Genomic DNA, 134,892 nt, shown 5'->3' with positions numbered 1-134,892 from the left:
AGCTAGTAAAAGGAAGTGAATCCTGTGTATTTAACACCCACTCTTTCATTTCTTCTTTGAGGAAACAAATTTTTCTCCCCAATCCTTTCTGCCTCCCCATCTTGCTGCTGCTATGTTGTTGTTCCCCCATATCAGGCTGCTCCTGCACATGCCCCTGTAAAGCCTTTCTGTTACATGACCAAAGAGGCAGAAGAATGCTGTTTCCAGTTTATTTAACATTCAGTGCTATACAGCTGTAGGTAAGATGATAACATGGAAAGTACATGCCCAAAGTTTTAAAAGTCTTTACAGGGTCTGGGAAGAATACTGTAAGAAAATGTTGGGTTTATAGGATCAGACAAGTACGTTGTTCTGTGACAAAGAGGTGAAAATGTCTACATCACAGCATTGTGATTTGAATATCACAGTTTTAAATGAAGAAAGATTTGGTTGTTCCAATATCTCATTTAAAAAACTTGTTTCACTTGACACCTTCAGTGAGAGGTATTTATTTCACTTTGTGGTTGGTGGACAAAAATTGGCTCCCTTTGCTCTGGATCTGAGGACTGTAAGCAATCTTATAGCAGCCGGAAAAGAGAGAAGTGGGATATGGGGAAAGGGAAGAGAAGGGAGGGAAGTGAGTCTCTGCAGAGCTAGGGGTACACAGGGGTCATTGTACTAGATGTCATTGATTAGGATGAGCCTGAGGCTGCTTGTGAGGTCAGACAGACAGGAAGCCTCTTCCTGTGGCTGAGCACAGTTGCACAGGGCCAGGTGTTCAAGGGTGGGGGCATTAAAGTAAATTTTCCTCCTCTAACCAGCCTTGTGGATGGTGTCACTCAGATTAACCAGCTGATGCTCTAAATGTGAGTTTTCATGGCACCCCAGTGAGTAGTGCACGGAGAAGAAAATTTCTTCCCTTCCAGTTTTTCTAGTCCTGACCTGAGGGTGCATTCATGGTGCCCTGGGGCTTCACTGCTGATGGCTGTATTGTGTCAGTGTGGTGGTAACTGAAGAAAGTTATGTCCCCTCATGAGGACATTTAGACAACTTGGTAATTATTTGTAAGGGAAGAACTGTGGAAAGAGAAGTCCAGACACGGCAGCCTTGTGAGGCTCATTACCTTATAACTAGCTGTTTGTCTCTTCTAATATGTTTGGTTTTTCTATAAAGCTTATTCTGGGTGCTATTATTGCTTGTTATGAATTATTCTGCCAGCTGAAGCATTTGCAGAGCTGCTGACCCTGACAGCTGGTGGCACTTGTTTTTGAAAAGACACAGAACAGCTTTAATGTTTAGAAGAAACTGACCAATAATTTTAACTAAAGGTATTAGTAAGCAACAGCAGCTAAGAAAAACATTGCAGTTTATTCTCTAAGGGATACATCCACTGTAACACTTTTTCTTCACTAGAAACACATTCTGAACTCTGTTAATAGGGTAGGAAAAGAAGAGCTTTTTAGGCACTTTGTCTGGAAGCTGTAGCTAATTTTTCTGAAAAAGAGAAAAAGAGTGGAAAATAGGTTTAAAACCCTGTTAGAGGGAGAGTGAGAAACAGGCTCACCTGAAGGTATATGCTGTGTTCCTCTCCATGGAGCCCTCTTGCCAGAAATTTGTTTCTGTGGCAACAAACTCCTTTCTAGCTGGGTTGTCTTGGAGTTTGATCTGGGATTGCTTAGGCTCAGATCTGTCACCATGCCAGAATTGAATAGATATGCAAACCTGATCTGACCTACATGTAACAGAGAGGGCACTCTGCTGCTGTTCCTGCTGCTCCACAGGAGCTGTTCTCCTGACATTCTCCATGTAGATATTGCTACAGACAGCTGGTGCTGCTGGGGTGAGCCTGGACTTTCCTTTCTGGACACTGTTGCTTTAGTCAGCAAGGCTTCAAGCTTCCTTTCTCTTCTTGTGTCCTATGGGCCAGCAGTAAAGACACAAAGCCTTGAAGAGAGGTTTAGTTGCCGACAGAGGAAGGGGAGCTAAAAAACAAATTAATTACAAAAGCAAATGTAATTGAACTCTCAAAGTTCAGTCACTTTAATGACACCTGAATAAAATGCTAAAATATCAGTAGGGAAGAATGGAAATATTTCCGAGATCTCTTGGTTTGCCTTTCTTTTAACTCAGTATTTTAGTAACCATTAGAATGTTTTCATTTTATATCTGGAAACATTTCATGTTCCTTCTGCCAAGGAAGGAGAGCTTTTTCTCTGTGATGGATAATGATTTAGTGTCTACTCACATCTAATTAGAGGGTGAATCTGGTTTATGCTCCATGTTTAAGAACTGTTCAGACATAGCTTTTAAAATAGCAATTGTCTTTTAAACTTACAAGAGGCTTAAACTAAAATCCCTGAGACTATCGTGTCAGAATATTATTATTTGGAATTTGAACTTATGTCCAAATTTCAGAGCTGCTTTTACACCTCCACCCAAAAGCAGGACCTGGATTTCTGTACAGCTCTCAATTTGGAATCTCACATCTCCTGTGCCAGCTTTTCCATCTCCTCATGAGCTCATCAGAACTCCCCTGTAACAAGCATTTGATTCTCTCCCTTTTCTCTGGTCAGAAGCATGTTTGGAAGTCTGAATGTTTTACAGCAAGGTTGTTGTTTTTGCTGTGAATTGCTTCTTTGATACGATTAAAGAAGGGGGAGGGGGTGGGTTGCATTTCTATGAGGTCATGCCTCTCCAACTATTTTTCTCAGTTTTCATGTTGAACCTCTTTTATCCAGAAATGGAAAATCAGGAAATGGTAATGTAAGCAAACCTGCAGATACAGATGCCAGCACTTTATTTAAAGTGATTAATCCACTGGGAACTAGGTTGTTGGAGTCCTGTACCCTCAAATGAAAAAGAAAAGCACTGACAATTTCAATAGTCATCCAGGGAGCAAGAACAGCAACAAGGGAAAGAGCACAGAGGAAAACCTTCTGCAAGGCACACTGCTTCTCGTGAGAACACTGAGAAATAACAATGGAGGAACATGTCTTCCATGTGAATATTGACTCAGTTCTACAGGAAACTTGGTTAACCTCCAGAAGGGAAACTGAAAAAAAGAGAAGAAATTTAATTAAAGATAGCAATAAGGGATGGTATAGTAATGTTTCTACCAACTAGATGGGGACTCTGAAGACATGCACAAATATGCACACACATGCATAATGCACCCCACACACCACCCCTCCAATTCTGTATCCAAGGGAGAAATACAGAAACACAAGAGCCAAAAAGACTCAATTGAGCCTAAAAGGAAATGAGCTTAGCTAAACAGAAGTGCGTGGAAGGGCGGATGGTGTGCTAGACTAGGAAGAATTGGATCTAGAACAGAAACATGCCTGAAGTGCACAATGGTGATCAGTGTAAGCTGGAAACACAAACCGTACAAAGGCACAAAAGAATGATTTTCGTTTTTTAGAGGCAACAGTGCACACAGTGTTAGGTGCTTCAGTTGAACAGGCTCCTATCCCATGATGAATTTATTATCTTTGATTAAGATAAATCCAAACAGAGGAAAAATAATTAAGTTGAAAAATGAGGAGTGGAAGGGAAAAGTCTTCAAATACTATAAGCAGCTTTTCATTTTAGCATGTGTTAAAACTTTTGCTTTAACAAATGAAATGAATCATATACTGAATCATATATGCAGAAAATGGCATTTTAAAAAGAGATTACTTTATTGAATGTATCATTATTTGCTGATGCATGAAATAATGAAAATGCAAACATTCTCCTTAAACGGGAGATCTGCTCAATCTCTTTAGACATGCCAGAGTTTCAACCACATTTCAGTTAGACCCAGCAATTTTTCTATCAGACAGCCTTTGCTGGTTGTCAAGTGCTATTAGTCAGGCATTGATTATGGATGTCCCAAGCTTATCAGCAGCACTGTGCAATAAGTGCTGTCCATTGAATTTTCAGCAAACAAGGAGAAAAAATTGTATAGATGGGTGTTTGGTTGCTTTCCAAATGACTTTTAGTTAATGAGATAGTTTTGTTTGGAGGGTATGATGTTCTGGTCCTTGGGTTCAGAGTGGCATTACAAAAGATGCAAGCAGAAAGATAATTTGGTCCCTGCTTCATTCTCTGATTTGCCAGTTTTTGAACAAGTTTTCCCTTGAGTGAAGCTGGGGAAGCTTGACAGAAAGGACTGCCATGCATGTTACTGGCATTCCATTCTCTTTCTGGGTGAGCATGTGGGTACAGAGAGCAAATTGATCTCAATACACTCAAGGTAGAGGCTGACAGCCAGTTCTTCACTCAGACTTGTTGTGCGCTGGCCAGGATGGGGTGCACTGGCCAGGATGGGGTGCTCTGCCCAGGATGGGGTGCTGGCAGTGTGCTGTGGCCCATGGTATGTAAATGGATGGTTCATGGTCAGGCAGCAGAGAAATCTGTGGGTGACTCCCATTGCTCCCTTTGGGTAGTGACTCTGAAACAGGGGCTTATGTGGCAGTCCTGGGGCTACAGGGACACACTGGCAATCCAAGAAAGGCAAAAGTCATTGGAATGCAATACAGATATGAATTCAACCTGAAGTCACTGACTTCAGTGCAAGATATCTAGCATTGCCTGATGTAGCACTGTGCTGTTGTCAGAGCAGACTGCAGCAACAAAAGAGGCAATAATACAGTTTAGGAAAATGATTCAGAAGGATGATTTTCCCCCAGGCTGTAAATGGTAAAATGAATCAGAGCTCATTTAACTCAGAAGGGTGAAGTTCCTATATCTCAATCCTAGGCTACAACAGTTGTTCTAGTCATTGTTCCTTACTAATATTGTATGTTGATCATGGCTTTTGTGGCTTCTAATAAGCAAGACCTGTGTAATCTTGGCTTTTCTTGCATTGTCCTGTTCAATAAGGATCAGTGTACAAGTTTGGAATTATCAGCAGTTCTGTTGTCTGTGTCTGATTATTACTTGCCTGCTGCTTCTTCAACAGAGGCAGGATGGATTTTTGGCTTTTGTCAAGGAGGATTGTGAGGGAGAGGGACACTGATTTGGTTGAGATTTTATTTCAGGGGAAAGGAAGATTTGGAGTTTTTTCTCTGAGTAATAGAGTGATTTAAGATGTCTGCAGGAAGTGGTGTGATGTGTTTTTCTCCACCCACTGTTCTGTACTTGAGCAAGTCATACATGAAGCTCCAACATGTGCCCTGTGGGTAGGATCTAGTCATAGTAACTCAGCAGTGAAATACTTGGAGGGTCATGTCGTCCACTTCATTGATCTTTAACAGCAGGAAGTGGGGGGCAAATGAGGGTCATTTTTTAAAGCTGTGAGGCAGCTATAGCATGACTAATTTCAGCTGTGATTCACCTCCCTGATACTACTTGGACTGCTTGCCTGAAATTACACATTGCATGAACTTCTTATTACCATAAATAGGGATTTTCCAAAGATTTTTTTTTTCAGCACTTTCTTGTGCTCAACCAGTTGTTCAGACCTCACATGAGGTAAAAAGACCCTAATCCTAGATAAAGAATAAGTAGTAATGTGAGATAGAGTGAGGGAACAGGCAGATGTATTTGCCAAGCTACTGTCCATGATGCTTGAGAAGTCGTGGCAGTCAGAACTCCCAGGTGACTGGAAAAACAGAACCATTGTACCCATCTTTTAAAAGGATGAATGGCAAACCCTGGGTACTACCCATGTGTTAGCATCACCTCTGTGTCTGGGGAGGATCACAGGACAGACCCTCCTAAGGAGGATCACAGAACAGACAGTCTGCTAGGGCACATCAGGGACAGGGAGGTGATTTGGGACAGCCAGCAGAGCTTTACCAAGGGCAAGTCCTGCCTCATCAGCCTATGGCCTTCTATGATGGAGTGACCTCATCAGTGGGTGAGGGAAGGGTCAGAGATGTCATTTATCTGGACTTCTCTAGAGCCTTTGACATGGTTCCTCACAACATCCTTCTCTCTAAATTGGAGAGAGATGGATTTGATGGGTGGACTGTTAGATGCATAAGTAATTGGTGGAACACTTGCATGCAGAGGGTCATGGTCAATGTCTCAGAGTCCTAAAGGACCTCAGTGACAAGTGGTATCCCTCAGGGATCCAGACTGGGACCAGTTTTATTTAGCATTTTCATTAATGACATAGATGAAGGAATTGAGTGCAGCCTCAGCAGATTTGTAGATTTGTAGATGACGCCAAAGAGAGGAGTGATGCACCTGAAGGATGGAAGCCATCCAGAGGGACATGGACAAGCTCAAGAAGTGAGTGCATGGGAATCTCAGGAGGTTTAACAAGACCAAGTTCAAGGTGCTGCACCTGGATTGGGGCAGCCCCGGGTATCAACACAGGCTGGAGGATGAACAGATCAGAGCAGCTCTGCTGAGAAGGACCTGGTGGTGCTGGTGGGTGAGAGGCTGGACAGGAACACTTGGAGCCCAGAGAGCCAAGTATGTGCTCTGGTGAGACCCCACCTGGAGTGCTGCATCCAGCTCTGGGGTCCCAGCACAGGAAGGATGTGGACCTATTGGAACAAGTCCAGAGGAGGGTCTCCAAGGTGATCAGAGGGATGGGGCACCTGTCCTGTGAGGAAAGGCTGAGAGAATTGGGATTTTCCAGCCTGGAGAAGAGGGGGCTCCAGGGCGACCTAATTGCTGCCTTGCAGTACCTGGAGGGAGCCTGGAAGAAAGATGGTGGAAGACATTTTACAAGGGCATGCGGTGATAGGACAAGAGAGTATGGCTTCAAACTAAACAAGAGTAGGTTTAGATTAGATAGCAGGAAGAAGAAATTCTTTACTGTGCAGTGTTGAGGCACTGAAAGAGGTTTCCCAGAGAAGCTGTGGATGCCCCATCCCTAAGTGTTAAAGGCCAGGCTGGATGGGGCTTTGAGCAACCTGGTCTAGTGGAAGCTGTTCCTGCCCATGGTTGGAGCTAGATGATTTTTAAGGTCCCTTCCACCCCAAACCATTCTGTGATTCTATGATATTGGACTAACTGTGCTAATTATCCCACTTGCCTCCCTTGCCCTTCTTCTTAAGTTGCCCTTTATAAGTGCAGGCATAAACAAAGAAGCCCAAAGTCATAAAAACCTGAAAGGGAAAGGTATAGAAATAGAACACGGAATTCTCAAAATATCAAAAGATGGAGCAAATGGAATTATTTACTCAAGACTGTAAAAAATTGCATGTCTGTGTTAGGAAAAATTGGACATTGATGACTAATTAGTCTTTTGTTTTTGTGGCTTCTGAAAAAAATGTTGCTGACTTCCTTCTTTGATAATAGGTTTATCAGACCAGTCATCTGTTAATGGCAAAAGTAATTTGTAATTTACAGAACATTTTTACAGTTCCCTTCACCTGAAACAGATATACAGAGTAATAATTATTATAGTCAGAGGTTCACATTAGAAAAATCCACTTGCAAGTTACAAACACTGAATAGATTTTGCATAGATGTAAATTACTTTGGTTTAGAAGCTCAATTTGACTCCTCTTTTTCACAAAACATTGGGTTATGTCTGTTTCACCCTAGTTTGTCATAATTTCTGAAACATTACCAGCAATAATTCACAAATTGCTGTAACTAAATTCCCTGGAGTGCACATAGTTTTTTAAAATATCTGTTAGCCTTTGCTGATCTGTTCTCCTCTATGCCCCCATCCTATTGTTAAAAATAATTTTGTTAGATGCTGGTTAACAATTCTGTTTCTAAAGACCGGAATAAAACCCAACAGTAAATATTTCAGCTATCTTTATATAAATATATATACAAATATACTCATATACCATATAAACATATAAATTCTATATTATATATAGAATATATAAAATTATATAACATATATAATACGTTATACATATTATATAGTATATAATATAGACACTATTATGATATATTATGATATTATTATTATAGATTATATTATCTAAATTCTATATTATAAAAATAAATATATATATTTGTGTTTGTGCTTCATATGTACATCTTTCATTGCTTTTAATGGTTCTTTCTACTTGATATCCTTCTAGAATCAGAATGGTCTAGTTTGGAAGGGGCCTTTAAAGGCCCTCTAGTCCTGCAATGAGCAGGGGCATCTTCAACTAGACCAGGTTGCTCAGAGCCCCATCAAACCTGACCCTGAATGTTTCCAGGGTTGGGGCATCCATCACTTCTCTGGGCAACCTGGGCTAATGTTTTATCACCCTCATCATAAAAATATTCATCCTTGTATGTAGTCTGACTCTACCCTCTTGTAGTTTAGAACCATTGCCCCTTGTCCTGTTGCTACAAGTCCTGATTAAAAAGTCTGTCCCGATGTTTCTTGTAAGTCCCCTTTAGGTACTGCAAGGCTGCAACAAGGTTTTTCCAGAGCCTTCTCTTCTCCAGGCTGAACTACTCCAAATTTCTCATCCTTTCTTCGTAGGAGAAGTGCTCCACCCCTCTTGTCTTGTTTCTGTGCTCCAACAGATCCATCATAATTGTTCCGATTAAACCCAAATATCATTGTGCTCTTTCTTCATTCTTGGTGGTGCACCCAAATTTCTGCTTTCCTCTATTTCTTTTTTCCCTCAAAGTTGCTCTAAGGGTATTATGCCTTTCCTTCCTATTTTATGTTGTTTGACCAGTCCCTCATCTCTTCTGCTGCTCATCGCTTCCCTGCCTTCTTATCTGACCTTGTGCTTCCAGGTTTTGTGAAACAGGATCAAACAATCTGACAAACCTGTAAATGTTGAAGGAAGCTTAGCATGTGAATTTTAGGGCTGGTGTTTGTGTAGATAATGACCTGAACCAAATCCTAAACTGAAAGCACCCCGGGTTTCTGATTCCAAGATTTGCAGGACAGTTGAAGTCCTGCAATGGCAGCCAAGTGTCTCAGGCCTCTCTGCACCGTATGACAGGTGCAAGGACAGATTAAATAGCAAGAGACCATGCAGGCACACAAGGATGCTACACTCCCTGTTAATGGAAGTGGGTGCTTTGTGGATAAGACAATCTGGGTGCACAACGGTTGCAAATTCCAGCAAGGAAATTCTTTGGTTCAGCCACATTTGTCTCTGCCAAAATTATGTAGGCCTAGTTGCAGACAGATTTCTTACAATGAAAATTGTAGCAGTGTTCACTGAAACTGAAAAGACCCACCTGGGCTCCATGCTACTACTTGGTCCAAGGTGAAGAGGCTGTTGCTGCCAGTGGCTCTGGCTGCTTCCTGTGGCATTGCCAGCAGGCAGCACTTGGCATGTGAGCTGCCCCATCGTTCATGGTGCAGGGGCAAGTTGTGTTTGTTTAACAGCTAAGGCACACAGGAGTTGGGAAAGAAAAGAACTGTTGTTGAACTCTCCAGTGAGTAATAAAGTTGGCTTGTTTAAACCACGAAAAAGCGAGGCTTTCTGAAGCTCTGGGATCCTTGGCTTTGTTTCTAACCCAGGAACAAGAGAATTGTTTGGAGCTCATGTAGATGAAGAGAGTCTTCTAATTTATTGCCAAGCTTAGGCTTAGATGGGTATCATCTAAAAGATGTGGGTATATAGAAGAGAGAAATATTGCCTGGAAATGACTGCAGACTCGTGATACTGAAGGTGTTACATAAACTATGATAAAAAAAAGTCACACAGCTGCACTATATCCATATTAAAGCTGTCTAAAAGAAATGACTGTGTGTTCCTGTTCATTACTGCTTTCAGCTTAATGATTGTCTGCACCCCAGATGTTTTTCATAGAGCAACTTTTAAAATTTTTCTCTTCCCTCTTTACAGAAGTGGCCAATAAGTAATAAGAGCTATTTGTCTTTTCTCTTCTATATCCTGCATCACCTTTCCTTCATGTTCCACTTTTTCAGACAGCTTGTAAAGTATTGTGTCACATCTTCTTAATAACAGAGTGGGCTCTTGCACACCCATTTGTTTAAACCTGCCAGTGCATTCCTTTGATACCAGGTTTGTTGAGAAAATCCTACAGTTTCACTCCCTGGCTGTTGCAGAGCTATATTTAGTGTGCCTGGTGCTGGGGAAAAGTTGAACTGCCTCTGTATTTCCATTTGGCTGCTGAGTCTGTCCTTAGCCAGGCATGAGTGGTCAAAGGCTACAAAGGCAGCCCAGAGCCCACACACTGAGGAGGCCGAAACAAGGGAAGGATTTCCTGGCTCACTGTTGCCACTGACCAGAACAGCTGTTGCACAAGAATCTGGATCTTTCTTTTTCATCCCCATCTTTGAAACGGAGGAGGGACTGATAGCACAAGGCGAAGAGATTTGTTACAGCCAACCTTCTCTTCCTGCCCCTTTGAACAGCCCAATCCAGCCTTTCCTCCAGGAGCAGGAAATGTTGCTGTAATCATAAGTGTATATTATATTACCATAATATTGTATCAATAAGGCTTTTGCTGCCTCCTTCACATTCTGCATTCTGGCAAGGCTTTTAAACTAAGCAGAAATGAATTTACTTATTACAGAAAATTATATTCTCTGTATGAAAACAAAATTTGATAAAAACATTTAGAGTTCTTAGAGGAAAAGAAACATTTTCAAAAACCACTGCAGCTGTAGAGTACATCTGCTTTTCCTCATACTGTGATCCATAATGACTCACTGGGTAACACTGAGTGAAACTCAGTGCTAGACATATAAAGATAGTTCTGAATTTTTAAAACTGTCAACAACTTTTTAATTACTATTTGGCCCTATTGACAGGAGCTGGACACTGGCTGGGCACTGTGCTGGTAGATATGATGGCAGGTCTCAGATTTTAGGTATTTTAGAGAATAACTAAGGTGTGCCAATCATCATGTCAGGCAAACCCTTACATGTAAAAGTCGCCAAATCATTATACAGAAATGCTATGAAATACAAGCTCAGGCCTGGAGCTCTGGATTGAAAAGGTGGGTTGGGGTAAGAAGGTTATCAAACCTGCCTCAGCAAAGATTCTGTGCACTGCCCTTGTCTGCAGATGGAAGAGATATGTGATGGTTATGAAGCCTTGGAGAAATTGCATATTGTTACAGGGGAGCTAATGGCTCCTAGGTATCAGTGTTTGGGGAAATTTGTACTTAACTTTAGTGATTGATTTCTGCTGTACGCCAGCACTACTAACATTGTCATGTTTATTCCAGGGGAAGGTTATGGCAATCTCCTGGAGCAAACTTCAAACTGAAGCACAGGTACCTGTGCCTGGGTCCCCTCACAGCATTTCTCCTGCTGAGCTTGATAAATGAGCTCTAACTATTGTGACAGCCACAGTGGGGAGTGTGAGTCTCTTAAACCCCAAAGGAGCTGTTGAGTCTGAGAGGTGGAGGAGAGCAGAGTGCCAGACTTGAGCAGTCTTTCACACAAATTGCACTGGACAGTGGAGTTGAAAGTTTTGAGGGAGATGAACTTACCTTGGCCTGTTGTTTCATGACTGAGAATTTCTGAGCTCTCAAGGATATTTCCACCAAAACCAGGACTGATGTTCCCTCTGTTGGAAAGCAAAAGTAAAAGTAAAGGGATGAAATTCATATCCCAATTCTTATTTGTGTATGTTTGCCATAAATTCTGTGGAACTATGCTGGTTGAAGCTAAAAAATGAAATTCTTTGCAGGTTTGATCACTTATTTCAGCCAGGCAATTCTTTTCTGGCTTAAAGCAAATGACTTTTTTTCAGGTTCTACCAGAATAAAGCCTATCTATCATTATTTTAAAGAAAACTCACATGTATTGAACAAAATTATTTGGCAGTAACATCCTCAAATGCTAAAGCTGACAGTAATTTTACTGTAGAGTGGTCATGTTTTTGTAAGCATTGCCTTGGAAGAAATTTTATGTTCCTAGATGGGACAGAAGATGATGACAAAAATGCAAATTAGCATAGCAAACAGGACAAAGCAGCAAAGCCTTATCTTTGGATAGGGCTTGTTTTGATTCCATAGTACCTGAAGCTGTGAAAGGAGTACACAAGAGCACACATTGTTAACTTACAAAGGTGTACCCAACATCCCTGAATCCTCTGAGGAGAGATTGAAAGACATACAGTCTTCCTGTTCTGCACCACCAGGTACAACATGCATTCCCCTCAGACTAGGCACAGTTTGCCCTGCTGTTCTCCAGTGCTGAGCATCTGTGCCCATGTGAATATACCATGAGGTGATAAAATGCTGGGTGGGCTATTTCATGGTTCAGTTGAGGGTTTCATCACTGAGAGCTGGGTCCAGGCTTGACCTAGAAGAACTGAGTGCTAATCCACTGTCAGCAGTGGTTTTGGTGTATTAAATTGTTATAGTACAGTTCAGTAAAGTATAGCATAGCATAGCAATGGCTTCTGTGGGTATGTGTTTGGATTATACCAGATTCTTCAGGTGAAAACAATTACATCCATATTCAGGGAAGATGAAAGGAAAAATACAAATGAATCAGTCATAAGTGTGTGGGTTTTGGAGCTGATGGCAAATAAGGAATATTTAATAGCATATCCTCTAGAACTGAGACTATGGAGATGCCCTGTACCAGAGTTTCACCATGTCCTTCCAACAGAAGAAGACAGCTTGCTTTCAGGATTGTTTTTACAAGTAACTGTAAGAGAAAGTGCTAAAAATTCCTTTTTTTTTTCCTGCTTAATTGAACTGGATATTACATGGTATCTTGTATGTAAGGGGAAATTTAAGAAATGGAAATTAATAATCAAGAGTTTTGTGCACCCTACATCCTCTGAGGAAGTCTGAGTGGACTGCTGGTTTACCAGAGACACCTTTTCCATTGCAGTCAAAAGTGATTACTGCTTTTCTGCCCCATCTGTAAACCAGAGATGATATTTCTTCACATTTTAGATACCTCCAAAGCTAAAACAACAAATATTTGTAACTTGCTTAGTGATTCTGAGTCACATAATTTTCTGGCACTTTTCTGTTATGTACTACGAGTTATGTGAATCTTGATTTCCCAAACAAGCTTTATCAAAGATTTAGAGCTAGGAAAAGGCAGCTTTCTGAAAAGTGTACTATATATTTAACAATTGTATCCCTTCTAAAGATTTCCTTGTGTTTTATCTTCAGGTTATTAACATCCTGCAGCAAGTAATCACTTCAGCTGAAAGGTTTGTGGAAGAAATAAACTCTACATGAAAACTGAATGTAATTAAGTCCTACACTCAGGACCCTGATGAGTGATACACAGGGAGAAGTAGAAGATGGTGAATTTCACAGAGAATGTGACTGAGAAGTGCAATATTAATCATGAAATCCACGAGACATTATCCCCTGTGGTGTACATATTTGTGTTCATATTAGGCTTGCCAGCTAACTGCCTGTCCCTATACTATGGCTATTTACAGATCAAGGCTAAAAATGAGTTAGGTATCTACCTTTGCAATTTGACTATAGCAGACTTGCTGTACATATTTTCTTTGCCTTTTTGGCTTCAGTATGCTTTACAGCATGACAACTGGACCTATGATGAGCTGCTGTGCAAGGTGTGTGGCATCATCCTGTATGAGAACATCTATATCAGCGTGGGCTTCCTGTGCTGCATCTCCATTGACCGCTACCTGGCCGTGGTGCACCCCTTCCGCTTCCAGCGCTTTCGCACCATGAGGGCTGCTGCCATTGTGAGCTGCATCATCTGGGCCAAAGAAATCATCACATGCTGCTTTGTCTTCACACACGGGGAGATCAGCATGGATGCTGAGAGCCACTTGGTGTGCTTTGAGCATTATCCCATCAAGAAATGGGAGCACAATGTCAATTACTACCGCTTCTCTGCTGGCTTCCTTTTCCCCTTCTTTCTGCTGGCCTTCTCCTACTGTGGGATTTTACGAGTTGTCCACAAGAGTCCTGGCACCCAAAAGAAGAAGAAAATCCAAATTAAAAGACTGGTATCAAGCACTGTTTTCATATTTTTAGTCTGCTTTGGACCATACCACATCCTACTTGTAGTTCGTAGCTTGTTGGAGAACAACTGCTCATTTGCTGAGAAAATATTTAATGTTTACCATATTTCTCTCCTGTTAACCACTTTTAACTGTGTTGCTGACCCAGTATTGTACTGTTTTTCCAGTGAAAGCACTTACCAGAACTTTGTCAAGATGAGAGACTCTTGTCTAACATGTTTAGGCCATCTGAGTACTGAGACAAAGGAATCCTATCCACTAAACACTACTGAAACTCCCAACAGAAAACAGCCTGAACAACAGCCAGAGTTATTACAAATACCACTTGATGGTGCTGGAATGAAGGACTGCTTCACAACTAATGCAGACAGCCTATAGAATTAATCAAAAGGACCTTAATCTACACCTGCAGCTATGGCCATGTTTGTGGATCTGTCTGAATTATCCATGGATTACAACAGTGTGACCTCCCAAAGGCTTATGAGTAATGCTGTACAGTGAAGCTGTTTCCAGAGGTGCTTGGACCCTGGCAATAGTGAGGAAAGTATGTGCTAAGTCAGTTTAGTTATGCTACCACTGTTGTGCTGCCATTTAAAACCTGTTTGTCTTGATGACTGCACTGACTGGAATAAGCCAGTACTCACGGTGTGCAGTTCTGGTGAACTCATCTTTAGCTGCTTCTGTTTGCCCTGTAGCATCTAGAGAAAGTAATTCTCTACAAGCTGTCATCATCTGTTGAAAAGGTCGGAGACAAAAAAAAATAATGTCCCCATACATACTTTTAAAAAGAAAAAGGCCAACAAAACCCTTCTGTAACATCTCTGTAACTCTCTGAAAAAACTTCTCCTTCTGCCAGTTTCAAAGCCTGCAGAGACCATGGCAGAGCCAGATTCCTAAAACAATCAGTCTGATAGTGTGAGACATTATGGGAGAACATGCACAAGGAACTCAGCACCTGCTGAGATCTCCAGGCTCTTATTTCACTGTTGTGCCTCAGACTGTTAGACCTCATGGTAAGGCTCCTAGAAACTTCTGGAAGTAGGAGACTCTGGGCTCCAGTGGGCGTCAATAACTTGGTTTGTTGACTCAGAGGAGAACAAGAAGTTGGTAGTACGTGAGGCACTTTGATCCCACATGCTTCTCTGAGTCACTGTGTTCAAAAATATTTATTTGCATCTAAATTCTGCTACACCTTGCTAAGGTTTTGATTGTGTCCTTTGCAATTTGTATGTCTTGTACAGCACAGACTATGCAGGCAATTAAATAACAATGCATTTGTCAGGGAAACTGTTGAATGAATTCTGTTTAAACCATGTTTTTACCCACAGATAACATAGCTGAGGGTTGGATCATTGTTCAGTAAATACAGTATCAGAAATATGATGTATGAATGATCTGTGTCCTGGTTTAGACAGAAACAAAATATAGGAGTGAGTGGAGAATAATGGCTTTTAAAGATCTGGGAGTTGTGCTCCACAGTATTGTTTCTACCACCACCTCCTCTCTAGGTTCCTTAGGGTTTTTTTGTTACACTAATGATTCCTGTGTGATTCTTCTTTATGATCTGCTCATCACACCTCCTTTTACCTGCAGCTGTTACACCATGAATATTGCCTTGTCCTTTCAGTTCTCTGGTTTCAAACCTTCTTGAAACACATCTCTCTCTGCAACCCAGAGCTGATAACTTCCAGCAGTATAATCAGTTTTGCTTCTTTGGACTGCTTTTGAGTCAAAAGATTGTCTAGACAGATGGTCTACTCCTGCTATCTGAATATGTCATTGTAACACAGCCTTGCTTGTCATCAGATTCCAAAAGGAATATATTCCAACAGTTATCTGGAAACCACCTTGAGAGTGCAATATTGGATATAATTAGTGGATGTGTTTAATAAAGAATGTTTTTATAATTTGCTTTTCGTATTTTTTCACACCATATTTGAAATAACTTTGGTGCACAGTTTCTATTTGTGAGACTACAGATCCTCTCCTCCCTCCTCTTGCAGAAAGGATTCATGTCGCCAGTCCCAAGAGGAGATTAGGTTTGCTTAGGTTAACATTTGGTTTGTTTAATTATTTTACATTTCTTTATACTTTGGCCACTCAGCTGGATTAATAACCTTACATCTGCATTTTTTTCTCCTGACTATTAGCACTGTTTAGCTTTATTTTCTCCTAATCTTTCATCTCCTCTGCTGTGTATTCCAAGGGGGTTGTAAGGCAGGGACTCCCTCCCTGGAGTGCTGACCTTGTACATTGTTAAGCACCAACTCCTTGGACCCCCACGACTGTCAGGCTGCAAGACACACATGGTTTGTTCTAGGATTAAATATTTGTTGTTGTGTTTATGTGTTGCTCCTTTACAGTTCCTCATGCTGTTTAAATTAGGCAGCTGGAATGCAGAGCATGCTGTACTACATGGAATTGTCATCTGAGGGATTTAGGCTCATTTGAGATGGAACTTTGATGTGGTCAGCTTTGGTCAGCTGCTGCAGTTTACAATCAGATGGAAACTTGTGGAACACAGTGCAGCATTCTGCTCCAGTTCTCAGCGCTTAACCTGCTAACCCAGGATTTTTTCTTCTTTTCCCCTTTTGTTTCTTGAGGCTAATATTTTATCAATTCTTTCTGTGTTGTAGCTGTTTGGCTTAGGCTGCAGAACTGTAACCAATAGAGCAGGAAGGTAACTCCCACTCCGAGCTTTTCCTTCCCTCTCAGTCAAAAGACATTCACTCAAGGGTCCTGCTAAGCTTGCTAGAGACATGCTGCACATGCTACTGAAGTAAATGCCATGCTTGGGACTGCACACAAGAAGGCATTTTAAAAGCACACACTCAAGAAAAAGAGAAAAGAATTATAAAATCTTGTATTTCTTAATGAAAACTGACTGTTAAGACTTGTATTTTGCAGTGAAAAAAGAGCAAAAGGTTACTAAATGAAATTTTTTTGAGAAAAGTCAGAGCTTGAAAATATCCATTGCACCTGTTAGTGTAACATGTCAGTAGCATAGAAAGAATAAAATCAGCTGTTTCTTTTAAAATGATGCAAATTTCATTCTGTGAGTTCTGTGCAGCAGTGAACATATGCCATCCTGCAGGGTTACTGGCTTTGGCAAAAAGTTCAAGCATTCGCATGAATTTTACTTAATACTTATAGTTAGGAGAGTTTGGAGACTTCTAAAGGAGATATTTTCTAATTGTGAAACTTCCAAGATACTTTTCTAGAACATCCTTTAGGAAGTTTTTAGATAAAATGAATTTAAAAAAGAAGACTAATCTAGAAAATAACCATTGGGATCTTTGGTGAACCTGAATGTCTAGCAGAAGTCTGGCATTAAGATTTCTTTCTGTCATGTGTTCTACTATTTTATGTCTTTAAAGGCCCTGTATCTTCAGGGACTTCATGAGATTAATGTTCAATACATGCTGGTGTTTGTGGTATGAAATTATTTTTCTCATTCTGAATAAGTTATTTATCTTGCATCAAAGAACGAAAATAAAACTCACCTGCCAGGAAGGAAAAGAGATATAAAGTGTTGCTCACTGCTGAAAGCCCAACTAAAAGCAACTTCCATTTCATGACAGGTAAAGCACCAGTGCTCTAGGGGTGGTGTCAAATGTACCCTCCTCTCTCTGCTGGCAGGGCTGGCAGCCCACAGAACTGTAGTCCTGCCACTCACCTGGAGTTAAGGTAAAATTACAGCTTTGAATGACAAAAGCTGGGCACAGTTCACAACCATTTGTCATGTACTGCTTCAGTGTTAGTAATCCTGTGGGATAGAATTCAATGTTACTGCACTTGGTCTTGTCAGGAGCTGAACTTCTACAAGGAATTCATGCAAAAGTTTATTAACATAATGTTATACTGAATGCAAATGTTTATTCATTTAGAATAATGCTTTAATTTCTAATAATTAATTTTAATCATTATTTTTGTATTCAATTAATTTCTTTGTAACAACAGGATACTCTGAAATGTCTACAACTTTTCTATATTATCCATAAAGCGGCAAAATATGTGAGAGGCAAATTACTAATATGACAGGGAGTAATGGCACAGCCAACCCTTTACACAGAAGATCTGCAATGCTGATCTTATTTTCATTAGCTCAGTTAATATTTTCTCCTTCTCTCCTCACATTTCCACAAACTATCCCCCACCACGAGAACACAGTGTTAGAGGGGGGCTACAGGAAGTGTGCAGTGGAGCTCTCACTACTGTAACACTGCAATTTTGTTTTGAATCTTCCCTCTCTACTGTAGCTGTTTTCCTCACCACAAGTATTTTTAAATCCAAGTTGCTATGAGAGTTACTTCCTGTTGCAGTTATGAGGTTAGTAAAACAAGAACAGCAGTGCAATAATATCTCATTGTAATTTCATGCTTTCTTTGTAAAAGCCAGATCACCTCTTATTATATAATATCATTTAGTATTCATTTTCCATTATAAAATCACAGAAAAGAAAGGTAAACCAAGTGGATGATGATATCCTCTTCTTGTTTCACAGAGATGTTTTAAGGATAACAATGAAAGGCTGTGTGTGGTCAAGACACCAGAGATGAAAAGCCACCTTTTTCTGATCTTTTACACCTTGAGAGAGCCTCAGAAATAAGGAAATGACACGGGAGCAACTCTTCATGTAGAAATCACTAGGGGCAGTCAGTGCTGTGCTTCCTGCAGCAGCTTTTCAATCATCAGTGAATGGGTGCTGTAGAAGGGCAGCCCATCCACCTCCATCTCCAGACTGGCAGTTTTGCCACTGCGGACCCCAAGCTGCACAAGTGTTTTCAGAAGCTTTTCCTCCTTGAAAAACAAAAAAACAGAGTATAATTAAAATTCTGAATCAGACAAGAGCAGTCATCAAGATCTTTGTTTTAATTCTGGGAGAGACTGACCATATCCTTCATATTTATTTTGCCATCAACTTGCAAGCACTGTCTTGTCCCAAAGAATATGTTTAGCAGCTGGAGCTCAGGGATTGTCAGATGGTTTATAATCTTGACTGCTACTTAAGCACTGAATATTATTTTTCTCCACACTGCCTCCAACAGAACATTAGTGTCAATTCAGAAATATCATTTTTTGCTTGGTTTCAAGTTCCTATATTGCACAAATCAGAATCAGAGGAACCTCCACCCAAAGTATCTCAAAAATCCATCTGTGGTTTCCCCAGCCAGGCAGCTGGCTGCAGCTGCATTTTTATAGAAAAAGCCAGAAGGGAAGAAGGGTGCACCAGGAAAAAAGGTTACTGAGAGCACCTGGATGGGCTGCACACTCACTTTCCTTTCCTGCAGCTTCTCTGATCTCTCTGTGCCTTTGGCGCTCTCTTCCCTTTTCAGTTTTGATTTTATGGGAATTCTGGCTGCTTAGGGAAGGAGTGGGGAGAAAACAACCTCTGAAATTGTGCTTCCTTGGCATGCTCTGAACTAGCATATGCTTTGTTTAGAACTACAGTTATTTTCTTGCTTAACTAATATAAGCAGATAAAAAAGCATGCTCCAAGTTGAGCTGTAAAAGTACACAGAGGGAACAAAATCCTTTTTTTGTGAGCTATGGGCCAGTTAGCATTGTGACATGAAAAGATGGGATAAAATGAGCTCTGAAAAAAACCACAGGGAACAGTGAAATTTGAAGATCTGGTTTCAAGTGAATGTATGTCTGGCATAAACTGCTTGCTTTTCATTTGCCATGAAATGTACACAGTAAAACTTCCTATTTTTTAGCATTTACTATAGTGAGAATTTATTCCTTGAATTCTGTTAATAAAACTAAAAACCTGGTCACTTTTTAGCTTTGCCTATGCCAACCCTCTGATAGGTTACATAAGACCTTGAAACATTCATCTATCTATCTTTTCCTCTCTTTTACTTTTCCTTCCTCTCTTCCTCTCTTTTTTTACTAGGAATGCCCTTTCTGAGCCTTGCCTACTGTGCCACTTCCATTTCCATGCAAATTGCTCCAGTGTCCTTGACAAGGAGCTCTCTGGGTTTTAACACTTCATATTTGACATTACCACACAATAACCTAGCAGAAGTTCTTTATCTCCTGCACACACACAAATGATGAAAAAAAAGTAATGTTAAAATATCTAATTTTCTCTTATCATGTTAGCATTTTTTCTAGGAACACTTCTAAGCCACAAAGAATACAGTAGCTGTGGATCTGAACTGAGACGCAATATGGTTGTATTTTACCTAATGGTAAAATGGCCAAAATATAATCATTTCTGAATGAAGCAAAGCATGCCCTGCATGATCAATTCAGTTTAATTTTGTAACCTGCTCTCTGAATGCACTTTATAAAGATCTGTCTTTTATTTCCTGGTAAATCATCCTAATTCTTAGCTGCAACAAAATTAAATGAGGCTCTGATTTTCTACTAAAGGAAAAATATGCATAGTTACATGGTGTCAGCAGTGACACAGCTATTTAAGGAAATTATCTGGGTACACTAGTAGCATAAAATTTACTGCTTTATAGTTAATAAAATTATAAATGCACATCAGTTTATATCATATGAATGATCATATACATAAATGCAAATATATATAACTGATCTTTCTGCACAACAGAGGTTTGTCTTACACTGAATGTATCTAAATGCAAAAGGGCAAAGGAGATCTGTCACAAAAGAGGCACCTAAATTGGATACACAAAATGAAATCTCTAATATGAATAGTTTGTGCTACATTTTCACATATTAGAGCTCTCTGATATGAAGTAAAAAAGTTTGCTTGCTTAATACTACATAACTATGCCTGATAAACCATAGCCTGCCACAAAATGCTATAGTTTCCATTTGTAATAAGCAAATAAAGTGTATAGCACACTTCCTTAGCTATACAGTGCTGCAATTTGACCACAGCTTTCTCTTCAGTAAATAATTATGTTGGGAGTGGGGTAACTGGAAAAAATAATCATATTAATAGAAAAATATCTCATTAGTTTGTGCTTTACTCAAGGGGGAAAATTTCCTTAGACAAAGCTAATTAAGCACACTAAAAATATGTCACACCTTTACATATTTATAATATAATTCATATTCTTATAGGTCATAATTAAAAAAAATACTATACAGCTAATATGTTGCCATTAATAAAGAGTTCAGTAAAAGAACAAATGCTTGATATATTAACCTGTTTATGAGATGCAATGAAATGCAGAGTTGACCATAGGATGTTTAGCATTAGCTACATTTGGATATGTATGAATGAATTAATTTCATTACAGTCACTTTGGTGTAAAAGTACTATGAACATCTGAAAAACCAAGCCAATACCATAATAAAATTATTAGGTAAGCAAAGGTAAAGGTAAGCAAAGATTGTTTAGGTTCAGTTGTTTCCTGCTCCTGCAGTTCTCAGCACAGAACAAATGCTTTGCAGCATCTCTCACTAAATTGTGTGGAAAGGCTCATCCATGAACTCAGAGCAATCTTAGTTTGCTTCTCAGTGGGAAGGGAGAGCTCTGCAGTTCTGGGGTTTGGCAGATCGGTTTTGCAATCCTTACACTGTTTGAACACCGGCCTGAAAGGAAATAATGTTGGTGTTTCAGGGGAAGTCTTCACTTAGTGATTATGACTACAGCATTCATGGAAGTGCCATTTTTTAGAGAAAAATAAAACACATTATAAGAAAGCTGTCTGGGGCTAAGGGACTCCTTCTAATGTCCTCTTTCCAGTTACAATCACAAATATAAATACCAAGATGGATCTGTGTGGTGTTGCTCTTTATCTCATTAGGGTAATTATTATAGCATTAAATGAAGCTGAATTTTGCAGAAAGTAGCCATATAAACAGAAATGGTCTGATTTTTTATACTAATGGAATATGTGGATACTAATGTATTCAATCTTCTGCACTGTTCATTGTTATGTGATTTATAATTAAAGATATCATATTTTCTTGTCAGACATTTTGTCATTTTCTCTCCTCCACAAAACTGTTTCCATTAATTTTATCTCAACAGATTTTAGTATTGCACTTTCAGTAGCCCATTATTGGATCATTAATATTCCCAGCTGTATAGCTTAGTAAAACAAAAAGAAGGTTTTCCTGTACACAATATAACACTTAATTACAGTATCTCATTACCAGCAATTTTGATCACAGTCATTTTAGGATGCATTAATTTAAAGGTCAAAAACCAGTAGATGGAACTGGAAAAAACACTGAAAACTGAAAAATAATTAATCTGTTTTATAAAAAAGACTGCTGACAAGGGTCATATAAGCTTTGTTGAGCTATATGACTATGCCGTGTTGGGATCAGTTTCAGATTTATGATCTTTAGATGAAAAACTAAGATAGCAAGAATTAAAAAAAAATAGTGGGATCTACTCTAAAATACTTCAAAAGGGCTTTGTTGGAATGTCATGCAGAATGTCCTGTCATCTCAGGAGAAAAACTTCTTTGTTTTGGGCAGTAGCTATGGTAGATGGATCGCATTTTGCTTTGCATTCTTGGACATCACACACTTAATGGGTTTGTCCAAATCTCTGCTAATAAAGATGAAACTTGAAATCTTGAAGCTCCTAATTTATTGCAGAGTTGTGGAACAAATCTTATTTAATCATTAGTGGTGTGTGTGTGTGTGTGTGTGTGTATAGACAGAATTTTTTTTTAACCACTGTCAAGTTAAAAATAGAGGCACGTGCTTCACAGGATGAGCACAGATCAGAGTCATTTCTCACCCCTCTCAGTTATTTTACTTTTTCTCAGTCTGAAACCTTTGCATTCCCAGAATATCACACTGTACAGAGCTGCATTAGTCAAAACACATTTAAAAATATTCATGTACAAGTTTTTCTCCAACTTTAATTTAGAAACATTCAAAACTAATTGTAGAAAGGTTCCAGCAAACTAGAAAAGGGGGAAGATCAGAAGTATGGGGTGGCTACTGCAAGAACTGTGACTTTTGATTTTGGAAGCAGACATCTAAAGGACACTACAACAGAGGGCTATAAAATAATGAATGATACTAAGGAAGCAAATAGGGAATTTTAATCACTATATCTCTTGCATTGCCCATAAAATTGTAGCACTGTCTTCTGCTTGAAGCCACAAGACATGAACACATTCGTATTGGAGGATTTTTATTTGCAATCTGTCTCCTTTGTGGAAAACAGTCTAAGCACAGTGTGGCTGCTCCTTCACAAGGAATCCCCAGAAGCACCCAAAGACCCTGTGAAGGGGAGGCATTGAGCCAGCCCAGGCAGGATTCAGCAGCTGCTGGCCACCTCCCTCTCCCTGTCCCAGCAGCCCCAGCCCACAGGAGGTACCTTGGGGACGGAGGGCAGCGCTGGCAGCCAGGGCCGCTGGCTTGGGGTGCGTGGGCAGCCGAGGGCGCGGCGCAGGTACCGCTCGTGGGTGTCACAGCAGCGCAGCACGTGCAGGGCACAGGCAATGGCATAGCCACCCCAGTTAGAGACACCTGCAAAGAGAGACACCGTGAAACCAACCTGCACAAATTGCCTGCTGAGTGCCCAGAGTGTGCCAGACACACCTGGGTTACAATGGAGAAACCTGAGCTCAAGGACAATTCAGACCATCCAGTTCAGAAGTTGGTCTGTGCTGAACATCTCTCTCTCACTGGGAATTTTATTTCATGCTGGTGTAAAACAGAATTTTAACTGTAACATTCAACTTTTGAACATCAAGAACATACATTTGTCCTTGAGTGATTATTGAAAGAATTTATCTCTTTGTAAGGGGGCAATATGACTAATTTATGCCTGATAGAGGCATACTGTAAACAGGGGTTTATAAATTCTACTGAAAATTTGTGTATGCACAGACATTTTAATTCCCACACAGATAATTTCTGCAGTCTTCCTTATTAATATTTGTTATTGAGTAATCTGGTCTAGTGAAAGGTTTCCTGCCCATAGCAGGGGGAGTAGGAACTGGATGATCTTCAAGGTCCTTTCCAACCCAAACTATTCTAGGATTCTATGGTTCGATGATTTTATATAATGTGTGATTTTTCAAAAATACACAGGATTTTTCCAACTATTTCCAATTAAGTGCACTTTGTTCACAGAACATTCTCAATTTTCAGTCAGTTCTTCTGTAGCAACATGTGCTTAACTCTTCAGAAAATGTCCATAATACAGAGATAGATCCTCAGTTTGCTGAGGATGACTTGGAAAGGGCCAATAAAAATTACTTGGAAAGACAAATGTTTCCTTGCCAGTTCTATTCTCAAACATCAGCTCCCACCCCACCAAAAATCCCTTACCAGCTACAACAGTAAAATCAGCTTCAACATCACAAGCTATAACATCTCCATTTTTTATGTGCTTCTTCACAGCATCTTTGACTTTGCCCATTCCTAATTCATTTCCTCCATCTCCAACACCTTTATAAAAGGGAAAAATACAAAATTAGTATGAACACAGCATATAACTGACAATCCCTTTAGAAAACATCCAGTTTCTTCCCCACAGTTGCTGTGATAGTCCATAGCTCCATATGAGATGGTTTATCCTTTTTCATCCACAGCACCTAAAAACAGAAGACTGTGAATGAAATAGCTGAAAGAATCATCTCTTACAGGCCAACCTCTAAGTTCATCATGCAATGTACACTGTACATTGCGTGCATGCAAAAGAAATCAAAGTTATCAAGTGGTTGTGAACTGCAGACAGAATCAAGACAGTGAACTTTGCTTATGGAAGGCCTTACATGAGTGTTCTATATAATGTGTTATCACAAGTACATCAGCACAAATAAAGAAGATAGAAAATTAAACCCAAATCAACCTGAGAAATCAGCCAACAATTCTATGATAAAGCAAGTATAGAAAGCTTTGGCTTGTTACAAGCTTTAATTTAAAAAAACCAGAATAGAAATAACAATTATTGCAGAAAGACAAGCAACAATATACATAAGGATTTGGGCAGAAGCAGGCCTGACTGCACTGCCCATCTGTTTGATACAGATCCCTAATGTGCTGCAGGACACAAAGAGCCCAGCCCCATATACTACCACTGTTTTCATCTTCCACAGTCACTTACAAAAAAAACAGCTAGCCTTTATTTATTTTAATTTCCTTATATACTGATGTGGGACCTTGATTTTTGTTGCACAAATAGAAATACTGTGTATTTGTCTTACTGCTTTTAGTGAAATCAGTTGCATCTATGTAATTGCAGGAAAACTCTAGGCAACCTGGTATTTAGGACACAAAATTGTCAGATGTCATTTAGATACCTGGAGATGAGGGTAACATATAAACTTGCAGTTCACATAAAAACTGGATAGTACCTCTAGTCTCTTACCAATATATTAAAAACATATTAAAATTATCTATTATTTATAATTATTAATAAATTATTATTACTATTGAGCTGGAAATTCAAATTTCTCTTTCATCTGTGATGCTGAATGGCATCTTTTTCACTTTGAAGATTTTACAGAAAAATCCCTGACCTTGTCTGTGAAACAGAATAGTGGAGAGCTCCAAGTCCTCACTGTGATGTATCAGATTTGAATTTGAAATGTGATTGTGCTCTAATGCATAGCATGTGTAACAGCAGAGAAATTACAATATTTATAATTTACACTTCAAGGCCTGAAAACTGGTAAATTTAACACTTTTAGTAACTGCATAAATATCTCATGTGTCTGTAGCAAATTTCTTCTTTAAGTGAAATGGAAAGTTATTTCTCAGCAGCAATTTTTATTTGATTCCTTAAGTCTCTCCAGTCAAGCAGGGCGCAACTGAGTGACACATAGCTTACATAAAAGAATTTGCCATGGAACAGCTACTCTTTTTTGTCTGCTTTAATAATCTGCTTACATTTATTTCACCATTGGGAGTTAATGGTGCTTTCAAAATTCTCTTTATTGGTAGTACTTTTCAAACAGGTATTGATATAATCCTGGTGCTTCTATCCTCATATATAAATATGGAAGTTCTACTGCTTTGTAAGAATCACATACAATGTTCTGCTTTTTCTTATACTCAAAATTAAAATTTTTGCTCTTAATATTCTTTAAAAGGGCTGAGATGAATTCTTGTCCCATGAAAATAACCAACAGTTTATTTAACTGAAATATATCCATTGCTCAGGGCTTTTTCTATCTGCCCACCTTTGTTTTTCCCGTCTTTGTGGGAGTCCTGTCACCAGGATGGCTGCACCATGAGTAGATCTATTGCTGTGGATGGATCCCATTTGTGGGACACTGGGAGGAAAAGAACACCCCAATGAAAAGTCTCCTCTCCCATCTGTTTTCTTCTCCTCCACACATTGCCAGAGAACTGTACTTTACTGTAGATGTCCAGGGTGAAATTCACCTGTGCAACACAGCCATCCGTACATGAGCCAGTCAGCTTTGCTGCTTTTAAAGTCAGCAGAAAGAAACACTCCCTTCACACATTCAGTTCATCTCACCCCAAGGCAGACATCTCAAATAGAGATGTCTGAAAATAGGCAAGATGAATCTAAAGGCCCAATTTCTTTCCAGGGAAAGGCAAAATAGTTCTGCTGGATCTTCCATGCAAGTTCCCACTGACTACATTGTTTTTTTGAAACTACGTTCATGAAATATGCAGGAGATATCAGTCTTCTGTGTTAAAAATCTTTTGTATGAAAGGAAAATGTGTGACCCTATTTTTTCATGAAGTACTTTGGAAGGCTTTTAATTAGCTCCCATATAAATAGCATATAGATGTGTCAATTGTATGACAGCTGAAAAATATAATATGTGGTTCCAGTAACATTTCATAATCTTTTCTTTCAGACTTATGTGGAAAATGAGTCCCTTTCAAACTCAGCCTTCCATGCCTTCTTACTCTGTGAATTCCTCAAGGCTGCTCCTCAGTCCCTGAGTTTTTAGGATGTCAGTACCCATACAATTGCAGGCATTGCTCATGCTTTGTCTGTGGTCAAACTACCAGATCAGATTTTTTTAAAAAAAACACAGATCTTGTTTTAAATGCAACACTTGTCAGCAATTAATCAGCATGTAACAAATGTTCTAACATTTCCCCTCTCCACCTACTGACACAGTGCTTCTTGCCACAGAGCACACTATATAAAGAATTTCTGTAGGCTGAAAACTTGATCTTTCTGGTATTCTAGCCTATAAGGTTATTCAAGTATTCCACCCTTATTCTGTACAATATTTTCATTTATTCTGGAATTAGTCATACGCCTCCAAATTCCTACTGACCATAAAGAAAGTTGAAGACAGCCCCACCAGAAAAAAAATTTATCCTCATCAGTAGCAACACGTTGCTATCAGTAATGGAAGAAAAAACACAAAGGCCACCGTGGCCAAGTTAAACTACATTTGGCAGAAATACATTGAAAAACCCAACATCCAACCCAAGAAATCGCTACCCAATTAAAATAACAGACACAAAAAAAAAATGTGATAAGTAAAACAAGAAATGTTAACTGGATAACAGACAATGTAAGAAACAATTACATTGCTTTCTTATAGACAGCCAGTTAGTTCTCCAGAGCAGAACATCCACTTACACAAATGCCATGGGAGAACAGAGCAGATCCCTTCATTGTCCTTTAAAGCCTCTGACTTGTTAAACCATTTTCTATGCAGAAATCTCTTTAGATAAAGTTCACAGCACTGAGACACAGTGAATCTGAATAACTGCTTTTCTTATTTTTCACAAGCCTGTGGTATTTTTATTAATGACATTTCATAGTTTATTTGAATATTTAGAAAATGTTTGAAACAAACTGCATTCTGCTGAATAGATTCAAATTCTCAGCTGGCAGAACATTCCAAACTCCAGCAAATGAATAATACACTTTGAGCTGCTGTGGGAGATATTTGAAGAGATTAGTAAAAATACTGAAGGAGTCAGGTTGTGATGTTATGTAAGTAGCTGGAGAGATCAAATTCTTTTATCAACAACCTAAAATCAGGGACAGGTGTTGAAACTAACAGCAGCAGATGAAGCTCTGAGGCAATTGCTAGACATCTTTACAAAACAGAGTTTTTCCTATATAATACCTATAATACTTATTCAGTCAATCTTTGTCCTCTGTTGAGACTGCCAAGACAGTGCCATCTAGAGTGCTTCCTTTTGAATGTTAGAAGGTATATCTTATGAACAGGAAAAAACCCTGAATTAAATCTAAATACAAAGTCTTGCAAATTTTACAATAATAACACATATCAGTGAAGTCCTCTGCTACACAGCTTTTAAATGATACCAATAGAGTGAAATCAGACTATGCATTATCTTCGCAGAAGCTCTCTAAATTCCATGGAAACATTTGAAAAACAACAAAATTGAGAAGGCAAAGTTCCCGTGCTTTTGGTAATACTTAGGAGTGCGTCCACAGCACTATAAGAAGAAAAAAAAGCTAAATCAGCAGATGTGTTCTGAAGTGACAGAAATCAGTGTGGCATGGGTACTTATTTCTAATTTTATTTTAATACCTACAGAGATTATATATCTCCAAAACTCTCATTTGGGCCACACATGGTAGCAGAATGTTGTACAATGGTCTAATAGCATATCTTTTCCAAACCAGATAGAAATAAGTTTTCAAGAAAAAAAGTTTGCTGCCTAAAAAGAAGAGCAGCATGTTGACAAAAACATTCTCATTCAAAGTATTAGCAAAGGCCAATGTTATTTTGGTGGGAAGGACAAGGCATTCCTTTTAAGATTCTTACTGTACTCATGGATTTTGTTGGAGAAGGTGCTATTTTAATAGATGCAAATACGTAAACCCTGCTTAAAGGAATGTACTGCTAAAGACAATATAAACAAAGATTCCATCCAGACTGCTGTTTTAACTTAGGTGTAACAATCATAAAACCAATACTTTAAAAAGGAATGTTACCATCCAACAACCATTTATGTTCTATGTTGCCTTCAACACAAAAATTACAGAATAAAGTCACTATCAAAAACTGCACTTAGAGTGTATGTACATAGACTTATGTATAGGTAATACATCTGGGCTTGCTTTTTTTGCTTTTTTGTCCTTAAATAACTGTGAAATAATTTTTTTTTCTGTGAGAATCCTCCAAGAGAAACCTGTAATTTTTCTCCAGCAATGGTGTCTTCAAATCCAATCCCAACAAACAGCTGTAGCCTGAAAGCAGACACTCAGCACCTGCCTCCTGCTCCTCTTCAATAGCAGAAAAAGTTCCTGATCTGTGCTTCTCTTGCTTCTGAGAACATCACACAAACTCACACTTACCTGTTGTTGTGATTCCTGGAATGGTTTGTGCAGCTAAAAATAGTTCATCTATGGGATCCACGAGATGTTTAATGTTAACTTTCCTGGCATTGTAATAATTGCCATCAGCAGCCATCCCAGCACGCTCTATTGCTACCAGGTGATCAAATCTGGTTAGAGGTGAGTGAAAAAACAGAGGGAAGAAGTCAAAGTTGTGACTTTTACATGAAAAAATACTTCTGTTGGCTGCTTGTGCTTGGTTCTACTTTTTGACCATTTGGGATTCAAGGTAAAACTTGGACATTGTTTTGTTATTTCTGAGTGTAGTTGTCTAAGGGGTTTTTTCAAAGGGTAGTTTAGGGGTTTTTAATAGCTTTAGTGCAGCTCCCCCAAACCACATTTGCTACCAAGAAATGGAGAAGTTCCTGCAATTCTCCTAGCCAGCAATCCTTTGCCTCAGCCATCTGGCCTGGCTCTATTTCACATTAAAGCAGACAGTATCTTGTAAAATATTAGTCTCTGTTAGTGCATTCAAAGAAAGCAAAAAAGTGGAAAATTAATGATCATCTAAATCCTTCTTAGTGCAAATATATTCTCTGCCTAAAGTACACTGCTTGGCAAATATTCATCTGTTTCTAGTTAGGCAATGTTTGGATCTTTAGATTTGGAGGATTTATTTTCAAGTCCATGGCTGTTTTGGTGGTTATGAAAGTAGACAGATGTACAGCAGCTGTCCTACATTTTAAGTAGAACTATAGTACTCCAGTTCTGTCACTGTATGTTAGAATTAAGTTATTTTGCTTCTGTTTCTCTGATTTAACTGTTAAGAGGTTACTAATTCTCCTGAATTACCTAATGTTCTTGCGGGTGGGTAATGATTCCAGAGACCTTTAGCAGGTTACTTGTCTACTTAAAAAAAATACTTACTTCAGCCTTTTGGGATGAAGGGACCAATTTAAATATAATATGCCTGTACTTTAATTAAGCATAGCTATAAAAGACATTTTTAAAACAACACATAAAAAATGAAGACAGTATCATGCATACTGTTACAGTACCCACTAACCTGTGGAAAGAAATGGGAATGCAGTAAGTTAATGAAGCAAATACCAAGGTGAAAGACCTTTTTATTAAAGAATGCAAACTGAGGGCAACTATATTAAAATACTTTACAAGGAAAGATCAATAAAAATGAGCAATGTATGCCTACTTCAAGGAAATATAAGTTGCATGCTAAGTAATGAAATGAGCATAGAGCTGCTTAGCAAATTCTCCAGTGCATTTACCCTAATCACACCATTACAAACACATGACATTTTATTAAGTCAGATCAGATTCCCTAGCTGTCAGACTAGAGCTAAAGCTCTAGAAAATGCACACATTCCACAGCACTTTCCTTAGGTCTTTCACTGACTTTGATATAATAATTTTTGATCTTCTCACAGATTTAAAAATTGGTAAAATAATATATAGTGTGTGTATATATATTTATACAGTAACAGCTGAAAATATTTTAGAAATTTTTTGAAGAAAAAGAACTATTGATATATGAAGAATTGTTTATTTTCTGTACTCCAGAAGTGCATAATTGCAGAGTAATGTGGAATACTGTACTATGTGTATGCTCCAATAACAGTGTTTGGCTTCAAAGTTTGTTCTGTGCTTTCAAAGTCTTAAGGATTTACTTGTAGCCATTGTGACTTCTTAGACCATGGTCCTTATTTTTATTATAATTTTGCATAGTAGAGGTGTGACCCATTCTCAAAACCAGAATGCACATACCTAGGTCTTCCAGCATTCCCATCCTCACACAAAAACATTAAAGCTGAATTGGCATTTTCTCTTTGATAACTCAATAGAGGGATGGGCTTCTTCAGGATTCCTACAGGAAAGCAAAATGAAATTCAGATACTACATATTTTTTTAATGTATCTTTGAGTAACTTTAAAAAAAAAGCAAGCAAAATTGCTAGAATAGTAAGAATTCAAGGTCTTTACACAGTTCTTCATGAGTTCCCTATATCCTTACTTTAATTTAAGCTTGTTTAGATGTAAATGCCGTTAAATGGGACCTTTAAGTAGAAAACAGGTCTACAAGAATAAGAACAGACATCCAGAATTTATCACAAGCAACTCATCCAGAATCAGTACTCAGCTATGTACACATTAACTTTCTGCCAGCTAGGTTAACAAAATATCATTGTAGCAATGATGAGCAGAGCTTAGAGGATGAATTCTCATTCATTCTCTGGGAAAAAAAAATGCCCTGGACTAAGTGACAGATTAAAACTGAAGTAAACCGTGGCTGAAATTAGCAGGATAAAAAACTGAAAAAAACCCATGTCTCTTACCTAGTTGAACAGCTTCTTCAACAATCTTTTTATTCAGCTCCATGGCTCTGTGATCTGTAACTATGGCGACCCGTTTCTCCAGGGCCTGCAGCATGGCAGCGATGGCCAGGGCCCCCGGGGGGCCGTCGTTCTCCTCGGGGGGCTGGTGGCTGTAGTGGGTGGGGAAGCCCGTGGTCAGCAGCACCGAGCCCGCCTGGGACATGGCCAGGCAGGCCCCCAGCAGCTCTCCCTGCCGCTGCAGGTGCCCGATTCCCCGCTCGCCTGGACGAGAGAGCAGTACACTTCAATGCATCACTCTCCTTTTGACGTTGCCCTCTGGGTGAAAGTACATACTTTAGTGACATTAAATGGGTTAAAAAATAAAAGAGAGAAACCTCTGGTCAAGGCAGGAATTGGGGTAATTTCCTCAGGAAACCTAAGAAGATCTAGGATATGAGTAATGAAGATAATGGGCTGGGCTTCCAGGTTAAGAATGTCAGCTTTTGAAAATTATTATACCTAGCTTTTCTAGCTTTTTCTGAGAGCTTATTGCATATTGTTTCCTTTCCTTAGGCCCTCTGTTTTCCTTTGACTGTCCTGCTAGACCATGTTCAGCTACTGAAGCTGGATTGCAACTCAAGCATCCCATCCCTTACAGAAGTTCTGATGCAGACTTCAGATGTATGAACTGATCCTTTGTCTCTATTTAACTCCATCCCCTCTGGGAAGAGCTAATTCCCAAATAAATTTCACTTAATGAAATTATTAACCTCAGAAGTGAGGTTTCAGAGACATTGTAAGTTTCCTGGGGATTTCATAAACTCAGTTAATACAGTGGTATCCAGGTGACTACTAGAAGTTCTTGTAACACTTCATGTAGCAGAGAACCACATTATCAGACCTTGAGAAATAGGTGAATATTAACAGAAGTCTCTTCTTGTGGGTCAGTCCCTAAATAGGCAACACTATTATCTGTGTATGGCTTTCATTGTTCAAACCCCTCCTATCCCATGTTCCTTCCCTGTCACTTGGAAAAAAGTTCACAGCTCAGTTCTTTCGGTTTGCTAGTACTCAAGAAAACCATGAGTGCCACATGATGGGCTTATAGAGGTAAGCCTTCACTGGTATTTTCCAGTCTCCTCACAGATTCATCCTTCTTGCTCCCATGATCCCCACATTTTCCTCTTTTTTTCCTCAATTTCCCCTTTGGCATTTCTCCCTCTGTTCCTCCTAAATAATACACAGGCAATACACAGATAATGGACAAAGAAAAAAGTTCAGAAAACTTAAAGTTAACATAAGCAGAATACAAGTCTCTGAGAAGTGGGGTATATTAACTGAGACAAAGTACTGTACTCTCCCTTAGAAATAAAATGAGCTAACTTTTAAGTTAGGAACTGTATTTCTGCAGAGCATGGCATCATGCCAAGCCAGCTCCAGAGAGTGGGAAAGGAGAGGCCTTGTGAGTAAAAATAAACAGACCCAAATGTATGCACACAGCCCAAACCCAGAGCTTGGGAGTGCTGGGTGTAAGCTGTTTTCCACTACTGCCTACAGAGGATTTCAGAAAATTTATGGCACACTGAGCTCAGACTTTACAGCAGCCAGAGGGGACTAGCTCAGTGTATATTTTAGGAATGGTTGCACTACTCACTGTGCCTTTACTTCCCTCCCTTCCTTGCACACACAGGCAGCCCCACCACTCAACCTTCTGTGGTGACCTGGTCACTTATGTCAGCAGAAATTAATATAATTCCTCTGTCAGAAAGTGGTGTCTGAAAAACACATGCAACTACTAGAATTCTCTGGTAGGACCACAGTAGGCATGAATGTATGTAAAGAAATGTGCTATTTACTCCACAGGGAACACCCATGTAGCTGTTACCGGCAAGCTGAGGCACTCTGTACTTCACATACCAATTTCAGTTTTACTCAGTAACAGTTCTTATTCCCTGTGGACTCTCCAGTCTGCTTCTGTGTACTTTGGGAGCACACAGTCATCAAGATCCGATACTCTAATCGTCCACAATGGATTAATTTGGCCAGACTCTGATATTAACTACAGTAACAGAAAATATAAGTAACAGAAAATATAAGAATATAGTTATATAAACTCACTGTATTCCATAAAATATTCTTAAAATCTTCTTTAGATTCTTACTGTGTTCTTGAATTTAAAATATCTAAAAAGGCCAGATAGGTGGTATCTACCCCATAACAAATCCATTAAAGGGAGACAGGTTTTGTTTATACCTGGATCTATTCCAATGAGGGTCTCTAGAGTGTTTATCTTTTGGGCTGCTTCTGCTGACACAATGCTGAAATGCAGAGGATCTCGAGAGATGCAGTGGACCTGTGGGACTCCTCCTGAGGATCTGACTGTGCCTTTCTCTAGGTCGGTAATGAACGTGCAGTCAGGAGAATTGGTAAAAGCTAACGGAGCTCCTAAAATGAATGAAAAACTTCAGTTAAATGTTATTATTGCAATGTAACAAATTATAGGCATGATAAAATTTCAAAAAGCCACTTAATATAACAACAGAGTCCCTGCCTGATGACACTTACAAAAACAGGTGATATTTTAAATTACATTGGAGCAATTAATAGACTTTTAGAAAGAAATGTACACAGGTACATCTGAAATTTTTTTCACTTTTAAATAGCTCATGTGGGTTGAGATCAGTTTTTTCCACAATGTCCTCTTTGGTCTAAAATTGAGGCAACCTAAGAATGGAACTCTGGTACCCTCCCAAAAGGTCTGTTGTGATGGCATTTGTTTTCCCAAGCCACCATGACGTGTGATGGGGCCCTGGTCTCCTGGAGATGGCTGAACACCTGCCTGCCAATGGGAAGCAGTGAATTAATTCCCTATTTTGCTCTGTTTGCATGCATGGCTTTTGCTTTCCCTGGAAAACTGTCTTTATGTCAATGCATGAGTTTTCCAGTTTTTACTCTTCCAATTCTCTCCCTGATCCTTCTGGCTGGGGTTACACCATGACAATTTAAACTGGCAAGGAACAATGACAAAAGTGGACTAGTAAGTGTTAGCAAAGGAAAATACAAGTATCCTCTAAAACCCTGGAGAAAAATAAGCTTTTTCAGACCTGACAGCATAGTAGCTTCCTAAACTGAAAATATTTCCTGTCTTTATACTGGCTCCAAAAGCCTGAATCTAGGTAATACTTGATTTGGCAAAATTGGTATGTTGTTGGGTAAATCATAACTGGTATACTTAAACAAGCAAAACTTTCTTTGTTTGGAGGGTGAAAGTGAGAAGATATTTCTCTACTAAGTACAGATGTGCTTGGTTGGAGCTACATCTGTTGAGACTCTATGGCCAGCAGTTTAAAGCACCTGGGGAAACATGGTTGTTGAGGTTTACTATAGCTCACCAAGCACTCTGAGCAGACAGTTTTTTGTGACCAGGTAGCAGATTCATCTAAAGTATGGGTACTGGTGGTGTGGCAGATTTTACATGTCTTAGCTGAGAAAGTAGCACAGCAAAATAAAAACTATCCAAAAATTTCCTGGAACGCACTAATGACAACTGGTTTTAATATAGAAAATGGAGAAATAAACAAAAGTGAAAAGTCTGTTCCAGGCAAGGGCAGGATAGACAGCCACTTGTGCAACAGGCTGGAGAGACACTGGCAAATTTTTTCTCTCTTTTCCCTACAACAAGGATGCACAAGGAAGATGAATAGGTTTGCTGAAGAGCCCAGGAGAGAGTAGGATTTTCAGCATGGATTTGGGGCTGGAGAAAAGAGATTGTATGTAAGACAAAGAGCAAGAAGACTCTTCTTAGAGCTGAACATATTAGAGCAGGTGTTGGGAGAAGTTCAGATAAACATCTATAAGAAACCACAAGGATCTTGCAAGGAGAGAGGGACAAAGCAGATGACCTCCCAGGGTTCTTCCAAATATATTGCCTATGATTTTTAAGCTTCTTTTTCAGTAAGAATGAAAATAAGTATTTCGTTTCACACTAGTGACTTAGAGAAGTATATAATACTGCTACTATGGTTTTGTTGCATTTTCTTGCCCTTGGTGCTCACACATGCATAAATGACTGCACACAGTGCAGAAAAACTGTACAGAAGAAAAAGTTTCACTTATGTAAAATGTGTCACATTTACTTAATTTTGGAGAAAACTAAAAGCTCAACATTCTCCATGAGACACTTCAGAATCCTTTTCCATGTCAATCAATTTGCTAGCTCTTGACAACATTTTGGAAAGATTTCTGGCTTCTCTCTTTTTATTCCTTCTTTTTATTTTTTTCTTTTTCCTTTACTATTGCTTTACTTAAATGTAGTACAAAACAATATTTTAAAAGGAAGAAGCTTAAAAATTCATGCCTTTAAACTTCTTGTTTTTTATAATGCTAAAAAAGATGTTTTGATGCTGCCAGAGCTGTAGATTTAAACATTTAAAATACACAAAAGTGGTGAAATTTCTGTAAGAATTTTCTTTAAAGTAGACCTGTATTTCACAACAAAAACTCTCCTGCCAAAGGCTTTTTGTTGTTTGGGGTGTTTTTTATCTTCCCCTAAAACCAATCCTTCTAATCAGCCAATTGAGTATCCTTTTAAAAAAAGTAAAATAAAACAGAGAGAGAGAGAAAAGAGATTGAGGGATAATTTAAAGAGAGTCTCTAAGCAGCACATACGGCTGTTGATAATTGCTTCTACTCCTGTTACTCCTGAGGCCCAAAACACCGGAACGTCACCAGGGTGAAGGTGAACTGGATCTCCATAGTCTGGTTTAGAAAGATCTTGTATTCCCAGCAGACCTGGAATTGATCAAAAATGAAATCATGAGCTATTCTAATTAAGCAGTAATTCAGCAAAGCTGGGGGGTGGACCCCAAACATCATTCAACGACACTGACTTAAGAGTTCAAGAGTGTGAAGTCCCCCTAAAGTGGGACATTTAGTTTGCCTTTGACTGCACATCCTCAGAGCCTGAGCTGACTTGATTTCCCTTTTTTTGTACTCAATAACACCAGTAAAAATGTATTTACCTTATTTCTGCAACAAAATGCAGTTTAGACATCTATGCTGAGTTTCCAAGATAATATAAATCTTCTGTATCAACAGAAGAACTCTATTCATAGCACTGGCAAACAAGAATAAATTATTTCAATGCAAAATGAGTTCTTTCTAGAACACATTTTCTACTGCGATAACTTCCTACATTCTTTAGCTAGAGCAATGATCAGTCTCTCTTTTCCTCTCTGTCTTAGATAAATACATCTCACTCTTAGCTGCCTTTCATTAAATTGTTTTTTGCTTTATTCTAACACCTACTTGTAATAATCTGGGTCATTCTAAGCACTTGCTATCTTCCCTTTGTTCTAAATTCTTCAGATGCTTTAATACACCAGTCTCTTTTCTGAAATTAGTTTATATAATCTGTATATATGTTAATTTACCCTTTTTAATGACTTATTACTAGTTTGTCAGGCTTAAGTAGTCAGATATGTTACTCAAGTACATTACTGGAGTGTTGTGTTAACCAATGACATCTCCTTCCATGGCCTGCAATGTGATCCTTCTGTGTTATGTAGCCCATGACTACCAAATTTCTGACAGCAGGTGGGAAATTGTTGCAATCTGTCTTCATATTACAGGTGTTTGTTTGGTTTTGTTCTTTTTCAAACAGCCTCCTCTCTTTTTTTTTTTCATTTTTGTTCAAACTATATTTTAAAAAAAATCTTGTCATATTTCTATTCATTTTGTCTTAAGTGTTGTTCTCGTATGCTATTTCAGTATTTTTTAAAATAATGCAGTATTTACTTTCACATTCAACCACTAAGACACAAGATGCCTCCACACATACTTCTCCCCATGCTGTCAGTCATTGCTATCCTGTTACTGGAATCTCTGACAGCAAGAAAGTATTCACATATAAATGAAACTGCACACATTTCAGAAAAATGTGATTACACTTCTTACCAAAACCACCCCTGCCAGATAACTTATCCACATCTGACAACTATCTTTTATCTAAGAAATCTGTGTGTTCAGCTCACTCAAAACCTTCTTTTTCCTTTTTTTCTTTCTTCCTTTCTCCTTTTATATTCAGGTTTGTGACCATTAGAAAGAATTAAAACAGATTAAGCTGTGCAGGTATTTCAGTCCGACCACTTCCCATGCTTTCCCCCTCACTTGTATACAGTCAGGTGCATGCAGAATGAGAAATGAAAAGCACTGACCAGGGTCACCTATGTGAATTGGTGCTCCATGGGCTTCTTTTAATCCAGACGTTGCTAGCACAGCTGCTCCCAACTTGCTTTCAGGAATAGGTCTCATTATGACTACCAAGTTGCAGTGAAACATAGAAATGCTGTTGCAAGGCACAGATGTCTGGCAGTTCAAAAGAATCCACTGTTAGCAGGAATATTGAACAACACTTCTAAAATGTCAGAATACATAAAAGTAAATCTTTGTGCTGCACTTGAGTTTAGAATAGCTACATACTAACACTCATTTTAAATCCTTTTGAAAAAAAAATCTTGGGATACTGTATTTTTTTCCTTTAAGATTCCATCATTTAGCTGCATCATATAGATCACTAAAATTTTCAACTTAATGCATTCCTTGTTTTGGTGCACGCAGCAAGATGAGCTCAGTATGTTGAATATTGTCTGAAAACAATGGTGTGTCCCCCTAGAGAAGGCGAAAAAGCTAATAGAAAATTATGGCACACCTAAAAATCTACTTAGTCTGACTCTACCCTCTGTAGTTGAATACAGAGCCCAGTAACATGGCAGGGTCAGCAACTGCTGATGGCAGTACCCTCTCATACAGAAGCTGCATGACAGTTCCATACATACAAATAGTTTATGCCTCTACAAAGGCTCTATGGAATTCATCATCCTCACCAACTGGGAGGCTGAGGCACCTTTTCTATTTAGAAAGAAAGCAGGTCAGCTTTTTAGGAAAAAATGTCAGATTTCTGAGTTGCAGTTAACATAAACAAGACATCCAGAGAGCTGGAGCTGTCGAGAAAATGTTCATTTAAAGCCTTTATAATGATAATAATAATCACACCTGTCACTGAAGAAACACACTGTGCAGTTCTTCACAGCATTAATGTGCTATAAACTATAAAATTTTCCTAATTCTGAAATTCTAGAAGCAGATACATAGTTGTATTTTTTTTCTTTAAGCTTGGTAGAAGGACTCATGTAGGAGATACGCTTGCACCTCTATTTTGACCAGGAGCGTAGCATAGATTGTGTAATGATAACACTGAAAACAACATAACCTTTCTCCAGTAGCACAGCAGCTGAGCTAAATGAAAAAGGCATGTAGATGCATGCTTCAATGTTCTTAGCATTAAAGGGTTTATTTACTGGAGACAGAATTATTCTAAGACTTCTGTCACCATTAAAATGTACACCACAAACTTTTTGAGCACAGTCATAATTTTCAGTGCTATGGTATACACCTCAAGTCTTTGGGAACATCTTGTGGCTGAGAGGGCTGGGTTTGTAGTAAATGTGCAGTTTAAAGGCTCTATTGTCACTGGAAAAATCCAGAATGTGGCTGTCATGCAGAAGAAACCACTATTGTCATGGTTCATAAAAGGAAGACTCCAACTGCAAAGAGGGGCTGGTATGGAGAGCAGGACACATATAAAGACATGGTCAGAACAGTGCATGGATCACTGGGTGAAACAGAGAGGGCAAACCAGAACAGAATCCACATGAAATGGCTGCCACAGGAAACAGGGAAAGCTTTGTCACGAAAAATGAATAAAAAAGGAGATTGGCCTTACACCGAACTGAGGCTGGGAATATTTTACTCTGTATTTTCAGCACTAGCACATGCCTTAAGTTACTGTGCAGGTAGAGAAAAAAAGTTCTGATTTGAACAATAGGTATATGCACCTAATGTGAATATGGGCAAAACTCACAGGCAAATTAACAACGAAGATTATGTGTGTGTGCATATACTTACTTTGTACATGCTTGCATTACATTTTTGCTCAACGTTTCTGATAGGAATGCCAGCTTTTTGGATTGCTTTTTGAGAAGAGAAGCTGCAGCCTAAATAAAAAGTCACCATGTCCTTGAGTTGTTCAGAATACTCCTTAAGGCTTTTCAGTGATCCAGTACAAGCTCCATGCTCATATTTTCTGTACTGTAGGCAGTCAGTTCTAGTGAAATAAGAAGTTATCACAGCTTTGTCACACTTTTTAAAAACAAGGTGAATTGGTTGAATTGACATAAACCCAGTGTGAAACCACATGATACAGCCTGCTTTATCCATTTTGTTCTTTCTGACTAATAATGAAACAAACACAGGCAAAACCCCCAGAACATCTTATTCTGCACAAAACCAAGCTGGCAGACAGAATGTTAGAGTTTGAGATTTTTTAGGTTTTATAGGAAGAGGCCCCTTATGCATATCTTGTCTCAGGCTTTCAAAAATTAGGGAGCTGGTTTAAACCTTGCTTTTAGTGTTTACCATAGGAGTACATATTTCAAATTTCAGAGACTCTACAAGTATCATGAAGACACCATGACCATGTTTCTAGTAAATAAAACAAATATAAAACCCTATTACGGAATTCTGCAGGGTCAGACTGCAAAATATTTTAAAATTACACAAATTTTCACCTTTGGATTAGAGAAATAACTTGTAATACTGACAATTATCATAACATGTGGCTCAAGAACAAGATAATCAGGCTGTTATACATGGTTTTCACTCAAAGGTATAACTCCAAGAAAAGAACATTGTTCAAAATCTTCAACAATGTAATCAGGCTGTTTCCTCAAATCCTCCCAATCACCACCAGCATGCACTTCAGAATATTGGCCAGCAGAGTTGGTCTGTAGTTACCTGATATCAGAATCACTTCTCAGGGAAGGACATTTCCAGTCACCTGGTTGACTTCTGTACAGCAGTGGCAGGGGTCCATCGTTTGCATGGCAGAACTTCTCAAAGTCATCAGCCAGGGACTTGTGCAAAATCACAATATTGGCCTGTTTATAGCCTTAAATTGTGGAAGGTATAGGAATGGCTGGTTATTAATTTAGCTTTTTATTTGTGAAACAATGACTTTTCTGTATGAATTTCTTTAGATGGTTTGTAAGAATCACCTGAAGGAAATTTTTGATTCAGAACTCTGTAATTAGATCAAACTCTTGAAATTATTTAAAAACATAGCTAGGCCTACTCTATATGTGAAGTCATTCACAGCTAAAACAGTTGGCAGACATGGGTAGTAGCAGAATATGAAGACACCATAATTAAGAAACATTTCTATTCATTTATATATAAACATAATTTCCTTTCTAACTGGGGACATTAGCATACAGGAATATGTTTATTAGCAAATGTTAACTCAGACCCAAAGAAAGGCTTTCACACACCACACTTTCACAATTATTTTTCACCACACCAAGATATAAATCAATCCAAAAGTAAACTCCTGGTATCTTGATATTCATAGCACATTCTTTAAAATTCCTTGGCTAGGGAATTTTAATGTGGGCTGCAATTAAACAGATATGATTACAGCTCAGGAATAAACTCTTGACTGTCCACTGAATCTCAGTAATTTCTAATTAAAGTTCTGATTTAACTTCTTATTAAAAAAAACCAAACTAAAACAGAACTGCTACACTTTCTTCACTTGGAAACAACTTTGATTTTAAAGGTTCTTTACTACTATGAAATAGCTTCTAAAGACATTTTTTCTTTCTAAGAACTTTCTAAAGACATTTTTAAAATGAGTACCACTGAAGAAAAGTCCCATTGAGCAAAAATTTATTTTCTTAACAGTAGTAGTTAATACCAATGCCATTTAAACTCTCCTGCATGGAAATATCAACTGTTCAAATAATGGGGGGAAATCTGGAGTACAACTGGTCTGGGGTGTATAAACCCAGCAATTAACAATCCCTAAATTCTCTACCCATTCTTTCTTGAAGAGTTATTACTGTCTGATATCAGGCAGGTGAGTAGGAGGCTGCACAGAAGCACTCACTTTCTTAAATACTGCAGTAGTCTGTCTTCAAAGAGGCAATAATTTAGTTGAAATCAATGAGCTGCCTTCAAAGGCTGTAGAAAATGAGCCAAATCTTACTCTTGACTAAAGCTAACAAAGACATCCAAAGAGCATTCTATTCCTGATGGAAAAATACAAAGCAAAGGCTGAGGTAAGCATGCATTTGCATACTGAATTTGTCCACAAACTGCTCTCTTGGGAGTAGTCAGCACAAAAATTCATTTTATTACTAGCAAAAGTTACTAAATACAGAACGAGATTCTTGCTAAATACAGAAAAATATTTCTGCTAAACAAACATACTACATTAACCACGGAATAAAACATTAAGTTCGGTTACCCCACAGTTTCATTCCCTGCCATCCATGAGAAATCCACAGGCACTTTCTGCTTTGCTGGTTATATTAATGAGTTCTTAAAATTATGGGTTTAGTCAGGGCATTCAACTGACAACACTGAATTTCGCATACTAGTTACAGATGAGAGGCTGAATCTTCAAGCAAATACTCAATAAACTCAGGAAGCTTCATTATAATACTTTAAGAACTTTATTGCTCCTCCTGATAGTTATCCTTACTTTTTGTACACCACCCCTATCCCCTGATGGATTCACTTGCATTATGGAGCCATCATTATGAATGTATTCACAAGCAATGGTAGGGGAGCTGGATGTGTTGACCAACCCAGGCAGTAACTCAACACACTCATGTCCAAGTTCAGAGAAGTTTAGAAAGAGCTTTTAACTTCTATGGTGAATGACAATGAGGGCAGTAAGAAAGAATTGGTTAACAACAACATAAGACAATTTGTTACAATGGTTCTTTTTGTATAATGAAACTGTTCATCAACTTGTTTTATATGTCAACAATACTTCTAAAAATGTTAGAACTAATAAATTTAAAACTACTGCAGCAATAAATTCATTATAAAAAATGGTTGGGGCAAAGTAAAAATTATTAACATTATAAAATGTCTTCCATTAGTATTTTTCAACTTAGGAACTGATAGAAAAGAAAACCACAATTTCAAGACTCACTACAGTTCTAAAATATGACCTTTAACATATTTTATAGTATTACTACTATTGTACACACAGCTTTGTTGAACAGCTATTTGCCATGGTATTTTGGTTTACATTAGTTTTTAAAGTTGATCAGAACAATTACAGACTTCTCTGCTTCTGTAAAAGTCCAGCTATGAAAGGCAAGACAGGAATCACTTTTCCAGAATGCATTCAGTTATCTGAGTATAAAACTAAATTTTCCCTCCCCCTTATAATTCCCAGCCTTGCTGACCCAGTAATTTTCACCTTCTGCAACAAATGAAGCAGAAAACCACTCCCGTAACAATAATTCTTCCCAAAGCATAACTAATGTGCTAAGTAAAGCAAGGTCTTTGTGAAGAACGAAGTGAAGAACATCTTACAAGTGTGATAATAACATGCAAGAAAACCTAGATTTGGTTAAAGATTTTTCAAATATTTTCTACATCCATCATTTCTCAATGACAATTGGAAGCTGAGGGATGCACTGCAGACACTGAAAACAAAGTCTGTGTACATTACTCAGGTAGGATGGTGCATTTCCTCTGATATATCTTTATGATTTAAAAAACAGAGTCAGGTGCTTACAGTATGGTTTCAAAACCACCCAAGAACATAATATTTTCTTCTGTTTTACTTTGGTGCTTTTGAGATTTCTTCAATCCTTTATATACAAAACCAACGTACTTATGAATCTAAAATAGAATCACTTTGCACAGAGAGTTGTTAGGTTTACTTACCTTCTGCCATTCCAGAAGTATTACTAATACTGAGTCTGTTGCATCTAATTATTCTTCTTAGCACATGGGGAAGGAGAGATTTCAACCCTCCTGTCAAAAGCATATTCTCCTCCTTAACAGAAAGATAATTATAAATTCAAACACAAAGCACCTCCCCCCCATTTTAAATTCTGATTTTCTGGAGAACTTAGCCTACATTTCCTCCTTGTATTCCACCAAAGTTATTATCATTGGGAAATTCTAAGTTGTAGCTCAAAAGGGAGATCAAATTCAAAAGGTTGTTTTACTGACACTCTATGACTATATGCAAACTGAATCTTTCAACAAATTAGCTGGAGACATGCCTTTTAATATTTGGGATAAAACACAACATTTTGCTGCCCTATAATGTAAAAAACATTTATTTCCTCCCTGATAAATATTAATTTTCTAGAGTATACAGTTTTCCAAAAGTCATTGTAACTTTAAAATTGCAAAAGCACAAGTGGATTGACCTACCAGGGTATAATCTATAATATTACTTCTCTGATCAAAATACTTTTAGGCAATTAGCAAGGCAGCCTTGTGGTAAAGAGAGAACTATTTTCAGAAAGTGTCACTGTAATACATTTCACATGTATTATGGTTTTCAAATTTTAATTATGCAGAAGTGAATACTCCTGTGGCTATTCTTCCACTGGGAAAGCACACATAGAGATGTTTAAGTCACTTGTCACACAATCTGGAGTAGGTACAGAAATAGATTTCCTAATTACAATCAATATCTGCCTCTTTTTACTTCTTTTGAAGATTTAAAATGTCATTTTTCTGTAATCCAGACAAAGTTCCCACAAAGCTTTTCTCTCAACCTGACTACTAATAACTAAAAAGGATTTATTACATCACTATTAGGAAAAATAAGTGTTAAGTCTGGCTAAAATAATAACTTGGCTGCATATGATATTAACCTTGGTTACTTTCAGGTAAAGAAACTGAACTATCCTCCAGTTAATTCAATTACCAACCTCCAAGGTTTTCTTTAAATCAGAACAAGCCATTCTTGATGTCATTCAAAAGAAGTAATAAATATGAGAGAAGATGTGCTGCTCTTTTTAAAAGTTGTTGCTAAATTAATATATAATGAGATGTTACACCCTTCTAGCAAAAGTGAACTTTTCTGTTAGAGGACCGCAGTTTTTTGTTCTGTAACTATTACAGTACAAAGTTTCACTCTCACAATTGGAGAGTGGAGTGGAATAGTGTGAAAATTTATACCTCTGAGCAATCATTCTCTAATTAACTTGAAGAGCAGTGATATGTTTTGACTGAAATAATACTTTTATCCTAGTCTGTCCAAAATGTTTCCCAGAGTTTGCAGAGCTCTGAAAGGTTAAGTTGGGTGCACTGAAATTTAAAGTAAACTTTGTCTCTATTCTTAATTCTGAAATCTTTATATAACATTGTCAGCCAAAAGAAAACAGTCTTTTTTCTGAACTCCAACTTACTACTTTCTAGATCTTCTTTGCTGCTTTTACATTATTACTCTGTATGCTGCACAAAAATAGTCTTTATTACAAAATCATGAACAATTCCAAACACACACTTTAAAGATAACAAGAAGTTGGATGTAGAGATGGCACTGAGCACTAATTCAGGCCTATAAGTATCAATTTAAGATACCCTATTCTTACTGTAAAGAGAATTTCTAACACCAGTCTGGAATTATTAATTCAAGACATTTCAAACTAAATACAATGATCCTAATAGAACATTCAGATGTGTTCATTAAATTCTTTCAGATAATTATTCTTTATTTCTGAGGATCTTTAAAACCATCTAAATAATCTGTAGGATTGATGGCCTGTTACTGATGAACTACTAGTTTACTTGGACTTGAAAGACAGTCTGAAGTCCAGAAAATTAGTCTGGAACAAAAGCTGTCTTTAGCTAAGTATTTTGTCACAAATGCCCTGTTCCAATGTTGGGAAAGCCCTCTCATAAAATGTGTGCCCAGCAGCAGAAACAAAAGTACCTAGGAGATTTCATCAGCAAACATTTAGGTCCCTAAAAGTTTTTGGTTCATATGACAGCAAGTGGTTAACAAGCAACAGGACTATGAATATCAGTAATGCTGAAATGTCAGCTGTAGATACGATACCGAAGCACTTGAGCCTGTTGCTCCTAGTTGTGAATAAACACATATATTGATGATGACTGGTTAGAAAGTGAATAATTTAAACATTAACTTTGTACAAGCACAGTGAGACAAGACTCACCTTCCTGGGGCAATTTTATACAGTAACAGGAAAAATTCAATTTGATTAACGTTGAGTTTTAACTTTAGATCACTGTATTTGCCATACAATATCTGTAATAGATTGTGCTGTTATTTTATTAATTACTAAATTAATATTGGATAGACAATAAAACCAGTGAGATGCTCACAGTAAAACCCAGCTTTTGCTATATGACTTGCCCACAAATAGAGGGAAATGCAGTACGCTGTTTCTCTAAGCTAGGAGGCATAGTCAGGTTTAAAGTCAGGTTTAAGTTCCCCAACCATCTCTAGAACTTCCTGAAAAATCCTTGGAGCTGTCATGACCATGGCATGTTTGTAATGTCTGGAGAAAAGTATGGAGGTTATTAGGATCTTAAAGCATCTTTTCCATTTTTTTCTGTCAGGATGCCTAATAAAATGCAGAGATTGACTCATGGAGGCCTCATACAGCACTCTAAGCAAACAGTGTGAGACAGTTGTTAATCAGTTAGCAGGATCTGTGCCTTAGCAGAGGTTTCTTAATTCCTTTACTTTGTTCTGAGATAGTTCCAGATAATGATATTATCAGTTACCTCATGGGGGTATGTTGGATCATGACACAAGCCAATGTGCAGGGTGTTAAAAAGGCCTTAAGAGAAGAGGCTGACAGAGTTTATAGCATGGCTGTTGTGCCTGAAGGCATCCTTTGTGGTGTCCCCCCAAAGAGCTCCTAAGATCTGGCTTTCCAGTGTGTTCTCTTTAATGGAATGAACATCTAAAGCAGACCAGATAGAATCCTGTGTAAACAGTGTTTGAAAATCAGGTCGTTGACTGTCTGCATAATGACAAATTTCATACTTAAAGCACCCAGTCTGAAAAAAGACCTTGTTCTAAGTCATGCTGCTCACATCAGACTTCCTGACTTTCAACACCAACAACAACAATATAGTAAAGCTTCACAGCACTGAAGCATCAAGTTTGTTCTTGAGGAACATTTTCTTAAACATCTGCTTCCACATTAGAAGCACAATAAACACTTTTCTTTTTAGAGTTTTCATGAAGGTTTTTTTTAGAGTTTTCCTGAAGGTATTTCGTGTGTAGCTTGAGTTTTACATACTGAACTTAAATGGCTAAGTATTAAAACACATTGCTGTCTGAGACATTAAGATGACACTTACCCACTACTGATTTGTGGGCACTACCATATCCTGAGCTGCACTTCCAGATCTTGACAAGGGTGATGAAACTTCAAAGCTAGAAAGAGATGAAAATGATGTAGGGAGCTGTGTGATCAGGCAGTGAGGACAGTTTAGCATATGCCAGATCAGTAGTTCAGAATAATGAATCAATTTGTCAGGAACAATAATGTATTGAAATTACATTATATTATAAAGATACATATAAATATTCAAGAAAAAACCTCTCTTTGCATCGTAGTGGCAGTCAGGAAGTACAGTTTTGTAAAAGTACAGTACAGTTTTGGTAAAAGTTCTAAACAGATCTTGGGTCTGGCTTTAATAAGTAACATAAAATTGTTAGTTGACATCTTCATTCACTAAATACTTGTGCAGCACCACTTCAGTGGAATTAAGCAGTTACCACTATCTGATTAATTTGGCCCAGATGATTTTCAAAATATCTCATTTCCAAGACAATAAAAATTTCCAAGAAAGCCATATTTGGAGGGTGAATATTTTTTTCATTAGAAATTGTGCTCCCTGGATGCCATATGAAGCTCTAAGTCATTAATCATTTCTACATGCTGTTCTCAGAGCACTAGTTGAATACAGGTGACTGCAATGCTGTGCTGATCTTTGCTGAGATGACTGGAATGGGACTGGTTCTAAGCCTCATATTTGTAACTGATTGTAAAGAATATGCTCTACTTCCCCCAAACTCCACAACTCACGCAAGGAAAAAAGCATGTTGAGAGGAAGACATGAAGCAAGAAAAATGTAGTTCCAGACAAGATTTAAAAAAGAGATTGCCCTGCATTTCAGATTACTTGCATGATGGACAGAGTAGCCTCTTTGCATCTTCCAGGCTACTCCTCATCTTCTTCCTCTTTTTCTACAGTGTGCCTTTATCTTTGAATCTTTTCCTCCCTGAGCTCAGACTCCTATCTCCATAACTCCAAGCTGGGCTGATCTTTGTAGCACTTGCTTCCTTGGTTTGTCTGACTGCATCCTCTGGCAATATGGGAGTTTAAATGCCTTCTCTCCTCTCACTGTCTCTTTTTAATTCATGTAGTTGATGTATCTCTCAGTTGTACCTTAACATCTCAATTTTTAATCTTACGTGAGTTTTTTCTGTTCCTAGTGTGAGACAAAATAGTCTAACATCAGAACTCATAATACACATAAATAAATTAATTCACAAATGTTTTCCCAGACTTAGATTTAAGATTTAAACTCCTATGACCCCACCTATACTCATAGGTGAATATATATCTATATCTATATATCCCTTTCAATATTACAGACAGGCTTGGCTTAAGCATAGTTTTTCTATTTCATTCCTAATTTTTCTATTTAATTTTTCTATTTCATTCTTAATGTCTGACAGTGGAACTACCAACTGCCTTACAAAGTTATATATCTTACAAGCTACAGTTTATGAAGTGTTTTTGCAATCTGCAGAACAAAAGCTCTTTATGGAAAAAGAAGGAAGACCAGTATGTGAAACATTTTCTATTATCTTAGAGCTTTCAAAATGAAAAAGTGAATCTGTAAATTTTGCAGATATTTAAATACGAACATAGATTCTTTACAGGCCCACATTGTAAATTATTCATCATCCAAGAAAATGGAAAAATGTCATTTAAGTGTCAGAGAGATTACATTTGAGATGCAGTGGGTGGGTCCATACTGCTGTGCTAAACCACACCAGATAAAAACGAATCAAGAAATTATGTAATAACAAAAAGGATTAAAACATTCTTCAGAAGTGTCACTGTGACTACTTTGCTTCACACATATCAAGTGAATTAATGAAATAGAAGTAAAAAAATAGCATTTCTGGGGTTTCAGAAATGGAACACATGAGAATACACAGCCTGTAAAAAGTATGAGTGGTAAGGGTATTAAACAGGTTTGAACACTGCAAAGTAGTTAACACCAATTTCTGGTGTTATGAATTACAGGTCTGTTTCTCCAGTGGCACTGATAGACTAGTAAGAGATTGATGCAGCATAATGTAGAGACTTGCTTGCAAGGAGCCCAAAGAGTCTTACGAAAGACTCTACGAATCTTGCATTGCTCATATCACTTTTGTCCTATTTTCAGTTTAAAGTTTGATAATAAGAATGGGTGGTGGCATGTGTGGGATCATGGGCCAAAAAAGTGCAAGGGTCACTACTTAAAACTGCTGGGCAGGATTTTTAGATATTGTCATGCAGATACCTTACCCAGATCTACTGCAGCAGAGTAACCCGAAACATGAGCCAGCCCATGGGCTGCCTTTACCAATACATAATGGAAAGTAATCTAAACTAATTATAATGTAACAAACACTTTGTGTACTTTGCCTTGCCCTAGTATGAATATGGTTACAGAGGATTGTTAACATAAACACACTTTAAATGACCTGTTGTTTAATCATCAAGCTGGTTTGAAATTCTGCCAGCAGACTTCTGTGAAAAGCACAGGCTTCTCTGAAAATTTAGTTAATTTGATTTTCCAACAGGATCTCCCAGTTACACTTATGATCTTTTATTTGAAGAATCAATTAATGGTCCTTTTTCTTCCCATCTGCTATGAATCATTTCAAAGCAGAGATGATCTTTGTGTATCATTCCAAAAGGGGAGTGTGTTGTGTATTTTCAGACAGTAGCTCATCCAGCAAATTATTATTTAATTTTACATTTGAAATATAGGGTATTTGTGTTTGAAGTTTATGCACCTCTAAATGAGGGCTGCAAATCGAAATTTAAATTAGCTTCCATTAGTGTTCTGTCTGCTGCTTAAAGTAGCCAGCCTATACTTGAGATCCTGCAGATTATGTCAGGATGAGAAATTGATAGGATCAATATGTCTTTGATGCAATCTTGTTTATTTGCAAAAAAGGTACACAACATCTAGTTTCTCTCAGTATATTAAGAACAAATAACAGAAAGCAATTACCAGTTTCAAAGCAGCCATTTCAGACAGCACTACATGCTGCTGCAACCACTGCATTGGTATAACTTTACACTCGGCTTCTGCTCTGGGACAAAACAAATTGTTTCTCAGGTGGAGAAATATGGGCAGAGACTAGAGAATAGTTCACATTGGGCCCTGCCCTTGCACGGGCACAACCTATGCAAGATCACAGTTGTTAGGGCTTTTTTATTCTGCAAAGGATGAGCCCTCATGACTTCACACACCCTTCCAACCCCTTGAGTCATACCCTAATACCCACTTTTCTGCCTCATCACCTTACAAATACATACAACCAGCAAGTTTTAGAACAGCCACCTCACTTACATGCACCTTTGGCAAGATGCAGCATACACCTAAGAGGAGACTAAGAAATTCATCAAGATTTAAAACTGCTACATTCATGCCTTGGACTTTGCTGGCAGGAATACTCACCAGTAGCAAGAAGAGGCTGCAAATGATCCACCGAAGGTTGTTTTCATATAAGATGACAAGAGTCGCTTATTCAACTTCAAGAAATTGAAAAAAAACACGAGGGCATGAGGATAGTATTTAAATACTGTTCCCCAGTCTATGCTGAGCTACAGATTTTAAGAGTTGCTCCACAATTTTTTGGGCTGGGTCCAGATACTATTTCTCTATCTTGGCCTCTTCTGGCACCAAGACAGCACAAGAATGCAGGGGGACCTTGCTGCAGACCACCAGTGCCAGCCTCTCCCAAGCCCCTGTGGCAGCACTGGCCAGCTAACACTGCACACAGCGAAGGTGATGGGCATTGGCTGGACAAAAATTCCTAAAGTGAGGGAATTTTTTCTTTCCAGTCTTACCCAGAAGGAGAGAAAATGGAGTCCACAGGACAAAGTACAATTACTTGTACTGCTTTGTTGGCAAGGCAGCAGCCACAGGTGCTTGTTTTGATAAGAACATATGTCACCACCTAGGTTACACCCAGTCACATCATGCACGGTCATAGGGCTGATGGGGTGCTCATTCCTACCAAGGAATTCTATCTGAAGGTAAGCAGGTAAGTGATGTTCTGCTACCTACACATCATAAAAATAGAACCATGCTCCCAATGCTCTTGCTGTCAGGTCTTTCAGGCTACCTCCAGGATTATGCCATTCCTTTTTTGTTCACATGTCTGCCAGCAGGTGCTGTCACTGTACCCACCACTGCTCACCAAGCAATTCTCCTCAGCGATGGTCAGTAAAATTATTCCAGCCCATGTGTTTACACAAAGTTAGTGTCCTTGAGATGTGGATGTCTCAGCAGGCTGTGTGTGTGGAACTTCCAGTGAATTGTACCTCTCCAAACTACCAAGAACAAATATCTCCATCTCCACACATACCTGTGATGGAGAGATATTAACTTTCATTGTTCCACTGCTTCCTTCAAGTCCTAGACCAAGAAGTACTGGGAACAGCTCAAAAGGACAGAGCATCATTTCCCTGATGAACCTCCAGGCTTGAGCAGTGCTATATGGATGATCAGACGAATCTGTGGCAGGATCTCCAAGAATACCTCACTGCAACTTTCAGGAGTATATATAAGTAAACTGCTGTTAGCAACTGTACTATGTGATAGCAAATGGTCTGCATTTGGACTGCTATTTTGTCTTGGAGCATCCACACTGCCCCCCTTGTAATAAATGTTAATCTGCATCAAGGATACCTGGACAGCTCTGTTCTGCAGCATCCATTCTAACTTGAAGGATTCCAAGTTACAGACAAATTACGGCTGCATTACTATGCTTTCATTAATGCATACCTGACAACTGCGGTATTATGTGGTGACTATAGCTGTCATGATGATCTGGAAACTGCCCTCAGTGGTCTGTTTGGTGCAGCCAGGCATCTGCAGACACATTTGGCCTCTATTTGCAAGAGCTCAGGGTGTGCTTGACCAACACTTAGTACAGCAGGACAATGAGAAGGAATAGCAACGAGCAGTGCTATCAACAATTAGGCATACTCTAAGGCTGACAACACCACAGTCCTTTTGGAGAAGAGAGTGCTGCTTTGTCACTAGTGAGGATGCCCAAGCTCTGAAAACCACAGATGTTACATACTTATTTGGTAGACTACATCACAGACTCCATAAATAATCAATGATAATTGTCACCATCCCTAAACTTATGAACAAGAATGTGTAGAATGAATGAGTTATAATCCTGAACAGTCAAAGCTCCTTGTGGTGGGCTTGAATGAAGATCTCGACATCATTCCTAACTATTCTTCACCTGCCTATACAGAGAAAGTATGAAACTCTACAGCATGTGAACCTTTGAGGACCTCAGCTGAGCAGTAATGTGACTGATGGAAGACCTGGATGATGTGGCAGTTCAACCAAGCTACACTCACCTGATTGTCCAGTCATCCACAGGAACCAGGAATGAATTAATTTTATAGGCAAGTGGCAACCATGATGACCATGAGAAGAGACCTCCTGCAAGTGGTGCGTTGGTGCTGCAGAGTGTCAACATTTCCCCATACCATTTCTGAACTCAAAACAGTCATTCAAGACCAGTATATGATGTAATTACACTGGGCAACTGTCCTCATCCGCCACAGCAACCTTGGCAAAGCAGAGAATGTTATGCCATAGCTAGAGGCTGCCACAGTGCCTACTGCATAGGAGAAAGGTGGGCTTGAACTGAAGCATTGTGTTCTGAAAAGAAAATTCTCAATTACCTTACTTTTAAGGGCCTGAAAGGATACAGGCCCTTATTGAACTGTCCTGGGCAGCCTGATCCCACAGCATGTGGGTGTTCCTGATGCAGTCACTCTGTCTTGGCACCCTCGGGGCATCACCACTGGTGGCAGCAGCACCATGGCCGTGCAGCAAGTGCAAGGAAGTGTGACAGCTACAGCGAAAAATGCAACACGGGAGCAGCTCAGGAGCTCAAAAGCTCTGCTCTGCTGTTGGTCCCAGCACAGGCCACGTGAAGAACTTCACATCTAAGTTCCTGCTGACAGATTAGATCAGGTATCGGTTGACTTAACGCTCTCACTCTGCAGCTATTCAGTGCCTTACACAATTACGTACAATACACCACTGTGTCCAGCGCAGTTACAGCAGGCAGACTGAACATCTCAAAACACTGCGTTCATGAGCAGTATCAGCTAAGAGCTCAAGATGTTGAAAAATGAAGCTACATTTCTAGCTCATAGAGTTAAACCTGAACTTTTACTGCTTTTCCCTATGTTCCATGAATAGAATAAAATCTGTACACATATCACCCTCAAACCTTTTCTCAACATTAATTTTTTTTTTTTAAAAGCAGTTTGGTGTTAAAAGAGATGACTCATAATGCTGCAGCATCAGTTAGCTGGCTTGAAAGGGATGCTGATGTCATAATTTTGATTTTCATTACCAAAGAATATGAAGGTAAGGGCTGAAAATGTTTTACACTTCTATCACCTCATTTTATATTTTAAAGATATAAATAAGCTACGATGATTGATATCTTGGTGTGCTGTAATTCAAAAATTGAGCTTATATTTTGTATAGAAGCAGCACAAAAGTTTAAGCTTTTACTATTTTTTTTTTAGAGTTTTATTCCCAGATATAGTAGATATAAATATGCCTAAAACCTTACCACAGAGCTTACAGTTTAAGGACTCAAACCTCTAGTACTTCTATGAGTAAAAGTAAAAGAGATAAGCAGATAATTAGTCCCATTGAGCTCATGGACAAATGAAGTGCTTAAACATTTGCTGTATTGTACTTCAGCTGCATACATATTTGCATACAAGCCATATCCTATATGCAGAACTACATAAAGAAAGACATGAAAGAAAAATAAGCATAAAGACAGAAAAATATATAAGCAATACACTTGCTTTTTATAAACATGTATATGAAACAAGCTAACAACCTTGATATAAGAACCTTGATATAAGTTATAACTAGTACTGATGAACCATACAGTTCAGAAATAATGTTTAGCTCTGTTTTTGTCTGCTTAGCAACCATTGATCCTTTTTCCTGGTTTCTGTATACATGCCAGATAGGAAATTGTAATAACATACCTTAAAATTCCATATCCCACATTTGGAATGTGATAGAACAAAGGGTTGTATCTTTAAACTGGAAGAGGGTAGGGTTAGGTTAGATATTGAAAAGAAATTCTTTCTTGAGAGGGTGGTGAAGCACTGACCCAGTGCTGCCCATCTCTGGAAGTGCTCAAGGACAGTTTGAAAGGCGCTTTGAGAAACTTGGTCTAGTGGAAGGTGTCCCTTCCCTCCCCATGGAAGAGAGATCGGAACTAGATGATTTTCCAGGTCCCTTCCAACCCAAACCATTCTCTGATATTCCTATTTAGGAGGCTCCTTTAAAGAGTCCATTTTTGTTCTTGGACTTTTTTTCAGGTATCTTATTATAAATCCTAAGTATGGGGAGTGTGCTAAGTTTTGGTTTATTTTATTTTCAAATGAGAAAAGACTCTTGGGTTGTTTGAGCACTAGTTTTTCATCTGGCTGAATTTTCCTCTTCCTCTGAAATGGATTTACAATTGACATTACATCATAGAGACTGAATAGTTTCATGGTACAGTTAATATATACATAAAGTCCAAATAATTCAAAATATTATTAAAACAATATTCTTCAGAAGATAGAATTACAGCTACATCTAGCCCAGTATCCTGACTTTGACAGAGATCAATAATGCACACCCTAAGGAAGAGCTCAAAGGCAGAGAAAACATTCACAAAACCTAGCTGGTTTACCCTTCCAGCATTTCATGACCTCTGGTTCAGAAACTTTGGAGCTAAGGGACATTTCTTTGTTTATAGAAGTTAATGTAAAATCTGATATCCAAGTGGACTTTATCCCATACAACTGCAGCTTGCAGCATTTCATATGGATTTCACCAGCTACCTTCTAAATTACTTTACTTGGAAAACTAGATGCAACTGCTAAGAATTATGCATGGACTGTTTCATTAGGATTCCACTTTCAAAACCAATATATTTAAAAGTAACAAAACTGTCTTTGTATTAGAATGCAATCTACAATCACAGACATTCCTTTGATCCTGATTCCATAAATATATTTCCTCTTGAGACAAGCATCTTACATGAGTCTTCCAGCAATTTTCAGCAGTATCTCCTCCCAAAGAAGGGTCAGACTACACAGTATATGCAGTGGCAAAAGACAAGACAAATTAAAAGCACTCAGCAGCTTGCATTAATGTGCTCCAAGTCTAAATGTACAATTAAAATAAAGCATTCACATTTGAAAAACAACTCTAAAAAGCTGTGGGGTTTTTCTCCAAAAGATTAGTCAAATGTATGTGATTTTGATTGTGGGGGAAGGGAGCAATGAGTTTGGTTCAAACCTAGACCTATTTAGGTAGCTTCTCTTTTAATATAGTTAGTATAAAGACACATTTTTGGGACCACCTGGAATTTTGAAGGTGGAGTATATATAGGAACATCATTTCTGGAGAGAAAAAAATAAACCTACAGAATGGATAATTGTTCAGCTACTTGGAAATATAACCGAACCAAAATCATATAGAGCAAGGTGTATTTTGTCATATATTGCTGTATCCTAACTACCAGGAAGTATTTTTAATAATATGCAAAGATAGAAGAATTGATTTGAATTTTATTCTTGATTTGAATACAGGACCAAGGTGTTTCTCATTATAGATTGAAAAGAGAAGATTGTAATCAGTCAAAAGGAAGATGAACAGGCATCAGTTACTAGAAACTGCTGTGATTTCCAGTCACACTGATGGAAGCAGTAGGAGACTGGCATTAAAAAATATAGTTACTACTACTAAAACATTTGAAGAGATGATGGTACCTAATGACTTTCAAACTCTATTCTCTACTGACAGATTTCCCTAATGGAAATTTCTTTCCTATTCTCATAATACTTGTCTTTATAAATTAGCTGAGTTTGACATAGAAAGCTTGCTACACAAGGCTGATTTTAAATCTATTAAGCACTTCAAACTGCAGATATATGAGAGATACAATCATTGTGTCCATGGGAAAATTGTCAGAAGTAATGCAAGCTTACTGAAGCATTCAGTTATAAGACTGGAATGAAGTGAGACTTTCTTGCTACACATCAAAGATACCAGAAGTTTACCAGAAGGCATAGAAAAGAATTTGAAACCATAAATAAAAATAAACAAATCAATGTCCTTTGCATCAAACAACAAACATGGTTCACTCCCCACCCCTTCCCCATTTAGTGGAAAGTTTAAAAAGCAAGCATTCTGAGTAGATCCAGCTTCAGTTTGGATAATATTACGCAATATTTTCCACTCCTTTGGAAGGAAGAAAATATTGTGATCTCTACTTGGTTTCAAAATCTAGGCAAAAATAAAGTATATATATATATATATATATATGTGTGTGTTTATAAAAAATATAGATGCATTATATATGAATATATATATTCATTCCATGGTTGATCACATAGAGCAAACTGTTCCCAATTAAACACTTACTTCAAGTGAATAATGTAACAGAATAAAAGTACAAAATGTGTAACTTATAATTCAAAGAATAGAATGATCAGTATGTGACTTTTCCACTAAGTGGAAAGGTTACCAATTGTACAAAAGAAAATATGTGAAATAAAGTGCATTATGTGGGCATTGTTTAGGATATAAACTATGTAAATTAAAAATAGCTGAGAATATGAACAGAAATGCATCTAACTTCAGTGACCTTGGGTTCAAGAGCTCTGCAGAAGTCAAGCATCTCAAATGTCTTTCTTAAAAATAAACAGGAATAGAGAAGATATCACACTTATAGATGGCTGATTTTGTATCTGATAGACACATACTTCTGATGGACAACCAAATTTTGACCTTTATAGTATTTATCAGCTTCAGTGAAAAAGTAATTTTCCCAGTTTATAGTTGTCTCCTAAGGGCTTTCATCATAGCACATTAATAAGAAATTTTGGGGGCAGTTGTTTATTGTGAGTCTGCATCTTGCTGAGCATGAAGCCTGTATCTTGCCCAGCTATAGCAAGGGCTCTTCAGTATTATTGCATGGTGATGTAATCTCTCATCTGCACTGAACACTTGTCCAGTTGGTAAAGCTGTACGTTTTCAACTAGAGATTGAAACTTTTGCTGAAAATAGCCTTGATACCACCTATAAAATAACATTTAGAATCAATTAATTAGATCTTTTAGTAATAAATCAGAATACATTTGGCACCGTATTTGTGGCTTCTTCGAAACAACTTATGAATATTGGGGTTAATTTGATGGTTGGAATATTTATTGGGGTTAATTTGATGGTTGGAATATTTATTGCATTAATATATTGAGTCAATACGTAGATGTAAGACAAGAAAATAATCAGGAAAGACAAGAGATAAGTTTCTGCAAAGTAAATGGATGAGGATTAGCAATGATTATTCTACAAACAAGGGATGGTATGAATATTAAAATGGATAGGCAGACTTCCTTTAAATGTTTTTGTTTTATGGTTATTCTAGAAAAGGCTGTGGTTTAATAAGAGTAAATGACTTCTATATAAGTCACATTTAAGAATTCCAACAGGAATGAAGTTTACAAAACCAAACAGAACAACCAAATCCATAAGACCAAACCAGATTAAATTGTAGCCCAAAGCTTCAACTATCTAAGAGGATGCACTGTGAAGCTTCAACATGGAGGAGTAAAAGCAACAATAGGAAGAGACAAGTGATGATGTGAGAGACACTTAACGTCACCTACAGCTGTGACAACAACATACTTAACTCTGTAATTAAAGGCAAATGGATGTCGCAGAGGCAGGGAGTGGGGGGAAGGCTGCTCTCCTGGGGTGTGTGGGTGGTGTGAAGGCATTTACCTCTGCAGACAAAGAAAGGCACTGGAAAGATTAGGCAACTGCTGTCTTAGAGGAGGCATGATTACTTTTACATGGTTTATCTGAAGTCCAAAAGGGTACATAAAAGGCTACAGAAAACACGGGTATGGTCTGCCTTGAGACACAAGATTAAATAAGGGATTAACACTTGCTGTTTGTCAAAGCAGTGAGGCTCTGATGATTTCCTCAGAAATCCTCTCCATCTTCTCCTTAAATATCCATCAAAGGATAGTTCAGGGACTGCAGTGGGTTCCTGTCCAAACTCAGATGATTTATAGTTCTGTTGTTTTGGTACTCGTTATCCAAAAGTGATTATTTTATCTTATGCATAAACCAAACTAGTACCTCCACTAATCACAGTTTTCTAAAGAAAAATACTTTCACATAGTGGAACAGTTTAATCAACTGGTTATCTAAAGAACCAGGAAAATAATGGCAAGCATCTCACAACTCACGACTGCCAAAACTAAATTCTTGGGCAGGAAGATATTATAAGGCCACACCACATTATAGATACATGTTTCTGTGCTGGTGTGAGAGACTGGAAGCACTGCTGGCTCAAAACCTTTCGTGTATGTGGAAGAGGCAGGTCAGGCCTTTCCCTGCTGAGGCAGTGCCCTGCCCCATACACCCCCTGGGCCTTTATCCCAGCCCCACAGCAGCCACCAATCCCCGACACATTGGAGGCAATGCTCCACACCTGCCCCTGGAGCTCCCAGACCAGCTCCTGAGCGGCCAAATGATCAAAGTCCCAACTGGGGAAAGGGCCCAGGAAGGCCAAGGGGTATTTAAGGCCAAACATGAGACGAGAATGTCTTGACCTTCCTCCTCTTGGAATTTCAATTAGTTGAATGCTGCTGGAACTCAGGAGTTGGTAGCTATATTTGTTCTTTTCAGTATCTTTTCTCTCTTTCTTCTGATTCCCTCTTAGAATTCTGAGTAACTTAAAATTGAATGGGCTTTGAGTTTGCTAAATTGAATGGGTGAAACTAATATTTTGACAAGTGATCTGTGTTGACTGAATGCTGCTATAAACCTTTTGTCAAAGTTCTTTGATTTTCTAGAGTTGCCACTGAAGTTTGTTGATCTCTTGAGAATATCTTGTCAATATTTCTCCCATGAATCTAACTCAAAGTATGTGAACAACTGTAAGCCCTGTTAAAAGACTCATCAAACGAGTTGTTTGGGGCCTTACAACTGGCTTAGGTTGGGGTAGAGTTAATTTTCTTCACAGTGGCTGGTATGGGGCTGTGTTCTGGATTTGACCTAACACAGTGATGACAATAGAGAGGTTTTTGTTATTGCTGAGCAGGACCTTTGCACAAAGTACAGGGATATTCCAGACCTTATGGCATCATGTTCAGTATATAAGGTGGGTGAAAGAAGGAGGAAGGCAGGACACATCTGGAATGACACATTTCATCTTCCCAAGGCACCACTACTTGTGATGGGGGTCTGCTCAAGTGGAGATGGCTGAACACCTGCTTGCCCATGGGAAGCAGTGAATTAATTCCTTATTTTGCTTTGCTTATAAGTGTGGCTTCTGCTTTCTCTATTGCACTGTCTTTATCTCAACCTATGAGTTTTCCAGCTTTTACCTTTCCAATTCTCTCCCTGAACGTGCTGGTGGAACAGTGAGTGAGCAGGGGGTTGGGCTTGGCTGGGGTTAAAGCAAGACAGTGACTGAGAGAAGAAGTGATTTAATCAAATTTATACACTAACTTCTCTGCATGTTACAAGTAATTCTAAGAATCTGTGGCATTTGCCTCATCTGACTTCCAGTTTGAAGATGTATCTCACTAGAGCTGCAGGAAGGCAACACTGAGCTGAACGGCAAGCAAATAATTGACAACAGTTTCTGTAATCAGTGCTTGGTCTGGAATAAAATCTGGTTGAATAGAATGCATTCTTTTAAAAATGTAGAGAGATGTGTTACTAGTATAAATCTTTATTAAAGCTCAAAAATGCTTGGGGGTGAGAGGGTTGAAATACCTCAGAGTTAATAAGAGTTATTTACAATGTCAATAATCTGCATTGCTGTCATGCTTCCCACCAATACATTAAGAAGCAGTCACAACAGAAAAGTAAGCTTGAATGTGACTTGTAAGAAGGAGGATGCCAAACCTCACTCTTAGCCAGGCTTAATAAATGACAGCCAAATGAAAATTGCTTAATGGGGCACTTATTTGCATAGAAGTCTTTAACACTTCAGAGAAAATGCAAATCCCAAAGTATTTACAAAAGGAGTGTAAAATGCCTTCTGACCAACTGGAGTTTGACATCCTCTTCAAAGACTGTCACAGCAAACACTTTACATTAAAAAAGAAAGATTATTAAAACGGAGTGTTCTAACATTTAAATAACCTAGGTTTCCCCTAGAAGTCCTCTACTTAAGAAAAATGAAAGAAATGAGGCTGTGCATGGCTTATTGAAATCTCAAAGAACTCCAAGTGCCTGGCACATAACCTCTAGAGCAAATTATCTACAGTAAATATTCTACTGGATATTTTTAGGTGGTGAAGTTACTGCTTCATATTCTGGGCTTGCCTATGAAATAGGCAATAGGGACAGATGCAAAAAAATCATGGAAGAAATAAAAGGTAACAATTCTTCACACTCTTTTGTAACTAAATCATTATGGGTCATCAGATGAAATTAGCAAATGGCAAAGTCAAAGCAAACAAATGGATGTCTTTATTTAGGAACTGCATTGTTAAACCACAGACTCTCATGACACTATGCAGCTGCTCCTGGCCAGTGTTGGAGACAGCAATGCTGAGCTAGAGATACCGTAGTTTGTATCCTGTATCTAAATAAATCAGTATGGGATGAAAAAATTAAGAAAAACAGTAATGAAATTATAGAATTGCTTCAATACCAGTTACCTGTTAGCTCTAGTCCTAAGTCATGCAATTTACAGTGCCAGTGTCAATTATGCAGGTAAAGTTAGAAATCCCCATCTTTTGGATGTATTGAACATTTGTAATTCACTCTCATATTTTTTGCTACTTTTTTGATTTTTCACAATAGTATTTTTTATCTAGGCCATGTTAATAGAAACATATTTATCTCCTGGTTTTCTAACACATTTTAGTTTCTTTTTTTCTTTAAAACTAAGGGTAATCTTTCAAATCTTTCATCAAAACATTTTCCTGGTCCTTTTAAAGGTGTTTTTAGTTGTAATGCTGATTATATTAAATAATATTGTATTATAAAATATTTTAATACTCTATGTTAAGAGGTGCCTTCCAGTCACCTAATACAGTACTTGAAACTAATGGGAGTTTTTGTATTTTTTCTGAGGAGCTCTAAGTTCCTTTCAAAATCCAGGAGATACACCAACTGAATTTGAAACGTATTATTAATTTATCCACTTGTTTCCAGATTTTCTTTTCCATTATTTTAATTCATGGAGCCATCTTATCTTTTTAAATTTCAAAGAATAGGCTCAAAATCAATAATCAGACAGCTTTTCTCAAGATAAAGGGAAAGGAACCTCTGTAATAATTGTTCGCTTCATTAAATCTCTTTTTGCTCTGTGGTAATTTAACAAACACAATACCTTTAAATACATCATTAGAAGAAAATTTGTTGAAATTAATTTATTATTTCTCATTTCTGCTTTTCAAAAATTGTCCTTCCCCCTTCATTTTATGTGGCACTTCTTTTCACTCATTTTTTGCAGGCTCTCTTTAAGAACTACAATGCACAGCTTTAGGTTCTGCCATTTAAACACTTTTTTTCTCTGATGTTTATGCTTCCTTCTCTGGAATAGGAAAACAGAACCATAAGTTCTGCAACTATCAGAATGTACACACAGTCTTCATGATGAGTTTTAAGTTTTAATTTCATCATCACTAGCTTTCAGATCACCTTGATTAACTTCTCCTTTCTAAAGTCACCTTCTCCAAAGTTGACAGTAATTTTTCAAAACAGTGAGAATTCACATGCAGGTCTTTTGAAAAGGACTTTGAGTTTACTCAGTATTACTGAAGTTTAATGACAACATTATGTAGAACAGTCCTTTGTGTTCCCTCCAACAAATCTGAAAAAAATTCAAACTATTATGAGTGAGGATAAGGATTCAAAAGTCAATTATTTTTATTAAAGAGAAATTCCATTTCTGCCTACCTTAAGAAGTTTTAGCAGTTCAAAAAGTGAAATAAACCCCTATTTCTGTTTCAATGGCTGGTGCTGCTTTCTGTCCCCTCTGGACAGCATTCATTCATTTTCCTCTTCCTCATCAGAAACTGAGAGACATGACAGTTTTTTCCCCTCATTTATAACCAGGTAGACTTTTAGTAATTAAACTTTTCAAAGTGCTGCCGGTAATTATGGTAGTTGCAACTGCACAGTGACTGAAGAAAAAAATAAACCACTTTTCAGTGAAGAAATGAATACTAACTGAAGCAGGACCCTAGCAGCAGTAATGCTTAAATGAACTCTTTCAAGAAAAGATCCACTTCCTGACAGAGTTGTACCACTTCCGTTAAGAGAATTATTAGACTTGGATGCTTAGCATAACTTCTCCTTTCATGGTAAAAACATTAAGTGGTTTTAGAGAGATAAAACTGTTGCCCAGAGCAGTTTCATAAAAAATACTTTTACAGCAAATATACCTACCCAGTCTACTTTTCTGACAGTTATCAAGCACAGACTGTTCAATTAAAGGTTCAGATTAAACAGAAGATAAAAATCACAGAGAAGATATGCAAACTAAAAACTAGAACTAATACTAAACTAAAATTTCTCACAAATGCTGTTTCACGTCATGTTTGTCTTTCACAGTGAGTCCTTCCCTAAATTCATTTTGTGGTTTCCAAAATTTGATCCTTTTTTTCTTCTGCAGGGCAAATGTTCTCTGTGGAGTGATCAAGGGGAACATTTTGTATCATCTAGCTTTCCAAAATTTGTCCTTTGAAAATAACACCTATTTCTTTAACAATTCAATGACCATAAGAAAGCACCAAACACATTCAACTTTAGCTCCATAGAAATTACAATTTCCATAAGCGGCTCCCCTTCAGAAACAAAGTAAATCAAATACCTCAAAACTGTGAGGCCCCAGCACCCTGGAATTATGCAGCTCTAGCACTCATGTTATTTTTTTTTTCTCTCTCATTTCCTCTCAGATGTCTGTACACTGAGCACTTCAATTTCACCTCAGCCCTCAAACCAGCTTGGCACACCACCTCTTTTAGAACCAAAAAAAAAAATATTGTGACACTTTTTCTTTAATGAAGCTCAATAATATCTTTCCATGTGGGAATTTCCCACACCATTTTTTTCCTCCCTCTTTTCACAATTAGAAATGGCAAGTAAATACGCATATTTTTGAACAGTTGTGTTGTGGGGTAGAGAAGGGACATCTATCTTTAGAATGGTGTTACTCCATATTCCCAAACTTGCAGCACATGCTCAGCCCAAACACTGAACTGTTGGCTGACTGACCTGTCAGGTTGTGCACATGAATATGAAAATGCTGCTTAAAAAACCAAAAACCACTGACACGATGGATCATGAGTAGCTCTGCACTGCCCCATAGCTTTTAATCATTTAAACATCAAATATTTTTCCTTTTATACCAGAGGGGTAATTTATTGTATACACATCATACAAACAGTAGGTTTTTTTCAGTGTTGCAGCATACACACAAATGTATTTAAATGCAAGTAAGAATTTCAGTCAGTTAAACTGCACTTCTAAAAGCACACTTAACATACCAATGGTGGTTTTACTTCTCCAAACTAACAAAAAAAACTCTTACAGATCAGTCTGTACTCCCTCTGGGTCTAAGCCCATCACTCTTCCTGGACTTTCTCATGCTGCTTTGGCTGCAGGCTTGAGCCAAATTTCCTCCCTCATCTGACTCTGTGACAGTCAGCAGTGACTTAAACAGGACAAAGGCCCAATCAGTGCTGGCACCTGACTATCCACACTTCTGACTGCTGGCATGCTTCCAGGAATGGTTGGGTCCCTGGCCAGTATTCTTCCAGGCAATGTCTTTGTACATCCAAGCTGGAGGCTAGCACAGCTCAGTAATGGTAGGCAGGCTCAACAAATCCAGGAGGCAGTGAAAAAAAGGCCACTCTTTTGAAGGGGAAAGAATTTAGCTGTATCATGCTAAAAGTCATGAAGTCATGCCACTTCCTTGACACCTACAGAATGAGTCTTAATCAGTTTTATTTTCTGATACAGATGCAGCCTGTATATTTCCACTTATCTGTAATTCCAATCTATCCTTAAGGCTGGCAGAACTCTGTCCTTTAAAGCCACCCACAAAGCCACGTGATACTGCTGTATGATGGAGCCAATGTCACCAGCCCACTATGCCTGGACCATTCTGCTCAAGGTAGATCTACTCTCATGTCAAGTACACAACCAAGTCTAACCCTCCACTGCTCCCAAAGTTCAGCTGAAAGGAAAACTTGAGCACAGTCTTGCACTCATGGACTACTGACAGGAGGTTTAGGATTTCAGTGCAAGTGTAGCTCTTTTGTCTGTCAAAAGGTGGGATTCTTTCCAAGCATTCAGCAGGGCTGCTTTGCTGTTCCTGGACATGACACAAGAATCCCACTGCAAAAACATTTTAACACTGGAGAAACTGTTATGTAAAAAATCGTATTTTTTATTTTTTTAATGGAATGACCATGTTTCAAGTACATCAGGGGATCCTTCAGTGATAATAAAAAACTTTCAGTTCATGCAGTAGTACTTTGCAAGGCCAGTCACATCTTAAACTGAAATATACACAATAATCACTGTGTTTTATTATATGCATTGTCAGCATGGATCAGTATTCTTGGTTTGGTATTTTAGGGCTATTGCCTCATTTTTTAAAGCTGTTTTAGCTGAAATTAGAAAGGAGAAATTTTCAACCTGGGTCAAATAAGCAGATACAGTCTGTCAAACTATGAACATCTGAAACCAAGACTATTAACAACTACAGGACTCAATGCCAGCACCCCTCACATTGAGTACTGGTAGATGGAGTCAGATTTCAGCTTCTCTCCTCTGAGGCTGCCAGGGACAGTAAGTCCAAGTGTAGGCTAGTAGAGCCACTGGATGAAATATAGCACCAGGCTCTTTAAACTCTAGTATCTGGGACATGGAATAATCAGAAGTGGTTGTTACGCCTTGTAATAAGTAAATCTCACAGTCCCCACCAGATGTACACTGGAGCCATCAGTTACAAAGATGCAAAAACGTATTAATTTAATAATAAGTTAATTAATAAATAATTTAATCAGTTTAGTGTTTCCATTTTCCCTTTTATTGTTTAATACTATATTTTTTGTATAATACTTACTTTCTCTGCAATAGCGATGCTTCTAAAAACAAGTGACAAAAGTTAGGGAATCAAGTATTTTCCAGTTTGAAAACATCTCCCATGTTCAGACTTTTTATTTTTATAGTCTTGATATAATATTGGTGGAAAGGCAGTAACTGGATGGACATTTTTGGAGGAGTTATGTGTGTGCCATACGTCCTGTGGCGTATGGTTGAGATCTCTCAACAGAACAGGTGTAGTGCTTGGGGGAAGCACCTTCAAAAGTTTAACAAAAAATACTATGAAACCCTTAGGTAGTATTATTAATTTCTGGGATGACAACTGCATAGGCACCCTGAACCTGAGGTCTGGTATATAAACAATTACGAAGCAGAAACTCCCACCGACTTTAAATAGCCAAATTCAAATCTCTCCACAGGAAACTGCAGAAGCGTATACATGTACATGCATTTTTTACATATATGTGTACAAACACACAAATATTTAATACTCGAATGTGAATAATGGATTAACATAAGATTTTATTTCATTGAACTTTGATGCAACTTAATTAGACTGTGTGAACAATACTGTTAAGACAAGGCATTGTGAATTAGCAGCTTGTGTGTAAGGATAGAAGCAGTGACATTCAAGAGCAACAAGTCAGAAATTACTGTAAAGAAGAAATAGAGAGAAAAGTCATTTGAGTTATCTGTTGCAAGGAAATGAGGACAGCTTTAGAAACACCAGCTTGCCTCCAAAACGTAACAGACTGAGCGGCTTAGCTGAGATGAACAGATCTGATATGTTTTGTATCGTATCTCCCCCAACAACGCTATCAAAGCCTCTGCAAGGACAGCGTCTCCCTCGCAGCTGAAGGGACCAGATGAACGCGACCCAGGCAAGGCAAGGTGAATGGGGCACATGGATGTACGGCCCCAGCAAGCTCACCCACTGCTATCTTGCGACCAGCAAGCCCTTGCCAGGCACCTCCTGAGCTGCGAGAACCCTGCAGGCCGTGCGCCCTTCCAGCGATCACCAAGGCTGGTTTCACTTCAGTACATGCGGCCTCTTCCACCTCCCAAGAGGCCACTGCGCTCACCGCCCACTCCAGGCCCCGGCCGAGGGGAAGGCGGCAACGGGCGGGGCCCCTGCGTGCACCGCTGCAGGCGGCCCTGTCGATGTGGGTGCCGCAGCCGCCGCCTCGAGTCCGCACGCACCGCCCACGCCTCCCGTGTGGGACGGCAGGGACTCAGCGGGCAGGCAGCTGGGGCTCTGCGGGAATCTTCCCGTCCCGGCTGTGCCTCGCTGCTCCCTGCCCCGCCGCATCCTCCCGCGGGCATACCCCGCTTCCCATCTCGCTGCGCATCCCCGCGCTAGGCTGGAGCCCGGCTACCCCCCGGCCGCCACGGCGAGTGGGTCAGCCCACGGCCGCTCCCCCCTTCGAGTACGATGGAACCCGCCCGTAAGGCGAGGAAGGGCGCCATGGCCCCTCCCTCAGGTGATTGCCAGCTCCAGTGGTCAATCAGCGCCGTGCCTTACCTCTCGGCAGCCCAGCGCCCGCCCTCCCGCGAGGGTCGGGGGTCAGCGGGAGAGGCGGGCGGGAATGTTTACAAACAACATCGGGGAGTAGAGGGGCCGGGGGGAAGGCGGGGGGCGGAGCCGGCGGTTGGCGCAGCCTCCGAGCCAATGGGGGCGCGCGGCGCTCGGCGGAAGGGCGGGGGCGGCGCGCGGGGAACGTTCTCTGCCCGACGGCCGCCGGGGCTCGCGGGCGCGCGTGGCCAATGAGCGCCCGGCCCGGGGAGGGAGGGGGCGCGCGCGCCTGAGTAGGAGCCGCTCCCCGCGGCGTTCCCACCTCCTCCCCCCGCGCCGCTCAGCCTATCCCGGCCGCGCTCGGCTCCGCTCGGCTCCGCTCCCCGCTGTCGGGCGGGGAGGGCGGCCGGAGCCCGGGGGAGGGGAGGCGCAAGGACATGGGCTGGTTCTGAGCGCCTGGGGAGGGAAGCCGTCGTGCGTGTGCCTCCCTAGATTTTAATAACTGTTTGTTGTTGGGCGGTGTAGGTTTGGGGTTTTCTGCCCCCACCTCCGCCCCACCTCCCACCCGGCTTCCAACAAGGCGGAGGGGAGAGCGGCAGACCCCAGCGCGCCTGCATGGCTCCTGTGCCCCGGAGCGCCCCTGGAAAATAGAAGCCGTCTCGGGCCAGGTGACATCTCCCCGCCACCGCTCTCACCCTCACGGGAGCAGCAGGGGCGGCGGAGCCGCCCGCGAGGACATGGAGGGAGCCTCGGGGGAAGCGGAGCTGCCGCTCCTCACGGTGAAGCACGAGCTGAGGAACGGTGAGCGGGCGGGCCCAGGGGTCGCGCGGGGGCGGAGGGGCACGGGCGGCCCGGGCCGAGGGGAACACGGCAGAGCAGGGAGCGAACAGAGTTGGTGGGGTCGGTGGGGAAATCTCAGTGGCGGGGGGAAAAAAGAGGATGAGCTGGAATATAAGGGCAGGAGCGCGTACGATGGGGGCGGGGAGGGGGCCTTCTCTTATTTCTGAAAAAAGTAGTTCACTTCGGCTTCTGCTCCATGCCTGGCTTCCCTGTCCCACTTCCTGGTGCTATTTGACGCTTTTGAAGGAGATAAAGGGTAGCCATGCTCTCTTACAAACATTATTTTTTTGTAAGTTATGTGTTTGATCGACTTCTATAGCTATGTTGTGGGGGTGCGGTTTGTTCCAGTCCTAAATGAAGTCGTTTTATGTGACAGCTTTTCTCTGACCTCGGTGAAATGCCGGAATTGTAGGGAAGGGAATGTGCCAACACGTAACCACGGAGTTATCTGGGTTTTCAGCCTATGGATTTCTTGTAGCTCGGTAGTTACTTGACAACCCTCTGGAGAAGTAGTTCAACGTGTGAAATATGTATGACCTTTAAAGATCCAACAGAAATCCTCCGTTGTTGTGTTTATTTCTTTTTAGTAGGGATTCTCTGCTTCTCAGAAGTTTCCAGGCAACTTGAACACTGCAGTAAATCTAAATTTTAAGGTCAATTTAGACGAGCGTGTAAAACACAATCAGAATGTATATTCTCTGTATTGATTAACAACGAAGGTGCTGTTAATCCGTGTCCTTCATTCCCTTTCTCTCATCATCTTTTTCTCCATGGTGAAGTGAGAGTGAGCATATGATGCCGTTCACTGCAAAAGTTTGGGAGGGCTGCTGGCCGGGTTAATGTATTTGACATTCTCGAGCGGGCCGATGTAAAGGCAGGTGGTGGTGCTGGGTCCCCTCGGTGGCGTTCTGCCTCCTGCCCCGCTGTCCCTCGGCCCTGGGATCGGGGGAGCTGCCCCAGAGGAACACGGCTGTCACCGCTGCTTGGCGGGCGAGGAGGAGGGAAGAAAAAAAAAAAGGCGGTCTCTTGATAGCTACAGAGATAGAAGGGACTGCAGTTTCCTTCTTTCAAGGAGGAGCTGCTGGAAAACATAGTTGTCTCGATAGGTGTTGCTAAATTTAAGTGTGGAAAAGGTAAGGGGAAAGGAAATGGGTCACATTTATTCAATATATTTACATAACTATGTCTCTTTTTTTCTATATTTCTTTTATAAAGGTTGAGAACACATATCCCTGAGGGGTTGTTATTTAAAGTTTGAGGAGTAAACAATGTAGCATAATAAGCAACTTTGATTTTAATCCTGATCACATATATAGCTGTATGAAGTACCAATTCTCACTTTTATTTTAAAAATCCTCAACCTTGTTTGTCTTTTAAGCTTCTGAAATTCAATTTAGTAGGAATAAGTTGCTTCTCCCCTCCCTGTTCTCTTCTCCATATTCAGTTTAGAATATTCTGCTTTCTGAAAAATGCTTTCTAGCAATGACTTGTCTATTTCTGGAGCACTAGGGTGGAGGAGGGAGCTGCTCTGTCATGTACTCCTGGGAGACTCCTACTCCTGGAGGTGTCAATAGTGTCATTGCTATGCAAGACGTATGGAGATACTAGTTCAGGACTTCTCTATACAATGCACAGAGATACAATAATTTGAGGAGAAAAGTTGCAGTCAGCTTCTGTTGATACAGAAATACATAAAGGTATAGGATACTTTGGATGTTCAAAGGTTTTTTTGTACTGGGTCTGGTTGTGTGGATGCTTAGCTGCCGACTAGGGTCAACACACCACATCTTTAAAGCATGTGCAGGATGATTATTTAATTTTTCTTCATTTTGGGAAAGCAAGTGAGAGGAGAGGCAAGAACTAGAATTTGGAGCAAGTGGATCTTTGTTGTTCCTAAATATGTTCTATATAATGAGTATCCTTTATTGTGCAATTTGTTTAGATTCCAGTGTTTCCCTGATCTCTGTGTTCTTTCTTTGATGCTGCTAGCTCTGTGACTAATTTAATAATTTAGAATTACAGACTGAAAGTAGCTGTCAGTTTGCAGGTGAAAAAGAGGTTAGTCTCCAGAGTGCTTTGAAAGAATTTACTATTGTAGTAGAAATAGTGTCTTCTTTGAGAAGGGAGTGTCTTTTCATATTTTGGTAGCTGTTACTTGAACCCCACGGTAACAAGCTGACTAATTCAAATCAACTGAATGCAGGTAAACCCATAGTTACACTTTGCATTTGCAATTACATGGTCTTGGGATTGCTTTAAAAGTGTTAAATGAGTTAGGGACAGGCTTTTATTATGGTCTAGTGAGTAAGTGAACATACTTTTGAATTTGAATTTAAGATGAAATGAGGCTCTTAAAGAGTGAAAAAGATGATTGTTGTTAGCTCCAAGCAACTATGGAGGCATATGAAAATGCATTAAGTTAGAGCGTATGCAGTGCTGTTTCTGCATAGACCAGCTGATTGTTAACCCTATTGTACCACGGCTTGACTTCTTTTAAACTTCAAAATTACAATGCTGGCTTTGATATGTAGGGTCAGGTTTAATTTTAGCTTTTTATGTCATAGACTTAGAGCCCTGAAATTCCTCTGTTGTATGACCAAAAAGTAATTGCTGCAAAAACATCACTTGATAGGCATGTAGATTGGGTCTGTGATAGGGAAGGAACACTTGAGTTGCCTCTGTGTGATAGCATGTGATGTGCTTGTTACAAATACTGGGTACTGCTCTGTGTGTGTATATATGATGTTTTGCAGATAGGATAGAGCAGTGACTTTTAGGACATATGTCATTTAATCGTGATATTCTTCTAATTGTATTTGTTAAATTTTTTTCTTTTCCTAACACCAAACCCTTTTTGTTCTTAATAGAAGGCTCATAATTCAGCCACTTCAGAATAGTTACTGTCTTTCTTGTCTCACTTTGGGAAGGAAAATGAGTCTTTGGGGAAAGTGGAATCGCTTTTCAGGAAGTAGAAGCAAAAATATGCCAAAGTTGAAATAGTAGGAAGTGGTGACTCTCTCTGATTCTCACTGAATCTCTCCAGTGAAAATAATAAGAAAATGATGTTTTTCTTTAGCGTTTATTTCTGGAATCTTGTAAAGGGAAAGGTTTTATTTTTTGAGGGCTAACTTTGAGTTAATGCAACTTTTAATCTTTTTGCAGACCTTAGAAAATACATATTGTTTACACCAAAAAAAGGACATTGTTGCATCTTAACATTTCTGTTGCTTGGTAATGCTTCAGAACTGAACAATGGCAAACATAAAGCCTATCAGAGAAAACATTTTACATGATAGATAAGGATATGGAAAGAGAAGAAAAGGCTTGTTGTGATGTCAGAAGATAAGAAGGAAACCGAGCAGTTAAGAGTGAGATTTCGTCCCCACCTCCTCTTGTTTCTGGATAAAAGGGTCAAAGGATCCTATACCTTAAGTGTGTGTGAGTGACTGGCAGGAGGTTGCCCATCTTGTGGCATGCTTTTGAACCCTCTGCTTTGCCCAGGGAGAGGCAGAGATTACCAAAACTGGGATCTTGAAGAGAACTTGAGACATTCTGTGACTGTATGGGCAGTGGGGTCTAAATGCATTGGTTGTTTTTCTTTACAATAGCAAAGTGTTGTTCGTTTCCTTTTAGCAAGTCTGTTTTGAAGAGGATACTGGATGTTATCAGTATCAGTTTTAATGTTATCACAATCTTTAGGCTAAAGAACTTGCTTTAGTTTGCAGTTTGCCAGACATGCATGTATAGCCCAGAAGTTCGTGTAGCAACAGCCTGCAGAACTCCAAAGGCACAGGAATTTGGAACTTCCCCTTGAGTCAAAAATAATTCAGTATGAAACTATAAAAGTCTTCAGAAAATAAATACGTGGATTATCTATAGGGTTTAATATTGGAAATTTTTCATTATAGCTTCTAGAATGGGATCTTCAATTAGAATGGATTTATTTGTAAACTAGAAGGTTCATGTTACATTCTAGGGAATTGTGAAAATTCCTATGAATAAAAAACATGATGGATCATGCACTGGATGGTGAATTCAACCTTCACTGTGGAGGTACATCTGGCACCTGTGGAGTACTTTATTTTTTCTTTTTTTAAAAGGAAACTTTATGAGACTTGAAAGATTCTTTTAAAATCAAATTTTCTGTAAGACAGATTTTTTTTTTGTTTTTTACTTACAATATACCGATGTAATATTTTATTACATACTCAACAATATATATAATAAAATAATATTATATAATATGTAAATAATAACAATAATTTTGTATATTGTTTAGGGATCAGGAGGTACTAATAGTTGGCTATTTCAAAGCTTGGATTGCTTTTGCTTCTACTTTTCTCTTTTGAACGCTAAAATATATGTTTTCTTGGATTGTGGGAACTACATAGAATATTTTAAGTTTATTAATCATCTTTAATACAGCTTAAAACTCTGGATTTTACTCTTTACACAATCAATATTTTCTAAAAATTCTTTGTAGTCCAGAAATTTATTGTTATTTATCTTCTGGTAGCCTTGATTATGAAAAAGGACAACTATTGATCTTTCCTGGGTTGTGTTTGTGGCTTTTTGTTTGTTTTTGTTGAGTGGGACTTTTTTGTTTGTTTGCTTTTCTCCCTCCAGGCTTTGGAATCCAACAAACCTGGCTAAAATGATCTGTCCAAGGGTCTGGTACAACTGACCATTTTGCTGTCATTGTTAAAGTGATATTCTGTACAATGTGTAATATAAATGAGGACTAATAGATGCAGTCTTCATATCAGCCTGTTTATTAGCTCTGATCCAATGTATTCTAAATGTGATGGTTGAAAAGCTCGTGCTTGATTCCACAAAAGGATCAGGAGACTTACATGCCATGTTAATACATCTTAGAATTTTATTCAGAAGGCAGTTCAAAGAACACTTGCTGAAATTCCTTAACCATATGACAAGGCCTGGGTATCTGAGGATGTTTTCCCAATATATTTTTCACGTAAATATTTCTGTTGTATCCCCAACGTTGATAATTTGGTATCTTATGGTAAACGTGCTCTCTGTCTCCTCCCCCCTACAGAATCCCAACAGTGCAAGTTCTACTGAGATTTCTTTGCTTCTGACTCAGTCTGTAGATAGGCAGACTGGTTTGTGAAAGACTCACGTTACATGCAGTCAGTTTATTTGGATTTGTGTTTTGTTTTGGGGTCTATTGTGACTGTTTCCTCTTCTCATTTTCCTGGACACCTGTAAATATTTTATACTGTCTGGAATAGATGGTTATAAAAGCTTTACCTGGGAGAGGATAATTCTTAAGTTTTCTTGTTAATGTCTGCGTAACCAAATATGTAAATACCTTCCATCAGCATGTAAGTTATCAGTTGCTCTTTCTTTGTTGATAAATTAATTTGTATTCTGTTACTTTTGATGTTGTGTCCAAAGTGCCTGTGACTGAATTTTTGTAAATTATTTCATTCATTACTAATGATAGAAAAAACCTGAAGTTGATTCATGTCTCGTACTTAGATATAATTTTTGTTTGAGCAGATATGCACAACCTTTAGATATCTGATTGTTTCACCTCCCTTCAGCTTTAGATTATCTGTAGCAATTTTATTCATTAGCATCTTGTCTAATTACATTTTGTTTGGTTTTTTTTTTTTGCAATTACGTGGCATAGAGTGTTGCTACACATTAAGTTTCTAGCTGACCATGGAGGTGCCTCAGGGTTCAATCTTGGTGACCTCATAGTGATTCAGCTCACAGTAATGATAAACCTCATGAAGTCACCTCTGTAAGAGAAAAAGGGCTGCTGCTGAATGCAAATGGATCTTAACATGGAGCAGTTTCTGGTCCAGACTACCACGTTTGTGTCATTAATCTCAAATGTCTGGCCTTTTATATTTATTTCAGCTTTCTATATGCAAGTAATATCTTTGGTGGGATAGTCTATCTTCTATTTTCATGATGGTAGTGACAGTTTCTTATTGTGTTTTCCACAGCATTTTATGCTTCTGAATTTCCACGTACTGTATTCCATGCAGTATACATGTATGCATGTACATACATACATGTATACATACTATATAGGCTGGTACTTCAGAGGTCTTTGTCATCTTTGACTGTGTAAAGTTTGGCTTCCAAACCTTCTAGAATGGGATCAGCAGCTTTGTGAGAGCTTGAGTTTTTTCCAAATGTTTTTCAAGTTTTCAATTTTTTTTTCTCAGCTCAGGTGGTCTTACCCTTAAACATGTAATATTCTAGAGAATCAGCAGTTACCAGCCCAGTTACCTCAACTGATACCCTGGAGTTCAGAGCAACATGAACTGCATATTATTTTCTTTCACGAGTTCAGAACTCTATGTGTGTTTTACTTTTACTCTACATTCTTTCTTTTGCCTAAGAAAAATGTTCTTAAGGTGTTATACTTTTAAATTCCACTTTAAGCTTGTAAGATAGTACCCTGAGCTGATTAAATGGGGCTCTTGTTCAATGACCTGACCCTTACTTGGTGGCAATGGCCTCTCAGATTACAAGGACTTCAGGATACTTTTACTTCCTTCAGAAATAGTTCTAGTTGCTGTAAACAGTAACAAAGTATTACTATATAGCAGATAAAAGTATAACTATATAGCAGATAAACAGTATAACATATGCATTTTCTTCAGTGTCTAATGAAAAAATAGTTGCATAGTTTCTGTTGCATGGTGTCAGGGTTTTTTTCCCCCCAAAAGGAGTGTGCACCCTCTCTCCACTCTGAGTAAGGCATAAACATACAAGTTATAAAACAACATGTGTTCTTTGATGCTGTGACCTCAGTAGATCTGTTACGTGCGTGGGGATGGGCCATTCTCTGAAGTAACAGTTTAAGATCAAGTTGATACTGATACTAGACATGGCAACCTAATATTTGGAGTATTGCGGAATGTCTTCTGTTTAGTTTTCCTCCTTGTTTTCTCTGTTGTTAAAATTGCCTGAGGTTCATTGTTCTGCTCAATGAAACTGAAGAATTGGTCTTGTGTTGCAGAGACAAGTTTCAACTTTCAGGCAGAGCTCAATCTAGTTCAGTAGAGGAAACTCTAGCTTTGTTTGCTTCAAGACCTGTGTGCAGTGGGGTCCAGAAGCAGAGGACAGAGCACATTTTAACTTGAAAACAAACACTGTTGAAATGTTATTTCTCAAGATCTTAGAAGTGCAATTAAAAGCTTACAGAATCATTGCACAGTACCAGCTTGCATTGTTCTTAGTTCAGTCTTGGCCTTCTCAAAGTTCAGGTGTAGTGCAGATGACAGTGATGTCTCTTACATCATCTGGAGATCCTCCATCAAGGAGAACTGGCAGTCTGGATAGACAGGCTGCCCTGTTTCCAGGGGACTGAAAATGACAGCTCTGGTCTTTGTGCACTGGTGTCCCTGCATGTAGAGGGAGGCTTGTCTTTGCAGTGGTAGTATTTCTGGATATTTCCTTTCTTCCTGCCTTCAGAGATGATGATGGTGACTAGTATCTCTGTTTCCTCTTTATTTTTGTGGGTGCTATGATGTCCTGGCTTTCCATTTGCTATTTTTTTCTGAGTTGATGTGTTATCTCTTGCTGTTGCCCTCAGTTGCATACTCTCTTTAACCGTGTTGGTTCAATGCTGATTGGTATGGACTGCAATAGAATATTAGTAAATGCAGGATTCTTCTAATTGTGCCAGTATGCAGTGAGCTAATCTCCAAGGGGATTTGTTAGCTTTTTTCCTTCCCATTATGTACAACCATCCCTTTTTAGTGTCATGTGTAGCTTCACATTATTTGTGGAGAAACTCTCATCTTGTTGACTTGGGCAGTGCTTCTCTTCCTATCCAAACTTTGTTTCATTCCTTGGTGCACTTCTTCAGCTGATGTGTCCAGACACTTGAAGGAAAAGTGCACGGAGAAGTAAATTTTCTGTTTCTTTCTGTTCACCAATGTACATCCCGTTGCAGTCTTTGCAGATGGCTGTGCATTTTGCACAGGCAGTTGTTGGGTTCCGACACCATTTCCAGCACAGTGATGTCTGTGAGGTGTGAGAAGCCTTTCACTGTTCTGTCAGTTGTAGCAGTAGTAGTGGTCTCATTGCAAGCCTTTAAAATCCTCAGTTTTGAAACAGTTTTGTAACTGCAGAGAGCATCCCTGGTGAAAGGTCCTCAAGAAATGGTCATTCAGGTTCCTGGGAGTGAGTGGTGAATAGAATAATGGATCTTTTGAGATTTATGCTTCCAAAAGCAGGTTGAAGGAAATTTTGGAATAACAACTTTTATCCTGCTGCATTTCGTCTCTGCTAGAGTGTCAAAGTGCTGCACCTGCTTTCAACAGATGAAGGCAAAGGACTGCTCTAGGAGGGTTATTAGAAAATGGCAGAAACAGGCCCTTCAGCTTGCTTTCTTTGCAGTATGACTTCAGAGATGGACTGAGCACTGCAACTAAGCCTCTTGGAGCAAAACCATTGCCATGTGGCAACATTGGGAGGAGCACTTTCTGGGAATTGTTCGTCTTTTCTTACAGCTTTGAAGATTTGTTATTCCTATTTTTTAATGAAGGATAATTTTACTTCTTGCTTTGTAGGGAGTAATTGTGAGAGAGTTTGTCTCAAGTGTCCTGTCATACTTGTGTGTGTTATGCAGCATCCTTTAGCTGTCTTGTGGGATGGCTTTTTTCCTCAGTATAATGTAAAAAGAATGAGGTGGGTCTTATTTTGCAGTTATCATATGCTTATTTGTGGTGTAATTTTCTCCTTTTATTAAGAAAATAATATTACAGTAACCTTCAAGATTTATTTTTTTTTTAGGATAAGGCCATTAAGCACACTGAGTGGAAGTAAAAATGGAATTAAGGGGAAAGTGCAAAATTACAACTCACATTGAAACAACTACATAATAATTCAAACTAGATAGCACTCAGCTTTTTATTGTGTAGCCTCATGAAAGTGGAAAAGGTTTTACTAGTGTTACTGAATGTGAGTTTATGGTCCAGTTTAGATTAATAGATTGAGTTTTAAGACTTAATCTCATTTTAGGATCGCAGCCAGCACTGCAAATATTCAGCATGTTCCTGGAGAAGCAGCATTTCTCTGGGTTCCACTCTTCCTATAACTTCCTTAATCCCACCATATTCAGTTCCAAGAATATGGTAGGATTAAGTGACTGTTTTACTTTGTAGAAGGGTGTGTAATTGAAAAGCGTTCTGCTGACGCCCTTGAAGGATGTGAGGTAGTGAAACCTTTCTGGAGTAGTCCATTGTGGAATTGGTGGCTTTTGAAATGAAAACTTTCTTCCCACCCCAAGTTCAGCACTTAGCTGGTGTCCAGAGAAGTTCTGTGTCCTGAATCTCTTCAGTGATGTCCACTCCTTCATTAAAAAATGGATACTCTAACCCTGGTCTCTTTAGAATAGCCTGTGACTTCTGATGTCCCTGGCAGGAAAGATGGTGTTTTAAAACTGTGTGTGTTGAGTACCATTTTCAGTACTTGTTAAGAAGAGTAATATGTAATATTAAATTGCTTGGAGACAATTTACCTTCTGTGACAGAACATACCCTAATTATACAGACACTAGCTCAGTTTGCCTTACTTGCTATAACTCCTTTATTGGCACAGGAGAGTGCCTTCCTTAGAGCTGTCTTCTTACTACTGTGATGTAGCTCTAGCAGGAGTATTTGTTCTGTTTGCAATCAGGAGCAGTACAGTGAGCTTCATTCAGCTCCTGTGGTGCATATTGACTCGCTACTTGATGCTGTTGTGCTTATGAAGCTGCTCAGTAAAGTGGATCAGGGAACTGAACTTGTACGTGAATTATCAAGGTTAGTTACTTTATTGTCTTGCTGCTTTTTAGCCTGGATCATTTCAGTGAGGGCTTTTGCTGCATGGTTTGTAGTCATGTTGATGCAAATGGATGCATAATAGTATGACAGGAATCAAAGACAGAAAAAATGGCAACAGCTTAAGGCTTTCTTATAGGAGCTTAGGAAATTTAAAAAAAAGGTAATAAACTATAAACCAACCCTGCAAAATCCCTTTTTACAAACAGAGGTCTTTACATCCTGCTTAGAAAAATGTATGTTAGACAAAATAAGTACCCAAAATAAGTACCCTCTTTGAATAACATAGAACCTCCTGCTTCCAGACTGTGCAACAAATGACACTACTTTGTAGCAGCTTAAATTTTTCCATACTTATGAGTTATGTAGACTTAAGGTAATTTCTACTTGATACTAATGGAGAGTCTTTAACAATCCTATGTTAAATGCATGAACAGCTGTTGGAGTTCTGTTTGTCATCCCATACACTATATAATCCAAAAAGAGTAAAATCCAAAAAAAAAGAAGTGTATTTAGGGTGCTAGGGCTAAGAGATAGTCCAGTTCCACCTTGGCTGTAATCTCCAATCACATAGTTACAGACAGCAATCAGGCTTTTTTCAGAGGTGCCCAGCGATACACTGGAAGATAGTGGATACAGACTAGATGGGCTTCAATTACTGTTCTGGGATTTTACACCTTTGGGTACACTGATGGCAGCAAGAAAATTGCTTCCCCTTGCTTTTCAAGTTGAATACAGTATGAAATTGGGATGTCTTCTTAGCACTGCTTATTTAATTCAGCTGCTAACTTGGTTTTACTGGGGCTGTAGTAAGATGTCAGAGTGATGTTTTGTTGTACTACATATCTGATGTGATTTTTTCTTTTTTCCCTTCAGCAAATTTAACAGGCCATGCAGAGAAAGTTGGCATTGAAAACTTTGAGCTCCTGAAAGTTCTTGGAACAGGGGGTAAGATGCACTATTTTTAAGTTAAATGTTGGAAGCATTACTCTTATGTATGATTTTGTTTTCTTGCTGAGGTTTTGGTAATTGGAACATTCTTTAGGAAGATAGCACTTTTGTATTGCGTAGCATATTTTTTTCAATTTTTATTTTCACAGATATGCAAAATTGGAGGTCACATGCTGTAACACAGCACATTTTTTGGAAAAAAGAAAACATATGGTTGAAAATTTGTGACAATTTAATATAGTTTGTGAAAAACTTAATCTGTGTTGAGACATGGTCTTGATAATTATGGTGAATTTACAGTGTGGGGGTTTTTTGGGGGGAAAAAACCCAGTAATTTTGATACATTATTAAATAGAATGCTCCATTTTTTAACTAATCTGTTTTAGGGTTGCTGTTGGCTCCATAACTCCGTCCTAGTCAGATCCTAGTATTTTTTATTCCTAGGTGAATATTGAACATATTCCTATTTGAAAAATGTTCATTGTTGTATTGTGGGTTTCAGCACAATGTTGGAGATTTTTAACTTGTTGTAGGATTACTGACTGTAATAAAAAAAAACTTTGTTTCTTTTTTGCTAAAGAGATACACAGCCCCATATACAGACAAGACTAATGGCTTGTATTCTTTTTAGGGTGTTTATGCTTTTTTATTTTTTGATGAGTATTAAGTCAGATGCATTGTTGAGTAGATTGGGATAATCATGAATGTGGACTGTCATCAAGGTCTGCAGGTGTTTTATGCTAGTTAAATGATATTAAATTTTTGGGTGTTATCAGCCATTAATAGCTAGCAGTGAGGCTGTAATTCATATAGATTCTTTTAGAAATTAATTAAGCTGTTAAATCACCTGTGAGGATGTTTTTCTGTTTCTGAAGTAAAGTTTTTAAAGTTTAAATTTTACATACTAAAAAACTGAAACCTTGCTGTTAAATTTAAATAGAGGTAGATCAAGAAAGCTTTAATATTCATAGATAAATATTGCATATTCCTAGGTAGAAGTAATCATTTTTTGAAATGGTCAGTGTGGATCTGAGTGGGGTTGACAGAAATGAAATTATAAACAATTATGCCTTTATGTGAGGATGTCTTTCTCTCCTGCTGATGGAAACATTGGCTGGATTTGTAAATTTTTAAAATTTTGTTACATTTGCCATTGGTCTGAGATCACGCTAGTGTTACAACTCTTGCATTTGGGATACAAAGTAAATTTGTGGCTTGATAAGGGTCAGTCTTCAAGTTCAGACGAGTAGCAGCCTGACCTCCTCTTGTCTTTAGGCAGTACCTCTGAAACAGCCTGTCTTACTGTTAAACTGTTGTCAGTCATTCATTGCTGCCTCCCATGCCTTCTTTTCTTCATGAGCAGATTGGCCAAATTTTTCTTGGCCTGGAATACTCTTAACCATAGCAGGTAATTGTTAGGCTGGCAGTGCAAAGCTATTCTGTTCACTCGGGTTACTAGGATAATTTTTGAGGGACCCCTTTCAGAAAAGGCTACTTCAGTGGGTTGACAATGAGGTTGACTCTGTGTGTGTGTGTGAAGTAAAAAAAAGAAGTTGAGTAAGCATGCCTGTCGGACTTCCTCCTGCTCTAGTAGTCTTGCTGCTCCAGAAATGTCTTTTGTCTAAGATGATCTAATCTTTGTGTAATCTAAAAGATTCCTCAAGCTTTAGGAATCCAAGGATTCCTTGGGTATCCTGGAAATGGCATTTTTAGGAAGAGTAGTTGGCATTTGTTGTGGTGTTTGGTTTTTTGTTATTTGTTTTTATTTTTCAGTTTTTTGATATGCAGTTTTGCTCATAGCCTGAGGTTTTTGCTTCAGAAATCTGGACCATCAGGGCAGTCAAGAAGCTTTGTTCAGTCTCAAGTCTATGATAGCTAAGACTCATGTACTAGATGTGTCAGAGGTTGCTGCTTGCTAATTACTGGATGTCATTAAATGCCAGCGACCTGATCAGAATGGAGCTAGTTCCTTTTGCTTTTGGTAAGTGACCATCTGCTAGCTGCCAATGTTTGCTGCCACACAGAGTTGCTGAAAAGAGGATTCTGAGGAGGTCAGACCTCGAAGAGGTGCCTTAATAGCTTGGCCCAAGACAGAGTCAGTTACACCTGCATCACCCCTGGTGGTGACTCATTCTTACAAGTCTCCAGTAGCAGAGATTCTGCAACCTTCCTAAGATGTTTTGCTGATGAAGTTTCATTTCCTAACTTGAGAAACATTCTGGTCATTGCTATAAGCAAATAGAGACAAGCCACCTTTACTCTGGCAGTGAAAGCTTTATCCTGGTGTGAGCTTTTAGGTCACATAACTAATGCTCAATAAAAAAGTGATGCTGTTTTAAAATGTTTCACTGTGGAGTTATGCAGCATGCAGTATTTTCAAACAAATATTTAATTGATCTAATGCAAGGGAGAATGTGTTGAAACCTCACAGTTACATTAAGTGATGACTGTAGATGCTGTTGAAATAATTACAATATTTTAAATACAACATTCTGCCACGAAGCAACTGGAATAACCACAGAAGATACTTAAAACATGTTAAATTAAATGATACCTTGCTTAAGGGTATGTAATTGTGGTAGTTTCTTACAGACTCAGAGGTGATTCTTTTCAAGTAACAGCAGTGAAGGTTTATTTAAATCTTAATTTTTAAGCTTTGTGTTTTAAAAATACAGATATTTAAGATTATTAGAAATAGTATCTGTGTGTGTTGAATTTTCTCCTGTGGAAGCCATTTTTTTCATAACTTTTTTTCATGCCATGGCTTACCATAATTTCATACTTACTATTTTCTTTATTTGAATTGCTTTCTTACATTCTTTTGTCTGCTTTCTTCTAATATATACACTCAATTGGAAGCATGCTTGTTATATTTTGCTTTTTTGGTATAAAATTGTATCATACTATATGCTTTCATCTTTTGACCTGAGTCTCAGTGGGAAGACAAGAAAGTGAAAGTCTGAGTTGGATCCTTTTATGTTGCATTAGGGGATAGTAATAGAATAAACTTATTGAAGAAATCAGTAGCACTTTACATCAGTAAAATGAGAGACATGACACTGTTAATGAAGCTATTAATAGTGTACTTGTTACTTTGGGAACAAACTCTTACTGGCTTGGCTTCTGACTGGCCCATGTTCTAGTCAGTGTACTGAGTAGTATATTGAAATTGGATAAATCCTTTTCTCTTTCTGTTACTGTTGTAGCCTTGCTAATATTGAATTTTCAGATTTCCTGTCCATGTGTGTGTATCCAGCTTGTCCCTCCTATTCAGTTAAAGCTTTTCTTCCTGTAACAAAGAAAACTAGAGTCTCTTCTATAGAAGAAGGTTACTTTACAGCAAAGTAATCTAATTGCTTCCCAAAGCCAGGAAAGGAACAACAGGAGAAGGTGGCTGTGTTGATTTATGCACGCCCACTTGGCTTATTTGCTTCATTCTTTGAAAATATGTTTTTAACCACTTGGCTTATTTGCTACATTCTTTGAAAGTGTGTTTTTAAAATAAGAAAAACACTGTAGAGTGCATTCTGGTTTATACATTTTCCTACCAATGGATTATACCCTTTTTTTATACTGAACTTTAATAAATGCCACTTTTGTTCACTCTTTCAACTGTGGTTAAAAAGAAACAATACAATTGGTTCTTGAGCATGTGCACTTATAATCCATTCTACCTTTTGAACTACAGTCGAGTAATGAAGACTAACAATAATGAGAAACAAGAATCTAACTACCATATATGAGAGAATGTTTTATATGTGCTCTTCTGGATTTAAGTGCTTATGTGGGAAGGATAGTCACCTTATATATGGAAGATCCTTAGTATCTGAAGGATTTATTCATATGAAAGGAACAAAATTAGTGGGATGAATGTCAGATTTAAATAACCATCTCAAAAATACTGTTATACAAGAACATACCATGAAGTTTCATATAAGAGGTCAGAAGGTATTTTGATGAAGTTAAGACTGTGAAATTAAGTTAGTTCTTTCAAAGCATATTGAAGAAAATATAAAATATTCTCTCATAAAAGGAGGAAAAAGAAAGAAATGGCAATACTGTGCTCAGGAGAGTGAGACAGAATTAGTGAGTGTCTAAAAATAATTCCAAACTCCAATTAAATATTTTACTTCAGTTTCTGCTGAGGACAGCTAGAATGTATACTGAATGGTAGGTGGGATGGCTAATTGGAGACAGGGCTTGGAAGTGGAAAATTGGTTTTCTGCATGAAGAACAGACTGAAAAGAGGGGGCTGTGTTCAATCTAAGAACCTGGACAATTTTTTCCTTTTCATACACCAGAGAATTCTGAAAAAAATCTGTACATTAAATTGGAGATCAATAGCAAAGATTCTCATTGGAACTAATGCCAGAGAGAACAGCAAAACCAGCCTTACATTTAAGAAGGAAAGGAGGAAGTAAGATGATGATCCCAGGCAGCTCTTGGTTGTACTGACTTCATCAAACTTCAGTGGTATGCAGTACCTTAAAAAAATTTTTGAAGAAAATTATTTGCCTTAATTTTTTTGATAATTAAAAACGAATGGTATCCATATCCAGTGGTAGACTGTCTTGCGTTTGAGAGCTGCCTTCTAAAAACTGACATCCTTTAAAAATGAACACAAAAAAGTTAGGCATGTATTGTCTACTATAACTCTAATAAATACTGTAATAAATTTACCTTTCAAAAAAGGTAAAAAAGAAACAAAATCAAAATGCTGACATAAAGTACATTTTAAGATGCAACTTTCCCTTTCCTGTCACTTTTTGCCTTTCATATTAATCACTCACCTGTTTAATGGGAGAGGGAATTTATTCTTGGAGTAGATAATCATGTTGAAAAAATTCCGTTAATGATTCTTGCCTATCTGATATCTAAGAAAAGATGACAGAGAATGCCCTGTTTTAACAGTTTTGTCATAGACAATAAATTGGAAATATTTAGAATGCTGTTATTTGAGGTTTGTTAAGGTTTCTGTTTGGCTTCCCCCCCCCCATTTTTAGCTGCTAGAACTATATGCTTTTCTAGCTTTGTCCAGTTTTTAATTCATATGGACTGATACTAACACAGTAAGAGTTCTGCCTCCAAATTCCTCAGGCAGACTAAATCTAAATCCAAATTGCAGAGCAAAGATGTCATTAGGCATTTATTGTGCAAAAATACAATGAAATTTATTCAAATCCTTAAATATTTTGTACCTCTGAGCCTTTTCCTTTGTACCCTTGTTATTATTCTTACATTGGCAGTAAAAAAGTGCTTTAATAAAGAGGTGTAGTTTATATCAGCACTTGAAAAGATTAATTTAAAAATTATGGATGCAAGTGTAAAGTTTTGATGACTTTAGGAGTCCACAGAAAGCATGCAGTGTGCTATAAACAATAAGAATTGTGCTCCTTTTTCTCTGTAAGATCCAGCTGCTGTGATGCAATGCCTTAATGTGCTTGCATTTGTGCAGAAAGAAGAAATAATCAAAGAACACTTCATAGTTTTAACTCTTTGTCTTTCAGCAAGTGTGTATTTTAGGCTATTCTAATGACCTGCTGAATTGTTACTTAGAATGAGATGTATTACTGTGAATATAAATATTTATAGATATAATTATGTTTAAGTATACTTATATACATGCTTATATATACTTATGGTGTATTACTATGAATTTGTATTCATGGGAAGGGCAGTAGTAAAAGGGAAGTTTTAGCACCCAATTATATTATTCTATCTCACTAATTGAGTGCAAATTTGGTATAAATTGCTGGTGAAATCTCTTAGTCATCATAAAGGCTGATAACCATTCTTTAAATTTTTATTTTATTTCTCTTAAGCTGTCAGGTCAGTCTAACAAAGTTTGTGTATGTAGTTATCTATCACTTAATGTATTTTCAGTGAATTTGGGAGGTGGATATTTGGTGATTGTGTGTGTTTCATTATGGGGCATATATTGCTGGCTGAATACTTCTGCCTGGGTGGTAGATGAGATGTGCATGAGATTTTATGAGAATGAACATTAAAATGTTGCTCTTTGAGAAATTAAAAAAGCTTTACTGAAGTACAGTTTTCAGGTGAGAGTATTGCAATTAGCTTATGTGCTTTCTCCTTGCTGCCACTCAAATAAATACCTTTTGCAGTGTTGTCTTTTAAGTAGATTTCTTGTGGTGCTATCAGAGATTCTGGTGTTGGATATATTATGAGTCATTTGATTAAAATAGTGCTACTTAAGATTTATTCTCATAAAAAATGCTGAGAATCGTCATCATTCTGTCAGTCCTTGTCAGATTCCTGAAGAAACAATTTGTACCATGGCAAAGTTCTATGTTGCAAAGTGTTTTACGGCAACAAAAGTATGATTTCTAGAGATTCTTACAGCTATTACACTAACCAGATTATTTTCTCTGGTACTGCATGAAAAGCTGTAGTAGGTACTGCATTCTCTCATCTAAGATGCATTAATATATGTTTTTATAAAATGTGATTAAAGATACAGGTAACTGAGTGTTACAGTCAGGAGGCTTTTGTTCATTTTAATTTAACTTAATGTTCTCCAACATTTCTGATAAAATTCCTGTTCCCGGGTGATGAGTAGCTGATGATCATTCCGTCTGGCTTACATATGCTCAAGATCTCATAACTGCAAAGTTGGAGATTGCAACACAAAATGCAAAATCTTGAAAGAGACTGTCCTGCATATCTCACAAAATAAAGATGTCACCTATTCTGACTCTATTTGCCATTCTTGAGAGATACGTTTTGAAAACTTCTTTTGTAAAAGCTCGTTTTGCAGATAATGAGTTCTGTAAAGAAGGAAAGCATGATTCCTTAGGGTACAATGAGTCAGGTAAAGAATTCCTTAAAAAGAATTGTTCAGTATATGAGCAGTATCAGTTCTGTATACTCACTGAAGTGGAACTCAGATCTAGGAAATAAGCTCACATGTCATTTGGTAGTTAAAAACTCTAAATTACCCATCTGGAAAAAATCCAGAAAGAAATCTGCAGTTACACGTGATGCTTATTGGGAGCTCTGTATGCTTTAGTTTTTTTAAAGGCCACCTAAATTTGAGTGTCTCACATCAGGACTGGATACACTTGTCCAGTGTATTTTCAGGTTTGAGATATTTGAGCATTCTCTTTGATAAAGTAGTGTGAAGGTAATTACAAGGGTTGGACAAAACAATGAGCTGGTTAGTTTTTCTGTCTCATGATGGCTTAAGGAGAGGCTTACAGTAATGGTTTCCTTAGTGAGCTGGTAGCAACCTACACTTTGGGGTCTGCCTGAGCCAGAGATTCTCTTTAGAGTTTGGCAACACTTGCTGTGCTTTCCTCTCCCTCAGGGATTTATGTAATGTTTTAAAATTCATCTGCATATTTGACAGCTGCAGTATCATGTAACAGTAGTTCTACAGCTTAACTGCATATTTGTTTGTGTGCTTTGCATAGTTTTTAATGCTGATACCTAATGATTTAATTTATTGCTTTAGTTATTTTGTTTCTAAAAATAATGAAAATTTGTTCTTTACTGACCTTCTTAGAGTTTTTAATTTTTTTCTTCTTTAATGCTCTGTAAGAATCTTTTAAAGTGCTCTTTCTCAGGCTAAATAAAACATGGCAGTATGTTTAGTACCATTCATGGTTAGAGGAGTTCTTTTACACTTTCCTAATATTTTATACTTTTTTTTTTCTGATGGGAGCAAGGTAGTTGGGGACAGAAGAGAGAAGGTACCAAAACAGTGTGCTTTATTCAAGATAGGAGCACACAAAGATTTCTACCACAGCGTAAGGGATTTCTGGGTTTGTGTTGAAGGTGTGGGTAGACTTGTGTAATTTCTTCAGTATTTTCCTTGAAGTTTCTAACATTCTATTTGGGGTGGTCTTTCATAACTTCAGGTGTTTTTCTCTCCTCAGTTCTGACACTATGTGCTATTATGATACTTCACACGAATTATGTGTTTACTATTTGAAATTTTCTCTGCCATTTTATTTTTTCATCTACTTGGCATTTTGATACTATAGTAGAGTTTTTAGCAGTCAGCTTCAATTTCTGTTGCATTGGATAATTTACTAAAACAAGCAAATGTTTTTTCTTTTTCCTCACTTGTTCATATATGACTGAATCAGGCAGGATGAATTCTTGTGGTGACTTGCTTTCTCGGAAAAAGTTGAATATTTGTTTTTAACTTTTTAGCTTTTTGTCTTCTAATATCTCTCAATTTTTGAGAGTATTTCCCCCCTTTGCACCCATAACATTTTTGTGTTTTAAAGACCTTTTTGTAAGAGAACTTGTTAAGTACTTTGATCTAAATAAGTCCACCATTTCATAGTTCCTTTCTCCTGATTCTTTGAGCAATGACTATTGCCATCTACAAAAGTAACACTCATTCTTTCACATAATGTCCTGTTGTGTCTACTACAGAATCACGGGATGGTTGGGGTTGGAAGGGACCACTGGAGGCCACCTGGTCCAGCCCCTTTGCTAAAGCAGGTTAACCCAGAACATGTTGCACAGAATTGTATGTGAGTGGGTTTTGAATGGCTCCAGAGTTGGAGACTCCACAACCTTTCCCAGTAGCCCATTCCAGTGTTCTGTCACCCTCAAAGTTTGTCCTCGTATTCCTATGGAACATCATGTTTCCAGTTTGTGTGGGTTGCCTCTTACCCTGTTGCTGAGCACTATTGAAAGGAGTGTGGCCCCATCCTCTTGACACCTGTCCATAAGATATTTGTACACATTGATGAGATTCCCCTCTGTCTTCTCCAGGCTAAAGAGATGAAATAAGCTTCTTATTTCACGTAAGAAATACTCCAGTTCTCTAATCATCTCTGTATCTCATTCTTCATAGAAGGATGCCAGATTGTTCAAGCATGATTTCCCCTTGGTGTATCCATGTTTGCTATTCCTGATAAGCTTCTTTTCCTCCACATGCATATAGAGGTGTTCCATCACCTTTCCAGGGATGAAGGTGAGGCTGCTTGGCCTATGGTTTCCTGGATCTTGTTTCTTGCCTTTTTTGAAGGCTGGTGTGGTATTGGCTTTTCTTCAGTCCTCAGGAGCCTTTCCTGTTCTCCATGACCTTTCAAGGATGATGGAGAGTGGTCTAGCACTAACATCTGCTAAGTCCCTCAGCACTCATGGGTCAGTCGCTCCAGGGCTCATGAATTTGTGGGTATCAGGTTTGCCTAACCCTATCTTCAACCAAGGGAAAGCTCCCAGAGCCTGGGATTCCTGAGGGCCAGCCTTAGCAGTGAGTAAGAAGCAAAGGTGTTCAGTAACTTTGCTTTCTCTGTACCTTTTGTCACCAGAGCACCACCTACTTCATTGGGCAGTGGGCCGACATTTGCCTGTCTTCCTTTTGCTACTGATACCCTTGAAGAAGCCCCTCTTGTCCTTGGTATCCCTTGCCAGATTTGATTCCAAGTGGAACTGTGCTTTCCTTGACACATAGCTGCCATACTCTGACAATATTCCTATATTCTTCCTAAGTAGCCTGACCCTTTTTCCACATTCTGTAAACTTCCTTATTCTGTCTGATTTTTGCCAGAAGTGCCCTGCCCATCCATTCAGGTCTCCAGCCCCTCCCTTTGCTTAATGTCTTATTCACAGGGATGTCTTCATCTTAAACATGGAGGGAAATGCTACTTGAATATTCAGCATCTCTCTTGGACCCGCCCTACCTTCTAGAGACCTAACCTGTGAGATTCCTCCAAGCAGGCCCTTGAAGATTGGTGCCAGTTGTTTTTCCCGAAGTCCAGGGCTATAATCCTACTTACTGCCATGCTTCTTCCATGCAGATTCCTGAACTCCACAATCTCATGGACCCTGAAGTCAAGGCTGCCTCCAGCCATTGCATCCCCAACCAGTTCATTTTTGTTTCTTAATACAAGGTCCAGCAACACATCTCTCCTTGTGGGCTTTCCCACCACCTATGTCAAAGTTACCAGTGCTCTGCAGGAACCTCTGGGCTCCTGTGTGCCAAGCTGTGATGCCTTTCCAGCAGCTGTAGGGGTGGTAGCTACTTCCTACTGTCTGTGGAAGGCCTCATCTACTTCCTCTTACTAATCAGTTGGCCTGTAGCAAACACCCATAACAGTAACACCCATTTTAGCCTATCCCTGAATTCTTATCCATAAGCTCTTGGCTCCTCGTTCATCCACTCCTAGGCAGAGCTTGATACATTTTGGTTGCTGTCTTACATAAGAGAATTCCACCACCTTGCCTTTCTGGCCGCTTTCCTAAAAAGTATGTAGCCATCCATGGCAGTATTCCAGTTATGCAAGATGCCCCACCATATCTCTGTAATTGCAGTGAGATCATGGCCCAGGAACTGCACACTAATTCTAACCTTTACTGTTTCTACAGGTTTGCCTGGTAAAGATAAAAAATTTATTTATGTAGAATTCCCAGGAGTTCTTTTAAGTCCAGTATGAGAGCCTCAGAAAGCTCCTATGTATGAAATACTGTTGGGAAGAATTCATTGGCTTTTCTATGGGTTTTTGTAACTTCAGTAATGAAAGTATATGAGTTGTGCAAATATGAGCAGACTATTTTAAGAACAAAAAATAGCATCTCTTACTTGGAACTCTTGCTTAATTCTAGGTGTGAATGTTTTAGGTTATTGCAAAGGATGAAATCATCAGCTTTTAAAATTGTTTTCAAATACTGAAGAAGTTAAATTGCTTTTTCCACTCTTGCAGTGTTCACTTATGAAGCTCATTTCTTTGAAATTTTGCTCAGAAGAGGCCAGTCTGAAAGAGGAAAAGTGTTTTAGTAGATTTTTAGCCTGAGTGATTACTGTCTGCCATAACAATGAGTAATTGAAACTAATAATGACATTGGCCAGATCTGTAGTACAAGTAGGTAACTTGTTGCTTTTGTCTCTTTTTTCTTTCTTTTCTTTGTTTTTGGGATTTTTTTTTCTCCCCAATATTTAAGCCTATGGAAAAGTATTCCTAGTGAGGAAAGTAAGCGGCCATGATGCTGGGAAACTGTATGCCATGAAAGTATTGAAGAAAGCAACAATAGTTCAAAAAGCCAAAACAACTGAGCACACGAGGACAGAGCGACAAGTCTTGGAGCACATTAGGCAATCACCGTTCTTGGTCACGTTACATTATGCCTTCCAGACAGATACAAAGCTTCATCTCATTTTAGGTGAGTACTCTTCAGGATTCAAGTTCTATGAAAAAAAACCAAACCCTTTTATCTCAATGTTTTTAAGGGTTTTTTAATGTGGTCTAAAGTACAGTGCGTTTGGAGATTGCATGAGAAAGCATAGGAAGTAAAATACTGTTCATCTTTAACAATGTTTGTGGTTTTCCTGTTTGAGCTTGAGTGTGCTACTTTGGCTTGGAGAGGATAGTGGTTATCTGTGACTTACATGCAGCAAAAAATGTGTATTATTCATCAATAACCTGAAAACATTTGCTTTTGTTAAATGTTTTATGAGATAATTTGATCTTTGAGTATTGAGATACCTGCATATTTCAATTTTTGGGTGCTAAGAGACAGTCCAAAATCACACATTTCTTTGCTGAAAGTGAAGCTTGTTCATAAGGTTTGGTACTACTCTAATTTTAGAAATATTTCTGCCTTTCAGATTAGCTGCAAATTTTAGTGTTTGGTGTATGAGGTGTATTTGTAAGAAAATTGCCAGCGATTTTTAAAACCTTCTTACATAGAGTATTTTAAAAGAATTGTAAAATGAAGGATTAATTTAAGGCTTGGTTTCATAATATGCTTCTCTAGTGAAATGTTTGAGGAAGTAAATTGTCTTTTAATTGAAGTGCAAGCTTTGCATTTCTTTTTATCCACAACTTCACTTTCTTAACCTTTATTAAGAGTCTGATTTACATCGAATTAGCAAAATTTTTTTTAACATTAAATGAATATACACCTCTGGCTGTCAATTCTTAGAAAGGTCTATGCGCATACCTTAGTTTCATATGCTATCTTTAAATAATAAATATGTAGAGCTGAAATGGAGTGTTCACCAAACTCCTTCTGAAAATGAGAGTTGAAAATTGTGTTATAGTTTCTTGTAAATTCCTCTGGCTAGGATATTAAAGAAATAAATAAAAGATTGTCACAAATAAATAGAAATATATTGATAGCTTTGTGATTCCTTGAGAGTAACTGTTAAAAATTAAGGTTTTGAAATTTATATTGGATTTAAAGTTATTGACTAACAATTTGGAAAAAATTGAGATATTAAATGAGAGAAAATGTGAATATTTATTATAAATATTATGGAACCATTCTTTTAAGTCCAGGTATTTTTTGCTAAAATGCACCTTAGATCCCATAAGAAATATAAAAAAAAAAAAGAGGGGAAGCCCAAACAAAAAAAACCCCTCAAACCTGAGATAGATGGAGTTGCCTAAAAATAAATACATAGTAGGGGAGAAGTTTAGGTGGTAAACATAATTAGAAGGCTATAAAAGCCTCTTCTATGAAGGAAAATGAAAAGCTTGATATTATAGTCTCATAAGTGTCAAAAAGGAGCAAGCCCAGTAGTTGTGAAGCACGCTGTATAGCAGACCGTGCAGACAGGGCACTTGTCCACCATAACACAGTGTTGAGGTGATGTTTGAAGCAAGAAGTTCATAGCTAATATATAGTTATAGTCTTTTGTTTTGAATTTTTCTTTTTCATCCACTCTCAGCATATCTGTTTGGGCCAGAAAGGTCCTTTTTTCCTTCATTTTCAGCAGAAAGTAGGAATGATTAAACTTTTTTAATGACTTTCTGTAACAGGGAAAATTTCTCCTCCTTAATGTGGTCTAAAGCTACTTTATAAGTCAACTGGGCTTCACACCCTCCCTGACAGGAAAAAACCCAAACTGTTACAAGTTTTTTGTGTCTTATTATGTAAGTCTGTGTAAATCGCTTTAATTTAGTTTAGGAATTAAAGTGTTTCAAAGGCTTCTGGATTTTGGGGGAAACCACTATTTGTCTTGTTTTTGTTCTTGGCTGAATTTAGTGTGCGAGCTACCTGCCATTTTAGTTTTTAGAGGTTTTAGAATTGGAGCCTCAGTGCAATATTTAGTACAGTTCTTCATGCTGTCAGATTACATAGCTAAATGAATTTAGACTGAATCAAGTACAGACATGCAGCTGCATTTCTGCCAGATTTCCAGGGTTGGGAATTGATTCCAATTTTTATGTTTGCTTTAAACTATAAGGAACAAACCAAGTGTTGTATCCGTGTGAGTACCATCAGTTCTATACAGAACTTGTCACACAAGGTTAAACATGTAATCCTTTAAAAAATAGCTAAATAATCTGAACTGTCAGGTGGAGTTTATCTACAGTAACCAGGATTTTTTTTCCATTATGCCAGTGATGCATTTGATCTTGCACCAATAATTTGAAGGCTGTTTGTTTCATTGGGCTGTGGTTAGTGTTACAACCTGGATAGAATTTAGCTCGTTGTGCACTCCTCGTGGCAGCTTTGGTTGGGATCTGTCACAGTCCTTAGAATAATTTAATGGCAATTCAGTGCTTCCCTTCTACTAAGTTAGCAGATCTGGCTAGAAATATTTTAAGAACTTGTTTTCTGTTACCTTTTTCTATGTGTTGAAGTTTTTTTTAGAAGAAAGAAGCAATTCTAAAATGTAGGTTATTTATGCTTCATTCAGTCTTTCTCGTTTGCTTGCTGGTCTAGATAAATAATCCTTCTCATGTTGTTTGATTCTACTAATATTCCTTTTCAAAGAGACAACTGGAGAACTGAAAAGTGGAGAGAGATCAGGATATGTATAATTTGTATATATACTTTCTCCTTCCAGCTATTAACTTAAAATAAGATCGGATGCCTTTTTATGGATTTGTGGTTTATACCAATAAATCTACAGAAACAATATTCAGGAAAATACTGAGGAAGATTTTGTGGGGCATGTTGCCTGCTCTGTGTATGTAAACCTCAAATACAATAATGGGGGCTGTGAGGTTGCAAATTAATGACTGTAATGTACACTGCTATCATAAACAGCTCTACATCTAAAATATGTTTGTGTTACAGTGGAGCTCTGTTGTAATAATTTTTTTCCCTCTCACTTACTGTGGGAAAATCCTTGTGTCATAGCCTGCAAAGAATAAAAGTGTGGTTTGCATGAGGGAGTGTATGTGGAAATAGTCTCCTGCAGTAAGTTTTGCCATCAAGGTTTCCCTTGTGAAGGGAAAATTTTGTAATTGTCCATCAATAAATTGATTATTTCCCCTAATACCTGTTTTCTGAATTGCTTTTCTTTTGTGTCAGTCTGCCTTGTTGCTCATCAGAGTATTTCATAAGAGTCTACAGGAGTTCTGTTTGTAGATATGATTTGTGCTTCTTTCTTTTCATATTCCTAAATAACTAAAAGACTGATTTTGTGGAAAAACCCATCTTTATAATTTAGGAATAGTTGAGGCTTATGTTATGGTTTTGATGCTTATTCAGAAGTGGGTCTTGTTCTTCCTTCAGTTCTCTAAGAAAGAAATTGAATATTGTACAGCATGATGAATAACTAGTGAATTACAATTAATGAAAAGCATCTGATAGTAGAATGTGTTACTAAATAGCTTACAAAATACCTAATAATATTCCAATAAGAAAATAAAATTGTCAGAAAGTGAAATTATAAGGTTCTGTGTTCTATTTTTTAGACTATATAAATGGAGGAGAATTGTTTACTCATCTTTCACACAGAGAGAGATTCTCAGAAAATGAGGTGCAAATTTACATCGGGGAAATCGTTTTGGCACTTGAACATCTCCACAAGGTAAAATAACTTTACTCTGGTGCTGATTTTGAGGACTTACAGCTGTATTCTTTATGTATCATATAAAGTTAATAAAGAGAACTATTGTTTTAGATAGTTTTAAAATGAAAGTAAATTTGTCCAGCAGTGGGATGTTAGTTGTATAATTAGAAATAACCCCCAATGAAGTGTCCCTCCTTGTGCACCAGATTAAGGCCACAATTTTTTGCCTGCAGGGTAAAGAGTAATGTTATTGACAAATGATTTGTTCATTTCTAGTAATCCTTGTGAACCGGTGTATGTCACCAAAACTAATTTGTAGTGAACATGAACAAGTTTTGGGTTGAAATGTTTGGTTTTCCTTGTTTCTACACAACTGAATAGTAGAGTTCTAGCACAGCTGTAGACATGAAAAGTGTTACAGTTCTCAGAATTAATAAGCAGATTTGTAGACTATTACAAAGCATGCATGTATGTGTGGTCTATGTCTAGACTGTATAACAGAAGGATCCATTTTCATTCTTAATGAAAGGAGAACTGAGTTTTGCACTCAACAGCCAGTATTTGGTCACTTTTAGATTCAAGGGGTATACAGTATGTCTTTGAAATTTTAAGACATTAATGCACGGTGTAATTTCTAAGATTTTAGATGTAATTTTAGTTATTTCTTCAAGGGCTTTTAAAAATTGTCTTTTTTGAGGTGCAACTTTCATGTGTCAGATTACCTTAATAATATGAATTTTGGTGTCTTTATATTTAAAAACATTCAGCAACATCTTGATGTGGTGACACTATTTGGAAACACTTTTTCTTATATTCTGTTTGCAGTTGGGGATTATATATCGGGATATAAAACTTGAGAATATTCTCCTTGATTCTGATGGCCATGTGGTGCTGACAGACTTTGGTCTAAGTAAGGAGTTTCTTACTGATGAGGTGAGTATTTGGCTCTCCAGTAAGTGTGGACAGAATTAAGCAAGATGACAAAGTCCTGTTGAAATACTAAGCACATTTAAAAAAGGATGGAAATCCTGCATTCCAGACTCCTACATCATAGAACAAAATCTGGTTGTCTCTGTTACTAGGTTTTGAGCTTTCAGTTCATTGGTTTTAGGCCTGCCAGTGTTGTCATACATCTTTGTTCTAGTTTCCCCTGAAAAGCTTTCATACTTTCTTCTGCTGCCCTTGACATGAAAAGGGAAAGACCTGCATAAGTCTGAAAAGTCACTTGCATTTTCATTTTCAGATGCCTTTTAAAAAAAAAGCTTGACTGTGCTAATTCATTGGAATGACTAGGCAAATGGTATGCTATGACTCTTCCCTATGCTAATAATAATTAATGTATTATTATCTTGTCTTTTTCTCATCTCTTTGTGTCACTTTTAATAAGCTTAATTGCAAGCTTTTAGGATAAAAGCTTATTTCTTACTAAGTAAGTACATAGTACCTAACAGCGATCTCTGACTACTGATGTTAGCTATTAATTATTTGTAAGGTACAGTTCTATCTCCAAATAGGCTTTTTAGATTTCAGAGTCAAAAGTGTGCAGGATTTTACTCCTGAGAAAAATTTTAAATGGATGATTTTTGGCTTTCACATTAGGTTTCAGAGGTATTGGAATCTGGGACTGCAGATCTAAAAGTCTTTGTTAGAAGCAGCAGAAGGATTTTCTAAAAATAGATAGCTGGTAGTTTCCTCTAGAATATTTGCATTTCAAGTGGAGTGTGGTAGGAGTTAGGAGGGACCATTTTAAAAGATATTAAATTTTACTTTCAGAAGCAGAGAAGTAGTAGAGATAATGTGAATATATTCCTTCCAAGTTACAGCACGAAACCAGGAAGTTCCACTGGTATGAGAAGGGATTAGCAGCAGATTGCCACAGCAGTGCCAGAGAGTAAGTGCAGAGAGATGCAGTTTTCATCGGGAAAGAATGATAGTGAAAGGTGTGGCTAGGGAGAGTGGTACCTGTTAGAGCTGTGAGAAGAACCGTGCTTGGCACAATAGACAGAGACTGGTATTACTGCACTGAGGGGAGAGAAAAGGAGCCCTACCCCAGCCTCTGATCCAAAGCTGAACAAAGCCTAAACCTTAACTGTGTTAGGAATGTTAGAATGAATCGGAACCTTTAAGTCTCAAACCGGATTTTTTTAAGAAGCACATCTCATCTGTGCTCACCTTTGGCTCATCATTTACAAGCAGTGCAAGGAAAGGGGAGGACTTGGATAGGCATCAGAGATATCTGTTTGCTTTATCCACACTCTGAATTGGATTCTTCTTTCTCCAGTCATTAAATAAAGCCATCTTGCTCCTTGGAAATTTAATGTTGGTTCTTCTGACTCTAATCCATTCTGTTTTCAGTATATACCTTTTAAGTGTGTTCATTTAACTATATTTTTTCTTTTATTCTCTTTTACATTTTATATTTGTCTTCCCTGTAAAAAATCTCAACAGTTCTCATGCTTCTTTTAACAAGAAAAGTAATTGCAATTGTGTTGTTTGCTCTCAAAATCTAAGAAATTGTCTACATTTGACTTCAGTTTTCATCTGTGCTATTGTAATTTAACTACTGAATTTAAACATTTTTAAAATGACCTATTTACACATAGAAATTGACATTTCATATTGTATTTTTGTAGATAATCAAGCTACTACTAGAGCACTTAAAATTCATTACAATAGATACTTACACTTCTGAACCAATGTACTTACAGCAGGTAGAATTTGCCTGTGTAGTGTTCTCATGCTCACTAGGGTAACACTTCTAAATAAAATTACAGCTGTGTAAGTCAGATAAAGGTGTAGCATTTGCAATTTAGTCAGAGCAAAGTACTTTCATTTCTCTCCCTTTCTTCACATGTCTTTCCTGGCCTGCCTGCTTCTTGCAAGAATTTTGCCATTAGAAATGCATACTTAAGCAAGTGGAATTTATTCTAGTAACACTCTCTTTGGACTGATTATCTGACACAAGTTTTATTTAGGTTATTAAAAAGGGATAAAAATTATCATAGTAGAGATGTGTACTATATTTAGAGTTCTTATTACAGAGAAATACTTCACTGTGTATTTATGAAGTTTGGATATTTTTGTAGTTAATGATGCTTGCTAGAAAACATCATGATTCAGTATTTTCATTATCTCTGCTATAATCTGATGACTGTTGAAGATTTTCACGTACCTGGGCACCTAATGAATCAAACAGGACTACAATAATTACAGCAGACTGACTGTTCTACAGTGGAGAGGTGGGAAGCTGCTTTTCCTTAAGCACTCTTTGAGTGAAAGGAAGCAAATGCCTGTGACTTGTAGGAACAAAAACCTATTGATTTCTGCCGTGCACCTACTGAAGCATGTGTGAAGAGTGCATTGTCAAGTGCTCTCTCTGTTTTAGTTATCATGTGAAAATAGCATATGAGAATTAAACATCCAAGGTAAAGCAGTGCAGCTTTAAGAGCTTTAAAGTATTTTATGGTATTGCTTTGCTGAAACCTGAAATTCGTCTTTTACAACTGAATCAACAGTGGTGTTGCCTTTGCTTTTCTTTAAAATGACGCAATATGCTTTTACTTGCATGGAAAAATAAGAAATAACCTGACTGGAATAAAGTAGTTCAATAAAAACAAATTTTCACATAGTGTAGGTCAGTATCACAATGTATTTAAGTATGAAATTACTTTTGATGCAAACTTTATTTAAAAGCTCATGAAGACCTACAGTTTTACTAGCCTAACCAAATCATGGGATTAGGTAAGAGATTAAGAGATTGAAAGAGATTCAGTATTGCTTTTTATGGCATTTGTATCCTTAACCCTGTGATGAATTTCAGGCTAGTGTATATGATTTTTAACTCTCAGTTGAATTGTAAACAAAATTGGGGTAAAAATACATCAGGACAATTTTGTCCTGATGTTTTAATGCATCTCAGTCTAGTGTTTGTCTAACTGGGTTTCAAAGTACATTTGCACGTGATACTAATATAAGTTATTGTTGGGGACATGGAGAATTGGTAGAAATTGAAACTTCTACAGCACTATTTTGTTCATTGCACAAGTGAAATCACTTCAGTGGGGTTTGTTTGTTTGTTTGTTTTTTTCCCCTCAAGTCTTGTAATACATTTATCTTTAAAAACCTCAGAACTCCTAAGTTGTTGTTTTGGGGTCTTTTTCCATTGTATTTCTTGTGTGTTATCTTTATCTTCTGGACTTGTAGCTTATATCTTTTTATCTCATTAATAGCTCCACTTCTATGCTGGACTTGTTTTGATTTGGTCAATGTCAGTTTAACCTAGTAATCAGGTCTGGTCTTAATTTTGATGTGTATTGCTAAAGTGCTACTTCATTTTTAAAAATCCTTCTTTCCCCTCACATTGCCTTTTGTTCTATAACTACACTAAAAATCTTATTTTAGTATACATGGGGATCTTTCAAAATAATATGAACACAAGCATTGGATTACTGTAAGAATAATCTATTTGACCCTGCAATTGTTTTTCTTCTTAATTAAATCCAGTAAAGTACACTTTCTTCCAGAATGTAGTGAAGTGTCAATTCTGCATTGGTACATTTCTTCTGCATTAGCTTAAGTTTTTTTCTGAAGGTTTTGTGTTTGCTTAATGAAGTTTAAAAAATTAGATAGTAAATACTGAATGTTGTCAGTCTTCAAACAGTGTGTCTGCGAGCATACAAATGCCTTAGTAATAAATAATATAAAATGGGTATTCAGTATGAGGGATTATTGAATTGAAGCCTAAGACAGTTGGGTGGATGTCTGTGTACTTCTATCTGATGTGTAGAATGAATAATTCCTATACATTGTTGTTTCTTCATCTGAAGATCTCTTGATGAGAGTTGCAAATTTAGTTATAACTCAAATGCTTTTCACTGTTGAATTATTTGTTTTCATTTATTTGATGATAGAGTGAACATTCTGTTCTGGAAAGAAAAGTAGTATGTATTTTTAAAAGACTTTAAAGCACATTCCATTGGAGAAAAGTGATTAAATGGAGACTAGTCCACTATGGGTTTTGGTAGATGAACTAGGAAGAGATTTGTACACATTCTTAGTGCAGTTTAAAGGTAGTCCAGAACAGAAGGAAGTGACTACAACTTGACTAATTTAGTGCTTTAGGAACTGTAATCTGAGCGACCTAGTAGATTAGTTATGCATTTAACTTTAAAAGACCCTTTATAATTGTCCAATTAAAGTGATAATGTCTTATCATTGCAGTTAGTGCATCCTCCAACACTGAGCATGGTCTTGCAAAAATGAATAAAATTATCTATGCTTCAGATGACTTGCTACATATGCTTGTGGTTTAGTTAAAGGATTGTTCAGTGATGTAGACATAAGAAACAATTATAAGAAGTAGATTGACATCTCTTCAAAGAGAGAAAAAGTCAGAGTAAACTGAATAGTGAAATTAGTCCACAGAAGTTAACATCGGTTATAGATCTGTCTGGATAATTAGTTTTGGAAAAAGAAATGAAGCAATGGCAAAAACTTTTTGCTTTGTTTGGTGTACTTCAGTTGGCTCAGTTTAAACATCCTGAAAATGAATATTAAGAACATATCAAACACTCTAAAGACACATCACTGAGCTGGAACTAATTTAATTGCAAAACCAGATCATCAGTGATCAGTTGACTGTTTGAGCCTTTACTCAAGAGGTTCCCCTTTTCAGTGCTTATCACAATGAAGATTGTGCTTCTCCAGCACAGACCAGTAATGCAGAGGACCAGAGCATAAAATAGTTTCTCTCCAGATTTTGATGTCAAAATATTAAAATACTGTTAAGAATTTTTGCAAGACAGATCATGATTTCTTACAGTGACTGCTTTAAGGATGCTGTTTTCCTATTGTAATATACCATAAAAAAAAAAAAAAGCTGTTTTGAGGGGAAACAGCATCTGTGTTAAGTAGTCTGTTATCCAATCTTCTATTGGATATTAGGTTACTAGTCAACTCAGAAAAATTCTGATTCTGTTTTTGAGGGGAAAACAAGTAATTTTCTGAGGGCAAACACTCCCATTGTCATGAATCCATTCTTGTCATAGATTTTTTTTTTCTTTTGAATAACTGTAAATAATACCTTACTTCCATGAAACTTGGTCAGCCAGGTGAAAAACTTTGGTCACTTAAGTTTTTCAGAGATTCACAGCCAAATGTAAATGAATTTAGAACGGATGGATTGCATTGGAGCAAAATTGTCCACTCCTTTACCTTTTACATCTGGATCTCTCTGAAACTATAGATATTTAAATGACCTGTTCTACATGATTTTTTTCATTAAAAGAAAAAATTAACTGTTGAAGGCTTGTAGTAACAGCTAGCAGAATTCATCCCAGAATTAGTCCTCTTCCATATCTTACAATTTTGCTTATGTTTGAAGAAATACGAGTTTTTCAGGTTTTGCTTTGTATGCTGTTCTTTCTTGACACTACTGCCTCTCTCTTCTCAAAAAGACAATGCTTTTGAGAAGAACCTAGTACAAAATGTTCATCCAAGTTGACAGTGGTACATACTTACATTCCTCCCAGACAATAATATGTTGTTTCTGGATTTTTTTTTGTCTGCAGCATTGAGACTTTTGTTTTCTTTACTCTTAGTTTTTTGCTTTAAAATCCATTATCAGCAACTGGTTTAAATAATTGCTTGTAGAATTGCAATTGCATTGCACTGTGAAAGCAAGCACAGGTATTGTAAAAGTCTGTGAAAAGGGTTCTTGAATCTCCACTTGACATTAGCTGAGAGTGTGACCTTCCCTTGGCTTTTGTTCTGGGTTCACAGAGGTAGAGGTTGCAGATTTCTTGCTTAATGCAGTTCAAGGTTTAGCTGCCCTTGCTGTCCCCTTTAATTGCCTGTTCTGATGGCATCTGCTGGCAGGCAGATCTCATTCTTGCTTGAAAATTCAGTAGCATTGTTCCATGTGTGTTTTGGAAGCAGAAATCATTAGTCTAGCTGTGGCAAGAGGCATAGTAACCAATATGGTATTTTGAGTTAACTGGCTTCTTCAAGTTGGAACAGCCACCAGGAGAGGATATTCAGTTAATTTCCTTATAATTTTTTAAAAAATTCTTCATATGATGACATTGCAAACTAGTGGACCTTGATCTGCCCTATTGCAACCATTCTTGCCCTAGTCTAAACTTTCATTTTTATGTTACAGTCTTCGTTATGATTTTGTTATATGCAGCAGAGCAGTCCAGCTAGTGTACCACTGAACTGTTTTTTGCTTGTCTTTGTTATTCCTCATTTGTCTCCTGCAAAGTCATAGTTTTGGTTCTGAGTAGAAGTTTACAGCTACAGGAGCAACAGTCTTCAGCTGGTAGACTTTTTGGTTGAGGTAATACTTTCTGGTATGGACAGCTTAATTATTCAGTGTTAAATCTGTATATTATCACAAATAAGTTTCCCAAAATAATTGAAACTGTCAGTGTGGCAAGGACCTTGTTAAAGCAAGATTCCCCCTGCCCCCCTCATTTTAAACCTATATCACATCTTTGGACTGTGAGAGGTCTCTGTGCCAATTTTCATACATGTTCCTGAATTAAGACTGTAATTATTGTTATTCTGGGCTATTAAAATGACAGCTAAGGATGTCACAAGTATAATTTCAATGGAAATTAGTTTTTTTCCTTGATGTGTTTTTATTTTTGAGGTAGATATCTATGATAGGATCACCTCTAAGGCTTGCTGAAGGTACAGCTCCTATTTCTGCCAAGAATTCAGGCTTTTCAGTCTTTACTTGTGATTTTTCTGAAATGCAAAATCCATTCAGCAGGGCAGCTTGTTAAAACCTCTGCTATGAGGCCTTTACAAGTTACAAGTAAATTTTCAGTTATGATAGTGTTCTTTTGATTGATCCTATGGTCCTGTTTTTCTTTTTAAGCTTACCAAGGGAACTCTAATACTTGATCAGCTGCTTGCAGCCAGTTTGCTGATAGCTAATAAATGAGCTATTCTGTGTGATACTGCTGATCTCTTCAACTACTTAAATTCTTCAGTCCTGTAAGCTGTTCCTGGAGGAACTGTGGTTCTGGGCTGGTTTGTCAGGAAGCAGCAGAATGGGGAGACTTCTCCCTGCATTAGTGTGAGCAAGTATGGATTAATGTGCTCACTGACCAGTGGTGCAAGAAGATCAGAGGGAGTCTAGTGCCAGAAAAACAGGCTTGGCCAACAGTCCAGTGGTTATCAGAAAAGTTTGTTGTGAGGAGAGAGGCTTGAGGACAAGTCAGGATTTGAATTTGATGGATCAGCATCAGCAAGATACCCAGCCAAGTACAGACATACCTACAGCACAGCTGATGCAGGAGCCTGAGCTCTGGCTCCCAGCTGAAAGTGGAAGAGGCCCTTGATGAGCTTCCACACAGGTTACTCAGCTGCATTTTGTCAGAATTGGTCTTAAGCAGGGGTCCCTTAACACCCAGGATTGGTAAAAGGTGTTGTGGAGCCTGTTGATAAGCTCAGGGCCCTGACATTGGTATCGTGGGACAGTTTTCACAATTTATGCTTGAAGCAAAGCTGTAAACAACTTTCAGGACTCTGATTACATACACTCACACCTGTACAAAACAGGAGCAATGTTGATAACTGGTTTCTGGGTTCTAGAAATGTTGGTGTATCTTTTCTTTTCTAATGAATGCTGTTCAAAACACTACTGATAGAGCCCAGAGAGGGTCTAATTGATGCAGCCTGGAACTTTGAAGTACCTTTAACAAAGGAAGAAATGCAACTTTGAGCAGTTGCAAGACTTAATAACTGTCAGAGCTACCCTTGCATATGTTGTAAAAAATATGAAACAGAATTTTTATTATTGTAGGCTAGGATGTATGCTCTAAAGGACACATCCTTTTGTGACACTAGTGACTGTTTCTCCATCAGTCAGGCCTTTTCTGTAGACATGGTGAATGTGATTAGTCTCTGCAGCAAAGTGGAGTTTGATCCTTTTGCTTTTTTTGTTGCTGTTAATGTGCTTTTTTCTCATTTGTTGAATGAGGTCATTAGATAACTCTGAAAGCATAAGACCTTTCTGTCTTTGAGGAGAAATGCTTTCTACATTTTCAGGTAGTTCCAAAGACAAAAAACTTCTTAAACTCAAGTATTTGCAAGGTATGCACATTCAGTGAGCATTCACCTGTAGGTAATCCAAGTTCAGTTGTTCTTTCAGAACATCCTTTCTTGTCTTACATCTCATAACATGGAATTGTTAATAATGTGGCTTTTGTAATTTGGATTTATGTATACAGTTGAATGAAATGTAAATTTGGAGGGGGTACAAAATAAGACTTGGCTGTCGTTTCAAAAGGAATATTGAAATACAGCTTACAGTGGCATTTTGTGACAGAATCACAGAGTGGAAGGGATTGCTGGAAGTCATCTTGCCCAACCCTTTGCACAAATACAGTCACCTAGAGCTGGTTGCCCACAAGAAGCCTTTTGATATCTCCAAGAAGGGGATACTCCGCAACCTTCATGGCCAGCCTGTGCTGGCACTTAGTCACCCTCACAGTAAAAAAGTGTTTCCTCCTCTGGTCCTGTCACTGGGCACCACTGAAAAGAGCCTTGCTCCCTCTTTTTTTTGCATGCTTTCTTCAGGCATTTTTTTACATTGATGAAATCTCCCTGAACTGTCAGGTTTACCTCTTCAGGTGAAACAGTCCCAGCTTTATCAGCCTTTTCTCATAGGTTCCCTTAATCGTATTTATGGTTCTTTGCTGGATGCTCTCTGCTATATCCATGTCTGTCATGTACCCAGGAGACCAGAAAATGACAGAAAATAAAACTGTTATTGGAGATAACATTCCTTGAAAATGTTTTTAAACCCACATGTAGTGCATAACAGCAGGAACTATTGGTGACTTCCTGGAAGAGGCATATTTAACAGTGACAAATTTACCTAAGTGTGCCTAAAGAAACTTCATACTCTAAAACCTGAGTTTTTTAAGTAACAGCTAGATGTAATTGATGAAGCTTGTAACTTAATAAACCACAGCATCAACAAAGGTTTTTAACAAAGAAGTATCTAGATTTTGACTTCAGCTGTTTTAAAGTCAGAATATTCTACAGCATCTATGAAGTCAGAATATTCTACACCATCTTATGAATCTATAGTTGAAGTCAGGTTGCTTTCAGACAGTTGTCTTGATATCTCACTTTGGCTGCATTATCTTTACTCTTTGGAGAGGTAGCAAGTGAAGAGCAGTTTCTTTCTGTGTTTTCCACTCCCCTTCCTTTTCCTCTTCACCCTTCTTCCTCCCTCCCTCCCTCTCTCCTACCCTCCCAGCTGAAGGAAAAAAAGAACAGAGATTGAATAGGTTTAGATTCTCTGATGGAGGGCTAGGAATTTCTGACATTTTTCTTTGTTTGTGCTTTCTATCACACAATTTCTTTAAGATAACAGGTACTAGAAAAGATTATCAAACAGAAACTATAGTTGTGTCAGAAGAAAGTGGAATCATGAAAAGCTCATTATTATATGGTTTTGTCTCAGAAGTTAATATTTCAAGTTAATATTTAAACAAAATGAGGCCTTTTAACTATTCTGAACTCAGAATTTTACCCCAAAAAACCAGTCACAGTATATGTATTTTAAGAAATACAGTTTAATAATATGCTGCTGGACTGTTTAATTTTTATGCCTTAGGGTAGCACAGAGCACTATTTCTACTTTTAGAAGCTTCTTCTCATTAGTGTAGTCTCTTATATAGCACCTGTTTTAAACTCCAAACCTGAATCTACAAATGTAAAACCTGACTTTTGAAATATTTGCTTTTTTGAACACTCTTCTTTAAAGGACCTATCAGGATCTCTCCCCAAAATGCTAGAAGCATGAAGGATAAGGGAGGAACAATGTTGCATGGCCCAAACACATGTGCTTTCGTCATTAGCAAGGTACAGCATGACCTCATGTTGACCTCAAAGGTAAATGGCTACCAGGGAACAATTATACATGCCTGTGAAAGCAGCTTAGTTTTGAACAAGAGAATAATTCAGTGTATAGAATAAAATTAAATTTACAACACTGTCTGCCTTTCCCCTTCTTTGTCTTGTCTCTCTCCAAGTCTCTTCTTGAGAGAATGTTGTTTCTTATATATGTGTTTGTTGCGAGAGAAAATAACTTTTCTAGAGGTCATAATGAATTCCTAAACATGGGGAACTCAAAGGATCTTGTATCCAATTTAGTCAAATTGTACATCTTACAAGTAATTCCCTTTTTAATGAAAAGTTTCATTTGTTATCTAGAGTATTGGTATTGCAGCCTTCAAAATGTATATCTGTGTTAGTTGGGGAATCTTGCAAAGTTCTGAAATGTGTAGATCATTTAGAATTACAGGAGAGTTTTTCTAAATATTAGTAGATTAATTTTTGTGTGCTTATCTTAGACTGCAACACAGACTTATGACATTTTATTTTTTCATAGAAGACTAAATATTCTGTAGCATTATGTGATACGTCACTACAAATGATGGAATGATGGAATATTATTTAGCTAGCAGTTCTGAGCTATTTGGAGAAGAATTGCTGCCAGCATCTCGGAACTGTTAGCCATATCTATCCCATATTATTTGTATAATATAATTGTTTGATGTAATTCTTTTTTTCCTAGAACGAGAGAGCATATTCCTTCTGTGGAACGATAGAATATATGGCTCCAGATATTGTAAGAGGGGGAGATGCAGGACATGATAAGGTATGTTCTAAGTTTATTACTGAAAATAAACTAATTCTTCAGTCAACATATTGCTCGTCTTGAGGGGTTTTTGTAAAATATGACATGTTATCTTATTTAAGTATGTGTTATTTAAGGTTGTCTTAAGATAGATTGTTTCTTGTGCTGTGGGACAATAAACTTAGTTAACACTTATTTGCCTTTGCATAAAAAGCTAGTTCAGAGTGGAAAATGGTTTGTGGCTAATTCTGATATACATATCAGAATATGTTTACATATTTTAAACTGGATATTATAGAAATCTCTTAGCTTTATTGAGGTATGGGATAGGCCATTAATGTTATAAGTGTTCTCATATTGTAAAATTGTTTGGCTTGTGACACAAGTTTTATTGCACAATTAAGTGTCAGTAAGTGATAGAAAATATCAAGACAACAATAATTAACAGATTATTTTTGAAACAAACAAAAACCCCTAATCTCCAAAATAATTCTGCAACATTCCTAGGTAACTTATTCTGATTGCTCGCTATAATGGGAAGGTTTGGAGGCTATTTGATCTCTGTGGTTTTTTGCTGTAGACTGAGTTGAGTTGTCTTTGTTGTGGACCATGGAATGTAGGTGATTGTGCTTCCTTTTATAGCAGCCTGTGTAAAAACTGGAATAGTCTGACTTTTGCCTGAGAAAGTTCTTTCTTTTCCTTCTATGCATTCTGTGTCTCTTTTGGTCTGAGTTTGTCTTCAGTTAGGGAGCACAGTAGAGGGCACAGCTGGGATGTGGCAGTTTGAAGTAGAGCAGAATGACCTCCCTGATTATTCTACTACGCATAAAATAGAGTGTGCTTTTTCTTTTCACTTAGTCATTGTCTCACACGTACCTTGAATTCCACTATAACCTCTTTGTCTTTTTCTACTGTACTGCTTGCCCGGTTGCTATTAAAAATGGAATTTAAAAAAACTTACAAATTGAAGCTCTTTCCTGCACTCTCTTAGTTTAGTCATTCCACCTCCAGAGCATCTCTCCAATTTCTCAGTCACCTTGAATTATGATTCTGGCCTCTCAAAGCTTAAAAATTCAGTCTTGTCACTGACTTAAAGAGGAGTCTGTTCTGTTATCTTTGATTCTGTCTGATACTTTCATCAAATGTCATGCAGAGTGATGCAGTATTCTGTAAGGAGTAACTTCTCAGTTTGATAGTGACTGTTAGCTGATCAATGGGGAGATTTTGCAGTTACGTATGTTATGTTAGTTGTTTACACCACATGCTCACTACCTTGCCATTGACAATGTCATGTATGGTAATTTTAGAAGATTTTTAGTGTATTTCTTACTTACTGCATATCTAACAACTCAAAGACCTTACAAAAAGAGAAAGCGAGATTGCTTTAGTATGCCATGCTGTGCTCTCATGAATCAATATTTATCATCTATAATCTCTTCTAGATGATTGCAGTGTTTGTCATAAGGACTTGGTCTAGTATTTCAGTATTTATTTTTTTAAAGTTGGATTTCTGATTTTGCAGATCCTCCTTTTCTTTTGGAAAAACACATGCCAAGAAGAAATTCTTTGGTATTTTCTTTGAGCATTATTTATTTGCAAAGATAATCAGTAACAGTACAGAGACTTCAGCAGGTAGTTCTTCTAGATACTCTTGGCTGAATATATAAGACATCAGATTCTGTGTATTTTGAAGCAAATCCAAGTAAAATATGTGGACAAATTGTTGGGATTTCACTAGTTGTCTTCCTGTATTGTATTAATATTGCCAATGTAAGTAAAGCAGAAGTTCCATTGTTTTTCAGATTGTCCTTCATGGCAGGGAGTTGGAACAAGGTGGTATTTAAGGTCCCTTCCAATCCAAACCCTTCCATGATTTCATAGCATTTTCAGGTGCCTGGATTAACTGTGGACTGTGAACTTAAATTCTGCTTTTTGAAAATTCCTTAATTTCATTTTCAAGCTCATAAAACTTCAAGTTCCACTGCTTCTTAGCAAGCCTTAGGTTCCTCTGTTATTTTGAGTGTGTATTAGAATTCATATCACATCACAATGGTAAAAATCAAAATGAATTCTGTTGGGAAAACAAAAGGAAATTTAGTAGTTAGTAGAAAGCTTGAGAAATTAGTTGCAGAAGCTAAATGGAGAGACTTCAGTATAAAATTAATTTATCACAGAAAATACCTTCAGTCAGTACCACAGTTGTTTGTTTCATTGTATCCCGTTTTCCTTTGTATATAGGTAGGTTCTTCCTATGTTAGTTGCTTTCTATGTGGATTGTTCTGTTCCTTCTTTTGTTAACAATTTTACTTCAGCACATCATAACATACATAATTACTGTTTCTCTCTAGGCTGTTGATTGGTGGAGTGTTGGTGTTCTTATGTATGAATTATTAACTGGAGCATCACCATTTACAGTCGATGGAGAGAAGAATTCCCAAGCAGAGATTTCTAGGTAAGATTCAAAGCAGTGAAGTATATGTGCTTGCTAACAGATGATTGCCTTATGCCATAATATATGTTTTGTGAGAGTTTGTTAATTTAAAATTTAGGAAGAAAGTGCTGCCATGGTAACATTTTGTGTGCTCCAGTTCTGTTCAATAGAATGACATTGTAAAGTAGATAGCTTTTATTAGCTAGTAGAACTGACTTTACTAAAGGCCTGTTTTGTTTAAACTACAGTGGAGCCACAGCCCTTGTAGATACTTAGCCCTGTTGCGTGTTTACTGTTGAAAAGGAATTCAAGTGAAATACCAAAGTATATGTAAATAGAATTATCACATTCCAAATCTTAATACGTTAGAGATATCTTTAGCTAGAGATACTTTTTTATCAGCTCTTGCTAGGTTGTTCTGGCAGGCTGCAGATTTAAAGTGTCAGAATGTACTCTACTCCCACCTTTTTCTTACAAATTATGTTTATTTTATTAGTGTATAGCATGAAACAAAGATCTTTTCTAGCCCATTTGCATATCTGAGAAGAAATGAATGTGATACTTAGAGAAATGAAGTAAACTATACCATTCTTATCGTTTACATAAAAACTTTTTGTTACATTGAGTAATCTCCACACTTTAAAGGTTTGTTTTCAGTACTTGTGTAAAAGCACTGGAGCATTTTTAAAAGACAAAGCAATGTTCTCCAAAACATGTTACTGAAATCTCCCCCAAAACAAAAATTTCCTTTTACTGGATTTCTTTTGGAGCAGGAAGTTGAGGTCTTAAATTGCTCAAATTTCTGACTGCTGTTAAAATAAACTTGTAAGTCCAGTCCCCCAACTAAGAATAGTCTTGCTTCTGTTGGAAGGTATTGTCCTAGTTCTGACCCTCACCTGAAATCGCTTGATATTTAAGGTTGTAACAGATGGTAGAATATACCTCAATTGTTTAGAGAATTTATTTTACTTAGGTTATAAATTCAGGCAATTTCTTGGGAGATTAAAGCCTGTTTATTAGTTTTTACTTCTTTACCACAGCAAACAGGAAACTTGGACAATCAGCTGAAAAAGTACAGGGGAGAGGGGAGTCCATTAACGAAAGAAAATTCAGGACTTCACCTGCTTGGTTATTATATTGCAGTTAAAACTTCAGTTATCTCTTTCTGCCCTATTTAAGGTTAGACGTTTGGTTGACTGTTTACTTATTCCATGGCTGAATTTGGCAATTTTGATTCCCAAGATTTACTAGATGGGACTCTGAAGGAGTAACTTTTTTTTTTTGGAGAGAACCTTGAACTGAACTTTACAGATATTGTTTCCCAAAAAATGGGAAACTTTTTAGTTACGTATTCTACAAGACTTGACTTTCTTTTGGTAGGGCCTTTGGTGCTTTTTAAGATAATAATATTTCTGATAATTTGAATGACTACATGGTTGTTAACATCTGTGCTCTGACAGCTAATAACTTTCTTTTTTGTTGTGGCAAATTTACGGTGTTGCTGTTCAGTCTGTTTATGTTCTGGTGGATGTTTATGCTATGCATTTACAGACAGCAGTCCTATGGTATTTCAGTTTTTACTTTGATAAATTTAGAAGCTAAATTCTTGCAGTTTCCTATAGTGAAAATGTTCCCCAGTGTTCCTGTTTCCTGAAAAAGCCTTTTCTTAACTTAGCTTCTGTTGTTCTTTCTTACATATGGACAAATTATTCTTATTAATGTTTCAAACAGATCTTGGTTAAATGAAGGGATAATTTACCATCTGAACAAAAAAATACTTCTTCCTTTTTCTTGGGTTCCTCTTGTTGATGCCAGTGCTGGTCTGATAGATCTAATTCCTTTTCTTCTTCTGCCACTTTCAATTGATGACCCTCTGGTTTGTAGCTCTTCCTCCCAGCTATATAGCTGAAATCTTCTTATTCCCGGTTATATGATTGCATTTCAGACTAGATTTCATCTCTGTTGTGTTACTCCTATACTCATAAGAACCCAGTGGTTTATAAATCCTTTCCACTGATAGCAATTTCTTTGTTGGATCATTTCAGTGTTCTGTGTCTGCAGTTTATGTCATGAATGTTATGATCCTTTTAAGAACATAGGAGAGCATTTCTGCTGCCCTGGCTGCTGCACTGAGCTATGTGGAACCTTCTGGGCTATGGTGACTGCTGCGTGCCTTTGGGAGAACAGGAGTGAGTTTGGAGCTTTCCCTGAGGGTAGCAAAGAGCAGGCAAACAGAAACCAAATAGTGACAGCTGCCCCTGATAATGAAATTACTGGCACAGAGATAGGAGTTGGTAAAAACTTCTTTCTTGATAACAAGGTTGTTCTGACCAGAAATTACATGGGTTAACCTAAATATGCTTAAACTTGCCAATTGCAGCAGACTTAGAGAATTCAGTTTTTTACTTGCTCACAAGCTGTTGAAAGCGTGGTTTTATTTTTCTGAGTTCAGGGGAAAAAATGTCATCTTTTAAATGGATCCAGGTCCTTCTTTTATTTTACCTAGGTAGGAAGTAATCTTAGATATTTTTAGATAATTTTACTCCCTCATGTGGCACAATAGTTGTCTGGTGTTAAATTTGAGAATGAAACTTTGTTCTAAAATATCTCTCCAAGGGAGAGTTCTATTCTTGTGTTGGAAACAGTGTATAGTTTCTATTTTTTTTTCTCTTTCTGATGAGAAATTGTTGTTCTTCTATAATAATCTTTTTGGCAACGCTGTAGACTTCTTTCATGGAAAATGCAAGTTAAGTGCAAATGTTGCCTTTTATCACTGTCTCTGAAGGCTTCTTGTTCACATGCTTTGTGTATGGGTTATTAAACTCAAATAAAAAAAGTCACATAACTACTCCAATATCTCTCCTTTTCTAGTGCACCCTCTCCCCTTTCTTTTCCCTTGTTCCCAAATTTTCCTTTCATTTTTGAGAATTCTGAACTTTTATTGCTGCAGAGCCAGGGATAAGAGCCATCCTGCAAAAGCATAGGCAAGGGCTGGGACTGACCACACAGCCAGTATTTTCACTTTGACTATAAGGAGTTTGTAGTGCTGAATTGAAAGACAGACAAATCCATTTTAGGGAGCTGACTTTTGAGGGTCCTGTCATGTAGAGGATATAAAATGAGCAGGAAGGTTTTGGAGTACTAGTTTGGAACTGTGCAGCAGTTTAAAAAAATCTTACCAGCTTTAGGGTTATGAATAGATAGAAACTTTTTTTAAATGCATAGATACATCTATAAAATATATATGACATCATATGTTTCTATAATCTATAGAAACATACGATGCCATATTAGCATACTAATAACAGTAGCAGCCTGTGGTCTTTATTTGACATAGTTGGTTAAACTTTATTTAAACTTCATGCAGGACAGCTGAAATCTGACAATCTGTTGGATGCTGTGGAGATAGTTCATCTATGATCCTGCAAGAAACCTTTTCCTTCATACAGCTGTTGGGAAGATGCAAAACAGCTGTGTACTGGGGTGCCCTTCTTTGTTGATTTCCTTCTTAAATTGGTGACTCTAGTGATTGCTAGATCTTTCATGTACTTCAATTTCATGATAATTTTATGTGGTTCCTGGTACTTCTTTAGAAGGTAGCTTTGGTCTTCACTACCTCTGTAATATGGTTCTGTGAACCTATCCAGAGCATCATCAGTATTTTCCAGTATCAGTCAACCTCAAAAGTATTTTTGAATTAAAGCCACTGACAATTTATGTGAATCTCCTTGTAATGCAACATGGCAAAATGCTGCCTTTTCTGCAGAGTGTTCTTGGCTGGTCAAGAGATGGAAGATACTCAATATAAAACTTACTGTACGTCTGCTGGAAATACAGTACAGAAGAGAGGAAACAGTTTAGGAGGTTTCTGGAGTGTGTGGAAGAGAACTTGCTCTAGAATTTCCCTTTTGATTTCTAAGGACATCCCAGGGTTTCAATCTCATTGCTTTAGAAACCAATTTCAAAAAATACTGATTGGAGGGGTTTTACTCCCTTCTGAGATCCCAAAGAGAACTTGTTGTTTTCCAGAATCTTTGTTACATACCTTTCTGATTTCTTTTTGATCACAAAAGTTGATAAAGAAGCTTCTTCAGACTTATCTAACTGCAGTGATTTTCAAGCTATAAAAACATTGTAGATTTCATTGGCCCTCCTGTAAATAAAGTAATTTTTCTATCAAGGTGTTCCTGTCTTTTGTCATTACAACAGGAAGGTTTTCTTACTTTCTTACCTGCTTCCCCTTTCTGAAACTGTGTGATTTCAGAAGAGACTGAATCTTTACTTCGCCACTACTCCTGCAGTGTAAGAATACTCTTGTTTAGTGATGTTTAAATTTGGTATTAACATCCCTAATTAAAAAATCAGTTGATAATATTGTACTTTCTTCTCGTGTTCTGTAACGTGAAATGTGTCCAGAAGTTGAAGAGAAGTCTTATGGTTGCTGTTACTTCTGCTAGCAGAAAGGCTGTGATTTAGACCCTTACTGGAGATATATATAATTTCAAAAAAACAATCCTAGACCTTTACACCATCTTAAAACTCAAACTGTGTTATCCTAACTCCTTTCAGCAAGGAGATACTACTTAAACCAAGAGGTTAGCTTGCTTTGTCTTTTTGTTTGCGTGAAATTGGATACTATATCTGTAGAAGCTACCCCTGGGATATGCACATTTTGAACTTGGTTTTGTTCTTCCACACTGCCAGAACAGGATTATTTAGGAAGCAATCTGTTTGCATCTATTTTTGGACTAATCCAAGAAGCTAGATATTTCAAGATAAAAATTTTCTCGTGGGATAACTGACTCTAAGGATGTGTCATGCAGTAACTCTGAACAAAATTTAGGAATGTCCTGCAGCGATCAACTTAAGCTCTGGCAGAAACATACAATAGTTGAGATCTTAGTATTGCCACAAATTCATGTCATTTCAGCCTCAGTGTCTTATGGCTTCAAAACCTTTCAGTTTGTGTTTAGTGGAGGCACTGTAAGCCCTACTATGAAGTCACCACAGTGAGAGTATGCATCAGGCTATGTAGACACCAAGCTGTACCTGAGCCAATGTGGCCTTGTGGCAAGGCAGCAAATGGTATCCTGGGCTACATTACACAAAGTGTCATCAGCTTAGGGATATGATCCTTCCTCTCTACTCAGCACTGCTGCAGCCAGATCTGGAGTCCTGGTTCCACTTCTGGTCTCTCCAGTGAGTGCATGAGAGTGATATATTGGACATATTGGAGAGAGTCCAGCAAAGGGCTGATGACAATATGAGGAAAGGCTGAGAAGACTGTCACTCTTCCACCTGGAGAAGGGAAGGCTTAGGGACACCTCATCAATGTGCATAAATGCCTGAAGAGAGTGTGCAAAGAGGAGGGAACCCGGCTCTTTCAGTGGTGTTTGGTGACAGGACCAGAGATTGAAACACAGGAGGTTCCCTCCAAGCACTAGGAAGCACCTTTTTACTGCAAGTGTGACTGAGTACTGACACGGGCTTCCCAAAAGAGGGGGTGAAATCTCTCTCCTTGGGGATACTCAAAGGGTTTCTGGCCATGGTGGTGAACAACTGGCTCTAGGTAACTGTTTGAGCAGGGGGAGTTGGACCAGATGACCTCCAGAGATCATTTCAACCTCAACTCTTCCATGATTCTGTATGCTGAAAGGTTTTTTTGTGTCTTTATTTTAAACCTGTTCATGTGTCTTTGGATGTGTTACTTTCCTTTAGAGTCCTTAGCTTCAGTATTTAGATTTGGAGTAACTGAAGGAAAACTTTCCTACCTGTTTGTATAGAACTGTGGGAATTGCAGATATAGAAGATGAGAATTGAAATGAGATTCTACTTAGGCTTCCAAGATTTTGACTTCCACTGGCACAATGTGATGGTTTCTAGTTCTGTATTGAAAAAGTGATGAGGTCTCTGTTTACTTTCTCTTTACCGTTTTGAGGGAAACACTGCCCAGCTCCCTTGAGTCATCATTTCAGTAAACTGGATAGTCCTAGCCTTTTTATAAAATTTTCTATAAAACACATTCTATGTCTGATTAGTCTTATTACTGTTCTCTAAAACTTTTCCAGTTACAGTGCCTTCATTTGAGACAAGGGCATGAGCACTGCACACAACACAGAGGGTGAAGGCAATCCTCCAATGGCCCAAATACGGTTTTTAAAAAAATTTATTTTCTAATACGTTTTAATGTTGGAATTATTTTTTGTTTGACTACTATTAGGCATCAAGTTGATTTCTTTGTGGAGCTGTTTTGACTATGTGATTTCTTTTAAATAGTAAACTCAGTATGTGAAATGAGGATTGTTCTCCTTTTGTGGATTGAGTTACATAATTTATCTCTTCAGATGTTCTGTTTCATGTCCACAATTCCTTAAACCTTTAAAAAAAAGTTGGTTTCATATTTGTCATCCTCCTGCTTTTGGGTACAATAGAAGTTTAAGTGAAATGTTAATGCTTCCATTAGTATGGTAACTCTTTAACTCTCGACATTTTAAGTAACTTCCACATTGTTATTTTGTTTGTTTTAAAGGAGAATATTAAAAAGCGAGCCACCTTATCCACAAGAAATGAGTGCTCTGTCTAAGGATATAATTCAGCGTCTTTTAATGAAAGACCCCAAGAAGAGGTTAGGTTGTGGTCCCACTGATGCTGATGAAATCAAACAGCATCCCTTTTTCCAGGTAAAGCAAACAACAAAACTCACCAGATCCCACTTATTCTGCATTAGTGCCTGTGAAATCAAAGTCTAAGAAAATTCTGTTGTTCTGTTAACAGAACTTAGAGACCTATTAGTTGCATGAATAATTGCATTGAAGTTAGTAAAAATATCCATGTGTTTGTATTTATACATTTTGTGTATATTAGAAGGGCATGCTAGGTTTTTAATATATTCTGTCTGTATCTATCAGTTACTTGAAGAAGCCAAAGGAAACACTGCTGAAATCAGAAGGTTTAATGTAAAACACTGAAATAGTGTTGTGTTGTCTGTTGGGTTTTTGTTTGAAAGGATTTTTTTAAAGATTGCCACTAGAATTATTAGTAAAAATTTTAGTGTTAATAAAATTCACCTAACTCCTCTATTTACCTTGGCCTAATTGAATCTTTAGTCTTGTACAGTAAATTTTAATTTTGTTCCAATTTCAGTGTATTAACATTTGCTTTCAAACCATGATGAAGATTGAATTTGCATACAATATCTGTATTAAATGTGGTTAAAATTGTGTGCTTTCTTTGAAAAAACAAATAATGTATTTATGGTGCTTCTGAAGCTAAGTAGAGTTAAACAGAGTTAGCCTTCCTTAATTTACTGTTTGTTTTGGGAGATGCATTTTGCCATCATGCAACACTTTCTGTTCTTTACTTAATTTCAGTTCCACTCCTTTACAGTAACAGGGCAGTTTGCTCATATCTACTATTTCTATGCTTCCTCTTTCTAGTCATGCCTGCAAGTAAGAATTTGCAGGTTTATGCTCTCAGGGCTCTGAAAGCTGATGTCAGTAATAAAGCATAGAAATTGGCAATGAAAACTTAAGGATACTACATGCATGCGCTGTGGCTTACGAAAATATAAATATTGCTTATTCTGAAATAGAGGAAGAAATTCAGGGACCATCACGATAATTGTTTGGCACATCTCCACTGTTAAATTATGTTGAATTTCTTTTTGGATTCTGTCTGCATACAAATAGCTTTGGCTTTAACTAAACAAATTAGTAGAACATAATTTGAATGTTTTTCATCAGTCTGTGGAAAATGGCAAAGGAAGTTAGACTGTGTGTTGTGACAAGACTCTCTTTCCAATACCTTTCTGTAAAATTTTCATTTAATTAAATTTATTTTCCTATTTTTTGTTTAGAATATGAATTGGGAGGACTTAGCTGCCAAAAAAATACCAGCTCCATTTAAACCAGTAATCAGAGATGAATTGGATGTTAGTAATTTTGCAGAAGAGTTTACAGAAATGGATCCAACATACTCTCCTGCAGCAACCCCTCAGACTTCTGAAAGAATATTTCAGGTATTTTCAAAACTCATTTTTTTAAAGAAAATTATTTTAAATTATTTTTTAACAATTCCTAATGTATAGATAGCTTTTTTTTCACCTCCTGCCTATTAAGTTTTTGGAATTAATTGTGTACCTTCTAATCCCAGTTCTCAGGGCTTTTTGCTCAATAATTGCAAAATGAGAAAGGTGGAAACAGTCCTATTGCAAATATGAAATTCCTTGTTTCTCCATTCCCAGCTGAATGTCCTACTTGTTGGACTAAAGTCAGTCTGTTCTTTATTGATTTTTTGTACCTTATGAGTCTTGTCATCTTGACTCCATCAGCCTGGGCTGCCAGCTTCAACAAGAGCAATTTAGTTCACCCATTTCCACATTATGTTCTAGTTGAAGTAATCCTTTGGAAAGTGGGAGCTGAAACTCCAAGTTTTGTAGGAGCACTGTAGTTACTCAGCTGATGTTTCCAGATGATTACAAAGCTTTCCTTACTTTTCCTTCTGTGCTATTAAAGAATGATCCCTTCTTGACTACACAGTCTGAATGTCAAATGGGCAGAAACAGCTCATGTGCAACCAACTTGGTACCAAAACTGCAGAGGTGAACAGCAGTTTGGATTGCTTTCTCTTTCCCCTTGTTGTGCTTTGTTTTTTCATTGTCTGTTTTTGAGCAGCTTAATCCTCAGGGTAGAGGAACGTAGTGTCATATTTTGGATCTTGTTAGATTCACAGTGACTGTAGCAAGCAGGTTATGTGTGTCTTAACATCTGATTCACCCTGCAGTGGTAGTCACAGCTGTTATTATGATACTCAAACTGGGCACATCATTGCCCACACACATGGATATAAATTTTATCCATTTAAAATTGTTCGATGCTTACATCACAATACAAACTATTTCATGCCTTTTCATGCCTTAAAGTTAAGGTGTCATGGGAAGCTGGCTAGTTTGAAGTCCAAGCCTTTATAACTATTGTAAAGCAATTGTAGCTGAGCCAGATTAACATTAATTAGAATTCTTGTAGTATTATCATTTTGTCTCTAACTGTGGAGGATCATATAACTAATTCCAGGAAGATATCTATTCATATTGAACAGAGTAAGTCACAATTTCTCTATTATGATACAAAAATTCTGATTTATTGAAAAATTCTTCTGAAGCTTCTGTTGTTTCATATGTATTATGGTAGTTTATGTGCAACAGTATCAAGCTGTGCCCTTCTCTGATGTTTTAATTTCATAGGGATATTCTTTCGTTGCACCTTCTATTTTGTTTAAACGCAATGCAGCTACAGTAGATCCCTTCCAGTTTTATGTGGGGGATGAGAGACCTGGAATGACAACTATTGCCAGAAGTGCTATGTTGAAGGTAACAATAATATCAAGACTTAAATTAATTTGGTTAAATTAAAACTGTGTATAACTTCCCAAGCAGCAATTATAAGCTAGGCTATGGATTACAAAATAGTCATCATTCATTTATCAACTCTCTGTAATGGCTCCTCAGATGATTCAAGCATCTGATGATCCATCACATCTTGCATGTGATACTATTAAGAAATGGCTGAAGTTGAATCTGAAAAATGAGATTATTGTCTAGTTTTCCAGATGACTGAAGTATAGTAGTAATAATAATAATAAGACTCCTGATAGTTCTTATTCAGCCAAACATTGTAGATATTTCTGAAGCTACTTTATTATATAATAATTCCATCTATGTTATATTTACCCAAAAGAGCATATAGTTGGGTGAAGCCTTATAAGAGCACATGCTATTGTGATGTCCTCAAATGAGCACATAGTTTTGTGGATAAATGTATGTATGACCACCTTTGATCCTGTTTGTCTGAATATTTTGTATCTTCAATTGTTGTAGTAGTAATGATTTATTTAGTGATTGTTTGTTTAATGTAATGTAAGCTTTACTTTTTGATTGTTAGAATAATGTTTATGCATTTTATTCAGTAAAATTTGATTATATTTTAATAAAAAGAGAGCTCTTTTACAGTTTTAAATATAGATGAAAAATTCTCATGAAATTTTACTTTGTCTTTGACTGTGTATACTAAAAGTATTCTGCAAAACTAAATACAGACAGTTTCCTAACAGGACTCTCCATTTTATCATCATTATGAACTGGATCTGAAAGAGAAACCATTGGGAGAAGGAAGTTTTTCCATTTGTCGAAAGTGCTTACACAAGAAAACTAGCCAAGAGTATGCAGTAAAAATAATTAGCAAAAGGTATAAATATTCTATAAGACAATAAAAATATTTTCTTTGCTTACTGTCACCCTTGGAGTAGAATAATGGTCACTACATTTTTGGAAGTGGAAAAGTAGCTTTAAAATTATTTCCTGTTCTATGAATCTACAGAAACTTATTGTAACCTTATGACCGTTAAAAGATTCTGGGAGTCTTTTGAAATAAAATGTTACTCTAGTTGGGACACAAGAAGAAACCTAGAGAGTACTTTTGTGGTTCCTAGTTGTATTCTACCATTATTTCCCCTAATTTTGCTCCTAACAAAGTAAAGGTACGAGGTTCTTTTATCTTGACACTTAGGTGAACTGAATGTAGGCTTAAGCTAGCTCCCTCTCTTTAGCAGCCCAATGGATTGCCTAGGATACTGCTTTTAGGAATGGTCTGCAGTGTGGGTTGCCTCAGATCTAAGAGTGTGTGTATGTGTATATGTATAAAATGGAATTAGACTATGGAATTGTCAGTTGTATCTTGTTTCCTGGATGTTCTGAAGAGAACACCACAATGGAAGCAGCTGACTTGCTTTGTACACGGGTACCATCTGGTTCTCTTCCAGAATGGATTTCTCTGTGAGTTTCTGCTCAGAGAAGAATAAAGATAAGGGATTCTTTGAGTAGCAGATGGATTTTTGCCTTCATTTTGCACAGTTCATTAGTAAGTACATCCCTAGTGTGTTGCAGAATGCTGGCAGGAGAGTAGAAATGTTCTGCTGTCAGAATGATAGTTCAGTGATCTCTTGCCCAAGACATTTGGCTGTACCTCTGTTTTTCCAGACTCCAGAAGAAGCTGTCTGCCAGACCTAAGTGTCTGTCTCTTCATCATATGCTTTTTGAATAGGATGGGTTCAAGAACAAGAAGCTGAAGTGAGGTGTCTGAGTTAGTTTTCTGAGGTCTGCTGAATTAATGGAAGCCTGCCTAAAACTGGCTTGCACTAGAAGTGGGATTCAGTAACTTAAACATAGACATCTACATAGGGCCATTTTAGCATCTGTTGGTGTCTTCTCTGTCCTCTGGTTCCCATCAGTCTTGTGACTGCTACCTTTTTGTAGATGTCTTCATGGCTGATGTCATCTTCCAGGCTCTTCTTCCTATGCTTAGGCCACTGAATCCTACTCTAGGTATGTATGTTACAGTGAACTAGTCCACCCTATAAGATGGATTCATGGAAATTTCACTCATTATAATGAGACCTTAAGTGGTGTGTGGTAGACACCTGCATTGGGTATTTTAATGTGGAGATCTCTTCCATGTGTCTACATTCAGAAGTTTTTTCTGTGGTACCAGCAGAGCTGTAGGTTAGTGCTCCCACCTCATCTTAACCTAATGTGCATTTTGTTTCGGGATAAATGAGCAGACCAGTATGTACTTTTCCCCTAGAGCTTAACTTCTAGAAATTATGCCCCTGAATTATATTACTCATGGGTTTTTTTGCTCTTTCTCCTTCATCTTGGTGGCTCAGGCTAAATGAAGGTAAGAAATTATCTGTATACAGAGATTTTTGAATTTTTTTAGGGATTGCAGGGTGTGAGCAGACTCAGCGTGTTTTTACAGTATTTAGAGTTAGCTGTAAACCCACACTCTGAACAGTTGGCCAAAACCCAACTTGAATTAGAATCTGTAAGTAATATTGCTCTGAGAATCACACCACTAAATCTTGCTAAAAGGAAAAGTATAATAAGTTTCTAGGAATTTCTTTGCCTCAAAATCAGTCTTTCACTCCTACCAGGCAAACCTGCCCAAAAAGGGAATCTTACATCTAGGGAAACCTTTTCATGATACTTGAGGAGAAAGCTCAGATGAACAGTTCCTCTGCTTTTTTAATAGTGCTGGACCTGCCCCCAGGCAACATTTTTAGGTTTCTCTGTACGTCTGATGACCACTGAAACAAAGTAAACCTGCTTGAGTTACTGTTTTAGAGCATCCCATTTGTTACTCACAAGGTTGCTTAAAATCTGAGATGGTAACTATTTACAGAGGGGAAACATTCAGAAAAGTCCACATACAAATTTCAAAGATTTGCGCTCATGATACTGAACCCTTTTCATCTGTTTCCAAGATCTGCTTCCTTATGATAGTAGTTTAGGAGGAAAGACTCTGTGAGTCAGGTTTTTTAATTCCTTAAAGGACTAGAAGTCACTTTCAGTTAAAAAAATTCAGCAGCAGAGATGCAGGTGGAACAGCTTAGTTTACTTGTTGATTATATGAAGCCTACAGAAATACAGAATTCTCTTGCACAGAATTCTCACTATAGCTCTCATCCTAATTAGGAAAAAAAAAAACAACCAGAAATAAAGAAAATATGTGGTGAAAGCTTCTATCTGTATCTGTTGCCTGTGAAGCCATTCTCTAAGTCAGTACAGGATTAGCCTTTCTCAGAGAGAGTTTTGGCAGAAATTTTCAGGCATTATTTGCCCAAAGTAAATCAGTATATCTAACTAGTGGAAAAAAATATTCTGCTCTGTCACCATTCATGTAGTTTTTGTAACACTCACCATTTTGACTTTTTATGGCAATAGATTTCAGTACTTGAAAGGGAATTTATGCAATGATTTTTCTCTGGAAATAGTCTCTTATCTCTTCCATTTCAGAGTTTTACAATGCTCTGTTTAGGGGTTTATTTGAATAACACATTTCAATATAACACATATAGATGATGTTACTCTTTTTCTAGTAGAGTTCATAGTTTCTATATAATTTTGAAGTACTTGTCCCCATTAAGAATGGAAAAAGGTTGGGCCAAGATAAAGGTGAACTAACAAATATTGGTAATAACAGAGGTGAAGTCAAATTGCTCTGGTCTAAGGGCATGATTTGTTTTAGATTGAAACTATTCTGTATCACATCAGCTTTTGCTGTAGGAAGTTGCAGTTGCATTAAAAACATTGTTTGAATTGGGTGTGGGTTTTTTAATGGACTAAATTGCAGGGTTATGAGGAGAGTTTTTCTCCACTTAATTTTAATATGCATTTAATTGTGTTCAAGTGGTTGTAATAGTAAAAAAATATGGATTGCAAACAGTTAAAAAATAACACTTGGAATGTGCAATTTGCTCAGTAAAATTGGTACAAGATGTGCTCAATTTTTCCAGAATGGAAGCCAACACCCAGAGAGAAATAACAGCTCTGAGGCTCTGCGAGGGACATCCAAATGTAGTGAAGTTACATGAAGTTTTTCATGACCAGGTATTTTGAAGAAACTGTAATCAGCACCTACCAAACATATTGCCATGTGTTTTCTCAAGAACTTTTTGGACTTAAGCATTCTGTAACTGTTGAGGCAACTTTTTTCCTAGGGCTTTTTTCTAGTCAGTATAGAAAATGAAGCAGAAATTGTGCATTCTAACAATCTTGCAGTTACTCTAGCAAATCAAAACAGTATGTGAAAAAATTAGAGGCTTGAATTCTGTTCATTGTTCTGTTTTGTCTTTCTTTGGCATCATACAATGTGTTCATGGCCCAGTTTCTGTATCTATGATGCTGACATGTGTTATCACTTTTCCCCCAGAATCATCATAAATCTTAAAACAGTATTTGTGAATTAATTTAGAAATGGTGCATATGAAGATTGTATATCTGGTATCTTTTCCTACACATTAGTAACTTAATGGAGATAACCAAATACCTTGCCAGATTACCAAATATGAAAGTAAAGTGTCCATTTGAAAATCTGTTAAGATCAGTTTACTTAGATACCTTAACTGTCTTTTTCCTTTAATGTAATACAGACTCCACAGCATGGAATAAACAATAATTTGATCTGAATTGGAAGTTGGCCCTGGTTTGAGCTAGAGTTTTGGACCAGATGTCCTGTACAGCTCCCTTCCAACCTAGACTGCTCTGTTGTTCTATGTTGGTCTATAGATTTTATGATGGAACAAGGGGTCTCTTACCTCTCCACATATCCCAGTTTGTTCCCCTCCTGCTGTTTGTACTGGGACCAGCAGAGAGCTCATGTAGAGCACTTCAGAATTTACTGAGAGGATACAGTGTCTGTACTGTAATTTTTATGGACAAGAAAACCCTTTTTTTACATATATGCACAGTGTGAGTGCACATGTGTAGAACAGGACATTTCTTTCAATTTCCTTTGAGTAAAAATAATATGCTAAATCTAAAAAAAATGGTTCTCCAGACTGCTATGCCACTGAATAGGCTGCTCTCAACCAACCAACCCAGTGTAGTTTTAGCTACTTCTGGTAGCTCCCAGGTGTTACCTTTCAGATTACTTGCGCACAATATTCTGAAGACCAAAACTGATGGGAATTTTCTAGTTTAGACTTTTCTGCTGTTTGTCTTAATAAAAAGAAGTTCCAGTTTTTAACTTGCTCTGATATCAGTCTGTTCAAATTCCACATTGGTATTCCAACCATATAATATTGGGTTGCAGTCTCTTGGTGAGCTGGAAGTTTTCTAGTAAAAAAAGTCTTTTTATCCTTTTTAGCTTCCCTGTCAGATATTCCCAAGGCATAAAGAAAATTTGCAGGAGAGGAGATCATTCAAGCACTACTGTACACCTTGGTTGTTCTAAGAAGTGTTACTGTTTTCTGTCCACATAGCTCTGCTTCTGTTCTTTGGTATATAAAGTGTGCACCTTCTGACTATTGCTTTGAATTCCATTTTTGGCCACTTCCCAGAACTTTTTTACTGTGCTTGCAAATACTACTTTTGTTACTGTCATTCAGGGGAGGGAAGGGCTGGAAGCCATGGCATGCCTACATCCATTGCCTTTTGAGAATGCTGACTTTACTTCCTTGTTCTGAGAAGTCTGCTGTTTGTTTAATCGCAAGACATTTGAATTGCAGTTGAGTATGTGCCAATGTTGCCTCTGCTTATTTATTGCCTTGAAAAGACCAACCTTCTAAAAACTCATTGCTTTTTTAATTTAAAAAATGCTCTTTAATTTTTGGGAATATATCTATTGTAATTCCAATGATGGAGTAGTTTTGGCTACTACTCTGTAGGAGATAAAATCACAAGTTCTAGATAATTTTTTATTTCAGAGGTTAAGTTTCAGGGTGCTTTTAAAAGATTTCGTAACATTTAAGTGTTAAGTCCTCATGCATATTAATAGATAAATGTCCTTATATCAGAACAGGCTTAGGCAGCAAAAGTTTCACTTTTTCCAGCTTTACTTGTTAACCTAAGTAAAGCCTTTTCATCTCCCTACAAATGTATACATTTAGCTGATGGCATTGCATTTTTGTTAATAAATATAAGTGCACATGGGGAACACATTATTCTCCAGTCTCAACAAGACTGATGGGAAAAATGCCATCTGAGATTTGGTGCTTTTTTTTGGTCTTCCAGATGACTACAAGCAGCAGTGCTATTTCTTCAAACATTGAGAACCTGTCAGAATAGCACCTAACTCCTGAGTAAATGTTGGTTTGGAATGTTAAATTTCTAACATGCTACATTTTTATTGTTTCAGCTTCACACGTTCCTAGTAATGGAATTGCTGAAGGGAGGAGAATTGCTTGAACGTATTCAGAAGAAGAAACATTTCAGTGAGACAGAAGCCAGTCACATTATGCGCAGACTTGTTTCAGCAGTGAGCCATATGCATGATGTGGGAGTAGTCCACAGAGATCTGAAACCTGAGGTATAAGTGACTTGCATATATATGTTTAGACAATAAGTTAAGTGTCTGGGATGTGATATATCTCTGTTTCTCCAGCCTTTGTTACAGAGTTTTCTACTTCTGTATTTTTAATTAGATATTACCACTTTTTCTTAGCAAATTCTGTAGATATTTTTCTGTTCATAGGTAAAAGTACCTGTAAGCAATCTTTACTCTTAACTTATTCAAAAGCATTCTTTGCCTATATAGGGACATTTTTCACTAGCATGTATTTATTGTGTGAAACAGTTCATAAGCAGAGCTAGGTCGTTTGGGTATTTTGCCTGTACGTTTCCATCTTTTGTTTGATCATAATTTCCTTAGTAGGGCTTCTTTTCCAGTTAAGTATGAAATGAGCACTAAGAGAGATGTGTGATTTGAGTTCAGTGAGTTCAGTAGTTTCCCAAAAGAAACAATTTATTAATATCTGTTTTTCAGTAACTGCTTTTCTGATATTTCTGTTGTGCAGCAGCATCGTGCCTTCTAGACCATTCAGTTTACTATTATAAGATTGACCACTGGCTTTGTTCTGCTTCCTGGAGCCAGTGTTTTCTTGGGTGCTTTTGCCAGCAATGGGTTTGGATGTATGTTTTCTTGAGCCTGAAAATAGTGTAGATTAATGTTGATTCATCCAGTAAAGATGTTTATTGTAGGGTGATGACAGCCACTGTGCCTCAGGAAATAGCTGTTCCTTTTGTAGCTGAGTTAAAAAATAATCCACCATTCCTACTGATGTTTTATCTTATTGTAACGTACTTTCTGTGATATGAAAAACTTGGTATTTTGTAATAGTTCCTATTCAACTGGTAAAGAAGTCTTTTAGGTGTTGCTAGTTGTTTTTGAAAGCCAATCCAAAGTATATGAGTTTGAAAGAAACTCTGTCCTGGGCTCCTGTTGTAAGTAAACAGTTAAAGAGGGACTATTTTGAAATTCGAATGTGTGAGTTGAAAAAGTCATCAGAGAAACCTTTTCCAAGAGTCACATCACCAGGGTAAGAAAACCATTTTTGAAACAAGTAATTATTAAAAGGATGAAACCAACCCCTCTTCCTCTATTCTGTTCTTATCATCTTAGTCATACTTCCACTTTGAATATAAGGCACAGTAAAGCAGAGTTTCAGCTGTAAGGTAAATTAGGCAGTCTTCAATTCTACATTTGTTCAAGAACAGAAGTCTGGGAAGTCAAGTAATGAAGGGTTAGCAAACAGCTTGCAGAATCCATTGCCTCCACAAAGTTGGACTTAAGCTGCTTGTCTCCTTCCTGCTTGTGTTGAAAGTTACTATTTTAGGTTCTGACATGAACTTAGTATGGGGTATGCAAGTTTCCCAGTATAGATATGGTTAGTGCATTTCTCTGTAAAAAGATATATAGGAAATTCTTCTTGCTTTTCTAAGAAGTCCAGTCAGATTTTTTTGCTGCTCAACGTTTCAATCTAATGTGCTACTGATAATTATTTAAAGTCTGGCTGGTTAAATGTAACTAAGAGTGAGACTTGGAATTTCATGGACTGCAATCACATATGTTGGTCTACAAAACAGAGTAAAAGTACTGGATAGAAAATAGAGAATTCATAGGAATAAAGAGTTTGTGTAGCATATGTGACCATAGTTGGAGCTTCTCCATAGAGGATTTGAGGACTGTTTCTATGATCATTAATCTGTGAACTGGGTTCTAAAGGTATTACAACAAAACATAACAAGTGTGCAAGAATGTTGTTTATATATCCTAAAATTTATGTGAAATATAGCTGTAAATATTTGGGGAATGGGAGAGTTCTGAAACACACTTTATTTGCCTCATTAACAGAAATACCCGAACCCGGTGTAGGACACTTGGACTGTACCTTTCTTTCCATGCATAACCAATTTAATTTTTGTCATAAGGAAGGTCTTTTTAAACCAATGTTATTCATTCTTTATTTACTTGTAGACTATATAACATCATAGAAAACAGGCTATTATATTAATCACTTATCCTTGTATGAATATTTTTGCTGCAATTAGGCTTCCTGTAGATCCATTTACACAACAATTAAAAACTGACTTCTCTGAAAGCTCAGTAAGCTATATCAGCAGTACAGAAAGCAAAAATACTAAAATGCTGGTTTGTAGCAGCTATTTTCTTTTGTCCATAATGAATGGTCTCATGTTCTCCTTATTGATCTGCTGGCAGTCTAGCAATCATTTTTTACCCTTGTTAATGAGTTTGAAATTAATTACTTTATGTGAGTCATTCACCTTTTGTATTACAAGGTTAGATAAGACTATAGGATTTCTAATGTTGAGATTTTTTTCTAGCATTCATAAATTGAGCAATAAGGCAGTAGCAAAATTATGCTCTTCTCTCAGAAGATGAAGGGAAGAGTTGAATTAGCTTATGATTCATCTTGGCCTCAGACAGTTTTTCTATGACTTACCTTCCCTCTTGTATCTTTCTTGGCAAATACAAATACTCAGGGCAGAAAAAAGAAGCAGATTGCCTTATATTTTCCAAACTGATAACAGCTTGTCTCTCCTCAAGTTCAAAGTGCCACATTCCAGTGTGTAAAGCTGGAATTCTCAGGGACTACTGTACCAATGTCTCTGCCTTGGTGTAAGGAGTAGGTTTGTGGTGGGACTGTTACCTTCAGTGCTTGAATGCTGCTGGTCCCAGGTTTCTTCCAGAACACATATCAATCCATACTGGCTTTGCCACCCATGCCAGACAGCTCTCAGTGAAACCTCTGAGCTATTGGTGCACTTCTTAACACCACTTCATACCAAGGTGCACCTTTTTATCACCATCCTCCTCTTTCAAATGACTCTTTTGCATTATTGTCCTCATGGCAATGCTGTGGTACCACTTGAGTACCAAAGACTGTTCAGTCACAAGAGAGAAGGAGCAGTGGGAATCCCCCCCACAAGAAAGCTGTTGTTCACAACATGCCAGAAGGAAGCTTAAGAAAATTTGCTTTTGTTTGAGGAAGAAGACAATTCTCCCATCTCCAAACATGTTGATGTCTTAGGATTTTTTTCTTGTCGAAGTTCCCTGAATTCTTTTCTCTACTGTTCTGTGCCATGTATCCATTTTCATTAGTAATCTCAGAACTGCCCTGACTTGCAGATATGCAGGGGCAGGTAAACGTCACATTTCTTACAACCCAGAGTATTGCTTTTTCTGTTTTTCTCTTCTCTCAGTGTCTCGCAGTTCACCTTTCCTCTAGATACTGGAAAATTTTCTGTAGTGATAGATGTAGCAAAATAATTTTAACCAGTTTTGTACCCAGTGCTAATATTGATTTTTATCTTTGCTTTTCAGAATTTACTATTTACGGATGAAACTGATAATTCAGAAATAAAAATAATTGATTTTGGCTTTGCTCGTTTAAAACCACCTGATAATCAGCCTCTTAAGACTCCATGTTTTACCCTTCATTATGCTGCCCCAGAGCTCCTGAATCACAATGGTTATGATGAGTCTTGTGATCTGTGGAGTTTGGGGGTCATTTTGGTGAGTGATTGAGGTTTTAAACTATAATTTTATTGCATGTGTTTATTTTTTGTTAAAATGTAAGGGACTTGAGATGTTTTCATACATAAATTGGATACATGAATTCAAGGGAGGTGAAAATACTGCTGCACAAATAATATGTTCCAAAGACAGATGTTTTCCAGGAGCAGAATTTTTTTTAGGAAGTAGGAAATAAAATTTAACATTTTTGGGAATGGAAAAATTACTTAATACAGTCAGCTTCTCAAAAAGATGTATGCTTGTTAGGGGATTTTACAGGCATCCATATAATCTTCTGACACTTTTAATTCAGAGAAGGAATCAACCTGTATTCTTATCTACAGAAAATTAGTTTCATTTGATATAAATGGGGTAGAAATATATTTTGTTCATAGTTTCCTGGAATAGATGAATGTTTTTTCTAGCGAGGACTCCAGAGAAAGTCTTCTATATTTTAAATATTCTATAGCCTTAAAGTTATGTTAGGCCAAGTTTTATTGTGTAGCATTGGTGATGCAAACAACAGCCCTTCATATTTAACAGTGGAGTTGCCTATAAATACCCTGTGTTTCCTAAGGCTGCTTTTGTTCTTGTGGCAGTACACAATGCTGTCAGGGCAGGTACCATTTCAGTCTCAAGACAGAAGTTTAACATGTACCAGTGCGCTGGAAATTATGAAGAAAATAAAAAAGGGAGAATTTTCCTTTGAAGGAGAGGCTTGGAAAAATGTTTCTGAAGAGGCTAAAGAGCTAATTCGAGGTATGTATTTACAAGTATTTAATGTACATTATGTTTTTATTTAAAAAGATAGAATTTGGAGAACCATATAATATCTGGATGCACCAAAGTGTCTCACCTGACAGAGTAATATGCACAGCTTCATCTGTGTACTGACCTCTAATACAAGCAATGAGTGGCAATGGACACATCACAATGCATTACAAATTGCTTGTACACCTAACAGGGTTTTCTAACATGGTAAGATGATAATAAGGTTGGTGGGATTACAAGGAACTGAAGAGCTTCAGAAAAAGTGAACTCACTCTTACAGCATGTTTAAAAGCAGAGTTTTTCTATTATGTTATTTTTGCTGTTCTAAAAAACCAAAACAACTTATGAGATAAATGTCATAAAAGCTGAGCTTTTGTATAGAATGAATTTATTGCTATTTCTTTTCTGTTGGCTATTTTTTAATTACTATACAAAGACTACTTACTGTATTTCTGAGCTGCTTCATTGACATTTGCCATGCTTTGGGTCCCTTAAGCTTTTGAGCATCTAATTATGTTTTCATCATGAGCTAGACACCTACCTTAATGCTACTTAGATGGAGTTCTGAATTTCTGTAGAAGTAGGTTTGTAAGGAATTTTTCTGCCAAAAATGTAGTTATTTCTAGATTCAGACTTGCGTGAATTGTGCAGGGAATCTGAGGCTCACTCTTTTGAACTCTATCATAGACAGATTATAAGTGAAGAAATAATTTGGTAGTTCTGAGTTTGTGTGAAGAGAGATGTGCATTATCAAACAGTTAAATATCAATTTTTTGCTTTTAAGATTCTTCTGGAGATGGTGATAGTATAACACTGTGTGAGCCTTATCTAGGATAAATATTGGCATACCTAGGATAAATATTGACATTAGTTACTTATCAAAGCAATGCATGAGATTTTATTAAGAAATATTTGCATTTTCTATTGACCAAAGATAAATAGCTGACAGTTTTAAAGGGTGTAATGTGTTTCTATTAGGACTTCTCACAGTGGATCCAAACAAAAGGATTAAAATGTCCAGCCTGAGATACAACGAGTGGCTTCAGGATGGCAGCCAGCTCTCATCTAACCCTCTAATGACACCTGATAACTTAGGCTCTTCAGGAGCTGCAGTGCACACATATGTCAAAGCCACTTTCCATGTAAGTTCTGAGAAATTTTTTATCATGTGCTGTGTTTTGTAATGTGTCATTTAGATTTGTGTATGTTTTCTCGTAAAAACTACACATATCTGTCCTTATAGTTGAGCATATGCTTATAGCTGGATTTTTTTTTCCTCAAGAACATTTCCTCATAACATCTCTGATGGAGTACATGAAAATAGGAATGATGAAGCAAGCATAAATTTCTTGGAGATATTTATTTTCATGAGGATTTGGGCATTGAGTGCTGTTCTGGAAACAGCAATTAAAAGTATTCTAAGACAAATCTATTAAAAGGTCTTCAAACTTCTATTAAAAAACCAAAGCTTTATATTTAACTTAAGTAACTGTTTGACTTTTTGTCCTTATGGTTACTAAATTGAGGTAGAATTTCTGGAATATATGTAGTTCATGTTTTTTATATCATGGGTGCTTTTTTAGTGGACTTGGTTGTCTGCTAGTTTATATTTATTAAAATCATTTGAACTGCAATTGTATTTTACAAACATAGTGTTGATTCTCATTATACCCTCTACAGAGAATAAATCAAAATTGAGCAGATCTATGCTGAAATGCTTGGGGGTGCTTTTTAGGAAGGAGAGAAGAACAAAGTAATTGTTTCTTGGAGAGGTCCTGACAAGCAACATAATTTGGGCTGAAAGAAAAACTGTAATTTAGCATTGTCCTCTCTGAAAATGTAGTGTTAAATAGGTTAAGGCTAAGTAAAAAAATAGTTCTAAACTAAAAAGAGCAAGGAGAGGCAGATGCCAATCAATAATGTTGTGTATTGGCTCTTATGTACCTGTAAAGGCTGGTGAAGTCATTGTTACCGCTACAATAGGAATTAGTCAAGAAATTACATTTTATCTTGTGATGTACCATAGACCATTCACAATAAGTGATAAAATGTGTTAAATATCTTGAAAAACTTAGAATTACCTTTTATTTTGAAACAGGCCTTTAACAAGTACAAAAGGGAAGGATTTTGTCTCCAGAATGTGGACAAGGCACCTCTTGCAAAAAGAAGGAAAATGAAAAAAACAAGTACAAGCACAGAGACACGTAGCAGCTCCAGTGAAAGTTCCCATTCTTCTTCCTCTCATTCTCATGGTAAAACTACACCCACAAAGACATTGCAGCCCACAAACCCTACAGACAGCAATAACCCAGAAACCATCTTCCAGTTCTCCGACTGAGCAGCAGAATGTCCTGTCTCGAGGAGTTAAGTGGTTACAGACTTGGCAGTACCTGTATTGTCTTCTCCTGCCCTTTCTCCTGTGGCTTACAGGCTGCTACAGGAAGACATCTGTTGCTTTAGAAATGTATTTTAGTCCTACCTTTTTAGCTCTGTATTTCCATACATTTCCTTCTAGCGTTGTTTGGTATCACGGGATATAGTGTAATACTGTTGTACAGCCAACATTGTATTCTCTGAGGGCTACATTACTGGTGTGCAGCCAAGCTCCAGATAAGTAGCTGTGCTGCTCATGGTACTGCTTGGAAGAAGACAGTTCCTCAGCGTCACAATCTTCCTCCAGTTCTTTCCCTACTGCTCAAAGAAAGGAAAACTCTGTAACATATGTAGAATTTCGGGATCTTCTACTCTTACCCAGCTCTGTGAAGAATATTGTAGAATTTGATTCTTCATGCATGTAAACAATCATTGGTACAATGCACCAAAGCAGTATAGTACTCTAAAGCCTTTTAAATTTATGGTTAAGATCTGTCCCATTTATTGGAATTTTAAGATCAAAATGAAGCACTATGGAACTCCTACTTTGTTTAAAAAATAATTCCACATATCTTGTTCTAAACAACTGAGAATAGAAGTCTTAGATTTTTTTTTTTAATTAATTTATTTTTTTAAACGCTTCTAGGGTAAAAGATACCTGATAAAGTGAGATGTTTAGTACTGTCATACAATAACTTTTATTTTTTGAAGTTATTAGCTTCTAAAAGATTTTAAAGATTCTAAAATGTAATGCTATAAGAGAAAATTAAATTTCATATTTGATGCTTTGGAAAATGGCCACATGTTGAAATACCTATTTCAAGATTTAATTATAATTTATATTTTCTTTTTCTAATTACACAATAATTTAAAAATACTAAGATTTTTTAAAGATGAGAAAACTCCAGTTTCAGCATTTGTTATTATAGGGTCCATAAAAATGCATACCAAGTTATTCGAATTTTGCATTGTGCAAATATGGCAGTCTAACAGTGACTGTAAAATATTAGAATATATATGTTTTATTTTTTGCACTTTATAACATCCAAAGGAGATGTTTTAGAATAAAGTGCACTCAGATTTCTCTTCCTACAAGGTGCTGAGCACTGTTTTACTGGGCTGAATGACCTGAAATCCACCATATTTGGTGGTTGTGGTCTTAGTGAAGGAGAATTCTGTACTTTGCAGGAGTGAATCCCTGTATATTACCCACTGTTTTCATTCCTTACTGTAAAATGCAAAGCTCTTTCTATCTTGCTTTTACATTGTATATAACAAATACTAGACCTGGGCACCTTGTGTAGTGTAGATGTTAACAACTTATGCACTGGGAATACTAAAGGGAAATTATATTGAACACTGTGCTTCACGACTTGTTCACTGTGGTGTTCTACAGTGAAGTATTTCCTACTGTGATAGTATAGTATGTACATAACTGTTTGGAATCATAAATGTGACTTAGAGAAACATCAGCATAAACTTTTAAATCAGTATATTTTATAAATTTATGGAGAGCTCTTTTATAGCTTGTATTCTCAATGACTAGGGGTAACTTAAGTGCTAAAAATGACTTCAGTTTTGCAAATGCTTACATATGTAAGTTTCCACTGAAGTCAGAGAGGCTCCTTGTCATATGCCTAAATTTGTGTGATGGAAGACTAATTGACTAGAGGATTTTGTTAACAGCTGTCTCTATCCTAAAGTAACCTTAATCCAAACCCTATGCAAAAAAAAAAAGGTTATAGAAATTGTTTATATCAGTGGTTTTATTTATAGAATTATATCATATATCAGTATTGACAAATACAATAAATCCATGTTTACAGGGATTGTGTGTATCAAAACATGGCTTTTAAGCCCAATATGTTTGTTATGTGTTTCTTTAATATTAATAATGGCATTCTGAGGTTTTGGAATTGCTCATGTGAAATAGTTTACTACTTTCTTGATGTGAATGTCAACAGTAATTGCAGCATTAATTTCAGGTTGATGTGAATATTGAGATTTGCACTGTTTATGTAGAAGTAGTATATTTAAATATCAGTCTATGTGCTAATAACACAACCAATTTTAAGTGGCCTATGTTAAAGTATTGAAAAATAATTGTCAGTGTAATATATTCAGGTTTGCTTTCTGAATGCTCTCTTTGGAAGTAATCTCAATAGTGAACATGGCTCATTTGTAAAAGAATACTTTTTCTCTCCCGAATAAACTTGCTGTAAATACAACAAACAATCCACCATTAATACTTGTTATGCAGACAGTATAAGTGAATTGGGAGATTGGAGAACAGGTTGCTTATCAAGTTTGCACTTTGAGGAGTTCGTGGAACTTGTCTTCAGGATGAGGACAACAAAAAGCAATTTCAGTCTGATTTCATTTAAGTGTAAGAAACTGTTGGATACCAAGTGGATTGGGAGTATTGTGACCCAGCTGAAAGAACTTAAATGTTAGGAACATGGGATGTTAGGAAATGTTGTTTCCCTGTTGGAAAATTTAAACTGTTTCTTGACAAACTGATGAAACCACGAGAATGTTTGCACAAGATACTAAATGCTTGAGATAATGGCTGTATTGTCAATCTTTTTTTCTACACAGGTTTTGAGATACTGTTGTGAGACTAAAGTTATTAGTATACATCAGTTGTATCAAAGACAACTTTTATAGCTGAATATTTCTTTGTCCTCTTTGTGCTCTCATGGTAGTTGTTTAGTAAAAATTTAAACCCAGGGTATTTCTTTTGGGCAGGGCTAAGTACATTAAGGTGTCACCTTGCTTTGAACCAGTTACCCAGGGTAGCTGAAATGTTTGACTGCCTGCTGCCTCCAGGTAACAGAGCTCTTGAGGAAGTGGATTTGACACTAAGCTGTCTGAATTTTTAGATTAGCATTACATAAACAACTGCTGATGTACATACACATTGATACATTGAAACTTGAGTTGCAAACTAGGCAGCTCAAGATTAAGTTTACTTCTTATTCAAATGTCCCTGCAGGAGAGTATTTACTCTTGGCAGAACAATGTTTTAATCTGTTGACCAGCCTGGAACTCAAGGTCATATAAAGACCATGTTTTTCATACTCAGACCATGTTTCGAATTTGAAATGTACAAGTTAATCTTCATTAGCACTACAAATACTTTATATTGTCTTGGTGAAGAGATGCTACACTGTGAATTATGTGTGTACTTGGATTAAGTTTTCTTCACAGTGCTGCTATGCCTCAATCAGCTTTAATGTCTGGTAATGAATCTGTCTGCTGTCTGAAATACAATGATGTCAGTGATGTCGTAGGCAGATTTGTGTGAAAAGTCAAATTTCTTATGAGTAGAGATTTCAGTTAGTGTGGGTTTTAATCTGATCTTCAAGGTACTCAGTATCTGGTAAAGCCAGATACTTTTAGAAACACAAATACTAGTATAGCAGGTAATTCTGCTAAAAGATTTAGAGAAGTACAAAGGAAAGAACATAACTTTTACAGTTCCTCTGGCTTAGTGAAATTTCTATACTTTAAGGAAAAGAATCAGTGTATTTAGCATATGCATTGTTTACTGCTATAAAATACCCCTATTAAGTACTTTATTAAACAGTTGGGGGCGAGGGGGATCATGTATTGCATCACAGAATGGATTGAGGCTTCAAATTGGCTCTGCTGATGGATGTATTTTCTCAGCCCTTTTCCATGGCTACTTTTCTGAACAAAATAACAGTTCCTGCACAGCTGTATCCCTTCTCAGTCGTCTGAGAACGGAATAATTCTCAGCAGAAAATGTGTCCATTGGTTATAATGAAATGTTGCACAAGCATTTTATAATTTGTGCATGTGTTGTCTACATGCATGTACATACATGCTGTATTGCATGTCTAGATCGCAATTTAAAGTAATATGACTTGATTAAGAGAGCTTGTATTTTAAAAATGGGTTCTGGGCTCACACAGATTTGGAGGACCAGATAAGGCTGCCACAGAAGAGGAAGGCTGTAGGAAGTCAGAGGTGAGAAGCTTCTGGGCAGATATTTTCAGGGGTAATTTTTCCCCTGGCTATCTCCATGTGCATGTATTATTCACTGACAATAAACTGCAAGCTTTCTTGCCAGTTATCCAACATAAACATATTTCCTACCTCTGCAGGTCCCTGAGTATATGTGTGTGTTTGTGTAGCTTTTTAACATTTACTTCATCATATTTATTATTTGTTATTTGAAATTATTTGTTATGTCTCAGGTATCATTCCAGGTGTTTTTACAAAGTTAATGGTCTTTATTTCTTCCTCCATAAGTGACAGTCTTTTTCAAAATCTAGTTTTTACATGGCAAAACAGGATATTGCCTTCCTTCAGTTGAGATAGTTGACTGAGTATTCTGGATTGAGAGATCAGAATATAACATGGGTATTTCAGCTTTAAAGAGATAAAAGTGCTTTGATCTTTGTCTGCTAGTGAGAAACACTTCTCAGTTTGGTCCTTTAAGCCCACAAGGCACTGGATTCTCTAAAAGTAGAAGAAATTTGGAGCTGTTCACTAGCTCTCATCTGCCATCACACATTTTTTGTATCACATATTAAATAGATTCTGAATCTTCAGAACACCTGTGTAGAAAAGAAAACTCAGACTGATTCCTGTAGTCTGCAGTAGAAAATGAAGTTATGCTTTCAATTACATAGACCAGCTGAAACAGTCTCCTGTTTGTTGTACCCAGAAACTGCATAATGGAGAAACGCAGGAGACGTGCATTAATGTAAATTTCAAGAAAACGTGTATTTTGACAACCTTCATGTTCTGTGTGACAGAAATGGAAAGAAATGGAAGACAGCAACTGGCTGGGAAACACTTTTAAATGTTTAAGCAGAGATGTTATGGGCTGGTCTGACTAATACTTTATTCAGTGGTAGAAAGGAATCCATATTATTCACACGTAAAATTGCTTTTAAAAATTGGCAACCAATCCAACTGTATTCACAAGAGTCATGCAGAAGTCTGCTAACTTCCTTTGACATGCCAATAATAAAGGAAAGAAAAACAGAACTCTTCTTTAATTGCTTCAGGAACTGCCAAAAAACCTAACAGATGGAACTGCAAATTGATTGCAAACTTCTTACAGCTTTCTTAATACAAAGACATTTGTCAACAAATCTAGCATCAAATCTTGAAATTGGTCTCATTTATGTTCACCTGATTTTCTGTAGTTGTTTTTTTATTTTGTTAAATATGTAGTTGTCTTAGTATGATTATGACCAAAAGTCTATTTGCATAAGCAGGAGGAAAAAAAATCAAAGGATTTAGGATTAGGCCTTGTGAATAACTAAAATAAACCTGCTTGGAAAGGTAGCAATTTCAAAATATGCATATATATTAATGGTGTTTGCTGATAAAATTATGTCTAGCCAGGTACATTTTATCTAAGTTAGGGGTGTGTTTTTGTGTGACATTCAGCTATGCTAAAAAAGCTTTCAGGTTTAAAGTCTTTGGAGTTTAGGAAAGTAAGAAGAAAGGGGAAAATTTAAAGATGATGGTGCACAGAGGGGACAATGCTTGAAATTTGTCCCTGAGTTACTCGAGGTGACTGCTTACAGAGGTATCATTGTATGGTCTGCAGAAGCTCACTCATAAGTACATATGCTTCTTTTCCTATGAAAGTAATATACAGTGGAGAAGAGAAACTCAATTCACAAAAACAGCAAATACCTCAGAAAGCTTTTCTCAGGTGTCTCCTTAATGAGTTCTCATCCTTTAAGCAGATAACTCCACTGAACTTAGCCGTTACTCGTGTTGAAGCTACACCTGCTTGAGGGAACGATCCCACTCTCTGGTGATGTGCTCACTGTAGAGGGATGCTACAAATCAGAACTC

At 37.6% G+C, this 134,892-nt stretch overlaps 3 protein-coding genes across 7 annotated transcripts; 2 read left to right on the top strand and 1 right to left on the bottom strand.

Annotated features, from left to right (window-relative positions):
- The first annotated feature begins 13,073 nt into the window (after nt 1–13,073).
- On the top strand, nt 13,074–14,168 carry GPR68 (G protein-coupled receptor 68). Its single transcript, XM_030949926.1, has one exon. The coding sequence runs from the start codon at nt 13,092–13,094 to the stop codon at nt 14,166–14,168; it is 1,077 nt and encodes a 358-aa protein (XP_030805786.1). The 5' UTR covers nt 13,074–13,091.
- Nucleotides 14,169–17,791: 3,623 nt separating this feature from the next.
- On the bottom strand, nt 17,792–66,210 carry DGLUCY (D-glutamate cyclase). 4 transcript variants are annotated; one of them, XM_030950480.1, is made up of 15 exons: nt 66,117–66,210; nt 49,892–49,965; nt 46,499–46,574; nt 43,085–43,196; nt 40,133–40,286; nt 39,245–39,443; nt 37,495–37,645; nt 35,948–36,070; nt 33,533–33,724; nt 31,301–31,561; nt 30,733–30,832; nt 28,972–29,120; nt 24,024–24,143; nt 23,065–23,216; nt 17,792–18,590 (listed from the first exon to the last, which is right to left on the bottom strand). In XM_030950480.1, exons 4-15 carry the CDS (start codon nt 43,185–43,187, stop codon nt 18,447–18,449), a joined length of 1,848 nt encoding a protein of 615 aa, XP_030806340.1. In that variant the 5' UTR covers nt 43,188–43,196; nt 46,499–46,574; nt 49,892–49,965; nt 66,117–66,210; the 3' UTR covers nt 17,792–18,446. The 4 variants fall into 4 exon arrangements, with proteins under 4 accessions (XP_030806340.1, XP_030806341.1, XP_030806342.1 ...); XM_030950481.1 differs by lacking the exon at nt 49,892–49,965 and having other exon boundaries at nt 66,117–66,188; XM_030950482.1 differs by lacking the exons at nt 46,499–46,574; nt 49,892–49,965; nt 66,117–66,210 and having other exon boundaries at nt 43,085–43,260.
- A 180-nt stretch (nt 66,211–66,390) lies between these two features.
- Nucleotides 66,391–134,292, top strand: RPS6KA5 (ribosomal protein S6 kinase A5). Of its 2 annotated transcripts, XM_030948632.1 has the most exons (17): nt 66,391–66,908; nt 77,636–77,707; nt 88,634–88,852; nt 92,344–92,459; nt 93,267–93,374; nt 104,041–104,124; nt 106,452–106,555; nt 113,064–113,214; nt 114,390–114,551; nt 115,776–115,901; nt 116,642–116,775; nt 119,882–119,975; nt 122,224–122,394; nt 125,710–125,901; nt 126,501–126,660; nt 127,651–127,814; nt 128,771–134,292. In XM_030948632.1, the coding sequence occupies exons 1-17, from the start codon at nt 66,845–66,847 to the stop codon at nt 129,008–129,010; spliced, it is 2,361 nt and encodes a 786-aa protein (XP_030804492.1). In that variant the 5' UTR covers nt 66,391–66,844; the 3' UTR covers nt 129,011–134,292. The 2 variants fall into 2 exon arrangements, with proteins under 2 accessions (XP_030804492.1, XP_030804493.1); XM_030948633.1 differs by lacking the exons at nt 66,391–66,908; nt 77,636–77,707; nt 88,634–88,852; nt 92,344–92,459; nt 93,267–93,374 and adding an exon at nt 103,324–103,355.
- The last annotated feature ends 600 nt before the right edge of the window (nt 134,293–134,892 follow it).

Source organism: Camarhynchus parvulus, chromosome 5, assembly GCF_901933205.1.
Source record: "Camarhynchus parvulus chromosome 5, STF_HiC, whole genome shotgun sequence".
Taxonomy (NCBI): Eukaryota; Metazoa; Chordata; class Aves; order Passeriformes; family Thraupidae; genus Camarhynchus; species Camarhynchus parvulus.
Note: the sequence above shows the minus strand (reverse complement) of the source record. Positions and strands in the feature narration are given on the sequence as shown.

Excerpts from the sequence above, each read along its gene's own strand:
- GPR68 (XM_030949926.1), top strand. The coding sequence starts at position 13,092 with ATGGTGAATTTCACAGAGAATGTGACTGAGAAGTGCAATATTAATCAT.
- DGLUCY (XM_030950480.1), bottom strand. The coding sequence starts at position 43,187 with ATGCTTTTGACAGGAGGGTTGAAATCTCTCCTTCCCCATGTGCTAAGA. Across the intron at positions 36,071-37,494 it reads AATTCACATAGGTGACCCTG|GTCTGCTGGGAATACAAGAT; the intron begins GTCAGTGCTTTT and ends GATCAATTCCAG. Across the intron at positions 33,725-35,947 it reads AGAAGCAATTATCAACAGCC|GAGCTCCGTTAGCTTTTACC; the intron begins GTATGTGCTGCT and ends CATTCATTTTAG.
- RPS6KA5 (XM_030948632.1), top strand. The coding sequence starts at position 66,845 with ATGGAGGGAGCCTCGGGGGAAGCGGAGCTGCCGCTCCTCACGGTGAAG. Across the intron at positions 106,556-113,063 it reads TCCCAAGCAGAGATTTCTAG|GAGAATATTAAAAAGCGAGC; the intron begins GTAAGATTCAAA and ends TTTGTTTTAAAG. Across the intron at positions 127,815-128,770 it reads ATGTCAAAGCCACTTTCCAT|GCCTTTAACAAGTACAAAAG; the intron begins GTAAGTTCTGAG and ends ATTTTGAAACAG.